A 113,785-nucleotide genomic window follows, 5' to 3' on the forward strand; every position below is an offset into this window, starting at 1 on the left:
ACTCCGGCGAAGCCAAAGGTACGTACGCCCCCCTCCTTCCCCTCGTCTTCTTCTTCTTCTTGATTTGCCCATCTGATTTGCGCAGTTGGTTTGTGCAGGCCATCACCATCACCATGGAACAAGTCAAGGAGGAGGCCATCGCCATGGAAGGAAGGTCATGGTCAGAGGTGTGTGTGTGTTCCAGCCATGGTCAGGTCCAGATTTCGTGCTACTGTATTTACGAAGTAGTTAAGGATGTTTAGGTTGATGGTCAGATTAGCCCCTTTCAAATTTCATACATTAATCAATGGAGCACTAGCAGCCAACCTTGGAGATGGGCGTGCAAGTGTCTGACCTCCAACCCTGAATGTGTTCTTTCCATATTTCTACAGCCACTAGTACCAAACTGCCATTACAAACATGTCATATACATGAGTTGCTTATGTTCAGTAAATTTCATGAATGTATGAGTGTTTGTCCATCAAAATCAAGAGGTGTAGTATATATCTACCAGGGATAGTAATCATTGTTGCTTACAGGTTACCAAAGTGTTGCAGTTCATAGTAAATGCAAGTCTAGTAGAAGTCATAATATATCAAGGACGGATAAGAGATCATCTACTTTCAGAAGGTTTTACTTAGTTGGTTGATTAGTGTTTTTCTGTAGAACAGACTCCGGGCTGTGTATAATGGGCATTTCGGGCTGTGTATAATGGGCATTTCTAATTCACGTGTATCATTGAGTGTATTATTTTCCTGTTGAGTGAGTTTTAACTATAGAAGTGAAATCATCTATTTCTTTGCAGTTTCGTTCGACTTATCCTTTGGTTTCAACTATACATCAGAGTGTACCATTGAGTGTAAATAACATCTGCAGCAGAGCAGGCGGAGTATCTGAAGCATTTCAGGGCAGATAACATAGTTAAGGACGCAGAGTTTATTCGTCGGCATCTTGACCAGATGCCAAGCCTTGGACAATTCTGGGACAGTTATAGCTGACCCATGGCTTTTAGTAGACATGTTTCTTAATTTTGGGACAGTGATACATGGACTTCAATTAAGGTTTCAGATTAGTATTATGCTGCTGCTGATGTGCTATTTATAGCTACAGTTTGACACTATTAATTAGGCTTGCTGGACATGTCATGGTACACGCCTTTGTCTTTTTTAGCATCAACAAATGTTTATCTACTGTAAAGTATTATTAATTAGGCTTGCTTCCTTCTATTAGTGCATCTACTGTTAATTACACTTCGAATGTAGTGTAGATTACAATTGTAATTCAACAGTTAGTGTACTTAAGTATCTTAGTGATGTTCACGTGGTGGACTTAAGTATCTTAGTGACTTCATTTGATGTGTGTATTTTCGTTGATTTTAAGCTTCTGTTGCTGTGAAAATGTACCTCACTGACCATCTGTCTATTTATTGTGTACTTCTTGCATGAGGAGGTGACTAGTGATGCGGCGCGCCAAGCAGTAGTAGGGGAAGGGGGTCTCCTGCTCGAGGAGGCGGAGGAGTAGGGGCGTGCCCAGCCGGCAGCCCTGTCCGCTCGTAGAGAATTGTATTTATTGTTGACAATGCTGTGTAAATGGAATACCTGATTGTCTTCTGCAACTTAATTTCCTTGTGTTTTCAACTCTGATTTTGAACGATTAAGGTTACTCCCACGAACAATTTTGCTAAAACATTTATCACATCTTAAGTGAACCATAATTCATATTTTGTTTACCTTTTTAGATCTGTTCTACCGCTTACATTTAGTGTTGCCATTGAAGTTGTTTGGTGCTGGCCTCAGCAGTAGTACACTCTAATGGTAGCTTTATGTTCACTCTTTTACAGCAAACCTTTTTAGCTCTTTCTCACGATCCTTGTGGGAATTTATTTTAGTCCATGGAGCTGTTGCTCTAGCAGATGTTGCTCTGCTTGACATCTCACAGTCCACTGGATCGGCTGTGACATCTCATAGTCCATAGTTTACAATCAGGTTTCTGCTTGACAGCTTCACAGTCAACAGTTACATGATAATTCTATAATGCTGAAGCTATATTCCTATCTGCTCAACAGTTACATGATAATTCTATAATGCTGAAGCTATATTCCTGTCTGCTCAACAGTTACATGATAATTCCGTAATGCTGAAGCTATATTTGCTGCCTGTGTCTTAATTTTTTTATTCTGTAATGATGATATGAAATGTCACACAGGTCATTATTGGTGCTGTTGCTGCTGCATCTGGCAGAGCTGCAGTCCGAGAAGGTCAAGGATGAGATCGTCCTCGATGGCAACGACATCGAGCTCGTCTCCCGCTCTGCCGCCCTCATCAACTAGGTGAATCAAACAGGACCCAGAACCTGTCTTTGTTCATGTGCATATTGTGCTCCCTGAATAATTTGGTTGATGTGATGCAATTGATATTGTATCATGCTTGCTTATGCTCTTTGTGGAAACTAGTATGCTAGATGTGCTTAGAAATCATTGCAATGTCTTCAGATGTTGGATGTCGAGTGTTCTTTGTTTGCGATGCATATATGGATGCTTGTGCTGGTCAACATGATGCAAATAGGGCTACTTATCCCGTTGTGCTGTTGTTGTTTGTGGTTTGTCCATTTTTGGCCTGTATAGTTGCTTCTTTCTCTTCATGTATTATTATGTTCTCCGTAATGATTGGTTTTGCTTCCATATGATCTGCTTCTACATTCTGTTCCTGTGTAATCTGATCTGCAATGATTCAGTTTTTGGTTCCATATAGTTAATCCGCTTCCATGCACTATTCTTGGATAATTTTCCTGCTGTTCTTGATGTTGTATGTGTTCGCCTTCCAGGGACAACATATATATGCTCAATACACTCTACTTGTTTTCCTGTATAGTTTTCTTACTTGTTTTCCTTTATGCGTTCACTCTTTTTCAGGAGCTCCAAGCCTAATTTTTTTTCCTTTATGTTCACTCTTTTACAGGAGCTCCAGTCCTAATTTTTTTGAGTGTGAAGCCGTGAAGCCAAGTGCGAAGCAGTGAAGCCGTACTTTGCAAAGAGTTCTTTTGGCTCTGTAGTAGACTGTAAATTGTAATATTGTAACGGATTGTAAAAGGCTAATGTAGTGTTATTTGATGAACTATGTTTGTTCTGTTCTGTTTGAAATAGTAGTTATGTATGTTGAGAAGATATGGAAACTTCACCAGTGGGACCCACTTATGAATATAATCTGAGCAATTTTGAAATTTCTAACATGTGGGACTCATGTATGGCATTATGACTTGTGGGACCCTTTTGACTAGTGGGACCAGCTCCAGAATATAATGACTGAAAATAGAAAATCAATTGATTGTAAGAAGGTCAAGGCCCAAAAACAAAGAAGCTGGAATACTAGGCTTGGCCCAAGTAGCCCACAAGAATTGACAGAAAAAAAATAATATAAAAGAATGAATTGTTGGGCTCGGCCCATGTAAAGCGTCGAATTGGACCGGGCTGAATCTTATCAACGACCTTTTAAATTGGTCGCAATTTTGCCACGTCAGATTGCCACCTCGGATCCGACGTGGCCTGGGCAGACAGCCAGTGACCAAAACAAAAGGTCATGGGTTCCACGACCTTTTGTTTTGGTCGTAAACGTCCACGACCTTCTCACAGAGAAGGTCGTTAATTTCAGTTTACGGCCGCCAGCTTTTGACCTTCTGTTTTTGGTGACAAAAGGTCGCAAATGAAAAACTATGACCTTTCAGCGGCCAATAGTGAGGGTCACAAGTTGACATATTTCTTGTAGTGCACGCACGACGGTGAGCACCATGAAATTGGTGATGGAGGATGGTTGATGATGATGACGGCGACGGATTCCCCTCTCCGGAGCCCCGAACGGACTCCAGATCAGCCCTCCCGAGAGAGTTTAGGGCTTGGCGGCGGCTCCGTATCGTAAAACACGATGAATCTTTCTCTCTAATTTTTTTCTCCCCGAACACGAATATATGGAGTTGGAGTTGAGGTCGGTGGAGCTCCAGGGGGCCCACGAGGCAGGGGGCGCGCCTAGGGGGGCAGGCGCGCCCCCACCCTCATGGACAGGGTGTGGGCCCCCTGGCCTTGATTCTTTCGCCAATATTTTTAATATTTTCCAAAAATAAGTTCCGTGGAGTTTCAGGTCATTCCGAGAACTTTTGTTTCTGCACATAAATAACACCATGGCAATTCTGCTGAAAACAGCGTCAGTCCGGGTTAGTTCCATTCAAATCATACAAGTTAGAGTCCAAAACAAGGGCAAAAGTGCTTGGAAAAGTAGATACGACGGAGACGTATCAACTCCCCCAAACTTAAACCTTTGCTTGTCCTCAAGCAATTCAGTTGATAAACTGAAAGTGATAAAGAAAAACTTTTACAAACTCTGTTTGTTCTTGTTGTTGTAAATATGTAAAGCCAGCATTCAAGTTTTCAGCAAAGATTATGACTAACCATATTCACAATAACTCTTAGGTCTCATGTTTACTCATATCAATGGCATAATCAACTAGCGAGCTATAATAATAAATCTCGGATGACAACACTTTCTCAAAACAATCATAATATGATATAATAAGATGGTATCTCACTAGCCCTTTCTGAGACCGCAAAACATAAATGCAAAGCACCTTTAAAGATCAATGACTGACTAAACATTGTAATTCATGGTAAAAGAGATCCAGTCATGGTCATACCCAATATAAATTAATAGTAATGCATGCAAATGACAGCGGTGCTCTCCAACTGGTGCTTTTGATAAGAGGGTGATGACTCAACATAAAAGTAAATAGATAGGCCCTTCGCAGAGGGAAGCAGGGATTTGTAGAGGTGCCAGAGCTCGATTTTAAAATAGAGATAAATAATATTTTCAGCGGCATACTTTCATTGTCAACATAACAACCAAGAGACAGCGATATCTTCCATGCTACACACATTATAGGCGGTTCCCAAACAGAATGGTATAGTTTATACTCGCCCTCCACCAACAAGCATCAATCCATGGCTTGCTCGAAACAACGAGTGCCTCCAACTAACAACAGTCCCAGGGGGAGTTTTGTTTGCAATTATTATGATTTGATTTTTCTTAAAGCATGGGACTCGGCATCCCGGTGACCAGCCATTTTCTCGTGAGTGAGGAGCGGAGTCCACTCCTCTTGAGAATAACCCGCCTAGCATGGAAGATACGGACAACCCTAGTTGATACATGAGCTATTCGAGCATGCAAAACAGAATTTCATTTGAAGGTTTAGAGTTTGGCACATACAAATTTACTTGGAACGGCAGGTAGATACCGCATATAGGAAGGTATAGTGGACTCATATGGAATAACTTTGGGGTTTAAGTAATTGGATGCACAAGCAGTATTCCCGCTTAGTACAAGTGAAGTCTAGCAAAAGACTGGGAAGCGACCAACTAGAGAGCGACAACAGTTATGAACATGCATTAAAATTAATAAACATTGAGTGCAAGCATGAGTAGGATATAATCCACCATGAACATAAATATCGTGAAGGCTATGTTGATTTGTTTCAACTACATGTGTGAACATGTGCCAAGTCAAGTCACTCGAATCATTCAAAGGAGGATACCACCCTATCATAGCACATCACAACCATTTTAATAGCATGTTGGTGTTGGGGAACGTAGTAATTTCATGAATTTTCCTACGCACACGCAAGATCATGGTGATGCATATCAACGAGAGGGGAGAGTGTTGTCCACGTACCCTCGTAGACCGACAGCGGAAGCGTTATCACAACGCGGTTGATGTAGTCGTACATCTTCACGATCCGACCGATCAAGTACCGAACGTACGGCACCTCCGAGTTCTACACACATTCAGCTCAATGACGTCCCTCGAACTCCGATCCAGCCGAGTGTTGAGGGAGAGTTTCGTCAGGACGACGGCGTGGTGACGATGATGATGTTCCACCGACGCAGGGCTTCGCCTAAGCTCCGCAACGGTATTATCGAGGTGTAATATGGTGGAGGGGGGGCACCGCACACGGCTAAGAGGTTTCAAGGATCAATTGTTGTGTCTCTGGGGTGCCCCCTGCCCCCGTATATAAAGGAGCAAGGGGAAGGCAGCCGGCCAAGGGGAGAGGCGCGCCATAGGGGCGAGTCCTACTCCCACCGGGAGTAGGACTCCTCCTTTCTTTGTGGGAGTAGGAGAAGGGAAGGGGGAAGGAGAAAGAAGGAAGGGTGCGCCCCCCTTCCCTAGTCCAATTCGGACCAGACCATGGGGAGGGGTGCGGCCACCTTTTGAGGCCTTTCTCTCCTTTCCCGTATGGCCCATCAAGGCCCAATACGAATTCCCGTAACTCTCCGGTACTCCGAAAAATACCCGAATCACTCGGAACCTTTCCGATGTCCGAATATAGTCGTCCAATATATCGATTTTTACGTCTCGACCATTTCGAGACTCCTCGTCATATCCCCGATCTCATCCGGGACTCCGAACTCCTTCGGTACATCAAAACTCAATAAAACTGTCATCGTAACGTTAAGCGTGCGGACCCTACGGGTTCGAGAACTATGTAGACATGACCGAGACACGTCTCCGGTCAATAACCAATAGCGGGACCTGGATGCCCATATTGGCTCCCACATATTCTATGAAGATCTTTATCGGTCAGACCGCATAACAACATACGTTGTTCCCTTTGTCACCGGTATGTTACTTGCCCGAGATTTGATCGTCGGTATCTCGATACCTAGTTCAATCTCGTTACCGGCAAGTCTCTTTACTCGTTCCGTAACACATCATCCCGCAACTAACTCATTAGTCACAATGCTTGCAAGGCTTATAGTGATGTGCATTACCGAGTGGGCCCAGAGATACCTCTCCGACAATTGGAGTGACAAATCCTAATCTCGAAATACGCCAACCCAACAAGTACCTTTGGAGACACCTGTAGAGCACCTTTATAATCACCCATTTACGTTGTGACGTTTGGTAGCACACAAAGTGTTCCTCCGGTAAACGGGAGTTGCATAATCTCATAGTCATAGGAACATGTATAAGTCATGAAGAAAGCAATAGCAACATACTAAACGATCGAGTGCTAAGCTAACGGAATGGGTCAAGTCAATCACGTCATTCTCCTAATGAGGTGATCTCGTTAATCAAATGACAACTTATGTCTATGGCTAGGAAACATAACCATCTTTGATTAACGAGCTAGTCAAGTAGAGGCATACTAGTGACACTCTGTTTGTCTATATATTCACACATGTATTATGTTTCCGGTTAATACAATTCTAGCATGAATAATAAACATTTATCATGATACAAGGAAATAAATAATACTTTATTATTGCCTCTAGGGCATATTTCCTTCAGTCTCCCACTTGCACTAGAGTCAATAATCTAGATTACACAGTAATGATTCTTACACCCATGGAGCCTTGGTGCTGATCATGTTTTGCTCGTGGAAGAGGCTTAGTCAACGGGTCTGCAACATTCAGATCCGTATGTATCTTGCAAATTTCTATGTCTCCCACCTGGACTAAATCCCGGATGGAATTGAAGCGTCTTTTGATGTGCTTGGTTCTCTTGTGAAATCTGGATTCCTTTGCCAAGGCAATTGCACCAGTATTGTCACAAAAGATTTTCATAGGACCCGATGCACTAGGTATGACACCTAGATCGGATATGAACTCCTTCATCCAGACTCCTTCATTTGCTGCTTCCGAAGCAGCTATGTACTCCGCTTCACATGTAGATCCCGCCACGACGCTTTGTTTAGAACTGCACCAACTGACAGCTCCACCGTTCAATGTAAATACGTATCCGGTTTGCGATTTAGAATCGTCCGGATCAGTGTCAAAGCTTGCATCAACGTAACCATTTACGATGAGCTCTTTGTCACCTCCATATACGAGAAACATATCCTTAGTCCTTTTCAGGTATTTCAGGATGTTCTTGACCGCTGTCCAGTGATCCACTCCTGGATTACTTTGGTACCTTCCTGCTAGACTTATAGCAAGGCATACATCAGGTCTGGTACACAGCATTGCATACATGATAGAGCCTATGGCTGAAGCATAGGGGACATCTTTCATCTTCTCTCTATCTTCTGCAGTGGTCGGGCATTGAGTCTTACTCAACTTCACACCTTGCAACACAGGCAAGAATCCTTTCTTTGCTTGATCCATTTTGAACTTCTTCAAAACTTTGTCAAGGTATGTGCTTTGTGAAAGTCCAATTAAGCGTCTTGATCTATCTCTATAGATCTTGATGCCCAATATATACGCAGCTTCACCGAGGTCTTTCATTGAAAAACTCTTATTCAAGTATCCCTTTATGCTATCCAGAAATTCTATATCATTTCCAATCAGTAATATGTCATCCACATATAATATCAGAAATGCTACAGAGCTCCCACTCACTTTCTTGTAAATACAGGCTTCTCCAAAAGTCTGTATAAAACCAAATGCTTTGATCACACTATCAAAGCGTTTATTCCAACTCCGAGAGGCTTGCACCAGTCCATAAATGGATCGCTGGAGCTTGCACACTTTGTTAGCTCCCTTTGGATCGACAAAACCTTCTGGTTGCATCATATACAACTCTTCTTCCAGAAATCCATTCAGGAATGCAGTTTTGACATCCATTTGCCAAATTTCATAATCATAAAATGCGGCAATTGCTAACATGATTCGGACAGACTTAAGCATCGCTACGGGTGAGAAGGTCTCATCGTAGTCAATCCCTTGAACTTGTCGAAAACCTTTCGCAACAAGTCGAGCTTTATAGACAGTAACATTACCATCAGCGTCAGTCTTCTTCTTGAAGATCCATTTATTTTCAATGGCTTGCCGATCATTGGGCAAGTCAACCAAAGTCCATACTTTGTTCTCATACATGGATCCCATCTCAGATTTCATGGCCTCAAGCCATTTTGCGGAATCTGGGCTCACCATCGCTTCTTCATAGTTCGTAGGTTCGTCATGGTCTAGTAACATAACTTCCAGAACAGGATTACCGTACCACTCTGGTGCGGATCTTACTCTGGTTGATCTACGAGGTTCAGTAATAACTTGATCTGAAGTTTCATGATCATCATCATTAACTTCCTCACTAATTGGTGTAGGTGTCTCAGAAACTGGTTTCTGTGATGAACTACTTTCCAATAAGGGAGCAGGTATAGTTACCTCATCAAGTTCTACTTTCCTCCCACTCACTTCTTTCGAGAGAAACTCCTTCTCTAGAAAATTTCCGAATTTAGCAACAAAAGTTTTGCCTTCGGATCTGTGATAGAAGGTATACCCAACAGTCTCCTTTGGGTATCCTATGAAGACACATTTCTCCGATTTGGGTTCGAGCTTATCAGGTTGAAGTTTCTTCACATAAGCATCGCAGCCCCAAACTTTAAGAAACGACAACTTTGGTTTCTTGCCAAACCACAGTTCATAAGGCGTCGTCTCAACGGATTTTGATGGTGCCCTATTTAACGTGAATGCAGCCGTCTCTAAAGCATAACCCCAAAACGATAGCGGTAAATCAGTAAGAGACATCATAGATCGCACCATATCTAGTAAAGTGCGATTACGACGTTCGGACACACCATTACGCTGTGGTGTTCCGGGTGGCGTGAGTTGCGAAACTATTCCGCATTGTTTCAAATGTAGACCAAACTCGTAACTCAAATATTCTCCTCCACGATCTGATCGTAGAAACTTTATTTTCTTGTTACGATGATTTTCAACTTCACTCTGAAATTCTTTGAACTTTTCAAATGTTTCAGACTTATGTTTCATTAAGTAGATATACCCATATCTGCTTAAATCATCTGTGAAGGTGAGAAAATAACGATATCCGCCACGAGCCTCAACATTCATCGGACCACATACATCTGTATGTATGATTTCCAACAAATCTGTTGCTCTCTCCATAGTTCCGGAGAACGGTGTTTTAGTCATCTTGCCCATGAGGCACGGTTCGCAAGTACCAAGTGATTCATAATCAAGTGGTTCCAAAAGTCCATCAGTATGGAGTTTCTTCATGCGCTTTACACCGATATGACCTAAACGGCAGTGCCACAAATAAGTTGCACTATCATTATCAACTCTGCATCTTTTGGTTTCAATATTATGAATATGTGTATCACTACTATCGAGATTCAACAAAAATAGACCACTCTTCAAGGGTGCATGACCATAAAAGATATTACTCATATAAATAGAACAACCATTATTCTCTGATTTAAATGAATAACCGTCTCGCATCAAACAAGATCCAGATATAATGTTCATGCTCAACGCTGGCACCAAATAACAATTATTTAGGTCTAAAACTAATCCCGAAGGTAGATGTAGAGGTAGCGTGCCGACCGCGATCACATCGACTTTGGAACCATTTCCCACGCGCATCGTCACCTCGTCCTTAGCCAATCTTCGCTTAATCCGTAGCCCCTGTTTCGAGTTGCAAATATTAGCAACAGAACCAGTATCAAATACCCAGGTGCTACTGCGAGCATTAGTAAGGTACACATCAATAACATGTATATCACATATACCTTTGTTCACCTTGCCATCCTTCTTATCCGCCAAATACTTTGGGCAGTTCCGCTTCCAGTGACCAGTTTGCTTGCAGTAGAAGCACTCAGTTTCAGGCTTAGGTCCAGACTTGGGTTTCTTCTCCTGAGCAGCAACTTGTTTGCTGTTCTTCTTGAAGTTCCCTTTCTTCTTCCCTTTACCCTTTTTCTTGAAACTGGTGGTCTTATTGACCATCAACACTTGATGCTCCTTTTTGATTTCTACCTCCGCAGCCTTTAGCATTGCGAAGAGCTCGGGAATTGTCTTACTCATCCCTTGCATATTATAGTTCATCACGAAGCTCTTGTAGCTTGGTGGCAGTGATTGAAGAATTCTGTCAATAACGCTATCATCCGGAAGATTAACTCCCAGTTGAATCAAGTGATTGTTATACCCAGACATTTTGAGTATATGCTCACTGACAGAACTATTCTCTTCCATCTTGCAGCTGAAGAACTTATTGGAGACTTCATATCTCTCAATTCGGGCATTTGCTTGAAATATTAACTTCAACTCCTGGAACATCTCATATGCTCCATGACGTTCAAAACGTCGTTGAAGACCCGGTTCTAAGCCGTAAAGCATGGCACACTGAACTATCGAGTAGTCATCAGCTTTGCTCTGCCAGACGTTCATAACATCTGGTGTTGCTCCTGCAGCAGGCCTGGCACCCAGCGGTGCTTCCAGGACGTAATTCTTCTGTGCAGCAATGAGGATAATCCTCAAGTTACGGACCCAGTCCGTGTAATTGCTACCATCATCTTTCAACTTTGCTTTCTCAAGAAACGCATTAAAATTCAACGGAACAACAGCACGGGCCATCTATCTACAATTAACATAGACAAGCAAAATACTATCAGGTACTAAGTTCATGATAAATTCAAGTTCAATTAATCATATTACTTAAGAACTCCCACTTAGATAGACATCCCTCTAATCCTCTAAGTGATCACGTGATCCATATCAACTAAACCATGTCCGATCATCACGTGAGATGGAGTAGTTTCAATGGTGAACATCACTATGTTGATCATATCTACTATATGATTCACGCTCGACCTTTCGGTCTCCGTGTTCCGAGGCCATATCTGTTATATGCTAGGCTCGTCAAGTTTAACCTGAGTATTCCGCGTGTGCAACTGTTTTGCACCCGTTGTATTTGAACGTAGAGCCTATCACACCCGATCATCACGTGGTGTCTCAGCACGAAGAACTTTCGCAACGGTGCATACTCAGGGAGAACACTTATACTTTGATAATTTAGTGAAGGATCATCTTATAATGCTACCGTCAAACAAAGCAAGATAAGATGCATAAAGGATTAACATCACATGCAATCAATATAAGTGATATGATATGGCCATCATCATCTTGTGCTTGTGATCTCCATCTCCGAAGCACCGTGCTTGTGATCTCCATCTCCGAAGCACCGTCATGATCACCATCGTCACCGGCGCGACACCTTGATCTCCATCGTAGCATCGTTGTCGTCTCGCCAACTTATTGCTTTTACGACTATCGCTACCGCTTAGTGATAAAGTAAAACTATTACATGGCGATTGCATCTCATACAATAAAGCGACAACCATATGGCTCCTGCCAGTTGCCGATAACTCGGTTACAAAACATGATCATCTCATACAACACATTATATCACATCATGTCTTGACCATATCACATCACAACATGCCCTGCAAAAACAAGTTAGACGTCCTCTACTTTGTTGTTGCATATTTTACGTGGCTGCTACGGGCTTAGCAAGAACCGTTCTTACCTACGCATCAAAACCACAACGATAGTTTGTCAAGTTGGTGCTGTTTTAACCTTCGCAAGGACCGGGCGTAGCCACACTCGGTTCAACTAAAGTGAGAGAGACAGACACCCGCCGGTCACCTTTAAGCAACGAGTGCTCGCAACGGTGAAACCAGTCTCGCGTAAGCGTACGCGTAATGTCGGTCCGGGCCGCTTCATCTCACAATACCGCTGAACCAAAGTATGACATGCTGGTAAGCAGTATGACTTATATCGCCCACAACTCACTTGTGTTCTACTCGTGCATAGCATCAACGCATAAAACCAGGCTCGGATGCCACTGTTGGGGAACGTAGTAATTTCAAAAAATTCCTACGCACACGCAAGATCATGGTGATGCATAGCAACGAGAGGGGAGAGTGTTGTCCACGTACCCTCGTAGACCGACAGCGGAAGCGTTATCACAACGCGGTTGATGTAGTCGTACGTCTTCACGATCCGACCGATCAAGTACCGAACGTACGGCACCTCCGAGTTCTACACACGTTCAGCTCGATGACGTCCCTCGAACTCCGATCCAGCCGAGTGTTGAGGGAGAGTTTCGTCAGCACGACGGCGTGGTGACGATGATGATGTTCCACCGACGCAGGGCTTCGCCTAAGCTCCGCAACGGTATTATCGAGGTGTAATATGGTGGAGGGGGGCACCGCACACGGCTAAGAGATCTCAAGGATCAATTGTTGTGTCTCTGGGGTGCCCCCCTGCCCCCGTATATAAAGGAGCAAGGGGGAGGCAGCCGGCCAAGGGGAGAGGCGCGCCATAGGGGGGAGTCCTACTCCCCGGAGTAGGACTCCTCCTTTCCTTGTGGGAGTAGGAGAAGGGAAGGGGGAAGGAGAAAGAAGGAAGGGTGCGCCCCCCTTCCCTAGTCCAATTCGGACCAGACCATGGGGAGGGGTGCGGCCACCTTTTGAGGCCTTTCTCTCCTTTCCCGTATGGCCCATTAAGGCCCAATACGAATTCCCGTAACTCTCCGGTACTCCGAAAAATACCCGAATCACTCGGAACCTTTCCGAAGTCCGAATATAGTCGTCCAATATATCGATTTTTACGTCTCGACCATTTCGAGACTCCTCGTCATATCCCCGATCTCATCCGGGACTCCGAACTCCTTCGGTACATCAAAACTCAATAAAACTGTCATCGTAACGTTAAGCGTGCGGACCCTACGGGTTCGAGAACTATGTAGACATGACCGAGACACGTCTCCGGTCAATAACCAATAGCGGGACCTGGATGCCCATATTGGCTCCCACATATTCTACGAAGATCTTTATCGGTCAGACCGCATAACAACATACGTTGTTCCCTTTGTCACCGGTATGTTACTTGCCCGAGATTTGATCGTCGGTATCTCGATACCTAGTTCAATCTCGTTACCGGCAAGTCTCTTTACTCGTTCCGTAACACATCATCCCGCAACTAACTCATTAGTCACAATGCTTGCAAGGCTTATAGTGATGTGCATTACCGAGTGGGCCCAGAGATACCTCTCCGACAATTGGAGTGACAAATCCTAATCTCGAAATACGCCAACCCAACAAGTACCTTTGGAGACACCTGTAGAGCACCTTTATAATCACCCATTTACGTTGTGACGTTTGGTAGCACACAAAGTGTTCCTCCGGTAAACGGGAGTTGCATAATCTCATAGTCATAGGAACATGTATAAGTCATGAAGAAAGCAATAGCAACATACTAAACGATCGAGTGCTAAGCTAACGGAATGGGTCAAGTCAATCACGTCATTCTCCTAATGAGGTGATCTCGTTAATCAAATGACAACTTATGTCTATGGCTAGGAAACATAACCATCTTTGATTAACGAGCTAGTCAAGTAGAGGCATACTAGTGACACTCTGTTTGTCTATATATTCACACATGTATTATGTTTCCGGTTAATACAATTCTAGCATGAATAATAAACATTTATCATGATACAAGGAAATAAATAATAATTTATTATTGCCTCTAGGGCATATTTCCTTCAGTTGGCACACAAAGTAGACCATTATAAACTCCTAGCTAATTAAGCATGGCATAAGCAACTATAATCTCTAATTTTCATTGCAAACATGTTTATTCATAATAGGCTGAATCAGGAACGATGAACTAATCATATTTACAAAAACAAGAGAGGTCGAGTTCATACCAGCTTCTCTCATCTCAATCAGTCCATTATATATCGTCATAATTGGCTTTCACTTGCATGACCGAATGATGTGAATAATAATAATAGTGCACGTGCATTGGACTAAGCTGGAATCTGCAAGCATTCAATAAACAGGAGAAGACAAAGCAATATGGGCTCTTGGTTAAATCAACAATAATGCATATAAGAGCCACTTTAACAATTTCATTATGGTCTTCTCCTATCGACCCGCAAAGAAAAAGAAAGGAAATAAGACTATTTACACGGGAAAGCTCCCAACAAGCAAAAGAAGAACAGGAAATCTTTTTGGGTTTTTTAATTATTACTACTACAGCAAGAAGGTAAACTAGCTAAAAGCTACAACTACTTTTTTTGGTTTTTCTTAAGGTTTATTAAGCACACAAGAAGAAAGCATAAAAAGGAAAATAACCTAGCATAGATAGTACAATGAAAAAGTATGAGCACCGACATCTAGCAATGAGTGTGTGAACATGAATATAATGTCGGTGAGAAATACGTACTCCCCTAAGCTTAGGCTTTTGGCCTAAGTTGGTTTATTGCCACGGATGGCCTGGCGGATATCCAAAGTTGTAGTTGGAGTCGTACTGAGATGCAACAGTCATTGCATTGTGGGCTGCAGCTTGGAGGCGAGCTATCTCAGCCCTCCTCTTATATTCTTCCGCCTCCTCTCTGGTTATAAAATATCTCCCTTTTGCCTCCTCACAAAGGAACTAGTGAGATAGTCGTACTGGCGGCACTTTTCTGCCTCGAAGCTCACAAGATCGGCGTTGCACAAATATGCGTTAAATTCGTCCTTAATTCCTGCTCGATCCATGAAGTCCTCCGAAGGCCATTCACAAGGCCGCACTGGAGCGCTCCTTGGTGGCTCATCATCAGCATCACGCATTGCAAGCCTGGGTCCTTGCTTCCTTGAAGAACCACCTTGGTACATTTTCCTAAACATATTTCTTCCTCTGAAAAATTTCTGAAATTTTTAGTAACTTCAAATAAAAGTGAACCAAGCTCAACAAAATTGATAGCAACTACTCCTACAAGTGCCTAGAGCCTACATCATGCATTAGAACTACTTGGAACCATATACATTTGACATGCAAGCTCAAGAACATGGTCACCTAGGCAGCACAAATTTGCAATGAATAAAGCACAAGAGCAAAAACTAATTGGACCAATGGAGGAGTCACATACCAAGGAACAATCCCCCCAAGCAGTTTTGTGAGAGGTGCTTTGAGCAAGGATATCAAAAATCGCAGCAAAATGAGCTAGAACTCGTGCTTGAGCTGGATGGTAATTTTTTTGGGAGGAAGAAGAAGTGTGTGGGTGCAGGAATAAGTGGAGGGGAGCCACCATGGGCCCACGAGGTAGGGGGGCGCGCCCAGGGGGTGGGCGCGCCCTGGACCCTCGTGGCCAGGTGCTTGCTCCCCTACTGTGTTCTCAGTGCCAGATATTCTCAAATATTCCAAAAAAATCATATTAAATTGGCAGGGCATTTGGAGAACTTTTATTTTCGGGGTATTTTTATATTGCACGGATAGTTCAGAAAACAGACAGAAAAATACTATTTTTACTTTATTTCAACTAAATAACAGAAAGTAAAAGGAGAGTACAAAAGGTTATGCCTTCTAACTTCATCCATCTCATGCTCATCAAAAGGAATCCACTAACAAGGTTGATCAGGTCTTGTTAACAAACTCATTCCGAATAACATGGAACCGGAGAAATTTCGAATAACACTATGTTAGCTCAACGGGGATATGCACATCCCCAATAATAAGAATATCATATTTCTTCTTGACGGTAGGTAGAGGAAATTCAAAACCTCCAAAAATAATCGATGGAATTTTTCCAATAGAATTGATACTGTGGACTTGAGGTTGTTTCCTCGGAAAGTGTACCGTATGCTCATTACCATTAACATGAAAGGTGACATTGCCTTTGTTGCAATCAATAACAGCCCCTGCAATATTCAAAAAAGGTCTTCCAAGAATAATAGACATACTATCGTCCTCGGGAATATCAAGAATATCAAAGTCCGTTAAATAGTAACGTTTGCAACCACAACAGGCACATCCTCACAAATACCGACAGGTATAGCAGTTGATTTATCAGCCATTTGCAAAGATATTTCAGTAGGTGTCAACTTATTCAAATCAAGTCTACGATATAAAGAGAGAGGCATAACACTAACACCGGCTCCAAGATCACATAAAGCAGTTTTAACATAGTTTCTTTTAATGGAGCATGGTATAGTGGGTACTCCTGGATCTCCAAGTTTCTTTGGTATTCCACCTTTAAAAGTATAATTAGCAAGCATGGTGGAAATTTCAGCTTCCAGTATCTTTCTCTTATTAGTAACAATACCTTTCATGTACTTAGCATAAGGATTCATTTTGAGCATATTAGTTAATTGCATACGCAAAAAGATAGGTCTAATCATTTCAGCAAAGCGCTCAAAATCCTCATCATCCTTTTTCTTGGATGGTTTGGGAGGAAAAGGCATGGGTTTCTGAACCCAAGGTTCTCTTTCTTTACCATGCTTCCTAGCAACAAAGTCTCTCTTATCATAACGTTGATTCTTTGATTGTGAGTTATCAAGATCAACAGGAGGTTCAATTTCTACATCATTATCATTGGTAGGTTGAGCATCAACATGAACATCATCATTAACATTATCACTAGGTTCATGTTCATTACCAGATTGTGTTTCAGCATCAGAAATAGAAATATCATTTGGATTCTCAGGTGTTTCAGCAATAGGTTCACTAGAAGCATGCAAAGTCCTATCATTTTTCCTTTTCTTCCTTTTAGAAGGACTAGGTGCATCTATATTATTTCTCTGAGAATCTTGCTCAATTCTCTTAGGATGGCCTTCAGGATACAAAGGTTCCTGGGTCATTTTACCAGTTCTAGTAGCCACTCTAACAGCATAGTCATTATTCTTATTATTTAATTCATTAAGAAAATCATTCTGAGCTTTAAGTACTTGTTCTACTTGAGTGGTAACCATAGAAGCATGGTTACTAATGAGTTTAAGTTCACCTTTAACTCTAGACATATAATCACCCAAGTGTTCAAGCATATCGGAATTGTATTTTAATTGTCTACCAATATAAGCATTGAAGTTTTCTTGTTTAACAATAAAATTGTCAAACTCATCTAAGCATTGTCTAGCAGACTTATAACGAGGAATATCACCTTCATCAAATCTATAGAGAGAATTTACCTTTACTACCTGTGTCGGGTTATCAAGACCATGTGTTTCCTCAATAGGTAATGGATTAGGATCATATATTTCTTCAACAGGCGGTAAATTAAGACCATGTATTTCTTCAATAGGAGGTAAATTCTTAACATCTTCAGCTTTAATACCCTTTTCTTTCATAGATTTCTTTGCCTCTTGCATATCTTCAGGACTGAGAAATAGAACACCTCTTTTCTTCGGAGTTGGTTTAGGAATAGGCTTAGGAGTTCGCTCAGGAAGTGTCCAATCATTTTCATTGGTCAACATATTATTCAATAGAATTTCAGCTTCATCCGGTGTTCTTTCCCTGAAAACAGAACCAACACAACTATCCAAGTAATCTCTGGAAGCATCGGTTAGTCCATTATAAAAGATACCAAGTATTTCATTTTTCTTAAGAGGATGATCAGGCAAAGCATTAAGTAATTGGAGAAGCCTCCCCCAAGCTTGTGGGAGACTCTCTTCTTCAATTTGCACAAAATTATATATATCCCTTAAAGCAGCTTGTTTCTTATGAGCACGGAAATATTTAGCAGAGAAGTAATAAATCATATCCTGGGGACTACGCACACAACCAGGATCAAGAGAATTAAACCATATCTTAGCATCACCCTTTAATGAGAACGAAAATATTTTAAGGATATAAAAGTAGCAAGTTCTCTCATCATTAGTGAACAGGGTGGCTATATCATTTAATTTAGTAAGATGTGCCACAACAGTTTCAGCTTCATAGCCATAAAAAGGATCAGACTCAACCAAAGTAATTATATCAGGATCAATAGAGAATTCATAATCCTTATCAGTAACGAAGATAGGTGAAGTAGCATAAGCAGGATCATATTTCATTCTGGCATTCAGAGTTTTTTGTTTCAGCTTAGCTAATAATTTCTTAAGATCACTTCTATCATTGCGAGCAAGAAAATCTCTAGCAGTTTCTTCATCCATAAGATAGCCCTCAGGCACAACAGGCAATTCATATTTATTAGGGGGAGAGTCTTCATCATCAATATTATCAGTTACAATAATTTCATTCTCTCTAGCCCTAGGAAGTTGTTCATCAAGAAATTCACCAAGTGGCACAGTAGTATCAAGCATAGAAGTAGTTTCATCATAAGTGTCATGCATAGCAGAAGTGGCATCATCAATAACATGCGACATATCAGAATTAATAGCAGAAGCAGGTTTAGGTGTCGCAAGCTTACTCAAAACAGAAGGTGATTCAAGTGCAGAGCTAGATGGCAGTTCCTTACCTCCCCTCGTAGTTGAGGGATAAATTTTTGTTTTCTCGTCTTTGAAGTTCCTCATAGTGACCAGCAGATATAAATCCCAAGTGACTCAAAGAATAGAGCTATGCTCCCCGGCAACGGCGCCAGAAAATAGTCTTGATAACCCACAAGTATAGGGGATCGCAACAGTTTTCGAGGGTAGAGTATTCAACCCAAATTTATTGATTCGACACAAGGGGAGCCAAAGAATATTCTCAAGTATTAGCAGTTGAGTTGTCAATTCAGCCACACTTGGATAACTTAGTATCTGTAGCAAAGTATTCAGTAGCAAAGTAATATGGAAATAACGGCAACGATAGCAAAAGTAATATTTTTGGGTTTGGTAGTTATTGTAACAGTAGCAACGGAAAAGTAAATAAACGGAGAACAATATGGGAAAAGCTGTAGGCACTGGATCGGTGATGGAGAATTATGCCGGATGCGCTTCATCATGTAACAGTCATAACATAGGGTGACACAGAACTAGCTCCAATTCATCAATGTAATGTAGGCATGTATTCCGAATATAGTCATACGTGCTTATGGAAAAGAACTTGCATGACATCTTTTATCCTACCGTCCCGTGGCAGCAGGGTCCTAGCGGAAACTAAGGGATATTAAGGCCTCCTTTTAATAGAGTACCGGACCAAAGCATTAACACATAGTGAATACATGAACTCCTCAAACTATGGTCATCACCGGGAGTGGTCCCGATTATTGTCACTTCGGGGTTGCTGGATCATAACACATAGTAGGTGACTATAGACTTGCAAGATAGGATCAAGAACTCACATATATTCATGAAAACATAATAGGTTCAGATCTGAAATCATGGCACTCGGGCCCTAGTGACAAGCATTAAGAATAGCAAAGTCATAGCAACATCAATCTCAGAACATAGTGGATACTAGGGATCAAACCCTAACAAAACTAACTCGATTACATGATAAATCTCATCCAACCCATCACCGTCCAGCAAGCCTACGATGGAATTACTCACGCACGGCGGTGAGCATCATGAAATTGGTGATGGAGGATGGTTGATGATGACGACGGTGACGGATTCCCCTCTTCGGAGCCCCGAACGGACTCCAGATCAGCCCTCCCGAGAGAGTTTAGGGCTTGGCGGCGGCTCCGTATCGTAAAACGCGATGAATCTTTCTCTCTGATTTTTCTCCCCGAACACGAATATATGGAGTTGGAGTTGAGGTCGGTGGAGCTCCAGGGGGCCCATGAGGCAGGGGGCACGCCCAGGGGGCGCAGGCGTGCCCCCACCCTCGTGGACAGGGTGTGGGCCCCCTGGCCTTGATTCTTTCTCCAATATTTTTAATATTTTCCAAAAAAAGTTCCGTGGAGTTTTAGGTCATTCCGAGAACTTTTTTTCTGCACATAAATAACACCATGGCAATTCTGCTGAAAACAACGTCAGTCCGGGTTAGTTCCATTCAAATCATACAAGTTAGAGTCCAAAACAATGGTGGAAAAGTAGATACGACGGAGACGTATCAGTAGGCGCGCCCCCAACCCTCGTGGAGAGGGTGTGGGCCCCCTGGCCTTGATTCTTTCGCCAGTAATAGTCATACTCAATATAAATTAATAGTAATGGATGCAAATGACAGCGGTGCTCTCCAACTGTTGCTTTTTAATAAGAGGGTGATGACTCAACATAAAAGTAAATAGATAGGCCCTTTGCAGAGGGAAGCGGGGATTTGTAGAGGTGCCAGAGCTCGATTTTGAAATAGAGATAAATAATATTTTGAGCGGCATACTTTCATTGTCAACATAACAATTGAGAGATCTCGATATCTTCCATGCTACAGACATTATAGGCGGTTCCCAAGCAGAATGGTAAAGTTTATACTCCTCGACCACCAACAAGCATCAATCCATGGCTTGCCCGAAACAACGGGTGCCTCCAACTAACAACAGTCTTGGTGGAGTTTTGTGTGCAATTATTTTGATTTGGTTTGAGCAAGGGACTGGGCATCCCGGTGACCAGCCATTTTCTCGTGAGTGAGGAGCGGAGTCCACCCCTCTTGAGAATAACCCGCCTAGCATGGAAGATACAGACAGCCCTAGTTGATACATGAGCTATTCGAGCATACAAAACATAATTTCATTTGAAGGTTTAGAGTTCGGCACATACAAATTTACTTGAAACGACAGGTAGATACCGCATATAGGAAGGTATGGTGGACTCATATGGAATAACTTTGGGGTTTATGGAAGTGGATGCACAAGCAGTATTTCCGCTCATTACAAGTGAAGGCTAGAAAAAGACTGGGAATCGACCAACTAGAGAGCGACAACAGTCATGAACATGCATTAAAATTAATAAACATTGAGTGCAAGCATGAGTAGGATATAATCCACCATGAACATAAATATCGTGGAGGCTATGTTGATTTTGTTTCAACTACATGCGTGAACATGTGCCAAGTCAAGTCACTGAATCATTCAAAGGAGGATACCACCCTATCATACCACATCACAGCTATTTTAATAGCATGTTGGCACGCAAGGTAAACCATTATAAACTCCTAGCTTATTAAGCATGGCATGAGCAACTATAATCTCTAATTGTCATTGCAAACATGTTTCATTCATAATAGGCTGAATCAGGAATGATGAACTAATCATATTTACAAAAACAAGAGAGGTCGAGTTCATACCAGCTTGTCTCATCTCAATCAGTCCATCATATATCGTCATTATTGCCTTTCACTAGCACGACTGAATGGTATGAATAATAATAATAGTGCACGTGCAATTGGACTAAGCTGGAATCTGCAAGCATTTAATACAAGGGAGAAGACAAGGTAATATGGGCTCTTTGTTAAATCAACAACACTTCAACATTTTCATTATGGTCTTCTCCTCTCGACCCCCGCCAAAGAAAAGAAAGGAAATAAAACTATTTACACGGGAAATCTCCCAACAAGCAAAAGAAGAACGAGAAATATTTTTGGGTTTTCTTTTAATTACTACTACTACAGGCATGGAAAGTAAACTAACTAAAAGCTACAACTAATTTTTTTGGATTTTCTTAAAAATTTTCAAACACACAAGAAAAAGGCTAGAAAAAGGAAAATAAACTAGCATGGATAGTACAATGAAAAAGTATGAGCACCGACAACTAGAATGAGTGTGTAAACATGAATGTAATGTCGGTGAGAAATACGTACTCCCCCAAGCTTAGGCTTTTGGCCTAAGTTGGTCTATGCCCATGGATCAAAGTGGCCCTCTCCAGTGTGCTGAGGAGGATCCTCGGGGTGCCACTGGTTAGTGAGCTCCTCCGAATCCCACTGATAAACAGACTGTCGATAAGGGTCCAGGGGTGGCTTCGGCTCAGGCTCTGGAACTGGTGTCAAGCTCCAGTACGCATAAATGGCCTTCGGCAGGATGAGGTACGTGCCTGAAAACATGTTAAACAAAGAGGGCACAGGCAAGGTAATAATCTCACAATAATTTTTATCAAATATCAATTTATACTTAAGCATCTTCTTCTTATCTTTAACAATAAAGTCATGTGCTACCATACTCTTATAATCTAGAAAGACAGGAGGCAGCAACTTTTCTTCTTTCTCATAATGCCTAATAGGTATATTAAAGTGTGCAGCAAGGCGCGAGGCAAAGATGCCACCGAGGATGGGGCCCTTTGTACGGTTCAAACTTAATCGTTTAGCAATAATAGCGCCTAGACTAAAAGTTGTATCACGAAACAAAGCATGGCGCAAAATAACAATATCAGGAGCACTAAGATTTCCATTGTTCCTGCGGCCAATCAAGCATCTACTAGCAAATATTGCAAAGTAACGTAGAACAGGAAAATGTATGCTAGTAATTCTTGGACCAGAAACTTTCCTCGTTTCCCCTACATCAATTTCATTAATAAATCCCTCCACATCATTACGGTGTGGTTCCTCTATGCTGCCCTCAAAGGGTATCTTGCAAACCTCACAAAAATCATAAAGGGACATCTCCCTATACTCATCATATAAATAAAAATCCACCGAAGGTGGTGACCTCCTATCATGGAAATGAAAATTTTGCACAAAAATATTAGTGAGTAGGAGATACTGTTCGAGCTGGTCGTAGAGGAATTCGAGGAGGCCTGCATTCTCAGCCAAATAATAAAAATCATCATGAATCCCGGCTGCCTTCAAGAACTCATCACAAGGCCATTCACACAGCCTACCCTTCGCAGTACAAGGGAGGTTATATTTATGCTTCTTATCCTCTTCACTTTGCCTATCCTTCGAGCTTCGGCTCAAAGAGCCCCTCAATAATCTCTTCATCATTTTCTGAAAATTTCTAAAATTTTTAGTAACTCAAAATAAAAGTGAACCAAACTCAACAAAATTGATAGCAACCACTCCCACAAGTGCCTACAGGCTATATCATGCATTAGAACTACTTGGGATCATATAAATTTGACATGCAAGCTCAAGAACAGGGTCACCTAAGCAGCAAAAATTTGCAATAAATAAAGCACTAGAACAAAATCTAATTGGACCATTGGAGGCGTCACATACCGAAGAACAATCCCCCAAAGTAGTTTTGTGAGTGGAGCTTTGAGCAAGGAGATCGAGAATGGCAGCAAGATGAGCTAGAACTCGTGCTTAAGCTGGTGGGTGATTTTTTCTGGAGGAAGACGAAGTGTGTGGGTGCAGGAATAAGTGGATGGGGACCAAGTGGGGCCCATGAGGCAGGGGGCGCGCCCTGGACCCTCGTGGCCAGGCGCTGGCTCCCCCTGATGTGTTCTCAGTGCCAGATATTCTTAAATATTCTAGAAAAAAATCATATTTCATTTTTGGGGCATTTGAAGAACTTTTATTTTCGGGGTATTTTTTATTGCTAGGATAATTCAGAAAACAGTGAGAAAATACTATTTTTGCTTTATTTAATCTAAATAACAGAAGGTAAAAGGAGGGTACAGAGAGTTGTGCTTTCTAACTTCATCCATCTCATGCTCATCAAAAGGAATCCACTAACAAGGTGGATCAAGTCTTGTTAACAAACTCATTCCGAATTGCATGAAACCGGAGAAATTTCGAGTAACACTAAGTTACCTCAACGGGGATATGCACGTCCCGAATAATAAGAATATCATATTTCTTCTTGATAGTAGGAAGAGGAAATTCAAAACCTCCAATAGTAATCGTTAGAATTTTCCCAATAGAATTGATACTGTGGACTTGAGGTTGTTTCCTCGGAAAGTGTACCGTATGCTCATTACCATTAACATGAAAAGTGACATTGCCTTTGTTGCAATCAATAACAGCCCCTACAGTATTCAAAAAGGGTCTACCAAGGATAATTGACATACTATCGTCCTCGGGAATATCAAGAATAACAAAGTCCATTAAAATAGTAACATTTGCAACCACAACGGGCACATCCTCACAAATACCGACAGGTATAGCGGTTGATTTATCGACCATTTGCAAAGATATTTCAGTAGGTGTCAACTTATTCAAATCAAGTCTACGATATAAAGAGAGAGGCATAACACTAACACTGGCTCCAAGATCACATAAAGCAGTTTTAACATAGTTTCTTTTAATGGAGCATGGTATCGTTGGTACTCCTGGATCTCCAAGTTTCTTAGGTATTCCACCTTTAAAAGTGTAATTAGCAAGCATGGTGGAAATTTCAGCTTCCGGTATCTTTCTTTTATTTGTAACAATATCCTTCATATACCTAGCATAATGATTCATTTTCAGCATATCAGTCAAATGCATACGCAAAAAGATAGGTCTAATCATTTCAGCAAAGCACTAAAAATCCTCATCATCCTTTTTCTTGGATGGTTTGGGAGGAAAAGGCATGGGTTTCTGAACCCATGGTTCTCTTTCTTTACCGTGCTTCCTAGCAATGAAGTCTATTTTATCATAACATTGATTCTTTGATTGTGGGTTATCAAGATCAACAGCAGGTTCAATCTCTACATCATTGTTATTGCTAGGTTGAGCATCAACATGAACATCATCATTAGCATTTTCACTAGGTTCATGTTCATCACCAGATTGTGTTTCAGCATCAGAAATAGAAATATCATTGGGATTCTCAGGTGTCTCAACAACAGGTTCACTAGAAGCATGCAAAGTCCTATCATTTTTCTTTTTCTTCTTCTTAGAAGGACTAGGTGCATCAACATTAGTTCTCTGAGAATCTTGCTCGATTCTCTTAGGGTGGCCCTCAGGATACAAAGATTCCTGAGTCATTTTACCCCCTCTAGTCATAACTCTAACAACATTATAATTTTTCTTATTATTTAATTCATTGAGAAAATCATTTTGAGCTTTAAGCACTTGTTCTACTTGAGTGGTAACCATAGAAGCATGTTTACTAATGAGTTTAAGTTCACCTTTAACTCTAGACATATAATCACTCAAGTGTTCAATCATATAAGCATTACGTTTCAATTGTCTACCAGCATAAGCATTGAAGTTTTCTTGTTTAACCATAAACTCATCAAACTCATCCAAGCATCGGCTAGCAAACCTAGTTGACGGGATTTCAGCTTTATCATATCTATAGAGAGAAATTACCATTACTATCTGTGTCGGGTTATCAAGACCATGTATTTCTTCAATAGGTGGTAAATTCTTAACATCTTTGGCTTTAATACCTTTTTCTTTCATAGATTTCTTTGCCTCTTGCATATCTTCAGGACTGAGAAATAGAATACCCCTTTTCTTCGGAGTTGGCTTAGGAATTGGTTCAAGAAGTTTCCAATTATTTTCATTAGTCAACATATTATTCAATAGCAATTCAGCTTGATCAACTGTTCTTTCCCTGAAAACACAACCAGCACAACTATCCAGGTGGTCTTTGGAAGTATCAGTTAGTCCATTATAAAAGATATCAAGTATTTCATTTTTCTTGAGAGGCTGATCAGGAAAAGCATGAAGTAATTGGAGAAGCCTCCCCAAGCTTGTGGGAGACTCTCTTCTTCAATTTGCACAAACTTATATTTCCCTTAAAGTAGCTTGTTTCTTATGAGCGGGGAAATATTTAGTAGAGAAATAATAAATCATATCCTGGGGACTACACACACAACCAGGATCAAGAGAATTAAACCATGTTTTAGCATCACCCTTTAATGAGAACAGAAATAACTTAAGGATATAGTAGTAGCGAGTTTTCTCATCATGAGTAAATAGGGTGGCTATCCCATTTAATTTAGTAAGATGTGCCACAACAGTTTCAGATTCATAGCCATAAAAAGGATCAGATTAAACCAAAGTAATTATCTCAGGGTCGACAGAGAAATCATAATCCTTATCGGAAATACAGATAGGTGAAGTAGCAAAAGCAGGGTCATATTTCATTCTAGCATTCAAAGATTTTTCTTTCAGCTTACCTAATAATTTCTTAAGATCATATCTATCATTGCAAGCAAGAAAGTCTCTAGCAGTTTCTTCATCCATAACATAACCCTCAGGCACAACAGACAATTCATATCTAGGGGAAGAATCTTCATCATCACTTTCATCAATATTATCAGTTTCAATAATTTCATTCTCTCTAGCCCTAGCAAGTTGTTCATTAAGAAATTCACCTAGTGGCACAGTGGTATCAAGCATAGAAATAGTTTCATCATAAGTATCATGCAAAGCAGAAGTGGCATCATCAATAACATGCGACATATCAGAATTAATAGCAGAAGCAGGTTTAGGTGTCGCAGGTTTACTCAAAACAGAAGGTGAATCAAGTGCAGAGCTAGATGGCAGTTCCTTACCTCCTCTCATAGTTGAGGGATAAATTTTGGTTTTCTCGTCTTTCAAGTTCCTCATAGTGATCAGCAGATATAATTTCCAAGTGACTCAAAGAATAGAGCTATGCTCCCCGGCAACGGCGCCAGAAAATAGTCTTGATAACCCACAAGTATAGGGATCGCAACAGTTTTCGAGGGTAGAGTATTCAACCCAAATTTATTGATTCGACACAAGGGGAGCCAAAGAATATTCTTAAGTATTAGCAGTTGAGTTGTAAATTCAACCACACCTGGATAACTTAATATCTGCAGCAAAGTATTTAGTAGCAAAGTAGTATGGAAGTAACGGTAACGGTGGCAAAAGTAACAGTAGCAGTTCTGTAGTAATTGTAACAATGACAACGGTAAAGTAAATAATCAAAGATCAATATGTGAAAAGCTCGTAGGCATTGGATCGGTGATGAAGAATTATGTCGGATGCGATTCCTCATGCAACAGTTATAACATAGGGTGACACAGCACTAGCTCCAGTTCATCAATGTAACGTAGGCATGTATTCCGAATATAGTCATACGTGCTTATGGAAAAGAACTTGCATGACATCTTTTGTCCTACCCTCCCGTGGCAGCGGGATCCTATTGGAAACTAAGGGATATTAAGGCCTCCTTTTAATAGAGTACCAGACCAAAGCATTAACACTTAGTGAATACATGAACTCCTAAAACTACGGTCATCACCGGTAAGTATCCCGATTATTGTCACTTCGGGGTTAACGAATCATAACACATAATAGGTGACTAATGACTTGCAAGATAGGATCAAGAACTCACATATATTCATGAAAACATAATAGGTTCAGATCTGAAATCATGGCACTCGGGCCCTAGTGACAAGCATTAAGCATAGCAAAGTCATAGCAACATCAATCTCAGAACATAGTGGATACTAGGGATCAAACCCTAACAAAGCTAACTCGATTACATGGTAAATCTCATCCAACCCATCACCATCCAGCAAGCCTACGATGGAATTACTCACGCACGGTGGTGAGCATCATGAAATTGGTGATGGAGGAAGGTTGATGATGATGACGGCGACGGATTCCCCTCTCCGGAGCCCCGAATGGACTCCATATCAGCCCTCCCGAGAGAGATTAGGGCTTGGCGGTGGCTCCGTATCGTAAAACGCGATGAATACTTCTCTCTGATTTTTTTCTCCCCGAACGTGAATATATGGAGTTGGAGTTGAGGTCGGTGGAGCAACAGGGGGCCCACGAGGCAGGGGGCACGCCCAGGGGGGTAGGCGCGCCCCCACCCTCGTGGACAGGGTGTGGGCCGCCTGGCCTTGATTCTTTCGCCAGTATTTTTTATATATTCCAAAAATATTCTCCGTGAAGTTTCAGGTCATTCCGAGAACTTTTATTTCTGCACAAAAATAACACCATGGCAATTCTGCTGAAAACAACGTCAGTCCGGGTTAGTTCCATTCAAATCATGCAAGTTAGAGTCCAAAACAAGGGCAAAAGTATTTGGAAAAGTAGATACGATGGAGACGCATCAGAGCGTCGGCTCTGTGGGGGTAGTGGAGGGCTGTGAAACTAATAAGAGTAGTCTGTAGTACATTTTCTATGCCATCAGGCTGTATCTTCATAGGTCTTCTATCCTGTGCTAAGTACGTTTGGACCAACTATAATAGGTGGTCCTCATTACCTCTACAATCAGTTTAAGTTGATCTGAACTTTTCTCTACTGCAAGACATGCCTAACTTCCTCTATACATGTGCACGAAGTAACTAGATGCTTTCCTAACAAATATCAATCTGTGATGGACATCAGCTCGTATAACTTTGTTATTTTGGTACACTTATATCCATGTAATTTACTGATGCATCTGAATAGCATTTATCTTCTCAGACTCGTAGAAATGCTCATGTTATGAAAACATGGACCAAACAAGCCAGCTGAATGGACAATAGCAAATCAGGTACCACAGCATCTCGCTTCAAGTGGTGCCACCTCAGCCACTAGTAGCACTACCAAACGTCAGTGATCCTTTGCTGCTCGAAACATATGCCGCGAGAGAAGCATTTGCGCTAGCAGCTGATCTTAATCTTCATCAGGTGCATATTGCGTCAGATTGCCAGGCGCTGGTCAAGGAGATTCATCAAAGGGAGTAGAGGAATTAATGCGGCAATTATCCAAGAAATCTCCTTCACGGCAAGAGAGTTTCAGACATGTACTTTTGCTTATGAAAATATGAGTTTTAATTTTGAAGCTCATGCTGTAGCCAAGCATGCTTGTAATTTGGCTGTAGGCCGGTATTTGTGGTTGGGGTCCCCTACTGACCAAGTTCTTGTACCCTTGAACATTGATCAATAAAGGTTACGAGAATTCTCAAAAAAAAAAACCAAACGTCACTCCCACCGGGGATGCCCACCTTGCCGGCGTTCTCCTCCGCCGTATCCAAGCTCCACGCGAGATGCCACTCCCTCTCCGCGATGAAGAGTTACACGCCCATCTCTCCCCTCCGCCTACCACCACTTCAGCTCCTTCCCATACGCAAAAAGGGAAAAAAAATTGTGCAGACCAGTTGCTTTGAGGGTTCTGAGCCTTCTTCCCAGAAAATGTGTGTTACCCAAAAAGTGGCTTTCGCCCCGCTTTATATATAAATCAACGATCATCAATAACCCGATACAAACACATGCGACCCTAACACACGCACGCACTCAAGGCCAAATACATAGGTGTTGAGCGAAGCAACATCACCCCTGCCACTACAAGAGCTACCAGGGTCGTCCACCGTGAATACGCCACCGTGAGGAGGCGAAGCCACATATGACAAACCGTGAGCTCTAAGGCGACGCCTTCAGGAAGGTCACGGCACCGCAAAGTAACCATCGCCCGATCCGAGGATTAGGGTTTCCCCTGAAGCAACACGATGGGCGATGAGAGCCGCAACGACGCCTTAAAAAAGGGGACGACAATCGCCACTGCCGGTCTACCTAGAGAAAATGTATGTTAAGAATCTGTCACCTCACAAACAACTAAAAATGTCACCAAAACATTTTCAAATGCCACCCCTTTTGACGAACATTCACCAACTAAGGAATCCCAGAAAAAGCAATGACCAAAATACAACCTGATACAAACACACAACATCAAAACACACGCACACACCCAAGGCAAGATAAAAGGGTGCGGAGATACAACAACACTACCCCATATAACTTCAAGCAAACAAAGATGTACAAATAAGCACGCTAGGGAGTCAAAGGAGCCATCAACCATGAACGAGCCACCGTACAGAGATAATGCCTGGCGCCGCAGAGACATGAGCTCCAAGATGAGGCCTTCAAGAAGGGCACGCCATCTAAACACCACCACCACCTGATAAAAGGATCAAGACTTTCACCCGGAGATACCCAAATGACAAACAGTAACCATGACAGAGCCTGCAAGAAGGGTACGACGCCCATGGACGTTGCTGCCGTCAGTCTGGCCAGAGCTAGACATGGATTTTCCCTGGCAAGCACACTCTACTCCCGAACAAGGTGCGGCCAATCGCCGATCTACCGTACCACCGCTATGAAATGACTGACCCCAACCTCCATGCCGCCCACACGACCATAGAAGCCAGTCAGCACCCAAGCCACGCATTCTAAGAGTTGTCCAGGGTGTGCTTGCAACTAAGACAACAAAAGAGAGATGGGCTTCACAATTGCATGTCGGGATGCAGTTATAATTGGGACAAAAAAATGAAACCCTCCAGTAATTGAGATAAAAATTGATCGGCCTTAGTTGAGTATTGAGATATGGACTTGCAGAGAGACAACAAAGGTTGATGAATTTCAACCAAATAATAAATAAGAAAAGGGGGGAAAGAAAATAAAGGAAAAGAAAATGGAAAAAGAGAAAATAAAAAATCGTGTCACTCGGTACGAATGAAAAGTGAACGAGAAAGAGAATTGAGAGTGGCAAATTGCAACAACCAGCGTTGTACCCTTTTTTTTGAGCTTCTATACGGTGCTTTAGGCGCCTGTTCTAGAACCTGGCGCTCACACAGCCACTGTCGTGGCCGGCCCCACAAGCGCTGCTAGTCGCTCACTCGGTCACGCAGCAGCTTCATTTGCACTGTTGTCTAAAAAAACCTTCATGCACACCGGCTAACTGCTGACCCATCAATCGTTCATCACCAGTTGACTTTTAAAAATAATGGATCTAAAAAAAGTTTAGAAATTCCAAAAAGGTTCATGTTTTTGAAAAAAGATTAGGAGTTTGAAAAAATGTTCACGGATTCAAAAAGTTCATGAAATTCAAAAAAAGTTCTTGAATTTCGAGAAAAGATGGCAAATTTGAGTAAAATTCATCTAATTTTTAAAAACGTTCATGAATTAAAAAAATATAAATTTTGGAGAAAATATTCATGAATTTGAAAATAATCATGAATTGAAAAATAATCATGAATTTGAAAAAAGCTTCATCAATTTTGAATAAAGAATTCATCAATTTTAGAAAAGAGTCCATCAATTTTTACAAATAAATCACAATTTGAAAAAATTCATCAAATTTGGAAAACAAAATACCAATCTTGAGAAAATCCGCAAACTTTGAAAAGAGTTCATCGATTTGAAAAAAAATCATGAATTTGAAAAGAAATCCATGCATAAAAATAAAAATAAAAAATAGAAAACCGAACAAAGCCGTTACAAGAAAAAAGAATAAGAATAAGAAAAATAAAAGAATAAGAATAAGAAAGGAAAATGGAAAATGGAAAAAAGAAAAAGAAAAAGAAAAAACTAAACCAAACCATTCAAAGAAAAAAGAAAGATGAAAGAAGAAAAGAAGGAAAATATTGTAGGTAAACACAATAGGTGAGTTGGCTGGGTGGACTTCCAACTGAAGAGAAAAAAAAGGATTAGGCCTATTTGCATGTCAATAATGGACTTGCAACTGAGGCTCATTATGAATTTCTAAAAGTTCATGAATTTAGAAAAACAAAGGAAAAATAAAATAGTATCACAAAATAGAAAATTATTGGCCGGTACGCGTTTATGCAATTTCTTCACTGTGTGTTGACTTTAAAATAGAAATTACAGCAAAAAAGAAGATCACAATGCCCCCCCCCCCCCTCACCATCACCACCACCACCACCACAACATGCACATGCACACACAGCGCAACAAAAAATATGAGTTGCCCTAAACAAAAAGCAAATCATACGAGTGGATGTGTGGAAGGGGTGAGTCCCTTCATATTTCACAATTGATCCTCTTTTCACTTCCTATCCTCAAAGAAAAATAACACACGGTACAAACATAGAAAAGGCAACCCACAACCCAGCTAAAGCCCACGATAGGGGAACTAATAATCCAACACATCCCAGCAGGTTCCCATGACAATGGTCGTGCAGGGGATCGACAACGAAGCCACACAACAAAGAGAGTGACAGCAATCTTGGCATTTTACATCGTGCATTGAGCAATTAGATGTGGCATAAGTAATTCTCATCTAGATGTGATTTAGCAAAACTGTTTTTGCAATGAACATGGACCCATTTTTTGGGAAGCGTGTGCCACTGAATATGCTTAGGATGGCAAAAGGGTTAGAATACAAAAGCATATCACAAGTTCAACGCTAGCAATTAAAATGCAAATTGATGGTAGAGGTTTTTGATAGGTGGTGTTGACATTTCTACTACTCCATTCAATCCCATGTTCTAGAGAACTAGGTTGGCAGGGAAGGTGAGAAAGGTGACAAAGTTTGATGGTAAAAAATATTGGTTGATTTATATTTGGCATTTTGCGCAAAAGGTGGCATTGGTGGTTTATGCCAAAAAAAATGTACGATGGAACTAATATTTTGGTTGATTTTATCAAGGAATAGATAGAGTAATCTCTCTGAATTTTGTGGCCTTTTTCATAGCAACAGATAGGGTAGGTTCTTTGTAACGTGGCAAAACGGGATAATTGCCAAATGGTGAGAGGAGTGGCTTTTACCAAAGGAGAAGTGTCAACCTCTTTAATGCTTGTTGGTATAAATTTTTGAATTAAGTAGGTGGGTTTAGTGACCAACAACAAGAGAAGAATTTAAGGGGAGCATCCAAAAACATGTGGAGCTAAAATACGGTGGAGTGAGTAGACAAGGATGATCCACTATACAACTTAACCCGATATTTTTACTAAAGGCCGAGTATGGTAGTAGAAATATCTCCACAATTTTTCAGGATTTTCTCAGCTGAAATAGGCAGGAAAGGTAATTACTTTTAATAAGAAAATATTGCATTGGAGATAGCTTTTTGTTTGCAAATCTAGATTTTATATGCATTGAAGAACTACTGCGATTTTTTGTATAATCTTGCAAGCAAAGTAGACGAGGGTTCCTTTGTAAAGCCAAGGCTAGGGAATTAATACTCCAATAAATTAGAATAGGATTTTTTTGGATGGCTATGATCAAGGTAGGTGAGACCAAGGATATTCAAGGATGGAATGAGAATAGTTCCTCTCGTGAAAAGGTAAAGAGATGCCATGTTCCATATTGTCATCCACCTTAACCAAGAACAAAACAAAATTCAAAGAAAAATATATGAAAGGAAAACAGGACAACAATCACAGACCTGATTACACAACTTCTTGTCTTCTACGGATCTCTAAAGGTTTCCATTTTGGTTCTAGCCTCTCTTTCTAGATGCATGGATTCGATTGTTGTAGTGCTCCTTGCGGATGTGCAGACATCATTCGGCACCGCTCCAAACCTGATAGTGGACCGTGTTGTACGGGTTTTTGCTCGGTTATCCCTTAACTAACCAAGCCTGCGTTACCTTATTAACCGGTAAATAAGGAGATGAGGGTTCCTTGGTAAAGCCTAGGCTAGGGGCTAGGGTTTAATATTCCAACAAATTAGAATAGGATTTTTGGATGGCTATGATCAAGGTAGGTGAGACCAAGGATATTCAAGGATGTAATGAGAATATTTCCTGTGATGAAATAGTAAAGATGACATGTTCCATATTGTCATCCACCTTAATCAAGAACTAAATACATTCAAAGAAATAAGGGAAAACAGGACAACAATCACAAACATGATTACACAGCTTCACATCTTCTACAGAGCTCGGAAGGTTTCCATTTTGGTTCTAGCCTCTCTTTCTAGCTGCATGGATTCGATCGTTGTAGTGCTCCTTGCCGATGTGCAGACATCATTCGGCACCGCACCAAACCTGATAGTGGACCGTGTTGTACGGGTTTTCGCTCGGCTATGCCTTAACTACCCAAGCTTGTGTTACCTTATTAACCGGTAAATTCTACTCCCTCTTAATGAATAGGAAAAGCTTCTACCGGTTGCTTGGAAAAATCCGCATGGCTGCGTACGCAACCACCTTCCACCGGCTCTGATGATGTCAAAGTGATGAGCGCGTGATCATGAGGTTTCCCGGTCACCCTCTCAAGCTGTCATTCTACTCCAGTCTGAATTGTTAGGTACTACAGTAGTAACGATTTTTCTTTAGGCGTACGTACGTGTAGCACAGTAGCAGCGTTGAAGTCTATGAGACATGTTGGCCTGATCTCGTCAAATCATCAGTACTAGTCACGGTCCCTGAAAATTTCAGGGCAGTTTACATTGCCGTCTCTGTCGGTTAGTCCCGAATCCGGACTTTGCCACTTTGATAATCTTCAAATCCTTCGAGATGCCCATGTCGAGCTCTCTGTGGCCTCATAAACCTATATACAACCCAGAAATAACACACACGTCGCTGTACCAGTGTGGGTCAAGCTCATGACTTATCAGCCAAGTATTGTCATTTGAGCACGGTCAAGAACGCGGTTTAGCTTGGAGAATGTTCTGCTGCCTTAGCTTCGACGCTTTGGACTACTCGGAACAAACTGGCTATTGAGGGAATTGTCACATCCCACCCTGCTGACTATATTTTCAAACCGTTTCTATTTTTACAGCAGTGGTGGCCTCTAGGGAAGAGGAAAGACAATGATGTGATGTCAAACATTCTTCTCAAGATCAAGCGCAGCTTCATGCCTACCACAGGAACGCTTGAGCCAGATCAGTCCGTCTAGTTTGCCGTTCTAGCACTCTTCTATGAGTTGCGCCTTGTATCTGCGCGTTTTACCTTTGCTTTAGCTTTCCATCTTGTTGATGCGTGGTCTCCAATAACTCTATGTCGGTATCATGGCTGTTGCTGGCTTTATTAATTTAAAATCGGCGCTTCTTGTGCCTGTTTCTGAAAAAAAACATTGACCTTTTCTTTAAGTTCAAAAAATGGATTTTTACAGGCTGAATATATTCAAAGTTTTTTGTACACGCATGTATAGCAATGTAGTTTATCGGGAAAAATTTTCATCAATGTACGTGCTTGCATGTGAGAGATACAAAAAAGACAAATACATGCAAAAAATGGGCTTGTTTTTTGTTGATTTTGGGGCCGAAACTTTGTCTTTTTTGTGCAGTGTATAATACAACATATTATTGAACGAAATTTCACTAAGTACTTAGATCACATGCATGCGTATTTATGTAAAAAAAATAAAAAAATCAAATCTTCTAAGTATCATTTTTTAGGAGTTCAAATAAACATGCTCCAATGCACCCGTGCACCAAAAGTCCGCTTTACTCGTAGCTGGCTCTTTTTTGTGGCCGAGTCTCTGCGTACGCGTTCACACCTCTGGAGATATTCAGCTGATACGGCCGTAATTAGTACTGCAGCAAGGAAACCCACATGCCGTTACGTTTCCCCTGTCATCCACTCAGTGTGGAGCGTAGACTCCAATCTGGCCCCGTGGTGACGAATTTTCTTTGAGCGTGCAGCACAATCGTTGGACTTTTGAGTCTCCAGCCTGCCGGTCGTCTGGCCATATGTGCTATATATGGTCCATGTCAATTGTCAACCTTGATGTATTCATCTATACCAAAGATGTTTAGTCTGTTCTGCCCTCCGATCCTGTGCTATATATGGTGTATGTCGACCTTGATGTTTTTATCCTTATCAACGAGTTCCATTAGTTCCACACTTTGCCATCTTTCGGCCTAATGGCCATGCTCTACATTCCCCTCTTCTTCCTACTATTCTTGAGTTCATTCTGCAAACCCGATGACCAGCTCACACAAGCAAAGCCACTCACTGACCGCGACATTCTCATCTCCGAGAACGGGGTCTTTGCTATGGGATTCTTCTCTCCGACAAGCTCCAACAAGAGTTTTTACCTTGGCATATGGTACCACAGCCTCCCCGGGCCACAGACTGTCGTGTGGATGGCCAACCGAGACGACCCAATCATCAACCCTTCGTCCATGATGCTCAAGGTAACTAACAATTCTCGCATGGTATTATCCAACTCCGAAGGCCGTGATATTTGGATGGCAGCAAACAATATCACTACTGGGGCGGTAGGAGCTTATGCAGTACTACTCAACTCAGGGAACTTTATCCTCCGGTCTTCGGACGACCAGGACATATGGTTGAGCTTCGATCATCCGACCGATACCGTCCTTCCAAGTATGAGATTTTTGGTGAGCTACAAGGCACAAGTCATCGCACGGCTTGTTGCTTGGAAGGGCCCGGATGACCCATCTTCTGGGGACTTCTCATGCAGCGGCGACACAAGATCCCCAGATCTTCAGTTGGTAACTTGGAACAAGGCTAGGTTATATTGTCGTATCATTGTGTTGGACGGTGTGTCCGTGTCCGGTGGCACACTAAACAACACTAGCTCCATCTCGTACCAAACAATTGTCACCTCTGGAGACGAGTTCAGTTACACGTTCACCGTCTCCGACAACTCACCGTTCAGGCGCATGATGCTTGACTACACTGGCAAGTTGAAGAATCTAGGTTGGGACAATCGCTCTGCGTCGTGGATAGTCATCAATGAGCACCCCAATAGTGCTTGCGATCTCTACGCGTCTTGTGGCCCGTTTGGCTATTGTGACTTCACCGAGGCCATTCCAACATGTCAGTGCTTTGATGGGTTTGAGCCTGTCGACAGTAGTAACTCTTTTAAGGGATGTCAGAGAAAAGAAGCGCTGAAATGCCACAAGCAAAGTCATTTCACGTCTTTTCCTGGAATGAAGGTTCCTAACATGTTCTTGCATATAAGGAACAGAAACTTGGATGACTGTGCAGCTGAGTGCATCAACAATTGCTCGTGTACAGCGTATGCTTATGCCGACTTGAGTAGCGGAGGTGCTATGGCAGACCCATCAAGGTGCTTAGTTTGGTCAGGGGAGCTTATTGATGCTCAGAAGGCAACCGGTAGCGAGAACCTGTACCTCCGACTTGCCGACTCTCCTGGTATTAGGTATTCCATGCCCTCTCTTTTTTTACCTAGTCAGTAGTGTTTTTAATACTCTATTGCTAGTATATATATATCAATACATATTTGACCCAAAAAATGTAGTACTATAAAAATAATTTCCAAAAAAAAATCTAAGCATACCATTTTCAAGATATCCAATCTAAATATATCAAGCAGTATCAGTAGTTAAAGTTTTAGAAGTTCCATATCCAAAACACCACGTTGTTTAGAACTGGAAGGAGTACATAAAAGCAAGGTCCTCTTGTTTAAATATACACGGCATTCCTTTTAACATCATTTTACAATTGCTAGGTTGTTCAATTACTTCTGGTCTTCACTTTCAAATTCAACTACAATTCTTTCCAGACTCCATGTCTTAGTTCCCAGAAGGAGAATTTTCACCCGCAAAAAAAAAAAAACTTTCCCAGAAGGCCATAGCTAGTTACTATTTTTTTTTCTTGAATTGACAATAATGGCCAATGCATATTTGCAAGATCAACTACCTTTTTTTAAGATGACCAAATCATTGATTTACCACCTGCCCTGGTAGTTCAGGTTAAGAAATAACGATAGTCTAGGTGCCTAATTAGCTTCAATAATCCATCATGATACTTATGGAAGTTAATTCTGAATCCTGATTGGACGCATTTCTGCAGTCGACAAGAAAACCAGTCCAGTAAAGATTGTACTCCCCACTATATCATGTCTGCTACTATTGGCATGCATAGTCTTCGTCTGGATGTACAAATATAGAGGTAGAGTAAAAAATATCCTCTTGTTTTCGACATATTATATTAGTGCAAGAGTTAAGAAAAAGGGTGGATGTCCTACTCAACAGGCAAATGGGGAAAGAAGAAAAACCAGAAGAAACTGATGCTAGGATACATTAGCACATCCAACTCACTAGAAGGCAATAATACGGAATTTCCATGTTTTAGCTATGAAGACATACTTTCAGCAACAAATTTTTTCGCGGATTCCAGCTTGCTTGGACGTGGAGGTTTTGGCAAAGTTTACAAGGTAACATGATGTACTAGCCTTGTCATTCGAGGTACAAAGGAAATAATTTTAGAGTTGAAAAGTATCTCGGGCTCAATTGGAAAACATATTTCTTCATGTTAAAATATTACACATAGTGTTTGGAAAAGTTTGTTTCAATTTTTTGCTCGGTTGAAAAAGTTTGCTCATGTAGGGCACACTGGAAGGTGGAAATGAAGTTGCTGTCAAAAGGCTTAGTAAGAGTTCTGGACAAGGTATAGTGGAGTTCAAAAATGAAGTAGTTCTCATTGCAAAACTGCAGCACAAGAACCTAGTCAGACTTCTCGGCTGCTGCATTCATGAAGACGAGAAGTTATTGATCTACGAGTACTTAGCTAATAAAAGTTTGGATGCCTTTCTTTTTGGTATGTGCTAGTTTGTTGATTACATACTTTTTTTACATTAACAAAAATGATACTCATGATGATCTGTTTCCTTCCATATTGATCATGAAAGATCATGCACGAAAACATGTGCTCGATTGGTTGACACGGTTCAAAATAATTAAAGGAATAGCAAGAGGCCTTCTCTATCTCCATCAAGATTCAAGATTAACAGTAATTCACAGAGATCTCAAAGCAAGCAACATTTTGTTGGATTTAGAAATGACTCCTAAAATTTCAGATTTTGGTATGGCAAGAATCTTTGGTGCAAACCAGAATCATGCTAACACAACCCGAGTCGTCGGAACATAGTAAGTAACTGGTGTACTAATAAACTCTTAGCGCTCTAGTTTATATGGTTTAGTATAGTTTGTTTTGTACATTCCTTGCTAACTTGTTGAATGTTTTAAATAGTGGTTATATGTCCCCTGAATATGCAATGGGAGGTGCATTTTCTGTGAAATCAGACACTTATAGCTTTGGGGTTCTTCTCTTGGAGATTGTTAGTGGCATGAAGATTAGCTCACCTCAGCTCAACATGGAATTTTGTAGCCTTATATCTTATGTAAGTATTGCGTATTGACCATTGGCTCTTTGCCGAGCATTTTCTAGCCGACACTTGGCAAAGGCAAGTCTTTGCCAAGTGTCCATTTTCTGCCGAGTGCTTTTCAGCCACACTCGGTTTAGGAGGGTCTTTGCCGAGTGCACGACAGGATGCACTCGGAAATCACCTCAATCCCGGTAGTGAATATGGGAATTTTCTAATTAATCTCTCACCCAAACAATATATTTATTAACTTGATCATGACTTCCTGCTATTGGTCAGGCCTGGAGATTATGGGAAGATGGAAAAGCTACCGAACTGGTGGACTCCTTCATTGCTGCGAGCTGCCCACTTCATGAGGTTGTACGGTGCATTCATGTGGGACTCTTGTGTGTCCAAGACCATCCAAATGATAGACCACTAATGTCCTCAGTTATGTTTATGTTAGAGAATGAAAGTGCTGTGCTTGCACCTCCAAAGCATCCTGTATACTTTGCTCTAGGTAATTATGAAGGTGAAGAAGCCAGGGAGGGAATGAGTTCAGCAAATGAAATGAGTATGACAACGCTCAAGGGTCGTTAGTTTTTGCACAACTTGATGTGCATGAATTTTAGTGTACATCAGGGGTGGAGCTAGCTTTAAAGCATTATAACTATCTTTATTTGATTTGACCCAAATGGTTTGGCAGAGGTGAGCCAATTAAGCATTTGTTTTGGCTGGGTCTCTGGTGTACATAGTTGTATGCTTTATGATTTATTCTCTCGATTCGAACTGAAGTGTTGCTTAGGTGGCTGCAATATTTGCGAGTCTATTGTACTAGAAGAGTTATGAATAACAGAGTGGAGTAACCATTCAGGTCAGGAGGAGGCCTGCCCGGCTCCACCTATCATGGTCCTCGATGTCCAACCACGTAACTTCTACTGATATAAAAGAGTTATATTACAAAACATTTTAATCATCATCAATTCCTGTGACTATCACGCCCTTCGATTTGTCAAAAAAGTACTATGCGCTAAAATTCAGAATGCACTTCATCATTCACAGTTCACACAAATATTGTTGCCACATTAGTGTTAGATGACACGATATATAACAACCAAAAGTCAAAGGAGCCTTCAACAACCAAGCATGGGTTTGTTTTTCTCAGGGGTACTCTGAATCTCTGATATCTCTCTCTTGAGCAATGCGGTGTGGACTATTTGCTGAGAACTCCCTTACATGCTGTTGCAATGGGAGTGATTCTAGTAACCAATCGACATGATACAGTTTTGCATGCAATTGGGGTGGAAGATGTGCAACGAGTTGAACATTCACTACTGGAATTTGCTTATTTGCCGTCTGCCTATTCTTTGCCGTCTGCTGGCGGACGACAAAGAAGGTCTTTGCCGCCAGCTTGTAAAAAATGGACGGCAAAGAACTGGCTGATGGCAAAGACATTCTTTGCCATCAGCCAATTCTTTGCCGTCTGCTGGCGGACGGCAAAGAATCTTTGCCGTCAGCTGGCGGACGGCAAAGAGAGAGGTGGGCCCCACTAACGAGCTGCTTAGAAAAAAACCTAACGGCCCCCCTCTTTACCGTCTGCTAGCAGACGGCAAAGAGCAAAAAAGCGGACGACAAAGGGGGGCGGACGGCAAAGAGATAACCTAACTAACGGCCGTCCCCCACCCCGCTCCCTCCCTCCCTCTCTCTCTCTCTCTCTCTCTCTCTCTCCCTCTCTCTTTCTGTCCTCCCCACCCCGACGACCACCGCCACCCGCCGCCACCAGCCACCCGCCGCCACCCCCGCCACCCGCCGCCGCCACCCGCCCACCCACCGCCTCTCGCCCCGTCGCCCCGACCACCACCCGCCCCCTTGCCCCGTCGCCCCACCGCCCGTCGCCGCCCCCTCGCCCCGTCGCCCCGCACCCCTCCCCTGCGGCGCCCCCTTCCACGCTGGCCAGCCGCCCCTCCCCTCCCCTGCGTGGCCGTCCCCGCCCCATCCCGCCGCGGCCTCCCCCTCCACCGGGCCGCCGCCGCTCCCACCCGCCGCAGCCTCCCCCTCCACCAGGCCGCCGCTGCCCCGACCCGCCGCGGACTCCCCTCCACCGGGCCGCCGCCGCCCCCACCCGCCGCGGCCTCCCCCTCCACAGGGCCGCCGCCTCCCCCTCCACCGGCGATCCCCTGCACAGGTGAGTGATCTCCCCCCTTTTTTTAGTTTAGTTTGTTTTAGTTTAGTTTCTTTTAGTTACTTTTAGTTAATTTAGTTTCTGTTTTAATTATAGTTTTACTTTAGTTTTAGTTTTAGTTTAGTTTTAGTTTTATTTTTAGTTTAGTTTATTTTAGATTAGTTTTAGTTTTAGTTTAGAAGAATAAGAAGAGTAGAAGGAGGAGGAGGAGGGAGGAAGAGGTGGAGGGAGAAGAAGAAAGAAAAGAAGAAGAAGAAAGAAGAAGAAGATGAAGAAGAAGAAGAAGAAGAAGAAGAGGAAGAAAGAAGAGGAAGAGGAAGAGGAGGAGGGAGGAAGAGGAGGAGAAGAAGAAGAAGAAGAAAGAAGAAGAAGAGGAGGAAAAAGGAGAAGAGGAAGAAGAAGAAGAAGAAGAAGAAGAAGAAGAAGAAGAAGAAGAGAAGAAGAAAAGGAAAAAATAGGAAAAAAGAAGAAGAAGAAGAAGAAGAAGAAGAAGAAGAAGAAGAAGAAGAAGAAGAAGAAGAAAAAGATACCCTGACACCCCGACACCCTGACACCCCGACCCCGACACCCCGACAACCTGACACCACACCCCGACCCCGACACCCTGACACCCCGACCCCGACACGCCACCCCGACACCCCGGCACGACACCCCGACCTCTGACACGGCACCCCGACCCCGACCCCTGACACGGCACCCCGACCCCGACACGACACCCACGACACCAGAGGCCGATGAGGTCATATATTTGTGAATTATGAGTTAGGTCATATATTTGATGCCACTGAACCCTATGAGCCCGTCATTGATTATAGTGATGATGATGATTATGCATTTATTGATGATAGTGATCGAGATTATTAGTAGTGTCAGGTATTCAATTTTTTTATGTTGTACTTGATGATGATACATAAGTGATATACATATTATTATTCATGTCGGTATTTTTTTTATGTTGTACTAATTTCGTTTACTCTTTGTCATGGCAGGTGTTGAAAGATGGTGGGCGCTGGTCGGGAGCGCTCCGAGGCCCCTTCTTCGTCGGCGCGTGGTGGGAGGTCTTCCATTCCACACACACCTCTCCGCCGAGCATTGCTGGACAGTATGGCGACACCGCCGGGCCCTTCTTCGTCGACATCGGTGCCCAGCAGGGGACGAGGTAAGGGAGGGAAGAAGAGAGGAGTTGGAGCACGTGGTCGCGGGAGAGGAGGTAGGGTGACTGCTAGGGCGCCTTCCTCGCCGCCACCCCTAGCTGTTTCACCCGAGCACGTGACTGCTAGGGTGGACTCATCCGAGGAGGAGGCTACACGGACTCCGGTCCACAAGCCTTCGGCCCACGAGCCTCGGGTCGACGGGCCTTCGGCCCACGAGCCTCGGGTCGACGGGCCTTCGGCCCACGAGCCTTGGGTCGACGCGCCTTCGGCCCATGAGACCCCGGAGGAGCACACGTCTAGATGGGGTACCTGGCCGGATGAGCCTGAGGGGCCGAGTGGCCATGCTGATGATGGCGGGGAGCCGACTGATATTGAGGAGGAGGGGGGCACCGTCTACCAGCGTGGTTGTACACGGCTCCCGTCCGTGCCGGCGACCCGCGAGCAGAGGTGGTTGATTTTCCCTGATGGGGAGAGGTAAATGCATTTAATCCTTTTGTACCTTCTGCATTCACGTTTCTTCAAATATCTAATGCGTTGGCCTTGTCATGCTGTAGGGGTTGGGACCACCATCATAGTGTCCGCCGGCCCAACTCCATCCTTGGAGTGCTTTGCCTGCAAAACTTCCCGGGGTTTGTCACGTTGCTTGGTGAGGGTCGGCTTCCAGAGCTTGGATTGAGCTGGGAGCACTACTTGGCTGCCCCGGCCCCGCCGGGTGAGATTATCGACGGTGTCTTGTGCGACACGAGGGCAGATGTGGTGATCAGAAAGTTCTGGGTAATTTCTCCTTTACACATTTAAAAATCTTCAACTAGCTAGTTATTAATTGTACTAATCAATATTGTCTCATTTGATTGCAGACATTCTACAGGTGTAAGGAGGGATACGAGGAGGAGGCGGCAAATGTTATCGAGAACGTCTGCAAGCGCCTACTACAGAACTTACGGCACGAGGCTCGGGTGCAGGCTGTTCGAGACTACTACGCCTTGCGTGGTATCAAGAAGCCCAAGCCGGCGTGCCGCGATAAGTTCCTGAGTAAGGAGCAGTACATGAAGGTAATTCTTAAGGCCTTGTACTTACTTCCTTCATTTAGTAATTCATAGCCATAGCGCTCAAGTTTCTATTTGCTAACTTAGGCGCCTCCGAGATGGTGTGTGGATCGGATGGATTGTTGGGAGGTGTTGGTCAATGAGTGGTGCTCAAAAGAATGGCTAGCCGTCCACAACGCGGCCAAAGACAAACGTGCCCAAATGGAAGGTGTGCCACACCATCAAGGCAGCTCCAACTTATATCAGTTCGGGCGGAACTGGGTATGTGGTTTGCTTCATGATTCATGCAATTCATTCATCATGCTAGCTTGAGCCCTTTAATTACTAATTTACTTTGTTTCTCTCTTTCAGGCACGCTACAATAAGGCGGATAAGGTGCCAGAGGTGTACGACCTGTATGCCATGGCCCACACTGCCTCTTTCAAGAAAGTCAAGGCATTCTCTCCGTTTGACCTCGATGATGCAAACAACTTCACCAACATCTCCTCCCACGACAAGCTCGTGAAATATAGAGATGAGGGGAAGGCGAGGAAAGGGGAGGACTTTAACCCGAGCCAGGGTCCCATTGATCCAGAGCTGGTGATGATATCTGGTGGCGGGAGGTCCCATGGCTCCATAGCCATTGGAGATGGACTTATCTGTTGTCCTAGCACTCTCCCGGAGATCAAGGCGCGCCAGTCGAGCTCCGCTCCTGAGATAAGGCCTCGTGAACGGCCAGTCCAACTCGCCATCAAGGTTAGTTATACATACTCAGTTATCTTTCTCCATTACATTGTCTGTGCTTCCATCAATGATTACAAATGGTAACGAGGAGTGGTGTTGCAGGCTGCTATATAGAGTGAGAGAGATAGAACGGAGAAACTTCTGGCGGAGGCGGCGGAGAGGCAGCGGGAGTTGGAGAGGACGACAACGATGTTGGAGGAGGAGAGGGCACGGAATGACATGCAGGCAAGGTCCATGTACGAGCTCCTTGTGGTAAGTTTCCTCTGCAGATTAGCCAAAACATTCATATAGTGTTTGTCTCATTACTAACTAGTATGACTGAGTCGTCAAAACCAAATGTGCAGTATGTGTGCGAGAAGACCGGTCAGACCGCTCCACCGATGCCAGTGATTGCTCCTGGGACCACGGTGAGTTTAATTTTAATGGACATTACTTGCTAGTCTTAACATTTGAGTGTCATCATGCTAACGAGACATTGGAAATGATCTTTGGTGTAGCGTAACTCCAGACAAGCATCGCACGATCCTTCTCCAGCTACTGGCACGAGCCAGCTCGCTCCTACACCTCGATGATCATGGTAAGTTTCTCTAGTGTTTTGCTTAACAAATGCATAAAGACCTAGACTTAGCCTTATTTCCTCCAAAATGCTTACCACAATGACCTAGACTTAGCTTTATTTCCTCCAAAATGACTTAATAAGTTTACTGACCTCCAAAACCATCCATTTTACCTAAGTTAGCTCTAAAACGATCTATACTTAGCTTTGTTTCCTCCAAAATGACCAAAGTTAGCTCTAATATGCTTAGTTAACTAGGTTTGCTCAATAATGACATGTACTTAGCTTACTTATGTCAAAATGGCATAATTAGCTTAGTTAGCTCATAAACGATCCATTTTACCTAAGTTAGTTCTAAAATGATCCATTTTACCTTAGTTAGCTCATAAACGATCCATTTTACCCAAGTTAGCTCTAAAATCACCCATTTTACCTTACTTAGCTCATAAATGATGCATTTTTACCCAAGTTAGCTCTAAAATGATCCATTTTACCTAGGTTAGCTCCAAAATGATCCATCTTACCTAGGTTAGCTCTAAAATGATGCATTTTACCTAAGTTAGCTCATAAGCGATCCATTTCACCTAGGTTAGCTCATAAACGATCCATTTCACCTAAGTTAGCTCACGAACAATCAATTTAACATAAATTAGCTCATAAATGTCATATATTCTTCTTCTTCTTCATTTTCTTCTTCTTCTTCTTCTTCTTCTTCTTCTTCTTCTTCTAACCACTACAAGAATCCGAGTCTATTGCAACAAAATCGTTCATCGCAATACATGATGATTTGTGACGATAAGTACCTATTGCCACGAAACAACATTCGTTGGCAGCCGTTGCGACTGGACACATGGTAATAGGTTATTGCCACAAAAAAGAAATCGTGGCAATAAAGTGTGCTATTACAACAACCATGTGGGAAGTCGCCACATGTTTTCTCGTGGCAACACTCACCTGATGCCACAATTTGCTTTGTGGAGATAGCTTTAATGCAACATGTAACGAATCATCGCGACTGATAGCTTCTGGCGATAGACATTTGTGGCAACATCCTATGCCAACGACGTTCGTTTCGTGGCGCATACTCTTCCATGGCAATAGTTAATTGTCGCAATAAACTATGGCAACAATCCTTGTTTCCGTGGCATTAGGCATTTTGCTACGAACCGCTACACTTGTGGCAACAAATATTTCAGTCGTTGTAACAGGAAATTGCAACATACTAGTTTTGGTGGTGATAAATTGGTATCACAACGGGTGAAATGTTTGTAGCAAAAAACTATTGCGACCATTTAAACTTTTCGTGGTGCTAACATGTGGCAACCGAAAGTGGGTTGCTGTAATAGCCTATTGCAATCGTAAAAAAAATACAAGCATTCAATTACAATATTCAAAACCATATGTATAATATGTAGATTCATAATTCTCATAGCAAATATCCATCAAATGAAACTCAAATGTAATTTAGTCAAACTAATTAAGTGCCAAGACTAATTGTCCATGATCTAGAGTCCAGTCGAGCTAGTTCTTTGGATCCTGCAATCAAGAAATAAAAAAAATAGTTCTAGTTCATGAGTCCCACATAACATATGCCATACAATTATTCCAGCACCATTGTTAAAAAGAACTATCGCTAGACTAACTGGAGTGATACTGTGTTAGCAAGCATGTAACTGAGGGATCAGAACAGTTTCACAAGTAAATGTCTTAAGCATAAGCACAAGTACATGTACTAAAAGCTTCTTGATTTAAGCTGTGACTCAATCTATAATTTCAGTTAAGTTCATGTCCCTAGCTAGCACATATTTGTCTTTTTAAGCTGTGACTCACAAAAATATGGTATGAAACTAAAACCTGCAGAAACCAATAATCCAACCTCTTATATTTTGATACGGAGGGAGTACATTACAAAAATATGGTATGAAACTGAAAGGTATATGTTAAGCTAAGAAATAAAAATATTATATGACATTGGTACATGTTTTAGAATTAGATTTAGTAAAACCCCAAAAATGTTAGATCATTCAGCAACTTCTTTGTAACTAAAGCTAAAAGTTCAGGTGGCTTAACCTTCTTAGGAGAAATGACCCAATGTATGTGCTATATGTAGTCATCGGTTTAGCTTATGTATTAAGCCGTCTATGCAAGTCAACATATAGCAGAAGACTGGGTAATTCCTAATTAATGTATTCTAGTTAATTAACCAAGCATGGCAAGAAAACCAAAATGAAATAATCGGTCCAAAAGAAAATAGAAGAGCATGCGCATTGCACAGAGAGACAATAGTAGGAATAGTATATAAAATCAATGGAAGATCAGTACAAAAACAATGTATCTATATGTTGATTTTCCCCCAAAGAAATGATGTAGTTATGTGGCAATAGGAAGAGGAATTAAGAGAGGTAGAAACCTATGGAGAGGTGAATCAATTATGCATACCTATAGAAGCCAAAATTCAAGTCTAGCTTGCAATAGCAGGAGCAGTCAAAATGTGAAACAATGCGACCATACTGAAATTGGAGGAAGCTAAAATCATTTTAAATTCTAGATAAAGATTATGCATCCTATTTTCAATCTATGTACAAATAGTATGGTAATTAAGTTTGCTAATATTTTTCTTGTAGTTCCTACTCTAATGTATTAGATAAGAGGGCGCTCGCACACACCGCATGCTACCACGTAGATAATCTAACAGTTTGTGTTTACTCGGAAGAAATAACATACAAAATCAAAATAGGAATCATCAACTAATTATGTGTAAAGCTTCTATAAGAGCAACCGATATACTCGTGGTGGTTGATGTAAATGTAGTTAATGCATGCTTGCTGCAGGGTGGCACTTTAGGCGATGCAAACCACCTAGCTGGTTCTTATCTGCTCCCTAAATCATATAATAATCTGATAAATAGAAATGTCGAATGACAGACACACAAAAGGCTAGTTTTCTTATGAGATGTTATGGATCATGTCGATATCGATAGAGGCAGAGATTATCTGGCCGCTATGGGGGCTTCGTGCAGTTAATACGACTTGTATTAGTACTTACAAGGGTAGTAGAACACAAAGCTTGGGAAACCTGAGAGCGCATGAGGTATTGCGGCACGTTCACCCTGCAGTGCCATATCGATCATGTAGTAGCCATTGGCTATAGCAACCATAGACTCAATAAATTGATCGCCCGGACAGGAGGCAGTGCAAGGATCCTATAGAATATTGACAACATGAATTAAAGGACAACAGGAGGTTCCCAATCCTTGTTTTACTCTCTCTTTTCACTAAAGATTAATCGCAGTTGAGCCAAATTCTTCCTTTTGAAGTGACGTGATACACTCAGCAATGAGTCTAGTTCATTGGCATTATTTGTTTGGGAATGCATTCATTTACATGACAGATGAAAACAGCAGAGCAAACCAATTGTAAGGGACCCGAAGTTTTTGTGAACCTGTGGATTAGATGAATGTCTGAAAGACTTGTCCGACAACCTGTAGACATTTACAAAATCTGAAACCTAATATATCAGCACAGAAGGAGCTAACTAATTCAATCGAAGAGTCTAATATGGGAGAAAGCAGAACTAAAACTGCTGCGTTCAAAATCTTGTATCCTAAAAACTGCAAACAATAATGAATCAATTTCGAACACTGAGACTGTTCTGAACTAACTATCGTCTAAACCATTGGTAAATGTACAGTGAACGTAGCTAAAACAAATGAAGATGTTTAGCAAATCGAACTTTTTCTAGTTTTTAGGTCACACATGGGTTCGAATTGGAAAGCACATTCAGCTTGCAAGTGGTAGGCCAAGTAATTATAGGTGTAGGGAATGAATACGTACATTAGAATTTGAAACATATGGTAATACGTCCACTGACCATCTCACAAATTTGATTCCCAACTTACTTTGTTAGGCAGTAGGCACTCGGCAGTTTGTTTTGGCGAGATGTTGGAAGCCTCCAGCTGTCACCGACATCTCTGTCTGAATCGCCTGATTTCTGAAGCCATCACATCTAGTATGTTATAGAAATTCTGGTTGTAATTGGGAGGGACGCATGCAGGTACCCATAACTTGCAAAAAGGATATACGCTGGCGATGGATCTATATCGGCGTCTTCTGCGGACGGTCTGCAGTAGAAACTTGAGAAGTGAGACAACTACTCCTGCTCGTCCACAGGCCACTCCAGAATTCCAGAGAGATGGCTATACATGAATCTGCATAGAAAAAAATATTCAGTTTGGAAGATTAGAGATTTAGTGGAGATTAAGTACGTATTGGAGAAGGAAAGCTAGCATCGTGAGATCTCTTTCTTTTTTTTCCTATAATTTTAGAGAGAAAAGATTGCGTAAAGGGACAGATCGATCTAATTAGCTGCCAATTGAAGCAGGAGAGTAGGAGATACATAAAAAAAACTGATCTACAACGCTGGCTATGGAGGTTCAGGGATGCAGCTTGGTGATGAACCTGGTCACAGCGTCTCCACCTCCGGGTCGGCCATGTGGCGAGCAACCCCGACGTAGGCAGGCCGGCACTGCGCTCGCGATGCAGGGGAGAAGACGGGAACTCCGACGGCACAGACGCCAGACCGCATCGCTGCCGCTGGCAGCATGGCCGAGGACACGAAGACGCGGCCCGCATCGGCGGGCGCAGAGGAGAGGGAGGAGGGCGCCGTTGACTCCAGTGTGGTTCGCTGTGATGACGCGGTCAGCACGGGGAACCAGGGACTAGAGCTCAGATTTAATCGCCCGTGAAAACGCCGTGCGATTTGGTTTGGAATAGTAATCATGGGTAGTTTTTTATTTTGAGAACTAATCGTGGATAGTTAGGAAGGGTGTTTAGCGGCAAGGATAAATAGACTCTATTTTTTGGTGGGAACACAAAATATTGGCGCAAATGAAATTAGGTGGTGGGAAAGTAATTCTTTTTGGAGGGAATGTTTAGAATAATGAGATAAATTGGAAAGATAATATTTCAAAGCAATATGAGATATATATATGCTGCTAAAAATATTGTTGCTAAAATATTCTTGTAAAAATTTATTTCTTGGTGAAAAAATCACCAAATCCGAGAATCATTGAGGGGCGATCCCGTGCCCTCCTCTCTAACGTTCTCGCCATCTATATTTGTATTTTTCTTATTTATACATTGTTTCCCGGTTATTTAGTATACATGTTTGGTAAGTATAAGTAGTTCAACATGACCAATCCATGGCATCATATGTTTAGAGGATATGATATTTTGCATTGTTGTTGTCATTGAGTATTTTCAAATCCCGACAAATCTTCTCACGACCGTCATCTTCCCTCCGAACTAGATACGGAGATTCCGGACAAAATTGTCTCACGCTCTTCATCTTCCCTGAGTCCGGTGGTAGGTGGCGTGTGAGCTCGCATCCATGGCCGATGGAGAGGCTCGAGCTCGCGGGCGAAGGTCGGGAAGAGGGGTGGCGGAATTGCTTGGTCAGCACCAAGGATGGAGGAAGAGGGCGACGGGAGCCATGGCCGACCAGGAGCGGCGTGCAAGGTCAGAGGGGCGGCGGAACTACATGCTTGGTCAGCAACGAGGATGGAGGAAGAGAGCAACGGGAACCATGGCCGACCAGGAGCGGCGTGCAAGGTCAGAGCGGCGACTCGCCAGCCGGGGCTTGCCGCCCGGGTAAGGACGGTGCTAGCTCCAGCCTGGCAGGGGCGACCGTCGCACAAAAGTAGGGGGCACGACCGGTGCTAGCGCGTTGTCGCCCGACGACCCGGCTGTAGATACAACCAGGTTTGCATTACAATTTCAGAAAGCAACAAAAACTTGGTCAGTTTTGAATTAGAGCTCACATAAACCTCATGTAACCCTTACTTGAAAACTACTAGGTTATACTTTTGCCTTGAAACACAAGTACAGATGGGATGGGTTGATGAGACAGTCGATCTATGCCAGCCTCAATCTCACATTTTGATCTTGAGATGGGGTGATCTCAACATCTTTCATCTTACCAGCCAGTCCGTGGAGGGTTCCTCCACGTCAGAGTAGGTCCAACATAATCATGTCATTTTTGTTTCGACAAAAACCATAGAGATTCAACTGTTTAAATTAACAACCAAACCAATTTCGTTTTGAGATACTTTGTATTCGGAACGTGTTGTTACATCATGGACCAACAATTGTGTATCTTCGTTTACTCGCTAGTTGCCATTACAAAATTCAAACTTGGGATATATGTCAAATATTTGTGCCCTTGCCGATGAGATCCGTCCTGCACCGGGACACGCACGAGGGGGCGAAGGAGCCCTGCCGCCGTCACGCCCTTTGGCGGTGACAGAGGAGGGGGTGAGTAGGAAGCAGCACTCGGAGGCGTCAATGGATCCCTCTCGTCGCCGTCTGCAGCTCGCGCCACCTGGTGCTTGGGACCACGGATCTGGCCGAGATCACCGCCGCCACCATGACCCAGCACATCCCACCATCGAAGGTCGCCCGCTTCCTGATGTAGCCACTAGAAGCCAAACCACGCAGCCGCGACCCTCCGCATCGTGACGCCCTTACCCGTCAGATCCGTCCCGCATCGGATCCACGCGCGAGGGGGCGAAGGAGCCCTGCCGCCGCCATTAGGCGGACTTCACCCAGTCATGCCCTCTAGCGGCAGCAGGGGAGGGTAGGAGGGGGAGGCGGGGCGCTGGGAGGCGGCTAGGGATCCGTCCCGTCGCCTGCGGGGGCGACTCTGGAGGGAGTGATCTCAACATCTTTCATCTTAGGAAAAAGTCTATTTTAAACCTTGAACTTGTAGAGATTCGGCGAAACGAACCCCACGTCGAAATCCCTGTCGATTGCACCCTGAACTATGCAATCCCGGTCTAAATCGAACCCTGACAGGTGTCAACCGGGATTCGCCTGACTAGTGGGCCAAAAAGCGGCAGTCTTGTCCACAGCGTGCTGGACCGGCCCATTTTTTATGTTACACTACTAAAATTATATCTAAAGCGTGAATCTTTTTCTTTTTTATATAATCTATGAAAAAATATATATTGCATGATTATTTTATTATTTTTTCTTTTTTATATAGTCCGTGAAAAAAATATCTAATGCATGAAACTTTTTTCAACTTGTTTTTAAAATTTGTGAACCTTTTTACAAATCTGGTGGACATTTTAGAATCCATGAAATTTTTCCGAAATCCGTGATTTTTTTTCAAAATCATTGAACTTTTTCAAAATCCATGTTTTTTCACAATTCATAATTGTTTTCGAAATTAATGAACTTTTTCCAAACATATGAACTGTTATTGAAACTTTATGATTTTTTTAAATCGATACTTTAAGAAAAAATATATGAACTTTTAGCCGCTTCACCACGGTGTGCACCCGTCCCCACAGGCCGGCCCATTTTTCTATTATGCTTCTAAAAAATATCTAATGCAGGAAACTTTTTCCTTTTTTAATAATCCGTGAAAAACTTATTTAATTCATGTTTTTTATATTTTATATAATACTTAAAAATTATCTAATGCATGAAACCATTTTAAATATGTTTTTCAATTTGTGAACTTTGTTTTACAAAGCTCGTGGAATTTTCAGAATCTCCGAAAAAATTTAAATCCAAGAATTGTTTTCTAAATAGATGAAAATTTTCCAAACCTGTGAACTTTTTTTGAATATGGATGAGAGTTTTTGAAAATCGATGATTTTTACATTTATGAACTTTAAGCCGCAGTGTTGACCATGTTGTCGTGATTTTTTTTGCCAAATTCATGATTTCTTTTTATTTCCGTGAACTATTTCAAAATTTTATAGTCTTTTCCATTTCCGTGAACTAAAGAAGGGTCAAATAGTACTGATTTTGTACCTGCGTACAAATAAGTGAAGTTTACGTAGTGGTTAATGGCTACAACGGTCAACGTTCTGCACTGCAGTTCGATTCATGCTACTCGCATATTAATTGTTGAGCATTTTTCTTTTCTTTTGCATTCTCTGTAGGTTTTGTTTTTTGAGGGAACTCTGTAGGTTGCTGGGCTTCACAGACTGCATGACGTGGATAGCCTGCTGGGCCAGACTGGGCTAGCCCAGTGTTTTTTCGGCGCGCTACCAATCCTGGGCATGATACACAATCCCGGTGTTCCAAAGGACCTAGGGTTCGTTTTAGACCGGGATTGCATAGTTTAAGGTACAATTGACAGGGATTTTGATGTTGAGGTTCGTTTCGCCTAACCTCTACAAAAATCATAGAGATTCAAGCACGTAAATTATCAACCAAACCAAATTAGTTTTGAGATTTACTTATTGGCATATCATAGATTTGTCAAAAATAACCTATTCTTTAATTTACTATAAAAAAGAAAAACATGTATGCATACCTAGGCGTGTGGTTCGAGATGACTTGGCGATAAATGGACGTGTTACTGTTGTATTCAATCCACATGTGACTGTTGTAGGATCCTACAATGTGCTCACTGAGACGATGGGCGTGTGAGAATTTGTTGTTGGAAGAACTTCATAAATTAGAATAATATATTTTTCCACTATTTTACTTGTAACTGCAACGTCACACCGATGTTGCAATGTCTTTCCGAATATTATCACAAATAGTAATTCTGTTGAAACACGTAGTCTCTATTACAACAAAATGACTGCCTCGCGCAACGCAATTTGTTTGTCACAATATCGATACCATATTGCAACGCCGATGCGGTTTGTTGCAATAGGTAGCCACTTTTTGCAACAATTTTGTAACTAACGCAACGACACGTTGATGTTGCAATATCTTTCCGAATATTGCCAGTAATAGTTATTCTGTTGAAATACCTAGTCTCTATTACAACAAAATGACTATCCTCGCGCAACGAAATTTGTTTGTTGCAATATCGCTACCATATTGCAACGCCGACACGGTTCGTTGCAATATGATGCCTTTATTGCAACAAAGTTGGTATTTATCGTGACAAAACTAGGTTATGGCAGTATGCACAGCCTATTACCACATCCGAAGAATTTGTTGTAATATTGCATTTAATCGCAACAGAATTTACTTGTAGCAATAAATTTTGTTGCAATAGACCGAAATCTTTGTAGTGAACCTTCTTCTTCTAACCTTCTTCTTCTAACTTTCTTATTTCCCATTTTGCAGAATTCATTCGCTTCACGGAAGTTAGCATAGATGGAGTGCTTGTTTGGATGAACTATGTTTCTTTTGTATCGATGAACTATGCATGTATGGTAGGATGACACTATTGTAATATGTATGGTTGGATGCATGTATGTGGAACTTGCTATGTATGGTTGATGGAACTATGCATGTATGATGAAATTATATGTGTTGGATATCTCATATGTTTGCTGTGAACTTGCCATGTGAAAAATATATATGTATCATCTATTTGCTGTGAAAATGGTTGGGTATAAGAAAAAACAGAAAAAGAGGCAATGCAGGCTCTTTGCCGTCTGCCACCGACGGCAACGGGCTCTTTGCCGTCCGCGACGGACGGCAAACCAGCCACGTGGCAACCACCTGTGCTTCCTAGCAGCTGACCCATTTGGTCAGTTTGCCTACAGTGGCAGACGGCAAAGGCTTGATGCTCTTTGCCGTCAGCCACGGACGGCAAAGACTGCCGTTAGCCACCTAACGGACTAACAGCGAATTTATTGCCGTCGGCTTTCTTTGTCGTCCGCCGCTGATGGCAAAGGCCCCTTTGCCGTCCGCTTCAAAAAGCAGACAGCAAAGAAGCTCTTTACCGATGCCTACTTTGCCGGAGCCTTTTGCCGTCCGCGGCAGACAACAAAGGCCTTTGCCGTCCGCCATCCTTGCCTTTGCCGTCTGCCGTGGCAGACGGCAAAGTAGCTGATTCCTGTAGTGATTGATGCAATTGAGTTGCCAGCAGATACATGATGGGAGCTGCTTTGGAAGAGTGTGAACATTGATAAGGAAAGAAAATTGAAAACCTTCGAGAGATAGATGTGGTGGACTACCTCTCACAATCAAGGTTACTACTAGTGTCTTGTAACTAAATGGAAATCTGAGAAGGAATGGAGAAAGGTTTTTAACAGAAGTGCTTGGTCTATGGGCAATCTTCCAACTGAGCTCAGAGGTGCTTTGTAATCGAGTTATGATGATCTACCATGGCATTAGAAGCAATGTTTCCTCTATTTAGCCTCATATCCAGAAGATTGGCACATATGTCATGATGATCTAATCAGGCTTTGGGCTACTGAAGCTTTTATGGAGGAGCATGATGAACAACTTCAAGAAAATACAACTGAAGAATATTACTCTGAGTTCATACATAGGAATCTCCTACAATGTGACCATTTACTTGCTGACCATAGTTGGTGCAAAATGCATGATCATCTAAGGTAGCTTGGTCAAAATATGTCTGGAGAAGAAAGATTTTGTGGAGACCATCGGGGGATAAAACTTTGTCCAAACTAAGATGTGTTTCAGTTGTCACTAACAAGGATTATATAGCACTCCCAATATGAACAAAGAGATGATTACATCGGCTTTTTCCTATTATAAGGGATCAAGTGTTGAGAATACAATTCTTAATAGACTTCCATGCATTCGTGTTTTAGATCTGACTAGTTCATCTATTCAAAGCATTATAGATTGCATTAGAAGTTTGATCCACCTATGACTACTTGATCTTAATGATGCAAACATACCTTACCTTTTAGAGTCCATCGGTTCCCTCATAAATCTTCAGATAATAAACCTACAAAGGTGCAGAGCTCTGAACAGCCCTCCTTTGGCGCTCACTCGATTGTGCAATTTAAGGCGCCTAGTTCTGACTGTATAGTGTATACCAATAAATCAGGTTCCAGAAGGAATATGCAGATTAGAATTCCTCAATGGATTAGAAGGATTTTCCTCTTAGTGGTGGAAGTGACAATGGAAAAACACAAGACGGGTGGAAGTTGGAAGGGCTGGAAGATCTCTTAGTCTCTCACAGCTAAGGCAGCTTGTGATTACCAAATTGGAAAGAGCAGCTACTTGTACTATAGACTCATTGTTAACAGGCAAAAAATAATCTCACATATGAATCACATTCAGAAGATGCTGACAATATTGGAAAGATCTTTCAGTAGTTAATCTCTCCACACAACCTGGAATATGTAGTTATGAATGGATTCTTTGGCCGGATACATGGCTTGGCAACACCCACGTGTCTTCATTTGTATACTTGAAACTCATAGACTGCAGTTCATGTGGGCATCTTCCACCAATTGGTCAGCTGCCCAACTTGAGATATCTGGAAATTGATAGAGTAACAGGGCTTACCAAGACTAGGACCGAGTTTGTGGACTGCGGGGTGCTGGTGCTAATCCCATGTCCAAGGATGCAGTTCTTACTTTCCCCAAGCTCAAAATGTTGAGGATACAGGATATGCCTAACTGGGAGGAATGATCCATTGTTGAAGAAGATGCTGCAACATCAACATCTGTGGAAGGGAAAGAGGAAGCCCTGACCCCAAGGATCCAGATGCTGTCATTACTCAAAGGATGCCTCAAGTTAAGAGCTCTCCCACGACAGCTTGGACCGGAGGCAACCAGCTTGGAATCGTTCCATTTAAGAGGAGCAGGCTGCTTAAAGATGTTGAAGGACCTCCCATTCATCTCTCAGATGCTTGTAATTGTTGGATGTGACGTCCTCGCTAAGGTCTCAAACCTTCTTAATATGAGAGAGATCCATGTATCTGGTTCTCCAAACTAAAACTTAAATTTGACGTTTTTTGAGGGGGTTTGTATTTGCAGCAGCTCTGGCATCAAATCCAAGAGCAGCAAACGACAAGTGTACATGTGTCCTAGTGAGTGAGAATACACCTAATTAAGATGGCAATAGAGACACAAAGTAAAAACACTGGTTAGACATTTAATTTCTTATTTGGTCTGCGTCCTGCATTGTTCGATCGTGCATCTAGGCCTCTACTCCGCCTATGCGCACTGTCTCCTTGCATAACTACCTGTCGTGGTGGCATCACGACAGATGCCATGAGATGTCTAAAAGTGTGTGTGTGTGGGGGGGGGGAGCATGAGGACGCCGGCGGGTTCCGGAGGCGAGATTGGCACGCGCGAGAGCAAGACTCAAGAAGTACCCAGGTTCGGGGCCCTCCGGGGGAGGTAACACCCCTAATCCTGCCAAAAATGGTATGATAGGCACAAGGGTTACAACGGTGCTCCTGGAGCTGTTTGCTGGAGGAGGAAGAAGGATCTAGCTCTCCATCTTGCCTCTCGTGCGTATGAATGGGTGTGTGCGTGTTCTACTGAGGCTCCACCGGGAGAAGGCCAAACCCTATGTATGGAGGGATCCCGGGGGGTCTTATAGGCCGCCCCCCGGGGTACAAGTGTAGAACTACATAGGAGCGGGGCCCTGGTGTCAGCATCTGGAGCCGGCAATGGGGCCCACTGGCTGCCCGGGCCCGCTAGCTGCACGACACTGTTGCTTGTCACCTCCCGCGTCATGGAGTGGTTGGCGTCGTGGGACTACAGTGCCGAGCCTGCCTATGCTGGGAGCCGTATTGAGAGGCGCCAGCCACCCCGATGTTTGAAAAAAATGCTTTAAGCTCCGGTGCCTACCGGGGGGTCATGCCCCCGACACTACTATTTTCATGGCCCTCTAGGGTTGACAATAAATTTGTGTTATTTCCATTAGTAGCATAAGCACGTGGACAACTTGTCTTTGATAAATTTGGCAAGGCAAACAAGGGCCAAGAGTGAGACCTTACATTTACACATCAGAATTAGATGGCTGCTCCATTAAGTATATTGGATGTAAAATCATTGTTTGCCAGCACTATTTTGTCTGCCTTGACAACAACACTTAGTTGAAGGGGTGCAAAGCTCCGACCAGGACCATAGAAATGAGGAAAGTAGTTACAACCATCAGCTGCCTCATAAATTAGGCCATCTGCAATCTAAGGCCAACTCCAGCGCGTGACCCCATCCCGTCCGGCCCTGTTCGTTTGGGGCAAAACGGACAAACCAGACGGCCCAGCGCGCGACGACCTGGACCCATCTAGTTCGTTTTGTGTCCGGGCCGATCCATTTCGAGTGCAAACATGCGCCGGGTTTGGGTCACGGCGGACAGCAAACAGACGTGTCGCTCATCCGCTTCGGGGCCGCGTGGTAGGCGGCCACCTACCTCCCACCGCCGGAACTAAATGCGCACGCGCGGTCGGCCCCACCTATCATCCGCCAGGCAAATGGTCACCGTCCTTCTTAAATGGGAAGCCGTGGACCGGTCGCAGTCCACACTCCCCACTCCAGCTCGTGCTGCCTCCTCGAAACCTGACACTCCCCAAACCCTAGATCTCCCTCTCCATGTCCTCGATCGCGCCGGTTGGCCGCCACGCAGCCATGGGCTTCTGGAACACCGACCTCAAGGGGAAGCACGGCCGCGAGGCTGGCTCGTCCTCGGGCCGCCGTCAATGATACGTCTCCAACGTATCTATAATTTTTGAATATTCCATGTTGTTTTAGTATCAATCTTGGATGTTTTATAATTATTTTATAGTCATTTTATATCATTTTTTGGTACTAACCTATTGACATAGTGCCAAGTGCCAGTTGCTGTTTTTTCATGTTTTTTACATCGCAGAAAATCCTTATCAAACGAGTCCAAATGCCATGAAACTTTACGGAGATTTTTATGGACCAGAAGGAAGAAGTTGGGCCCTGGTAGCACCTGGGGGGGGGGGGGTCCCGAGGAGGGGACAACCCCCCAGGGCGCGCCAGGAGGCCCAGGCGCGCCCTGGTGGGTTGTGCCCACCTCTGGTGCCCCCCGGACCGCCTCTTTGCTCTATATATACCCCAATATTCCAGAAACCCCTGGAGAGTCGACAAAATATTCATCCAGCCACCGCAGAGTCTAGAACCACCAGATCCAATCTAGACACCATCTCGGATGGGGTTCACCACCTCCATTGGTGCCTCTCCGATGATGCGTGAGTAATTCCTTGTAGACCTTCGGGTCCGTAGTTAGTAGCTAGATATCATCATAATTATTTGAGGTTCTATCAATTGCCCAACAGTAATTTGTTTACCCACCGTTTGCTATCTTTCTCTAGAGAAGCCACTAGTGAAACCTACGGCCCCGGGTCTTCCTTCTCATATATTTGCTTGCGATCTACATTTCCTTTGCTTTTATTTTCAGATCTATTAAACCAAAAATACAAAAATATACCTTGCTGCGATTTTTCCTTATTTATTTTATTTGGTGTTTGATCTATCAATTTACTAGACAATTATCTCATGTCCGTTTGCCTATCTTCAGGCGCCGTACCTCGAAAGGGATTGACAACCCCTTTAACACGTTGGGTTGTGAGGATTTGTTATTTTTGTGCAGAGGCTGCTTACGTTGTGATTGCTTGGTTCTCCTACTGGTTCGATAACCTTGGTTTCATATCTGAGGGAAATACCTACCGCCGTTGTGCTGCATCATCCCTTCCTCTTTGGGGAAATACCAACGTAGCTTCAAGCGACATCAAAAGGAATTTCTGGCGCCATTTCTGGGGAGGATCTTCATCATAACCAGGTTCCTAATCACAAATCTCATCTCCTTACCATTTACATTATTTACCATTTGCCTCTCGTTTTCCTCTCCCCCACTTCACAAAAAATTACCATTTTATTCGTCTCTTTTTTCCGTTCGCCGTTTTCTCGTCAGATCTATCCTTTGCTTGCAATCATGAGTGGTTTCGGTATGGCACCAACAGATGATGGCCTGACTCATAAGACTGGGCGTACAGGCAATCTGGATTCTAAAACTTTTATCTTGGGGCAAGGGAACATTATGGGAAAAGAACGTATCCAAGAATTTTTCAATTGTGTTGGGAATCTAAGTCTTCATGATGCTCCTATACTTAAAACTACTAGATCTTATGTGGATGCTATTTCAGCACTAGTTTTGAAACTTGAAAGTAAATTTATTCGCACCCATCCTACTTTGCAAAAATTGATTTTTGAGCTCCTCGATATAAAGAATCCTAGAGCTAAAAAGTTGGCCACTCTCATTCTTATGAATGAGTTTGACTACATAATTCGGGAAAGCTAGGGAAATCTTTGACTTTTATGGTATGAATCATGAAAAACCTGTGATAGATGAAATTCTTTACAATAGTGACTATGCTTTGAGACATTTGCTTGGGGATAATAAAATCTTTGATGAGAATCTTAAGAAGGAAGTCCCTGTTCTAGACATAATCCAACAAGTTTTTAATAATGTTAATCAACACTACTCTTGGATTGTTGCGGGAATTCGAAGGAGTTATGATGAAAACCAACTAAGGATTGCTAAAGCTTCCATGGATAATATGTTTTATGTTGTGTTTATAAAACCCCATGACGAAAACACCTCTAAGAAAACTAAGAAGAAGGAAGATGACAAAACTTAGATCCTTGCTTTATGCCTAGCTAAGTGCGTAAAACTATAGCGCTTGTTGGGAGGCAACCCAATGAATAAAATTTATTTTTGCTTTTTTGCTTTCTGTTCTTGAGTGTTTACACAATTATGCTACTGTTATGATTGTGTTTTTTGTGTTTTAATTAGTGTTTGTGCCAAGTAGAACCGATAGGATCTTCTTGGGTGATATCTGTTTGATCTTGCTGAAAAAGACAGAAACTTTGTGCTCACGAAATCAATTCTAATTTTTTTTATCAGAAAGACCTTTTGCCCTGATTCTTTTTGCAGAAGATTAATATACAAATTGCTCAGGTCGTCTTATTTTTTCAGAATTTTTGGAGTTCCAGAAGATTTCGTTTAAGTCAGATTGCTACAGACTCTTATGTTTTGACAGATTCTGTTTTCTTTGTGTTGTGTGCTTATTTTGATGGCTCTATGGTTTTCTTTGATGAGTTTTTGCCATAGAAAAGTTGGAATACAGTAGATATAATACAAAAAAAAATATGAATTGGTTTGATACAACACTTATAGTAGCGATTTACTTTCTTACACTAACGGATCTCACGAAGGTTTTGTTGAGTTTTGTGTGATTGAAGTTTTCAAGTTTTGGGTTATCTTACAATGGATGAAAGAAGGATAGAAGAGCCTAAGCTTGGGGATGCCACGACATCCCAAGCTATTATCCAAGAATGAGCAACCAACTAAGGTTGGGGATGCCCCCGAGTGGCATCCCCTCTCTCTTCTAACGATCATCGGTATTTTACTCGAGACTATATTTTTATTCATCACATGATATGTGTTTTGCTTGGAGCGTCTTGTATGATATGAGTCTTTGATTGTTTTATTTTGTGTTTTAAGTCATCAATCCTTGCTGGACACACCTATTTGAGAGAGCCAAAATTATGTCATGACTTGTTAGAATTGCTCTCTATGCTTCACTTAAATCTTTATGAGCAATGGACTTGCTGTAGTGCTTCACTTATATCTTTTTTGAACACGGTGTGCTTAGTAATTTTCAAGAAATTCTCTCTTGCTTCACTTAAATTATTTTGAGAGAAAGAAAATTTGTTATGCTCATGATCTTCACTTATATTTGTTTGAGCTTATGAAAAGCAACACATGAAAATTAGTCCCAAAGTGATAGATATCCAAGAAGGATAAAGAATAAAAAAAATGTCATGAAGATCATTGGACAAAATAAACTTGATTCATAGTAATAGTTTTGAGATATGATGATGTGATATGTGAGTTATGTTGGTGAGTAATTGTGCTCTAGTAAGAATATTGGTGTTAAGGTTTGTGATTCCCTATGCATGCACGAAAGTCAATAATCATGCAATGAAAATTATATCCTACTTGTGGTGCATTATTCGGTGTTAATTATGCTTAATGCTTGCTTACGAGATTATTCGTTTCTTGGTTGGTCTCTTCCCAATCTTTTGCTAGCCTTCATTTTGCACTAAGTATGATCTCTACTTGTGCATCCAAAATCCTTCAAACCAGTTTTGCCACATGATCCCACTATATCTACCTATATGCGGTATTCTTTTGCTGTTCTAAGCAAATTTGCATGTGCCATCTCTAATTTTCAAAATAAACTTCTCTTTTGTGTGTTTGTTTCGCTCGCGGAATGATAATGGGTGGCTAATATTTTCCATGCTAGATGTGTTATTCTCAAGATGAGTGTTTATTCACTTGTCATTGCACGAGAGTAAGGCAAAGGTATTAGGGATGCCCATTCCCAAAATGCAAACAAAACTGAATTTACTTTATGTTGTCAAATAATAAATTCCTTGGAAAGTGTTGGTATGGAGGGCAACCGTGGATACGGCTAGCCATGGAAAGTGAAAGTATGGTGGAAAAAGGAATAAATTTTATTTTCTGCTTGGGAACCGCCTATGGCATATCTAGCATGGAAAGTGTTCAGAACTCTAAGTCGTTTTCGTTGGTGGGATGGATACACCTCCCAAAATGTTTTTATCTCTAAGTTTTTCGCTTTGAGCTCTGGCACCTCTACAAATCCCTACATCCCTCTGCGAAGGGCCTTTCTTTTACTTTATGCAATTTTTTTTTGAAATTTGAGTCTCCATCTTCTCTTATAAAAGCACCAACTAGGAGGCAATATGATTGTACTTAAGTATTGGGTGTAGCTAACATTCGAGTGTGTTTCATGAATGGATCAATGTTTGAGCATGATGGGCCAGGGATAACTTATTTTAGCGTTGATATTTTGAAAGATATGGTTGCTTGTTGATATGCTTGAGTATCTAAATTATTATCTCAAAACTAGACTATTGCTTTGAATCACATAAAAAGTCCAAATGTCCATGCTATAAAGAAAAGAATATGATATGACATGATAGACAGCACTCCACATCAAAAATTCTGTTTTTATCACTTACCTACTCAAGGACGAGAAGGAGTTAAGCTTGGGGATGCTGATACGTCTCCAACATATCTATAATTTTTTATTGTTCCATGCTGTTTTATTATCAATCTTGGATGTTTTATAATCATTTTATAGTCATTTTATATCATTTTTTGGTACTAACCTATTGACATAGTGCCAAGTGCCAGTTGCTATTTTTTCCATGTTTTTTACATCACAGAAAATCCTTATCAAACGGAGTCCAAATGCCACGAAACTTTATGGAGATTTTTTATGGACCAGAAGGAAGAAGTTGGGCCCAGGTAGCACCTGGGGGGAGTCTCGAGGAGGGGACAACCACCAGGGCACGCCAGGAGGCCCAGGCGCGCTCTGGTGGGCTGTGCCCACCTCGGGTGCCCCCCGGACCGCCTCTTTGCTCTATAAATACCCCAATATTTCAGAAACCCTAGGGGAGTCGATGAAATATTCATCCAGCCATCGCAGAGTCCAAAACCACCAGATCCAATCTAGACACCATCTCGGATGGGGTTCACCACCTCCATTGGTGCCTCTCCGATGATGCGTGAGTAGTTCCTTGTAGACTGCTACCTCTTGAGCACTGCGTTGGTTTTCCCTTGAAGAGGAAAGGGTGATGCAGCAAAGTAGCGTAAGTATTTCCCTCAGTTTTTGAGAACCAAGGTATCAATCCAGTAGGAGGCTACGCGCGAGTCCCTCGCACCTACACAAACAAATAAATCCTCGCAACCAACGCGATAAGGGGTTGTCAATCCCTACACGGTCACTTACGAGAGTGAGATCTGATAGATATGATAATATTTTTGGTATTTTTATGATAAAGATGCAAAGTAAAATAAAAGCAAAGTAAAAAAGCAACGGAAATAACTAAGTGTTGGGAGATTAATATGATGAAGATAGACCCGGGGGCCATAGGTTTCACTAGTGGCTTCTCTCAAAAGCATAAGTATTTTACAGTGGGTGAACAAATTACTGTTGAGCAATTGACAAAATTGAGCATAGTTATGAGAATATCTAGGTATGATCATGTATATAGGCATCAGGTCCGAGACAAGTAGACCGACTCCTGCCTGCATCTACTACTATTACTCCACTCATCGACCGCTATCCAGCATGCATCTAGAGTATTAAGTTCATAGAAACAGAGTAACGCCTTAAGCAAGATGAAATGATGTAGAGGGATAAATTCATGCAATATGATAAAAAAACCATCTTGTTATCCTCGATGGCAACAATACATTACGTGCCTTGCTGCCCCTACTGTCACTGGGAAAGGACACCGCAAGATTGAACCCAGAGCTAAGCACATCTCCCATTGCAAGAAAGATCAATCTAGTAGGCCAAACCAAACTGATAATTCGAAGAGACTTGCAAAGATAACCAATCATACATAAAAGAATTCAGAATATTCAAATATTGTTCATAGATAAACTTGATCATAAACCCACAATTCATCGGTCTCAACAAACACACCACATAATAAGATTACATCGAATAGATCTCCACGAGAGAGGGGGAGAACATTGTATTGAGATCCAAAAAGAGAGAAGAAGCCATCTAGCTAATAACTATGGACCCGAAGGTCTGAGGTAAACTAATCACACTTCATCGGAGGGGCTATGGTGTTGATGTAGAAGCCCTCCGTGATCGATGCCCCTTCCGGCAGAGCTCCGGAACGGGCCCCAAGATGGGATCTCGTGGGTACAGAAGGTTGCGGCGGTGGAATTAGGTTTTTGGCTCCGTTTCTAATCGTTTGGGGGTACGTAGGTATATATAGGAGGAAGGAATACGTCGGTGGAGCAACATGGGCCCCACGAGGGTGGAGGGCGCGCCTGGTGGGGGGGGGGGGTAGGCGCGCCCCCTACCTCGTGACCTCCTCCTTTATTTCTTGACGTAGGGTCCAAGTCTCCTGGATCTTGTTCGTTCCAAAAATCACGTTCCCGAAGGTTTCATTCCGTTTGGACTCCGTTTGATATTCTTTTTCTGCGAAACTCTGAAATAGGCAAAAAAACAGCAATTCTGGGCTGGGCCTCCGGTTAATAGGTTAGTCCCAAAAATAATATAGAAGTGAATAATAAAGCCCAATAATGTCCAAAACAGAAGATAATATAGCATGGAGCAATAAAAAATTATAGATACGTTGGAGACGTATCAAGCATCCCCAAGCTTAATTCCTGCTCGTCCTCGAGTAGGTAAATGATAAAAACAGAATTTTTGATGCGGAGTGCTACTTGGAATAATTTCAATATAATTCTTGTTATTGTGGCATGAATGTTCAGATTTGATATGATTCAAGATAAAAGTTTAATGTTGACATAAAAACAATAATACTTCAAGCATACTAACTAAGCAATTATGTCTTATCAAAATAACATAGCGAAAGCAAGTTATCCCTACAAAATCATATAGTCTGGCTATGCTCCATCTTCCCCACACAAAATATTCATATCATGTATGACCCCGGTTTTGGCCAAGCAATTGGTTCATACTTTTAATGCGCTTCAGCCTTTTCAACTCTTACGCAATACATGAGCGCAAGCCATGGATATAGCACTATGGTGGAATAAGGTATAATGGTAGGGGTTATGTGGGAAGACAAAAAAGGAGAAAGTCTCACATCAACGAGGCTAATCAACGGGCTATGGAGATGACCATCAATTGATGTTAATGCGAGGAGTAGGGATTGCCATGCAATGGATGCACTAGAGCTATAAGTGTATGAAAGCTCAAAAAGAAACTAAGTGGGTGTGCATCCAACTTGCTTGCTCACGAAGACCTCGGGCATTTGAGGAAGCCCATCATTGGAATATACAATCCAAGTTCTATAATGAAATTTCCCACTAGTATATGAAAGTGACAAAATGAGAGACGCTCTATTATGAAGATCATGGTGTTACTTTGAAGCACAAGTGTGGTAAAAGGATAGTAACATTGTCCCTTCTCTCTTTTTCTCTTTTTTTTTATTTGGGCCTTTTCTCCTCTCTTTTTTATGGCCTCTTTTTTTTAGTCCGGAGTCTCATCCCGACTTGTGGGGGAATCATAGCCTCCATCATCCTTTCCTCACTTGGGACAATGCTCTAATAATGATGATCATCACACTTTTATTTACATACAAATCAATACTTAGAAGAAAATATGACTCTATATGAATGCCTCCGGCGGTGTACCGGGATATGCAATGAATCAAGAGCGACATGTATGAAAGAATTATGAACGGTGGCTTTGCCACAAATATAATGTCAACTACATGATCATGCAAAGCAATATGACAATGATGGAGCATGTCATGATAAATGAAACGGTGGAAAGTTGCATGGCAATATATCTCGGAATGGCTATGGAAATGCCATGATAGGTAGGTATGGTGGCTGTTTTGAGGAAGATATAAGGAGGTTTATGTGTGAAAGAGCGTATCATATCACGGGATTTGGATGCACCGGCGAAGTTTGCACCAACTCTCAAGGTGAGAAAGGGCAATGCGCGGTACCGAAGAGGCTAGAAATTTGCGGAAAGGTAAGTGTGCATATAATCCATGGACTCACATTAGTCATAAAGAACTCATATACTTATTGCAAAAATTTATTAGCCCTCGAAGCAAAGTACTACTACGCATGCTCCTAGGGGAAGGGTTGGTAGGAGTTAACCATCGCGTGATCCCGACCGCCACACAAAGGAAGACAATCAACAAATACTTCATGCTCCGACTTTGTTACATAACGGTTCACCATACGTGCATGCTACAGGAATCACAAACTCCAACACATGTATTTTTCAATTCCACAATTACTCAACTAGCACAACTATGATATTACCACCTTTATATCTCAAAACAATTATCAAGCATCAAATTTCTCATGATATTAATTAAAGAAAATTGCCATGCTATTTTAAGACTCTCAAAATAATATAAGTGAAGCATGAGAGATCAATAGTTTCTATAAAACAAATCCACCACCGTGCTCTAAAAGATATAAGTGAAGCACTAGAGCAAAATATATAGCTCAAAAGATATAAGTGAAGCACATAGAGTATTCTAATAATTTCCGAATCATGCGTGTCTCTCTCAAAAGGTGTGTACAACAAGGATGATTGTGGTAAACTAAAAAGCAAAGAGTCAAATAATACAAGACGCTCCAAGCAAAACACATATCATGTGGTGAATAAAAATATAGCTCCAAGTAAAGTTACCGATGGAAGTAGACGAAAAAGGGGATGCCTTCCGGGGCATCCCCAAGCTTTGGCTTTATGGTGTCCTTAGATCATCTAGGGGGTGCCATGGGAATCCACAAGCTTAGGCTATTGCCACTCCTTGTTCCATAATCCATCAAATCTTTCACCCAAAACTTGAAAACTTCACAACACAAAACTTAGTAGAAAATCTCGTGAGCTCCGTTAGCGAAAGAAAACAAAAGACCACTTCAAGGTACTGTAATGAAATCATTATTTATTTATATTGGTGTTAAACCTACTTTATTCCAACTTCTCTATGGTTTATAAACTATTTTACTAGCCATAGATTCATCAAAATAAGCAAACAACACACGAAAAACAGAATCTGTCAAAAACAGAACAGTCTGTAGTAATCTGTAACTAACGCAAACTTCTGGAACTCCAAAAAATCAGCCAAAATAGGAAGACCTAGACAATTTGTTTATCGATCAGCAGCAATTGGAATCAATATTTTATCACGTTCTGGTGATTTTTAACAATTATTTTTGTGAACAGAAAGTTTCTGGAAATTTCGGCAAGATCAAATAACTATCATCCAAGAAGATCCTATAGGTTTAACTTGGCACAAACACTAATTAAAACATAAAAACACATCTAACCAGAGGCTAGATCAAATATTTATTCCTAAACAGAAGCAAAAAGCAAAAAACTAAAAATAAAATTGGTTTGCCTCCCAACAAGCGCTATCGTTTAACGCCCCTAGCTAGGCATAAAAGCAAGGATGGATCTAGGTATTGCCATCTTTGGTAGGCAATCCATAAGTGGCTCTCATGATAGATTCATATGGTAATTTTATTTTCTTCCTAGGGAAGTGTTCCATGCCTTTCTTTAATGGAAATTGGAATCTAATATTCCCTTCCTTCATATCAATAATTGCACCAATCGTTCTAAGGAAGGGTCTACCAAGAATAATAGGACATGAAGGATTGCAATCTATATCAAGAACAATAAAATCTACGGGCACATAGTTCCTATTTGCAACAATAAGAACATCATTAATTCTTCCCATAGGTTTCTTAATAGTGGAATCGGCAAGGTGCAAGTTTAGAGAGCAATCATCAAAATCACGGAAACCTAGCAAATCGCACAAAGTTTTGGGAATAGTGGAAACACTAGCACCCAAATCACATAAAGCATAGAACTCATGATCTTTAATATTAATTTTAATAGTAGGTTCCCACTCATAAAGTTTTCTAGGGATAGAAACTTCCAACTCAAGCTTTTCTTCATAAGGTTGCATCAAAGTATCAACGATATGTTTGGTATAGGCTTTATTTTGACTATAAGCATGAGGAGAATTTAGCACGGATTGCAACAAGGAAATACAATCTATCAAAGAGCAATTATCATAATTAAATTCCTTGAAATCCAAAATAGTGGGTTTATTAATATCTAGGGTTTTGATTTCTTCAATCCCACTTTTATCAATTTTAGCATCAAGATCTAAAAACTCCGAATTTTTGGAACACCTTCTAGGTAAAGGTGGATCATATTCAGTCCCATCATTATCAAGATTCATATTGCAAAACAAAGATTTTATAGGGGACACATCAATGAATTTTAGATCTTCATCTTTATTTTCATAGAAATCCGGTTTAGCGGCCATCTTATTAACTAAGGTAGCCTGCTTATCTGATATTTCAGCTATCAACTTCTCAAGACGAGCAATTTGGGATCTCAAACCATCAAATTCTTTAGACATATCATCGAGCTCTTTATTCATAAAACTCATAAAGCTTTTTTTGTTCCTTAAGCTCGTTTCCGAAGAAATTATTATGCTCAAATTGCAAAACCATAAAACTCCTGACGTTGCTTTCGATCACTTCTAATCTTTTAAGGTGAAGGTCACCAAATCTAGGTAGATCCATCGTGATAAACAAGCAATCCAACATACGAGCAAACAAAAAGCAAGCGAAAAAGGGGTAAACGAAAAAGAGAGGGCGAATAAAACGGCAAGGGTGAAGTGGGGGAGAGGAAAACGAGAGGCAAATGGCAAATAATGTAATGCGGGAGATAAGGGTTGTGATGGGTACTTGGTATGTTGACTTTTGCGTAGGCCTCCCCGGCAACGGCGCGAGAAATCCTTCTTGCTACCTCTTGAGCACTGCGTTGGTTTTCCGTTGAAAAGGAAAGGGTGATGCAGCAAAGTAGCGTAAGTATTTCCCTCAGTTTTTGAGAACCAAGGTATCAATCCAGTAGGAGGCTACGCGCGAGTCCCTCGCACCTACACAAACAAATAAATCCTCGCAACCAACGCAATAAGAGGTTGTCAATCCCTACACGGTCACTTACGAGAGTGAGATCTGATAGATATGATAGGATAATATTTTTGGTATTTTTATGATAAAGATGCAAAGTAAAATAAAAGCAAAGTAAAAAAGCAACGGAAATAACTAAGTGTTGGGAGATTAATATGATGAAGATAGACCCGGGGGCCATAGGTTTCACTAGTGGCTTCTCTCAAAAGCATAAGTATTTTACAGTGGGTGAACAAATTACTGTTGAGCAATTGACAGAATTGAGCATAGTTATGAGAATATCTAGGTATGATCATGTATATAGGCATCACGTTCGAGACAAGTAGACCGACTCCTGCCTGCATCTACTACTATTACTCCACTCATCGACCGCTATCCAGCATGCATCTAGAGTATTAAGTTCATAAAAACAGAGTAACGCCTTAAGCAAGATGACATGATGTAGAGGGATAAATTCATGCAATATGATAAAAAACGCATCTTGTTATCCTCGATGGCAAAAATACAATACGTGCCTTGCTGCCCCTACTGTCACTGGGAAAGGACACCGCAAGATTGAACCTAAAGCTAAGCACTTCTCCCATTGCAAGAAAGATCAATCTAGTAGGCCAAACCAAACTGATAATTCGAAGAGACTTGCAAAGATAACCAATCATACATAAAAGAATTAGAAGATTCAAATATTGTTCATAGATAAACTTGATCATAAACCCACAATTCATCGGTCTCAACAAACACACCGCAAAAGAAGATTACATTGAATAGATCTCCACGAGAGAGGGGGAGAACATTGTATTGAGATCCAAAAAGAGAGAAGAAGCCATCTAGCTAATAACTATGGACCCGAAGGTCTGAGGTAAACTACTCACACTTCATCGAAGGGGCTATGGTGTTGATGTAGAAGTCCTCCGTGATCGATGCCCCTTCCGGCGGAGCTCTGGAACAGGCCCCAAGATGGGATCTCGTGGGTACAGAAGGTTGCGGCGGTGGAATTAGGTTTTTGGCTCCGTTTCTGATCGTTTGGGGGTACGTAGGTATATATAGGAGGAAGGAGTACGTCGGTGAAGCAACAGGGGGCCCATGAGGGTGTAGGGCGCGCCTGGGGGTGGGGTAGGCGCGCCCCCTACCTCATGGCCTCCTTCTTTATTTCTTGACGTAGGGTCCAAGTCTCCTGGATCTTGTTCGTTCCAAAAATCACGTTCCCGAAGGTTTCATTCCGTTTGGACTCCGTTTGATATTCTTTTTCTGCGAAACTCTGAAATAGGCAAAAAACAACAATTCTGGGCTGGGCCTCCGGTTAATAGGTTAGTCCCAAAAATAATATAAAAGTGAATAATAAAGCCCAATAATGTCCAAAACAGAAGATAATATAGCATGGAGCAATCAAAAATTATAGATACGCTGGAGACGTATCATAGACCTTCATGTCCGTAGTTAGTAGCTTGATGGCTTTCTCTCTCTCGCTGAATTCTCAATACAATGGTCTCTTGGAGATCCATATGATGTAACTCTTTTTGCGGTGTGTTTGTTGGGATCTGATGAACTTTGAGTTTATGATCAGTCATATCTTTTTATATCCATGAAAGTAATTTGAGTTTCTTTGATCTCTTATATGCATGATCTCTTACAGCCTCGTATTTCTTCTACGATATTTGGGTTTTGTTTGGCCAACTTGATCTATTTATCTTGCAATGGGAAGAGGTGCCCGGTAGTGGGTTCGATCTTATGGTGCTCGATCCGAGTGACAGAAAGGGAACCGACACGTATGTATCGTTGCTACTAAGGATAAAAACACGAGATCTATATCTAGCGCCATATAGATAAACGGATCTTGTCTACATCATGTCATCGTTCTTATTGCATTATTCCGTTTTCCATGAACTTAATACACTAGACGCATGCTGGATAGCGATCGATGTGTGGAGTAATAGTAGTAGATGCAGGCAGGAGTCGGTCTACTAATCTTGGACGTGATGCCTTTGTATTGATCATTGCCTGGATATCGTCATAATTATTTGAGGTTCTATCAATTTCCCAACAGTAATTTGTTTACCCACCGTTTGCTATCTTTCTCGAGAGAAGCCACTAGTGAAACCTACAGCCCCCGGGTGTGCTTGCGATCTACTTTTCCTTTGCTTTTATTTTCAGATCTATTAAACCAAAAATACAAAAATACCTTGCAGCAATTTTTCCTTATTTATTTTATTTGGCGTTCGATCTATCAATTGACTATAAAATTATGTCACGTCTGTTTGCCTATCTTCAGGCGTCGTACCCCGAAAGGGATTGACAACCCCTTTAACACATGGGTTGCGAGGATTTGTTATTTTTGTGCAGGGGCTGTTTACGTTGTGATTGCTTGGTTCTCCTACTGGTTCGATAACCTTGGTCTCATATCTGAGGGAAATACCTACCGCCGTTGTGCTGCATCATCCCTTCCTCTTCTGGGAAATACCGACGTAGCTTCAAGCGACATCAGTCGACTCTGACCGGCACTCCATCCACGCGGATGTATGCCCTCGTTATTGGGAGACGAGGATGCCGCTCCCCTGGAGCGACGTGTGATAACCCACAAGTATAGGGGATCGCAACAGTTTTTGAGGGTAGAGTATTCAACCGAAATTTATTGATTCGACACAAGGGGAGCCAAAGAATATTCTCAAGTATTAGCAGTTGAGTTGTCAATTCAACCACACCTGGATAACTTAGTATCTGCAGCAAAGTATTTAGTAGCAAAGTAATATGGAAGTAACGGTAACGGTGGCAAAAGTAACAGTGATAGTTTTGTAGTGATTGTAACAGTGGCAACGGAAAAGTAAATAAGCGAAGAACAATATGTGAAAAGCTCATAGGCATTGGATCGGTAATGGAGAATTATGCCGGATGCGATTATTCATGCAACAGTTATAACATAGGGTGACACAGAACTAGCTCCAATTCATCAATGTAATGTAGGCATGTATTCCGAATATAGTCATACATGCTTATTGAAAAGAACTTGCATGACATCTTTTGTCCTACCCTCCCGTGGCAGCGGGATCCTAATGGAAACTAAGGGATATTAAGGCCTCCTTTTAATAGAGCACCGAACCAAAGCATTAAGACATAGTGAATACATGAACTCCTCAAACTACGGTCATCACCGGGAGTGGTCCCGATTATTGTCACTTCGGGGTTGCCGGATCATAACACATAGTAGGTGACTATAGACTTACAAGATAGGATCAAGAACTCACATATATTCATGAAAACATAATAGGTTTAGATCTGAAATCATGGCACTCGGGCCCTAGTGACAAGCATTAAGCATAGCAAAGTCATAGCAACATCAATCTCAGAACATAGTGGATACTAGGGATCAAACCCTAACAAAACTAACTCGATTACATGATAAATCTCATCCAACCCATCACCGTCGAGCAAGCCTACGATGGAATTACTCATGCACGGCGGTGAGCATCATGAAATTGGTGATGGAGGATGGTTGATAATGACGATGGCGATGGATTCCCCTCTCCGGAGCCCCGAACGGACTCCAGATCAGCCCTCCCGAGAGAGATTAGGGCTTGGCGGCGGCTCCGTATCGTAAAACGTGATGAATCTTTCTCTCTGATTTTTTTGTCCCCGAACGTGAATATATAGAGTTGGAGTTGAGGTCGGTGGAGCTCCAGGGGGGCCACGAGGCAGGGGGCGCGCCCCCACCCTCGTGGACAGGGTGTGGTCCCCCTGGCCTTGATTCTTTTGCCAATATTTTTTATATATTCCAAAAAATTCTCCGTTGATTTTCAGGTCATTCCGAGAACTTTTATTTCTGCACAAAAATAACACCATGGCAATTCTGCTGAAAACAGCGTCAGTTCGGGTTAGTTCCATTCAAATCATGCAAGTTAGAGTCCAAAACAAGGGCAAAAGTGTTTGGAAAAGTAGATACGTTAGAGACGTATCAACTCCCCCAAGCTTAAACCTTTGCTTGTCCTGAAGAAATTCAGTTGATAAACTGAAAGTGATAAAGAATAACTTTTACAAACTCTGTTTGCTCTTGTTGTTGTAAATATGTAAAGCCAACATTTAAGTTTTCAGCAAAGATTATGAACTAACCATATTCACAATAACACTTAGGTCTCATGTTTACTCATGTCAATAGCATAATCAACTAGCGAGCAATAATAATAAATCTTGGATGACAACACTTTCTCAAAACAATCATAATATGATATAACAAGATGGTATCTCGCTAGCCCTTTCTGAGACCGCAAAACATAAATGCAGAGCACCTTTAAAGATCAAGGGCTGACTAAACATTATAATTCATGGTAAAAGAGATCCAGTCATAGTCATACCCTATATAAATTAATAGTAATGGATGCAAATGACAGCGGTGCTCTCCAGCTGGTGCTTTTTAATAAGAGGGTGATGACTCAACATAAAAGTAAATAGATAGGCCCTTCGCAGAGGGAAGCAGGGATTTGTAGAGGTGCCAGAGCTCGATTTTAAAGCAGAGATAAATAATATTTTGAGCGGCATACTTTCATTGTCAACATAACAACGGAGAGATCTCGATATCTTCCATGCTACTCACATTATAGGCGGTTCCCAAACAGAATGGTAAAGTTTATACTCCCCCTCCACCAACAAGGATCAATCCATGGCTTGCTCGAAACAACGAGTGCCTCCAGCTAACAAGAGTCCCGGGGGAGTTTTGTTTGCAATTATTTTGATTTGATTTGCATAAAGCATGGGACTGGGCATCCCGGTGACCAGCCATTTTCTCGTGAGTGAGGAGCGGAGTCCACTCCTCTTGAGAATAACCCGCCTAGCATGGAAGATACAGACAGCCTAGTTGATATATGAGCTATTCGAGCATGCAAAACAGAATTTCATTTGAAGGTTTAGAGTTTGGCACATACAAATTTACTTGGAACGGCAGGTAGATACCGCATATAGGAAGGTATAGTGGACTCATATGGAATAACTTTGGGGTTTAAGGGATTGGATGCACAAGTAGTATTCCCGCTTAGTACAAGTGAAGGCTAGAAAAAGACTGGAAAGCGACCAACTAGAGAGCGACAACAGTCATGAACATGCATTAAAATTAATAAACATTGAGTGCAAGCATGAGTAGGATATAATCCACCATGAACATAAATATTGTGGAGGCTATGTTGATTTTGTTTCAACTACATGCGTGAACATGTGCCAAGTCAAATCACTCGAATCATTCAAAGGAGGATACCACCTCATCATACCACATCACAACCATTTTAATAGCATGTTGGCACGCAAGGTAAACCATTATAAACTCCTAGATAATTAAGCATGGCATAAGCAACTATAATCTCTAATTGTCATTGCAAACATGTTTATTCATAATAGGTTGAATCAGGAACGATGAACTAATCATATTTACAAAAACAAGAGAGGTCGAGTTCATACCAGCTTCTCTCATCTCAATCAGTCCATCATATATCGTCATAATTGCCTTTCACTTGCACGACTGAACGATGTGGATAATAATAATAGTGCACGTGCATTGGACTAAGCTAGAATCTGCGAGCATTCAATAAACAGGAGAAGACAAGGCAATACGGGCTTTTGGTTAAATCAACAATAATGCATATAAGAGCCACTATAACATTTTCATTATGGCCTTCTCCTTTCGACCCCCAAAGAAAAGAAAAGAAAGAAAACTATTTACACGGGAAAGCTCCTAACAAGCAAAAGAAGAACAGGAAATCTTTTTGGGTTTTCTTTTTAATTATTACTACTATAGCAGGGAAAATAAACTAGCTAAAAGCTACAACTAATCTTTTTGTTGTTGTTTTTGTTAAGGTTTATCAAACACACAAGAAGAAAGCGAGAAAAAGAAAATAAACTAGCATGGATATTACAGTGAAAAAGTATGAGCACCGACAACTAGCATGAGTGTGTGAACATAAAATAATGTCGGTGAGAAATACGTACTCCCTCAAGCTTAGGCTTTTGGCCTAAGTTGGTCTATTGCCACGGCTGGCCTGGCAGATATCCAAAGTTGTAGTTGGGGTCGTACTGAGATGCAGCGGCTATCGCATCATGGGCTGCAGCTTGGAGGCGAGCTGTCTCAGTCCTCCACTCGTACTCGTTCGCCTCGTCCCTGGTTATAACATGTCTCCCTTTTGCCTGAAAATCAAAGAAAGTAGGAGCAGGGAGAGCGACGTGATAGGTTCGTCGTCTGTCAAAGATTAGTCGGTACTGGAGGAACTGATCGTTCCTCTCAACAAACTAATGACGAACCATAGCCTCATAATCTAAATAAACAGGAGGCAACTCAACATCATACTCACGTATGGGTATATCAAGAAAATTAGCTAAATGGGTTGCATAAATTCCACCAAAGAAATCTCCATTAATTCTATTATTATGCAACCTACGTGCAACAATGGCTCCCAAATTATAATGTTTATCTCCTAATACAGCACTCCTGAGAACACTGAGGTCAGGGACACACATGTGACATGCTTCATCCTTACCATTTATGCACCTACCTATGAAGAGAGCAAAATAATGTATAGCAGGAAAATGAAGGCTCCCTATGGTAGCTTGCGTTATATCTCTAGACTCCCCCACAGTTATACTAGCAAGAAAATCTCTAAACTCAGATTTGCGAGGCTCACTAGTGCTACCCAATTGTGGAAGTTTGCAAGCAGTATTAAAATCCTCTAAGTCCATAGTATAAGAATTTTCATAAAGATCAAACAGGACAGTTTGAGAATTGCGTGATGATGAAAATTCAAACCTTCTCACAACAGAATTAGTGAGATAGTGGTACTGACGGCACTTATCTGCCTCGAAGCTCCCAAGATCAGCGTTACGCACATATGCGTCAAATTCCTCCTTGATTAATGCTCGAACCATAAAGTCCTCTGACGGCCATGCACAAGCCCGCACTTGAGCTTCCCTCGGTGGTTCATCGTCTACATCACGTATTGCGAGCTTGGGTCATTGCTTCCTTGAAGGACCACCTTGGTACATTTTCCTAAACATAATTCTTCCTCTGAAAAATTTCTGAAAATTTTAGTAACTTCAAATAAAAGTGAACCAAACTCAACAAAATTGATAGCAACTACTCCCACATGTGCCTAGAGACTATATCATGCATTAGAACTACTTGGGACCAAATAAATTTGACATGTGATACGTCTCCAACGTATCTATAATTTTTGATTGTTCCATGCTATTATATTATCTGTTTTGGATGTTTATGGGCTTTATTAAACACTTTTATATTATTTTTGGGACTAACCTATTAATCCAGAGCCCAGTGCCAGTTTCTGTCTTTTCCCCTCGTTTCAGTGTTTCATAGAAAAGGAATATCAAACGGAGTCCAAATGGAATGAAACCTTCGGGAGAGTTATTTTTGGAACGGAAGCAATCCAGGAGACTTGGAGTGTACGTCAGGGAAGCAACGAGGTGGCCACGAGGCAGGGAGGCGCGCCTGCCCCCTGGGCGCGCCCCCACCCTCCTGGGCCCCTCATGGCTCTCCTGACCGACTTCTTTCGCCTATATATGTCCATATACCCTAAAAACACCGAGAAATAGAATAGATCGGGAGTTCCGCCGCCGCAAGCCTCTGTAGCCACCAAAAACCAATCGGAACCCTGTTCCGGCACCCTGCCGGAGGGGGGAACCCTCACCCATGGCCATCTTCATCATCCCGGCGCTCTCCATGATGAGGAGGGAGTAGTTCACCCTCGAGGCTGAGGGGATGTACCAGTAGCTATGTCTTTGATCTCTCTCTCTCTCTCGTGTTCTTGATATGGCACGATCTTGATGTATCGCGAGCTTTGCTATTATAGTTGGATCTTATGATGTTTCTCCCCCTCTACTCTCTTGTAATGGATTGAGTTTTCCCTTTTAAGTGATCTTATCAGATTGAGTCTTTAAGGATTTGAGAACACTTGATGTATGTCTTGCATGTGCTTATCTGTGATGACAGTGGGATATCACATGATCTACTTGATGTATGTTTTGGTGATCAACTTGCGGGTTTCGTGACCTCGTGAACTTATGCATAGGGGTTGGCACACGTTTTCGTCTTGACTCTCCGGTAGAAACTTTGGGGCACTCTTTGAAGTACTTTGTGTTGGTTTGAATAGATGAATCTGAGATTGCGTGATGCATATCGTATAATCATACCCACGGTTACTTGAGGTGACATTGGAGTATCTAGGTGACATTAGGGTTTTGGTTGATTTGTATCTTAAGGTGTTATTCTAGTACGAACTCTATGATAGATCGAAAGGAAAGAATAGCTTCATGTTATTTTACTACGGACTCTTGAATAGATCGATCAGAAAGAATAACTTTGAGGTGGTTTCGTACCCTACCATAATCTCTTCGTTTGTTCTCCGCTATTAGTGACTTTGGAGTGACTCTTTGTTGCATGTTGAGGGATAGTTATATGATCCAATTATGTTATTATTGTTGAGAGAACTTGCACTAGTGAAAGTATGAACCCTAGGCCTTGTTTCCTAGCATTGCAATACCGTTTACGCTCACTTTTACCACTTGCTACCTTGCTGTTTTTATATTTTCAGTTTAAAAAAACCTATATCTACCATCCATATTACACTTGTATCACCATCTCTTCGCCGAACTAGTGCACCTATACAATTTACCATTGTATTGGGTGTGTTGGGGACACAAGAGACTCTTTGTTATTTGGTTGCAGGGTTGTTTGAGAGAGACCATCTTCAACCTACGCCTCCCACGGATTGATAAACCTTAGGTCATCCACTTGAGGGAAATTTGCTACTGTCCTACAAACCTCTGCACTTGGAGGCCCAACAACGTCTACAAGAAGAAGGTTGCGTAGTAGACATCAAGCTCTTTTCTGGCGCCGTTGCCGGGGAGGTGAGTGCTTGAAGGTATATCTTTAGATCTTGCAATCGAATCTTTTAGTTTCTTGTTTTATCACTAGTTTAGTTTATAAAAGAAAACTACAAAAAAATGGAATTGAGTTTGCCTCATACGCTTCATCTTTTTAATATCTTTCGTGAGTATGATGGAAAGGAAAATTGTGCCAAAGTGTTAGAAGAAGAATGCATTAAAATGTTTGGCACTAAATCTTTGAATGATGAGCATGATTGCAATGTTGTTAGTATGAACTCTTTGAATATCCATAGTACTAATGATGATTGCACTAGTCATGATGAAAATATCTCTTATAAGCATGTCGATTTTTGTGGAGTGCATAGAGTTTGCAAGTACATACCAAATAGGGAAAATAGATTTTGCAAGAGGCATAAGTATTTGGAAACTAAATGGTTACAAGAAAGGCTAGATGTTAGTGCTGAAAATTTAAAATATCTTAGCCATACTTCTGAACTTTGCAATGAACATGGTCATTTAAATATCAAATGCAAATTGTATCATGATCGAATCGTGTCCAAAAATTGTGATGACTTGATTTCCCTTGCACATCATAATGAACTTAGTTTGCTTTTGGGTTATGAAGAAATGAAACGTCAAACTAAGCTTATTCCAGAATATAACCTTGAGAAATTCCTCGATATTGATCTACAAGAAATTTATATGTATTGTGCGGTGAATTGCATTGAAAATCCTTATATTGCCAAGTATTTAAAGAAAAGAAAACAAATAGAAGATGAAGAGAATACTAACGAAAGGGAAGAGACTTCCCAATATTCTCCTATTATTTCTTATGATGAATCAGGTAACGAGGAGGAGCCTTCTATTCAACCAATCTCATTAATAAGGAGCTCCAAAAAGAGGATTGAACCCACACATGATGTGAAGAAGAAAAAGAAAAGACGGAGAAGCAAAGGTAGAAAGGTATCTCTCCCAAATGATGTTGCTCCTATTACTCATTGTGATGATGATAATTGCTATACTATTGGTGCTATCCATACTATTAATGATGAGAGTGATTATGCTTATGATATGAAAAGGCCCAAGCTTGGGGATGCTATGTTTGATGAAGATGATGTTTTTGAGAATATATTTGCTGCAATTAATGTTTGTCCCAAGCTTGGGGATGCTACGTTTAATGAAGATGATATTTTTAGTCTCCCAAGTTTTGATATGCAAATTTATAATGATGATAGCATGCCTCCTACTTATGATGATTATATTGATGAAAGTGGGTTTGGAAGAGTGTCAACTTTAGGAAGTAATGATCCCACTATTTTGGAGGATGTTGAATCTTATTATGATAATTATGAAAGTGGATTTGGAGAGGTCATGACTTTATTTAGTAATGATTCCACTATATTGGAAGAGGTTTCAATTGATTATGATGAGAACAAAGTTGCTACTTATGATGATTATTGTGATGAAACTTATGCTATAAAAAGTAGTGATGATTATATTTATAAAACTTGTCATGATTATGATTACCCTTTTTCCGAATATTACTATTTTAATGTGGAAACAATTTATAGTCTTTGAGTTTCTTATGATACTCCCACTATTCCGAATGAGAAGAATTTTGCTTATGTGGAGAGTAATAAAATTTCTATGCTTGTAGATCATGAAAAGAATGCTTTAGGTGCTGGCTATATTTTTGAATTCATTCATAATGCTACTGAAAATTATTATGAGGGAGGAATATATGCTTGTAGGAATTGCAATAATATCAAGTTTCCTCTCTATGTGCTTAAAGTTTTGAAGTTATGCTTGTTTTGCGTTCCTATGCTAGTTGATTATTGTTACCATAAGTTGTTTGCTCACAAAATCCCTATGCATAGGAAGTGGGTTAGACTTAAATTTTCTAGTCATATTCTTCATGATGCTCTCTTTATGTTTCAATTCTTATCTTTTATGTGAGCATCATTGAAACCATCATGCCTAGCTAGGGGCGTTAAACGATAGCGCTTGTTGGGAGGCAACCCAATTTTATTTTAGTTTCTTGCTTTTTGGTTCTGTTTAGGAATAAATAATCTATCTAGCCTCTGGTTAGATGTGGCTTTATGTCTTAATTAGTGTTTGTGTCAAGTTAAACCTATAGGATCTTCTTGGATGATAGTTATTTGATCTTGCTGAAAATTGCAGAAACCTTCTGTTCACGAAAACAATTGTTAAACATTACCAGAACGTGATTTAATACTGATTCCAATTGCAGCATATCAATAAACAAATTATTTAGGTCGTCCTATTTTGGCAGAATTTTTATAGTTCCAGAAGTTTGCGTTAGTTACAGATTACTACAGACTGTTCTGTTTTTGACAGATTCTGTTTTCTATGTGTTGTTTGCTTATTTTGATGAATCTATGAGTAGTATCGGAGGGTATGAACCATAGAGAGGTTGGAATACAGTAGATATTACACCAATATGAATTTAGAATGAGTTCACAACAGTACCTAAGTGGTGGTTTTATTTTCTTATACTAACGGAGCTTACGAGTTTTCTGTTGAGTTTTGTGTTGTGAAGTTTTCAAGTTTTGGGTAAAGATTCGATGGACTATGGAATAAGTAGTGGCAAGAGCCTAAACTTGGGGATGCCCAAGGCACCCCAAGGTAATATTCAAGGACAACCAAGAGCCTAAGCTTGGGAATGCCCCAGATGGCATCCCCTCTTTCATCTTCGTTCATCGGTAACTTTACTTGGAGCTATATTTTTATTCACCACATGATATGTGTTTTGCTTGGAGCGTCATTTTATTTTCTTTTGTTTTGCTTGTTGTTTGAATAAAGTATCAAGATCTGAAATTCTTAAATGTTAGAGAGTCTTCACATAGTTGCATAATTATTCGACTACTCATTGATCTTGACTTATATCTTTCGGAGTAGTTTGTTGTTTGCTCTAGCGCTTCACTTATATCTTCTTAGAGCATGGCGGTAGTTTTATTTTGAAGAAATATATGAACTCTCATGCTTCACTTATATTATTTTGAGAGTCCTAAACAGCATGGTAATTTGCTTTGGTATGAATTTAGTCCTAATATGATAGGCATCAAAGAGGGATATAATAAAAACTTTCATATAAAGTGCATTGAATACTATGAGAAGTTTGATTCCTTATGATTGTTTTGAGATATGAAGATGGTAATATTAGAGTGATGCTAGTTGAGTAATTGTTAATTTGAGAGATACTTGTGTTAAAGTTTGTGATTCCCGTAGCATGCACGTATGGTGAACCGTTATGTGATGAAGTCGGAGCATGATTTATTTATAGATTGTCTTCCTTATGAGTGGCGGTCGGGGACGAGCAAAGGTCTTTTCCTACCAATCTATCCCCCTAGGAGCATGCGCGTAGTACTTTGTTTCGATAACTAATAGGTTTTTGCAATAAGTATGTGAGTTCTTTATGACTAATGTTGAGTCCGTGGATTATACGCACTCTCATCCTTCCACCATTGCTAGCCTCTCTAATACCGCGCACCTTTCGCCAGTATCATACACCCACCATATACCTTCCTCAAAGCAGCCACCATACCTACCTATTATGGCATTTCCATAGCCATTCCGAGATATATTGCCATGCAAATTTCCACCGTTCCGTTTATTATGACATGCTTCATCATTGTCATATTGCTTTGCATGATCATGTAGTTGACATCGTATTTGTGGCAAAGCCACCGTTCATAATTCTTTCATACATGTCACTCTTGATTCATTGCACATCCTGGTACACCGCCGGAGGCATTCATAGAGAGTCATATTTTTGTTCTAAGTATTGAGTTGTAATCCTTGAGTTGTAAGTAAATAAAAGTGTGATGATCATCATTATTAGAGCATTGTCCCAGTGAGGAAAGGATGATGGAGACTATGATTCCCCCATAAGTCGGGATGAGACTCTGGACGAAAAAAGTAAATAAAAGAGGCCAAAGAAGCCCATATAAAAAATAAAAAAAGAGGCCATAAAAAACAGAAGGCCCAAACAAAAAAATAAGAAAAAATGAGAGAAAAAGAGAGAAGGGACAATGCTACTATCCTTTTACCACACTTGTGCTTCAAAGTAGCACCACAATCTTCATGATAGAGAGTCTCCTATGTTGTCACTTTCATATACTAGTGGGAATTTTACATTATAGAACTTGGCTTGTATATTCCAATGATGGGCTTCCACAAATTGCCCTAGGTCTTCGTGAGCAAGCGAGTTGGATGCACACCGACTTAGTTTCTTTTGTTGAGCTTTCATACACTTATAGATCTAGTGCATCCGTTGCATGGCAATCCCTACTCACTCACATTGATATCTATTGATGGGCATCTCCATAGCCCGTTGATATGTCTAGTTGATGTGAGACTATCTTCTCCTTTTTGTCTTCTCCACAACCACCATTCTATTCCACCTATAGTGCTATGTCCATGGCTCATGCTCATGTATTGCGTGAAGATTGAAAAAGTTTGAGAACATCAAAAGTATGAAACAATTGCTTGGCTTGTCATCGGGGTTGTGCATGATTTAAATATTTTGTGTGATGAAGATAGAGCATAGCCAGACTATATGATTTTGTAGGGATAGCTTGCTTTGGCCATGTTATTTTGAGAAGACATGATTGCTTTGTTAGTATGCTTGAAGTATTATTGTTTTCATGTCAATATTAAACTTTTGTCTTGAATCTTATGGATCTGAACATTCATGCCACAATAAATAAATTTACTTAGAAAATTATGTTAGGTAGCATTCCACATCAAAAATATTGTTTTTATCATTTACCTACTCGAGGACGAGCATGAATTAAGCTTGGGGATGCTTGATACGTCTCCAACGTATCTATAATTTTTTATTGTTCCATGCTATTATATTATCTGTTTTGGATGTTTATGGGCTTTATTAAACACTTTTATATTATTTTTGGGAATAACCTATTAACCCAGAGCCCAGTGCCAGTTTCTGTTCTTTTTCCCTTGTTTTACTGTTTCGCAGAAAAGGAATATCAAACGGAGTCCAAACGGAATGAAACCTTCGGGAGAGTTATTTTTGGAACGGAAGCAATACATGAGACTTGGAGTGTACGTCAGGCAAGCAACGAGGTGGCCACGAGGCAGGGAGGCACGCCTGCCCCCTGGGCGCGCCCCCACCCTCGTGGGCCCCTCGTGGCTCCCCTGACCGACTTTTTTCGCCTATATATATCCATATACCCTAAAAACATCGGGGAACAGAATAGATCGGGAGTTCCGCCGCCGCAAGCCTCTGTAGCCACCAAAAACCAATCGAAACCCTGTTCCGGCACCCTGCCGGAGGGGGAACCCTCACCGGTGGCCATCTTCATCATCCCGGCGCTCTCCATGACGAGGAGGGAGTAGTTCACCCTCGGGGCCGAGGGTATGTGCCAGTAGCTATGTGTTTGATCTCTCTCTCTCTCTCGTGTTCTTGAGGTGATAAGATCTTGATGTATCGCGAGCTTTGCTATTACAGTTGGATCTTATGATGTTTCTCCCCCTCTACTCTCTTGTAATGGATTGAGTTTTCCCTTTGAAGTTATATTATCGGATTGAGTCTTTAAGGATTTGAGAACACTTGATGTATGTCTAGCCGTGCTTATCTGTGGTGACAATGGGATATGATGTATATTTTGGTGATCAACTTGCGGGTTCCGTGACTTCATGAACTTATGCATAGGGGTTGGCACACATTTTCGTCTTGACTCTCCGGTAGAAACTTTGGGGCACTCTTTGAAGTACTTTGTGTTGGTTTGAATAGATGAATCTGAGATTGTGCGATGCATATCGTATAATCATACCCACGGATACTTGAGGTGACATTGGTGTATCTAGGTGAGATTAGGGTTTTGGTTGATTTGTGTCTTAAGGTGTGATTCTAGTACGAACTCTATGATAGATCGAACGGAAAGAATAGCTTCGTGTTATTTTACTACGGACTCTTGAATAGATCGATCATAAAGAATAACTTTGAGGTGGTTTCGTACCCTACCATAATCTCTTTGTTTTTTCTCCGCTAGTTGCATGTTGAGGGATAGTTATATGATCCAATTATGTTATTATTGTTGAGAGAACTTGCACTAGTGAAAGTATGAACCCTAGGCCTTGTTTCCTAGCATTGCAATACCGTTTACGCTCACTTTTACCACTTTCTACCTTGCTATTTTTATATTTTCAGTTTACAAAAACCTATATCTACCATCCATATCACACTTGTATCACCATCTCTTCGCCGAACTAGTGCACCTATACAATTTACCATTGTATTGGGTGTGTTGGGGACACAAGAGACTCTTTGTTATTTGGTTGCAGGGTTGTTTGAGAGAGACCATCTTCAACCTACGCCTCCCATGGATTGATAAACCTTAGGTCATCCACTTGAGGGAAATTTTCTACTCACTTACAAACCTCTGCACTTGGAGGCCCAACAACGTCTACAGGAAGAAGGTTGCATAGTAGACATCAACATGCAAGCTCAAGAACATGGTCACCTAGGCAGCAAGAATTTGCAATGAATAGAGCACTAGAACAAAAACTAATTGGACCATTGGTGGAGTCACATAACGAAGAACAATCCCCCTGTCAGTGTCAAAACCGGCGGATCTCGGGTAGGGGGTCCCGAACTGTGCGTCTAGGATCGATGGTAACAGGAGACGGGGGACACGATGTTTACCCAGGTTCGGGCCCTCTCTATGGAGGTAATACCCTACTTCCTGCTTGATTGATCTAGATGAATATGAGTGTTACAAGAGTTGATCTACCACGAGATCATAATGACTAAACCCTAGAATTTTAGCCTATGTGAATGTGGTAATGAATCTCTCCCATCCGGACTATGCTCTGCGGTTTATATAGACAATGGAGAGATCTAGGGTTACATGAGGTCGGTTACATAGGAGGAAATCTTCATAATAGGTCGCCTAGCTTGCCTTCCACGCCAAGTAGAGTCCAATCCGGACACAGGTATTGTCTTCGGCCTTCGTATCTTCACAGCCCATCAGTCCGGCCCAGGGATAACAGGCCGGACACCCGAGGACCCCCTTAGTCCAGGAATCCCTCAGTAGCCCCTGAACCTGGCTTCAATGACGAGGAGTCCGGTGCGCAGATTGTCTTCGGCATTGCAAGGCGGGTTCCCCTCCTTCCGAACTCCAAGGTAGTCTTCGGATGTGACAATTGTATCCGGACCTGTGTATATAATTTGCAGAAAATACAATACTCCACGAGTCCAATCTGCTGACAACTGTTTATGACATTGTATCACGCCTGCCCGGTTATTATTTCCAACCGTTGGCTAGCCCGTCGCCCCACGTCTCAGGAAGCAGTTTTATGGGCACGTCTTGTCAAAGCAGAGATCGTGTCCCCTTATTCGTCGGATTTTCAATAATGCAGGTATGGGTAACCCAACCGGCCCCTGGGTACAACTCTTTGGGGATAGGTAAGTTAAAAGACCGAAGAGGGGACGATCGATATTCTGGGCCTTCATATAGGGACCCAGACTTGTCTTCTTCTTCCGTGCTTGCTTCTTCCTCAACCCCAGCCACCTCGAGTTCTAGCCCTCGAGTTCTAACCCCAGCCCCAATCATGTCCGAGTCCAGCCGTTCAGGCCGGTGGGTGGCCTCTTCCATCACGGGGGAGGATATTGCGAAGCTCCGCGTAGCAAGGTACCTGACCCCAGAAATCCTTCATCGGCTTCCTGCCGAGGGGCAGATTATTCCCACCCCCAAATCTGGCGAGAGGGTAGTATTTGCGTCCCACTTCCTCCATGGGTTAGGGTTCGCGCTTAAGCCCTTCGTCCGGGGGCTCATTTTCTACTATGGGCTAGATTTTCACGATCTGGCCCCGGACTCTATTCTTCTCATCTCGGCATTCATCGTCACATGTGAGGCCTTCCTCCGGACTCCTCCGCACTTTGATTTGTGGCTCAAGACCTTTGATGTGAGGCCGCGGGTGATAGAGGGGGAGCAGGAAGAGTGCGGCAGCGTTGTAATAAACAAGCTTGCCAGCGCGGTTTGGTTTGAAGGATCCTTCGCCGAGTCTTCCGAACTATGGCAGCAGGGGTGGTTTTATGTCAACGAGCCGTGGGGCTCCAAGTGGGTGGCTACGCCCGCGTTTCGACCCGGCCCTCCGACTCAGCTTGCTTCATGGATCAACAAGGGGTTGAACTGGGGATCCTCTAATGAGGTGCAGACTCTGCAAGGTCGTATCCGAAGCCTTACCGAGAAGGGCATCGATCTTGTGAACGTCGTTCAGGTAATGCTGGTCCGCCGAATCTTGTTGTGTCAACGGCGGCCTCTCCGTATGTGGGAGTTCAATCCAGAAGGGCGGCGGACTCTTCAGCACTTCTTCGGTACTACGCACGAAGGAATGTGGAAGTTATATTTCAGGGAGCGAGAGCAATGGCCAGACACCACCGAAGACGTCGGCCTCGACTGCAATCATCCGGACACTCCGGTAAGTATTCAATCCCCGCACACCTTTCATTCAAGCATCTCTTGACAAGACACTAAACAACCTGCCCTTATACAGGACTGGATAAAGAAAGCGGTGTTAATCTGGTGTCCGGCGCCCCTTCCCGAAGACCCTGCGTCCGCCCTACTGACATGGATGATGATCCCGACACCGTACCTGGTGTCTACAGAGGGGGGAGAGAGCGGGGAGCCCAGAGGAGATGCCCATCCTAAGGGAGATTTAGGCACTGTGTTCGGGGAAACCGAAACCCTTTTGCCCAGGGGCAAAGGCGTGGAGGGGGCACTTCATGGCAAGAAGAGGGCCGCCTCTGGAGGTCAGGAGGGGAAGCCTTCCAAGAAAGGGAAAATGCCATCGTCGGGCGGCTTGGGCCGAGCAAGCGATGTCGTTGTTGACCTTGATGATGAGGACGAACCTCCGGCCAGACCATAAGTGGAGCAGGGCACTTTAACCATACCTCATTCGTATTACTGAAATAACCCTCCGACATATGTGCATCCTCGCAGGTTAACGCCTAGTGTTTCTCAATCGTCCTCCTCCTCGGGAGACCTTCTTCCGGAGATGATGGAGAGTGACATGCCTTCTCCGGCCACCTCGCCTAATAGGGCGGATGATCTTGAGGTGTCGTCCCGGAGGGCTCCTCCCAACCGGCAAGTAGCGCAGGAAACGAGGAAGGAGCTACCCGAAGGTGGTGCCTCTGTCACTCAGGGTTCGGGGACCAAGAATGACGGCCCCGAACTGTCCGGTTTACAGCCGGAGACAATGCTGGAGGCAGGTAAGCGGATTGCTTCAAAGGAATGTCGTGCTCCGGCAGCGGTGTCCGAAGACCCAGGAGTGCCAGAGACGCTGACGGACATGCTGCGACGAGCGTCCGTTTCAGAGGAGCACCGTACCTTAATGGTTACGGTGGTCGAAAAAGTTGTATCCGCGAAGAGCGGGTTGAACGAGGCCTTTACGAGCCTTCTGAGAGGTTTTGAGGTTTGTGATGTAATGTTGCCAATTGAATAATATTGACAGAATGCACCTGTTGTGTATGCAGTAGCCCCTGAGACTCGGATCGCCTTCCAAAGGAAGTGATCGGAGGATCGAAAAGATATTTTCAGGTACTAACCTTGGTTTAATTTGGAATGCAGGCTGTCTCCCCTCCTGCCACTGCCCGAAATTCGGAGGTAACCGAACTGCAGCGAAAGCTGGATATTGCGGAGGATGACATTGCTTTGATCAACAGGCGTCTTGACGACTCGCAAGGTATATATTTCGAGCATTCCTTACACCAATATGCTTGTAATGTAAGCCTGACTCTGAAGAGAGTTTGATATGAAATGTGCATCAATGCAGATGGTGCTGCCGCCATGGAAGCCCTTCGGGCGGAGCTAGCCCGGGCCAAGGAGCAGGCCTGGTTTAGTAATGCGGCTGCCGAAAAGGCATCGGCTGAATTGAAGGCCGCACAAGCCGCGCGGCGCCCGGACAGGGAGGCAATGTCCACCATGCCGCGCGAGTTAGAGAATGCGGCTGGCCGCTGTAAACTTCTTGAGAAGGAAAATGAAGCCAAAACGGCTGAACTTGACAAGGCCTTACGAGAGGCGAGGGAAGCGCGGTCTGAATCCAGAGTAGCCGTGAGGAGTTCCGGCAAGCTGGGGAGATTGTGGCTGGCAAGCCCTTTTTGCTACAGGCTAAGTTCGGCGATCCGAACTATGCTCAGCTTAACCAAGTATGGAGTTCTCCGGACAATTTTTTAGACTTGCCGAAGAGTTCTTCTGATGTGGCGCAGTTTTATCAGGCGTAAGAGGGGTATGCAACGGAGAAGCTTTTCTGGTCGCAATTTGGCGTGTCGAAGCGCCCTCTGTTGCTGAATGAACAGATGTCCCAGTAGGCCGAGCTGCATAGAATATCCGGCGCTGCCATGAAGAACGTCATAGTCCGTTTGTGGCCGACTGAACCTGTTCCGAGTAGATACTTCGGCCTGGTGCAGCGGCTTGCTGACGCGGTGCCGCGTATCGACGCTGTGAAGCGGTCGGCATGCATTGAAGGTGCACGGATGGCCTTCGCCCGAGTCAAGACATTCTGGGGGAAGATGAAGGCCATCAATGTTGCGACGAAGAGTCCACCCAAAGGCAAGGACCGTCCAGAACCGGAGCATCATTTTGGAAACGTCCTAGAGGCCGCCCGCTAGATAGAGGGTCAATGCTCGAAAGACATAATATTCAAGTGATGTGTACAAGGGTTGTAACAGACAACTTTATAGTTAATCTATTTTTTGCTCGAAAGCTTGTATTCCTCCTGTGCGGCCGTTTTAATGTAATTTGAAAGTTTTCCAGTCGTCGGCTTCAGCCCCCTCGTAGGAAATACGGGGGTGTTCGGAAAAGCATTGAATCACTCTTTATCCAACGTCTTGGTCCATAAAGGAGGTGATAATGCGGCGAACCAGGCAATCGGACTATAGGGCGTTAACACTTTCACTTAGCCATAGGAGTTTTATGGTGGGGCTACGACATAGCCCCTGGTATGTATGCGGCGTATCGTAATATTGTGCCTTACATGTTTTGATCTGAAAAAGATCCTTCGTGTAACACGGAGAATCGCTAAAGATTCGAATAAGTCGTCAAGTGGTTGACCAGCTCTCGCCGCATCATGACAGTCAGTTTTCGGCTTTCTCTACTGAGGTGCTCATCCGGTCAAAGCCAGGGCACAATCGCAGTAGTTCTCCCTTTACTACCCTAGCCGATAGAGCGGAACGTAGGGTAGCAAGCACAGGAGCCGGGCAACCCAACTATTGACCAAAGACAATGATTCGGAGCTGATGCATATAAGGCCAAACTTGCGACGCCGAAGTACGCTATAGAGCTGTTCGGACTTTTATTGGCGACTCATTTGTTCCCATACCGGGCCTCTGGCATGTTATGCCGAGACGCGTCTTGTGACACAGCCGTTGCGGCCGTACTCATTGTAGCAAGAGTATTTTAAGATTAGCTCGGATAAAGTTTACTGGGAGTGGAGCAATATGCCAATGATAAATTCATATATAAAAAAGAAAAACCACAACCCGGCTATTTGACATGCTCGGGGTCGGGAACGGAGGAAAAAGGGCATAGTACAGGCTCAAAATAAAGAGTGCGGTCTACAAAAGCTATTTTGGACCTCCTGTCGCACGTCTGCGCCGCCCGTCCTCTGGGAGGGGAATCCTTAACGGAAGTAGCCCCTTAGGTGAGTGTACGGATCCGAACTTCGATAGAGTCCGTTGTAGGTGCTGTCCTGTTGGTCACCTGTTTATAATAAAGAAAAGTGAAGAAAACAGATAAAAAACGTTACGGGAATGTTTGCAGGGGTGCCCGTATTGTGCTGCCGCCGATGCCCATGGTATCTTGAGCGCGTAGTGATGTACGCGTGGTGTAGATCTTGCCAGCATAGTGGGTGGGTGGCGGAAGCCGAACTGCTATTTCCGCTCCGGTAGTGGTCGAACGTCGGAGGGAAACTATTTCTGGCCCCTGGTGTTCGGCTGGCGAGCCGCTCCGTCGTCTTTATCGCTTGGTGGCCTCCTCCCCTTGTATTCGGCGTTAAGTTTGCCTGCCTGCTTAAAGACCCAACAGTTTCTGTTGGTGTGATTGGCTGGCTTATCAGGGTGACCGTGAATCTGACAAGGTCGGTCCAGTATCCTGTCGAGGGCGGATGGTCCATCCTGGCTGGCCTTAAATGGCTTCTTCCGTTGACCGGGCTTCGGATTGTGAAATCCGGCGTTGACCGCTATGTCGCGTAATCTTTCATTATTGTTGCGACTGTTGTGTTCGGTTAGTCGTGGCTTGCCGTTGCCGTCTCGGATTTCGGAAGTGCCCGGGTCGCTGGCGCTGTTGCTTTTACGAGCGAGCCAGTTGTCTTCTCCCGCACAAAAGCGATTTATTAGAGCGGTAAGGGAGGTCATGGATTTAGGTCCTTCCTGGCCGAGGTGGCGTGCTAGCCATTCATCCCGGACGCTATGTTTGAAGGCCGCGAGGGCTTCCGCGTCCGGACAGTCGACAATTTGGTTCTTTTTGACTAAGAACCTGGTCCAGAGCTCCCTGGCTGACTCGCCGGGCTGTTGGACAATATGACTTAAGTCGTCGGCATCTGGCGGCCAGACATATATTCCTTGGAAGTTGTCACGAAAGGCGTCTTCCAAATCTTCCTAGCTGCCAATAGAATTTTCTGGCAAACTATTTAGCCAGTACCGTGCTGGCCCCTTAAGCTTGAGAGGCAGGTATTTAATGGCATGAAGGTCGTCTCCGCGAGCCAGGTGGATATGGAGGAGATAGTCCTCAATCCATACTGCGGGATCTGTTGTTCCATCGTATGATTCGATGTTGATGGGTTTGAACCCGTCTGGAAATTCGTGCTCCATTACCTCGTTGGTGAAGCAAAGCGGGTGCGTGGCTCCTCTATGTTGGGCCACACTGTGAAGCACCTCCTTTGGATGCTGTTGGCGGCTTCGGGCGTGGTTGGCTTGGTTGAGTCCGGCTGATTGACCATCATAACCGGTCGGGGCATATCCCCGCGATCTGTACGTCGATCTTGTCTGTCCTGCTCCGCCCACTAAACTTTGGCGGATGTCGCCATTGTTTTCCCGAACCGTCTTGTTCTTGTTCTTACGGCCGGATTGGTTGGTATGGTATTCTGCTTGGGCTGCTGCTTTATCCGGACCGAACTGTGGTCGACCTGCCGCATTATTCGATGGTGGAACGGGCTCCAGCGCCTTGCCATCATGTGGAGGGAGCCACCTGCATTTGGGGTGGCTTTTGTCCGGGCCACTAGGGCCGTATTCTATGGCGGCTAGGACCTCGGTCCATTTATCATTGAGCAGATCTTGGCTTGCTTGAAGCTGCAGCTGCTTTATTCTTAGATTCCTTGCTGTGGCTATTAGCCGGCGTTTAAAGCGCTCCTGCTCGAGAGGTTCCTCCGGCATGATGAATTCTTGGTTGTCGAGGCTCTCCTCTTCCTCAGAGGGGGGAAGATAATTGCTATCCTCCAAGTCTCCGTACATGACCTGTTCATCGGGGCTATCTTGCCCGCTTTCCTGGTCCTCCTGTTCGGATCCTGCCTCAACAGGGTCTTTGTTGTCCGGAGTAGTATCACCTCCGTTGCTAGTATTGTTTTCTCTTGGGTGACGTGACCTAGAGCGGCGCCGGGGGCGCCGGTGTTCGGATTGTGTACCAGGAGGTTTGTCCTCAACTGGATCCTCCTTGTCATCGTCGATATCGTCGTTGGGTGTGTCTACCATACACACGTCATACTAGGGAGTGGTCGTCCTACGTCTAGCGGATAGTTAGCTCTGGCCTTGCCCCTCATCGTCGTCCATACCGTTGATGTATTCGGGGCAGAGGTCAAGCATGTTGGTTGGGTCTTCGACAGTGGCTATGAAGTGGGTGGCGGGTGGGAAGAAAAATTCTCCGTCATCCGCCGTAAGGTCGAACCGGACATAGTTCGGCAACGAGCCATCTGCCAAGGATAGGTTTTTTAGTGAGCTTAGTAGATCGCCCATAGGCGATTGCTGAAAGACATCTGCGGCACTGAACTTGATTATCGATAAACGATCGAGTTCGGTATCCGCGAGCTCGCAGGGTTCGGAACTCGATATTGGAGACGAGTCCGGGGTTCCGTTGATGCAGGTATCGTATTAAGTGGGATCTGTGTGTAGCTCCAACGCCGCAGACTCGGCAGCCCCCGTGATGGGGTTGAGTCTCCCATCTTCGGACGTCTTGGTATGCTCCGGATCTAAGGCCGGAGTTGTTACAGGAGCTATCTCCTCGATGCGGCTCGATGACAGGTTTAAGCCGTGTTCAACGGGGCGAAGGGGAGCGGTTGCCGCGGTCTCAAATCCGTAGAAGATCAAGTCCCCACAGATGTCCGCGACGTATTTCAAACTTCCGAATCTGACCTGATGGCCAGGGGCGTAGCTATCGATCTGCTCTAGATGGCCGAGCGAGTTGGCCCGCAGTACGAAGCCGCCGAACACAAAGATTTGTCCGGGGAGAAAGGTTTCTCCCTGAACAACGCCACCACCGATGATTGAAGGGGCCATCGAGCCTTATGTCGACGGCACAGTGGAACTCTCAATTAAAGCACCGATGTCGGTGTCAAAACCGGTGGATCTCGGGTAGGGGGTCCCGAACTGTGCGTCTAGGATCGATGGTAACAGGAGACGGGGGACACAATGTTTACCCAGGTTCGGGCCCTCTCTATGGAGGTAATACCATACTTCCTGCTTGATTGATCTAGATGAATATGAGTGTTACAAGAGTTGATCTACCACGAGATCGTAATGACTAAACCCTAGAAGTCTAGCCTATGTGAATATGGTAATGAATCTCTCCCATCCGGACTATGCTCTCTGGTTTATATAGACACCGGAGAGATGTAGGGTTACATGAGGTCGGTTACATAGGAGGAAATCTTCATAATAGGTCGCCTAGCTTGCCTTCCATGCCAAGTAGAGTCCAATCCGGACACGGGTATTGGCTTCGGCCTTCGTATCTTCACATCCCATCAGTCCGGCCCATGGATAACAGGCCGGACGCCCGATGACCCCTTAGCCCAGGACTCCCTCACCCCAAAGCCGTTTTGTGAGTGGAGCTTTGAGCAAGGAGATCGAAAATGGCAGCAATATGAGCAAGAACTCGTGCTTGAGCTGGTTGGTGGTTTTTTTGGGAGGAAGGAGTGTGTGGTGGCTGGAATAAGTGGAGGGGAGCCACCATGGGCCCACGAGGCAGGGGCGCGCCCTGGACCCTCGTGGTCAGGTGCTTGCTCCCCCTGCTGTGTTCTCAGTGCCAGATATTCTCAAATATTCTAGAAAAAATCATATTTCATTTTCGGGGCATTTGGAGAACTTTTATTTTCGGGGTATTTCTTATTGCACGGATAATTCAGAAAACTAACAGAAAATACTATTTTTGCTTTATTTAATCTAAATAACAGAAAATAAAAGAAGGGTACAGAAGGTTGTGCCCTCTAACTTCATCCATCTCATGCTCATCAAAAGGAATCCACTAACAAGGTTGATCAGGTCTTGTTAACAAACTCATTTCGAATAACATGAAACCGGAGAAATTTCGAATAACATTATGTTACCTCAACGGGGATATGCACGTCCCCAATAATAAGAATATCATATTTCTTCTTGACAGTAGGAAGAGGAAATTCAAAACCTCCAATAATAAATGATGGAATTTTTCCAATGGAATTGATAGTGTGGACTTGAGGTTGTTTCCTTGGAAAGTGTACCGTATGCTCATTACCATTAACATGAAAAGTGACATTGCCTTTGTTGCAATCAATAACAGCCCCTGTAGTATTCAAAAAGGGTCTACCAAGGATAATCGACATACTATCGTCCTCGGGAATATCAAGAATAACAAAGTCCGTTAAAATAGTAACATTTGCAACCACAACAGGCACATCTCACAAATACCGACAGGTATAGCAGTTGATTTATCAGCCATTTGCAAAGATATTTTAGTAGGTGTCAACTTATTCAAATCAAGTCTACGATATAAAGAGAGAGGCATAACACTAACACCGGCTCCAAGATCACATAAAACAGTTCTAACATAGTTTCTTTTAATGGAGCATGGTATAGTTGGTACTCCTGGATCTCCAAGTTTCTTAGGTATTCCACCCTTAAAAGTATAATTAGCAAGCATGGTGGAAATTTCAGCTTCCAGTATCTTTCTCTTATTTGTAACAATATCCTTCATATACTTAGCACAAGGATTCATTTTAAGCATATCAGTAAAACGCATACGCAAGAAGATAGGTCTAATCATTTCAGCAAAGCGCTCAAAATCCTCATCATCCTTTTTCTTGGATGGTTTAGGAGGAAAAGGCATGGGTTTCTGAACCCATGGTTCTCTTTCTTTACCATGCTTCCTAGCAACAAAGTCTCTCTAATCATAACGTCGATTCTTTGATTGTGGGTTATCAAGATCAACAGCAGGTTCAGTTTCTACATCATTGTTATTACTAGGTTGAGCATCAACATGAACATCATCAGTAACATTGTCACTGGGTTCATGTTCATTTCCAGATTGTGTTTCAGCATCAGAGATAGAAATATCATTGGGATTCTCAGGTGTGTCTACAACAGGTTCACTAGAAGCATGCAAAGTCCTATCATTTTTCTTTTTCTTCCTTTTAGAAGGACCAGATGCATCAACATTAGTTCTCTGAGAATCTTGCTCAATTCTCTTAGGGTGACCTTCAGGATACAAAGGTTCCTGGGTCACTTTATCCCCGCTAGTTGCAACTCTAACAGCAAAGTCATTATTCTTACTATTCAATTCATTGAGCAAATCATTTTGAGCTTTAAGTACTTGTTCTACTTGAGTGGTAACCATAGAAGCATGTTTACTAATGAGTTTAAGTTCACCTTCAACTCTAGACATATAATCACCCAAGTGTTCAATCATATAAGCATTGCGTTTTAATTCTCTGCCAAAATAAGCATTAAAGTTTTCTTGCTTAACCATAAAGTTATCAAAATCATCCAAACATTGGCTAACAAACTTAGTAGGAGGGATTTTAGCTTTATCATATCTATAGAGAGAATTTACCTTTACTACCTGTGTCAGGTTATCAAGACCATGTGTTTCTTCAATAGGTGATGAATTAAGACCATGTATTTCTTCAACAGGAGGTAAATTCTTAACATCTTCAGCTTTAATACCTTTTTCCTTCATAGATTTCTTTGCCTCTTGCATATCTTCAGGGCTGAGAAATAGGATACCCCTTTTCTTCGGAGTTGGCTTAGGAGTTGGTTCAGGAAGTGTCCAATTATTTTCATTGGTCAACATATTATTCAATAGAATTTCAGCTTGATCAACAGTTCTTTCCCTGAAAACACAACCAGCACAACTATCCAGGTGGTCTCTAGAAGCATCGGTTAGTCCATTGTAAAAGATATCAAGTATTTCATTTTTCTTGAGAGGATGATCAGGCAAAGCATTAAGTAATTGGAGAAGCCTCCCCCAAGCTTGTGGGAGACTCTCTTCTTCAATTTGCACAAAATTATATATTTCCCCTCAAGCAGCTTGTTTCTTATGAGCAGGGAAATATTTAGCAGAGAAGTAATAAATCATATCCTAGGGACTACGCACACAACCAGGATCAAGAGAATTAAACCATATCTTAGCATCACCCTTTATTGAGAACGGAAATAATTTAAGGATATAGTAGTAGCGAGTTTTCTCATCATTAGTGAATAGGGTGGCTATATCATTTAATTTAGTAAGATGTGCCACAACAGTTTCAGATTCATAGCCATAAAAAGGATCAGATTCAACCAAAGTAATTCATAATCCTTATCAGTAATAAAGATAGGTGAAGTAGCATAAGCACGATCATATTTCATTCTAGCATTTAGAGTTTTTTTTCCAGCTTAGCTAATAATTTCTTAAGATCACTTCTATCATTGCAAGCATGAATGTCTCTAGCGGTTTCTTCATCTATAACATAACCCTCAGGCACAACAGGCAATTCATATCTAGGGGGAGAATCTTCATCATCACTTTCATCAATATTATCAGTTTCAATAATTTCATTCTCTCTAGCCCTAGCCAGTTGTTCATCAAGAAATTCACCAAGTGGCACAGTAGTATCAAGCATAGAAGTAGTTTCATCATAAGTATCATGCATAGCAGAAGTGGCATCATCAATAACATGCGACATATCAGAATTAATAGCAGAAGCAGGTTTAAGTGTCGCAAGCTTACTCAAAACAGAAGGTGAATCAAGTGCAGAGCTAGATGGCAGTTCCTTACCTCACCTCGTAGTTGAGGGATAAATCTTGGTTTTTTCGTCTTTCAAGTTCTTCATAGTGACCAGCAGATATAAATCCCAAGTGACTCAAAGAATAGAGCTATGCTCCCCGGTAACGGCGCCAGAAAATAGTCTTGATAACCCACAAGTATAGGGGATCGCAACAGTTTTCGAGGGTACGCAGAGTATTCAACCCAAATTTATTGATTCGACACAAGGGGAGCCAAAGAATATTCTCAAGTATTAGCAGTTGAGTTGTCAATTCAACCACACCTGGATAACTTAGTATCTACAGTAAAGTATTTAGTAGCAAAGTAATATGGAAATAACAGTAACGGTGGCAAAAGTAACAGTGCTAGTTTTGTAGTGATTGTAACAGTGATAACGGAAAAGTAAATAAGCGAAGAACAATATGTGAAAAGCTCGTAGGCATTGGATCGGTAATGGAGAATTATGCCGGATGCGATTATTCATGCAACAGTTATAACATAGGGTGACACAGAACTAGCTCCAATTCATCAATGTAATGTAGGCATGTATTCCGAATATAGTCATACGTGCTTATGGAAAAAACTTGCATGACATCTTTTGTCCTACCCTCCCGTGGCAGCGGGGTCCTAATGGAAACTAAGGGATATTAAGGCCTCCTTTTAATAGAGTACCGGACCAAAGCATTAACACATAGTGAATACATGAACTCCTCAAACTACGGTCATCACCGGGAGTGGTCCCGATTAATGTCACTTCGGGGTTGCCGGATCATAACACATAGTAGGTGACTATAGACTTGCAAGATAGGATCAAGAACTCACATATATTCATGAAAACATAATAGGTTCAGATCTGAAATCAAGGCACTTGGGCCCTAGTGACAAGCATTAAGCATATCAAAGTCATAGCAACATCAATCTCACAACATAGTGGATACTAGGGATCAAACCCTAACAATACTATCGATTACATGATAAATCTCATCCAACCCATCACGGTCCAGCAAGCCTACGATGGAATTACTCACGCACGGCGGTGAGCATCATGAAATTGGTGATGGAGGATGGTTGATGATGACGATGGCGACGGATTCCCCTCTTCGGAGCCCCGAACGGACTCCAGATCAGCCCTCCCGAGAGAGATTAGGACTTGGCGGCGGCTTCGTATCGTAAAACGTGATGAATCTTTCTCTCTAATTTTTTCTCCCCGAACGTGAATATATAGAGTTGGAGTTGAGGTCGGTGGAGCTCCAGGGGGCCCACGAGGCAGGGGGGCGCGCCCGGGGGGGAGGGGGGTAGGCGTGCCCCCCACCCTCGTGGACAGGGTGTGGGCCCCCTGGCCTTGATTCTTTCGCCAGCATTTTTGATATATTCCAAAATAATTCTCCGTTGATTTTCAGGTCATTCCGAGAACTTTTATTTCTGCACAAAAATAACACCATGGCAATTCTGCTGAAAACAGCGTCAGTCCGGGTTAGTTCCATTCAAATCATGCAAGTTAGATTCCAAAACAAGGGAAAAAGTGTTTGAAAAAGTAGATACGTTGGAGACGTATCAACGTGCACCTCCCCAACAACTGACACCTCTCAACCGACCGGGTGTCGATCCCGCCGGTCCCGTTGAGCGGCCGTGCACGCCGCGAGGAGATCGAGCGACGTCGTCGCCTCCTGCTGGACGACCTCTACTATGACCCTAGGTACGCCGTCGACTCTGACCTCTGGGACACTTGGTTCTAGGACGAGCACGACACGCGGCGTGCCTCTTTCTTCGTCGGGGCCGCGGCGGCCACGTGAGCGCCGCGCGCGCTCCGACCCCTCCCCAAGTGCGCGGGCATAGGGTGGTGCGTGGCCTCACGCCGACGCCGTCGCCGTCGCCCTCTCCGTCACCACCACCTCCACCTGGCACGACAGAGGAGGAGGAGGCCTGGCTGGTTCAACGTGTCATGGAAGACTCCATGAACACGCACGATGAGCGGCAGTGGGAGGGCCTGGAGACCATGATGGCCCTCTCTGGCGCCGGCAACGTCGCCTTCCCCGAGCTGGAGATGGTGCAGGCGGTGGAGGAGGCGCCACGGAGGGAGGAGGTGCTGGAGGAGTTGCTCGTGGTCGCGTTCCACCCGGGCCTGGTGGGCCAGTGGTGGAGCTGGTCGTGCATGGCTCCGGAGATGGCCGACGCCGCGGGGGCGTGAACTGGTGCCCCACGCCGCCGCGGTCACCGGAGCGGGAGGCGTCGCCATGGGAGGAGGTGGTGCAGGCACCTACTGCCTTCCAGCCCGCCCCCGTGTACGACGCACCGCCGTCCCACCTCTGGACGCCGCCGGCCTACGTCGACCTCGTCAGCGACGACGACGACAACGGCGGCCACTGAGAAGACGGCGACGGCAACAGCAGGAACGCGCGGGCGGCGGATTTCTTTTGTTTTTTTATGTTAATTATGTCTATGGGAACTGTGGAACTGGGCCGTTTTGTGTCCGTGATGTTTAATTATGTTTTTTGTTTTTATGTTCACGTTTTTTTCGGCATTTAGTTTTAGTTTTTGCGTTTTCTTTAATCATGTCCATCCCGGACATGATTTGGGGTGCGGCCGCGCGTTGGGCGCACCGACAACCCAACGGCCCCAAGCGGACATGGGCGACCCCATTGCCGCCCTAAACGGACGAAAACAGGCCAAACCGAACGTCCGTTTGGGGTCGTGCGCTGGAGTTGGCCTACGATACACAAGAACAATAAATTGTGCAAGTAACTGTCTTGGTATCAATAGGTAGCAATTTATGCATGTGTCCTAAAACCCGTATAGATAAGTACGCTAAAACATACCACCTCTGTTATTTCATGTAAGACGTTTTTGCAGTTCTGTAACTTTGTAAGATCACTGGTAGAAAAGAGGCTTCCATACGCCCCCATTAGTCCCCAAAACAATCGAACCGCGACCAAAGGGGTCTTTAGTCGCGGTTCGGGAGAAGACCTGCGACCAACTATCTGGGCCCAGCGCGCTCGGTCGACAGCTGGCGGACGGGAGGGGCTTTAGTCGCGGTTGGCCTGGCCAACCGGGACTAAAGGTCCTCGAAGGCCTTTAGTCGCGGTTGGCCAGGCCAACCGGGACTAAAGGCCCATCCAGCTGGCGGACGGGAGGGGCTTTAGTCCCGGTTGGCCTGGCCAACCGCGACTAAAGGCCCATCCCTATATATAGGACTCAGCTCACTTCACTTCACTTAGCTCACTTCACAATTTTCAGAAGGGGGTGGTGGGTTTGCTTTTGGTTTCTCCTATGCACACAAGGTGTTTGATGAAATGCCCGAGAGCCTGAAACAAACATGATATGAAGTGTCCGAGCCACACTTGAGCTTTCTCATTTATTTTTCCTCCGCGATCGCGGTTAGCAACTTGAACCTTTCATGTGTCATTGATAAAATATGCATGTGTGTAGTTCATTGTTTAATTTGTATTATTTCTAGCTAGTTAGTTTAACAAATGCATGATGGTTAATTATATACTTTATATAATAATAATGCAGATGAATCGACAATGGATGTACGGTCCCCGACTCTCCGGCGAGTTCACTACGGGTTTGAAAGATTTCCTCGTAGTGGCAAATGCGAACAAGCAGCAAGGTTTTATTATCTGTCCATGTGCTGTCTGTAAGAATCAGAAGGGTTACTCCTCCTCAAGAGACGTTCACATGCACCTGCTTCGGCACGGTTTCATGCGAAGCTATAATTGTTGGACCAAGCATGGAGAAAGAGGGGTTAGAATGGAAGAAGATGAAGAAGGGGATGATATCGATGACAACTATCATGATCATTTCGGTGATACTTTCATGGAGGATGATGCTGAAGGTGGGGAAGGGTTAGGTGAAGGTGAAGAAGAGGCACATGATGAGCCCGCTGATGATCTTGGTCGGACCATTGCTGATGCACGGAGACGCTGCGAAACTGACAAGGATAGGGAGAATTTGGATCGCATGTTAGAGGATCACAAAAAGTCGTTGTATCCAGGATGCGATAATAGTCTGAAAAAGCTGGGCTGCACACTGGATTTGCTAAAATGGAAGGCACAGGAAGGTGTAGGTGACTCATCATTTGAAAATTTGCTGAAAATGTTGAAGAATATGTTCCCGAAGAATAACGAGTTGCCCGCCAGTACGTACGAAGCAAAGAAGGCTGTCTGCCCTCTAGGTTTAGAGGTTCTGAAGATACATGCATGCATTAACGACTGCATCCTCTACCGCGGTGAATACGAGAATTTGAATGAATGCCCTGTATGCACTGCATTGCGTTATAAGATCAGAGGCGATGACCCTGGTGACGATGTTGAGGGCGAGAAACCCAGGAAGAGGGTTCCCGCCAAGGTGATGTGGTATGCTCCTATAATACCACGGTTGAAACGTCTGTTCATGAACAAAAAGCATGCCAAGTCGTTGCGATGGCACAAAGAGGACCGTAAGTCCGACGGGGAGTTGAGACACACCGCTGATGGAACGCAATGGAGAAAGATCGACAGAGTGTTCAAAGATTTTGCAGCTGACGCAAGGAACATAAGATTTGGTCTAAATACTGATGGCATTAATCCTTTTGGCGAGCAGAGCTCCAGCCATAGCACCTGGCCCGTGACTCTATGCATCTACAACCTTCCTCCTTGGTTGTGCATGAAGCGGAAGTTCATTATGATGCCAATTCTCATCCAAGGCCCTAAGCAACCCGGCAACGACATCGATGTGTACCTAAGGCCATTAGTTGAAGAACTTTTACAGTTGTGGGCCAGACCTGGTGTACGTGTCTGGGATGAGCACAAAGGAGAGGAATTTGACCTACGAGCGTTGCTTTTTGTAACCATCAACGATTGGCCTGCTCTCAGTAACCTTTCGGGACAGACAAATAAGGGATACAATGCATGCACGCACTGCTTACATGAGACTGAAAGTGTACGTTTGGTTAATTGTAAGAAGAACGTGTACCTGGGTCATCGTCGATTTCTTCCCCGAAATCATAACGTAAGAAAGAAAGGCAAGCATTTCAACGGCAAGGCAGATCACCGGCCGAAGCCTGCGGAACGTACTGGTGCTGAGATATTTGATATGGTCAAGGATTTGAAAGTCATCTTTGGAAAGGGTCCTGGCGGACAATCAGTTCCGCGGGGAGTTGACGGGCACGCACCCATGTGGAAGAAGAAATCTATATTTTGGGAGCTAGAATATTGGAAAGTCCTAGATGTCCGCTCTGCAATCGACGTGATGCATGTTACGAAGAATATTTGCGTGAACCTGCTAAGCTTCTTGGGCGTGTATGGGAAGACAAATGATACAAAGGAAGCACGGCAGGACCAGCAACTTTTGAAAGACCCAGATGACCGGCATCCGGAATGGTTTCAAGGTCGTGCCAGCTACGCTCTTACCAAAGAAGAGAAGGTCATTTTTTTTGAATGCCTGAGCAGTATGAAGGTCCCGTCTGGCTTCTCGTCGAATATAAAGGGAATAATAAACATGGCGGAGAAAAAGTTCCAAAACCTGAAGTCTCACGACTGCCACGTGATTATGACGCAATTGCTTCCGATTGCTTTGAGGGGGCTCCTACCGGAAAATGTTCGAGTAGCCATTGTGAAGCTATGTGCATTCCTCAATGCAATCTCTCAGAAGGTAATCAATCCAGAAGATCTACCACGGTTACAGAACGATGTGGTCCAATGCCTTGTCAGTTTCGAGTTGGTGTTCCCACCATCCTTCTTCGATATTATGACGCACCTCCTGGTCCACCTAGTCGAAGAGATTTCCATTCTCGGTCCTGTATTTCTACACAATATGTTCCCCTTTGAGAGGTTCATGGGAGTATTAAAGAAATATGTTCGTAACCGTGCTAGGCCAGAAGGAAGCATCGTCAAGGGCTATGGAAATGAGGAGGTAATTGAGTTCTGTATTGACTATGTTCCTGACCTTAAGCCGATTGGTATTCCTCAATCGCGGCACGAGGGGAGACTAAGTGGAAAAGGCAAGATCGGAAGGGAATCCACGATATGTATGGACGGTCATTCTATGACTGAAGCACACCACACAGTTCTGCAAAATTCCAGCTTGGTGGCTCCGTACTTCGAGCAACACAAGAATATTTTACGCTCGGACAACCCGGGGAAGCCTGAATCCTGGATTAGAAAGGCCCACATGGAGACTTTCGGCAGTTGGTTGCGAAAACATTTAATGAATGACAATGATGTTGGAGATCAGCTGTACATGTTGGCCAAGAAACCATCTTCGACTATAACGACTTTCCAAGGGTACGAGATAAATGGGAATACATTTTACACCATCGCCCAAGATAAAAAGAGCACCAACCAAAACAGTGGTGTCCGCTTTGATGCAGCAACCGAGAATGGGCAAAAGGTCACATATTATGGTTACATAGAGGAGATATGGGAACTTGACTATGGACCCTCCTTTAAGGTCCCTTTGTTCCGGTGCAAATGGTTCAAGCTAACAGGAGGTGGGGTAAAGGTGGACGAGCAATACGGAATGACAATGGTGGATTTCAACAATCTTGGTTACCTTGACGAACCATTCGTCCTTGCCAAAGATGTCGCTCAGGTTTTTTATTTGAAGGACATGAGTAGCAAACCGAGGAAACGGAAAGATAAGAAAACAATCAGTACATCATGCGATGATCCAAAGCGCCACATTGGTCTTTTAGGGAAAAGAAACATCGTGGGAGTGGAGGACAAGACAGACATGTCAGAAGATTATAATATGTTTGGTGAAATTCCGCCCTTCAAAGTGAACACTGACCCAAGCATTAAGTTAAATGATGAGGATGCTCCATGGATACGGCACAATCGTAAGCAAGCAGGGACACAAGGGAAGAATTGATGTGTAATAATTTATTGTACCAAACTTTGTATTTGGTCGATGAACTGAATGATGTATCAAACCTTTTGTCAAACCTTCAAGGGATTTTAAAATGAATTAGTTTTATTTTTCTGATTTTTTTGATATATATAATTGTATTTTTAAGATTTTCTGATTTTGTCAAACCTTTAAGGAAGAAGAAAAAAACAAACAGAAGAAAAAACAGAAGAAAAAAGGAAAAAGGAAAAAAGGAAGAAAAAAAAGAAGAAAAACAAAACAAAATAAATAAAGCAAAAAAGAAAGAAGGAAAAAAAGAAGAAAAAAAAGAAGAAAAAAAACAAACAGAAGAAAAACATAAGAAAAAACAGAAGAAAAAAACAAACAGAAGAAAAAAACAGAAGAAAAAAGGAAAAAGGAAAAAAGGAAGAAAAAAAAGAAGAAAAACAAAACAAAATAAATAAAGCAAAAAAGAAAGAAGGAAAAAGGAAGAAAAAACAGAAGAAAAAACAAACAGAAGAAAAAAACAGAAGAAAAAAACAAACAGAAGAAAAACAAAAAGAAGAAAAACAAAACAAAATAAATAAAACAAAAAACAGGCAAAAAATAAAAAATATGCCACCTACTGGGCCACCACGGCCTGAATACGACTAGAAACCCATTAATGGGCCAGGATTCAGGCCCGCAGAAGGCCCAGTAGGCCCACAGGCACACAGTGACAGAATAGGCCCGTAAGCCTGCATTTGAGAGGAGCTCGAAGTGGTGAGCGCAGCCGCGCTTATAAACCACTGTCGAAGCCTCTCGGCTAGCGAGGTGGGACTAAACATCCCACCGCACCGCGCCAGTTCCAGCACAGACCCTTTAGTCCCGGTTGGGGAGGCGGACCGCGACTAAAGGGTACCCTTTAGTCGCGGTTGTTGTCCCCAACCGCGACTAAAGGGTCTTTCTGCGCGGGAGCGAAAGCGGCGCCAAAACCCTTTAGTCCCGGTTGGGGAGGCGGACCGCGACTAAAGGGTACCCTTTAGTCGCGGTTGGTGTGGCCAGCCGCGACTAAAGGGTACCTTTAGTCGCGGTCCGCCTCCCCAACCGCGACTAAAGGTGCGTCTATAAATACTGCACTTAGCAGTTTCGCCACTTCCCATTCTCCTCTCTCTCGACGCCGAAGCGCTGCCCCGACGCCGATCGACGCCGAAGCCCTGCCCCGACGCCGACGCCGACGCCGAAGCCCTGCGCGCCGCCGTCCCCGTCCCCAGTGAGCGCCGCCTCCGCCCGTGCCCTGCCCTTGCCCGCCGCCCGTGCCCTGCGCCCTTGCCGGCCCGCCGCCCGCCGCCCGACGCCCTGCCGCCCGACGCCCTGCCGCCCGCCGCCCGTCGCCCGCCGGCCCTGCCTGCCGTCCTCCGCGCGCCGGCAGAAGAAGAAGAAGGAAGAAGAAAAAGGAAGAAGAAGAAGAAAGAAAAAGGAAAAAGGAAGAAGAAGAAAGAAGGAAGAAGAAAACAAAAGAAAAACAGAAGAAAAACAAGAAAAAGGAAGAAAAAAGGAAAAAGGAAGAAAAAAAGAAAAAGGAAGAAAACAACAGAAGAAAAACAAAGGAAGAAGAAAAAAAGGAAAACACAAGAAAAACAAACAGAAGAAAAAAAACAAAAGAAAACAAAAAAACAGAAGAAAAACAAAGGAAGAAGAAAAAAACAAAAAAAAACAAAAAAAAAAAAAAAAAAAAAGGAGGAAGAAAAACAAAGGAAGAAGAAAAAAAGAAAGAAGAAAAACAAAGGAGGAAGAAAAAAAAGGAAGAAGAAAAACAAAGGAAGAAGAAAAAAAGAAAGAAGAAAAAAAGGAAGAAGAAAAAAGAAGAAGAAAGAAAGAAGAAAGAAAAGGAAGAAGAAAAAACAAGAAAGAAAAAGGAAGAAGAAAAACAAAGGAAGAAGAAAAAAAGAAAGAAGAAAAAGGAAGAAGAAAAAAAGAAAGAAGAAAGAAAGAAGAAAGAAAAAGGAAGAAGAAAAACAAGAAAGAAAAAGGAAGAAGAAAAAAATGAAAACCAAATGAAAACCAAAAGAAAGAAGAAAGAAAAAGGAAGAAGAAAAAAAGAAGAAGAAAGGAAGAAGAAAGGAAGAAGAAGAAAGAAAGAAAAAAGAAGAAGGAAGAAGAAGAAAGAAAGAAGAAAGGAAGAAGAAGAAAGAAAGAAGAAGAAAGGAAAAAGGAAGAAGAAGAAAGGAAGAAGAAGAAAGAGGAAGAAGAAAGGAAGAAGAAGAAAGAAAGAAGAAAGAGGAAGAAGAAAGGAAGAAGAAGAAAAAAAAGAATTTTTACTTAAAGAATCTTATTTTTTAATTCCTCCTCCTCTATGTCCCCTTAATCTTATTTTTTAATTCCTTTATACTTAAAGAATTTTTACTACATGCAGGAGTGACATATGGCGGACGATAGAACCGAGCCGCTTAGGGATCCGGAGGCTGAACGTTATTTAATGGGCATCATCAACAACGAGATTCCTTATGTGCCGGGCTCAGAATATGAGCAACAAGAGGATGTAGTCTCTTCTTATCTGAACCTTGACGGTGGAACAGAGATTGTCGATGATCAAGAAGGTGAAGGAACGGACATTGTCGACGGAGGTCAACCGTCAACAACCGACGATCTCGAATTGCAAGTAGCAACCACCTCCGGCGAGGTATATATATACATTGAGAGCCTCTCGTGATACAAACTTACTGAAATGTGAATACATATGTATTAACGCGCGCGACTCTCTTTCTTTTTTTAGCCCTCCGGATCGAGTACGACAAAGCGTGGCAAATCCAAGGCGATGAAAACAGGAGAAACATATGCCATTGAGTTTGTCAGTGAAACCGGCAAGCCCCTACAGCACACCTCAAAGTTTATCAACCAATGCGGAGTCGTTGTTAGAGACAACGTCCCGATCACCGTCCAGGAATGGAAGGAGCCAAAGAAGGCACGTCTTGGTTTCAGTTTTGTCGACAAGAGAACGAAAAAGGATTGCTGGAGAAAGCTTATGGAACATTTCATTCTACCTCCGGAATACAACAAAGTCGATGAATTCGGTAACGAGGTTCCGGGTGGACGTCAGAGGAGGAGGCTAGTTAAAGAGTTCGCTCTTCAGAAGATGGGCGAAGCATTCCGGAACTTCAAGAAAAATTTAACCCGTGACTATGTCAACAAGGGCAAGACTCCGGATTTCAATGGACAACATGAGAAACTGAAAGATGATTGGCCAGAATTTGTGAGGCAAAAGCAATCGGAGCATTTCAAGGAAATATCGAAAAAAATAAGGATAATGCGAGTAAGAAAAAGTTCCATCATATTATGGGGCCAGGAGGATACCGCCTTTCGGAGCCTAGGTGGCAGAAGATGGAGGAGGACCTGAGGGTGCGAGGAATCCCTCTAGGTACAGAGGGATGGGACCCAAGGGCCAAAAGCTGGTGGTACGGGCATGGGGGATCGCTAGACCCGGAGACAGGGGTGTGTGTTCACCGGCAGAGACAGTTTGCTCCCACCCAAGCCCTTATTGACGCAATGACCCAAGCTCAAGAGGGCTTGATCAAGTTCAACAGAGAGAAAGACGCACTGACAACAGCCCTCGGGAATGATGAACACGGAGGACGTGTACGAGGCAAAGGCAAAGTTCCGTGGAAAGTAGGGTTTTCCCAGGACAATGACCCGTACTGTTACAGAAGCCGTAAGAGAAAGACGGACCGGGATGCAGATCTTATGACGAAGTTTGCATCGGAACTCCATGAGTTGAAGCAGACCGTGCATGAACTAGTGAAAGAAAAATCGGCTGCAGGGCCGCATGAAGATCATGAAGCGGATCGCGGAAGCCAGCAGCGGAGAAGCAGCGTGGCTTCCACGGATGCCCCGCCTGGTGCTAGTGCACCGATGATCGAGATTCGTGCACCGGAGCCTCACTACCCCGTGGATGATGTAAAGGAGATGAAAGAATGTGATCTGCATTATCCCGTGGGGAACGTTTCCACGAAGGTAGCTAGCGGCAGTGCTTTACCCTGTACACCTGGAGCACTCCACCACAACAACCCCATTGCATATGGCTATGCTCGTGTCACGGTGGAAGACATAGTCCAAGGGTTTGAGGACCTGGAGATTGACAAACCTACACCCGAAGGGGAGAGAAGACTTGGAGATGTCAAGCGCCAGTTCATTCTATGGAAAAAGAAGTACATAGTGTTTCCAGGCGAGGCGCCAAGGCTAGCAAGTCCACCCCCCTCCGATGGTGGTGGTGGTGGTGGCGGTGGTGGCGGTGGTGGTGGTCGTGGTGGTTCACCTACACCTCCTTCACGCCATTCGACGCCGTCCCCCGATCCACAACCTCCGGCGGGTACGACGCCCCCCAATCCTCCTCCGGCGGGTACGACGCCCCCCAATCCACCTCCGGCGAAGAAGCAGAAGCAGGCGGACAGCAAGGAAACCCGCTCCTGGACTATTAACCCGGACCCTTATGTACCTAAGACCACAAGGGTACCGGAGCCATCACTGAAGCCTCTCCTCCCAAGGCCTGGGGAACTTAGTGAAGCTGAAACCAAATTGGCCGCGTCTGCTGATTATGAGAAATGGAAGGCGGATATGAAGGCGAAAAAAGAGCCTGAGCCCAAGCAAGTATTCACTGAGAAGCAAAAGAAGTGGGCTAAGGATTTTTTGACGACACCGTCCCAAGCCGAGCTGAATATGCCTGACGACTATGGACATGAACTTCGTAGGCAAGCAAAAATATTGAAGGAGGAGAAAGAAGAAAGTAAAAAAAGCGGGAAACAAGTTGACCAGCTCGGGATGCAGAAGAAACAATCGATCCCCCCGCTCATAGTGAAAGCCGGTCCGGAAGAGGACCCCGAGATCATAGCAGCTGCGGCAGCACTTGGATTGACTGTAGCGGGTGCCATGAAACAAGCGTCCGAGATGGGTTTGACTCTTCGTGCCTTCTTAGGCCTTGAGGATGCGCCAGTATGTGAGATAGCATTACAATATGTGCGGAATGGGCCTCTCGTCGAGCCTGCGCGGGAAAAGAGTCTACCACCACAAATGCGAAATCTGCTACGTTGGTACAAGCAATTCATAACATGGGCCGACAAAGAATATGTTTATGCGGATGTTACAGATGAGCATCACACCAAACGGTACTCTGTAGAAGTTCATATGAGTGAATTGTTCCAGCTGTTCAATCTGCGCGACCTCGACAAATCTATGCTGAGTTGCTACGTTCTGTAAGTGATTTATTTCTACCTCATCTCGTTCTTCATTGCCTGCACTATATATATATTGTCCTAACTATATTGTTGCGTACGCTATTATGCAGATTGAAGATTTGGGAATGCAAAATAAGAAACATCCATGATGTTGGGTTCATTGACCCACATATCGTTAATGGACATGTGTTACAACATCACCCCGAAGACGTGGAGAAAGACCTGTACAAGTTTCTTAGAAAGCATCAACTCAAAAGTCATATTCTATTTCCTTACCATTTTGGGTGAGTGTTTCTCTCTTGTGCCCATTCTCTTTTGTTTACTCCATGCATGGTATGTCTAATCGATGAGTTATGCATGACTGTGCATGTAACGTGTCCGCAGGTTCCACTGGATTCTGCTAAATATTGAACTTCACACCTCCAGAGTTCTAATCATGGACTCTATGGATTCGGATCCAAAGCGTTGGGCCGACATGAGAAAAATGCTGCAAAAGTAATTATTTTCAATCATTTGAGCTCTATATCGATCGGTCTCTTTCGTTCATTTCCTAATATCAAGTAACTAATAACTCCCTTATTCATTTAATTTTCTTTGCCCTGTAGGGTTTGGAGACGGTTCTCAGAAGAAATTGTCGGTGAATTCAAACATGAGCTAGATTTCAGAAGGTTAGTTAATGTGGATAAGCAGCCACCGGGGACCAATCTATGTGGATACTATGTTTGTGAGAACATCCGGAGACACACCACTGAGCGGAAGGCATCAGATAGCGTGCGGAACGCGACGGATAACTTGCGGAGGAGGCTTAGTCCAGAAGCTCGCTTCCGACCAATTCAAGAAGAATTAGCAGGATTTTTCATGAGGGAAGTCATCAATCCTAAAGGAGAACACTATACCGAGGACGAAGAAATTTATATGCATACCCGAGATTGAAACTTGTACGAAGTTGTATATGGTCATCCATCCTAATTGTGTATGGAAACTTGTTCGAAGTTGTATATGGTCACCCGAGATTGAATATATATTATATATTCCTCTTGAATTCTTCTTGTTTGAAATTTCATATGCATGTATATAGTAGCGTAAAATATGTGTACTGAAACTTTATCAAAATTAAAATAAAACACAAAATATAATATAAAAGAAATAAAACACTCCAAACTAAAAAGAAACCAGGTTTAGGGGGGCTAAAACCCTAAACCTGCGGAGGAGCCCTTTACTCCCGGTTGGCCACGAGAACCGGGACTAAAGGTCCTCCGCCCCGACGGACCACGGGCGCCCACGTGGACGGGCCTTTAGTCCCGGTCGGCCACAAGAACCGGGACTAAAGCCTTTAGTCGCGGTCCGTAAGAGGCGCGACTAAAGGGGGGGGGGGTCTTTAGTCGCGCATATTTAGTCCCGGTTGCACAGCCGGGACTAAAGGCTGTTGCGAACCGGGACTAAAGGGCTTTTTTCTACCAGTGGATGTTTTTGCAGTTCAATTGGGGTAGTAAATATAGATTTAAAGATAGTTAATTAGACATTTTTTGGGGGAATTTCCTCAATGGCTACAATAAACTGATAGGAAATAAATAAATAAAGGATGTTTAAAGATCAATACCTTGGCAGTGTCAACTTGTAACAGGTATAGATCATTTTGCCCATGGAAAAAATTCTTTAGTGTCATGTTCACCTACACCAAGTCAAGGATAAAATAAACTTGGTTTTTGATAAGGACCAACATACATACAGAGACAAAAAAATATATGAATGAATGCATATGATTCATATTTTCTACAAAAAATAAGATCCCAGATCAAGTCGGCATTGAAATAACAGGGGTGATATGATATAGTCTCCTGGTTCCACTGAAGCTAGTACAGTAGAAGTCAGTGCTCAAGAAACAGATATTACAACAACTAAAGATGTGTGACGGTTCAAGAGTGTGTGTTTTTTTAGCAAAAGACAGTTCAATAGTGTGAAGGGGAATATCACGTATCATGTGAATAAGTAAAACATCCCCAAACCAGTGTCGTTAGAGTATATAGAGTATATTGGTGAGTTTGTCCCTTTGCACAAAAACACGGCCTAAGAACGCATCGTTTTCAGATTTAATTTCTTAATAGAAGAAATTTCCTGTTGGTATAGTATGCTGTAATGCCAAACGTTCTATTTAGTAGTAGCATTGATCTACATCTCGTTCCATGAATCATTGTTCAATTGTTTGCTAGTGTATTACGGATCAATATAACTTACCCGGTAGTACCAATCTAAATAAACTGAAAGATTCACTCAGAAAAGACATCTGGCATGGATTATTGGGCATAATTAGGCAATAAGCCCCAAACCTCGACAAATCAAGCAATACAGGGAGAAATGTACTAACAAGTCAGACAGAACAACATCTACACTAGAATCTGTAGCGGAGATCTCACAAAACAGAGAGATCTGGAGAGGAGGGGGGTAAAGGACGGAAGGAATCGAAGAGGTTTTGTGTACCCGAGGGTACCAGCCATAGTTTTAAATAGCCGGCTATGGGCCCCGACCAAAGTCCTCAAAGAAGGCTCCCGCTCCCTCCCGCTAGGGTTCCGCCGCCGCCGCCAGGCCACCGGCCCTCCCCGCCCCCCTCTTCCCCCTCCCCCTCCCGTTCCCGCCCCTGCGCCGCCTCCCCGGGAGGTGGCCGGGGCGGCGCGCCCCTCCCCTTCCCTCGGCCCCCACCCCCGTGAGATCTCCACCGCCGCCGCCGGCAGGTGCCCCGGCGCTGGCCCGAGTGCTGCCGGCGGCGGCGGGCCCTTCTGTACCCGCGCGTTTGTCTCCTTCCCGGGGCTGGTGACGACGGCGGTGAGGCTCGGCTGGGCGGCGGCTCGGCGACCCGGCGGCGCTCGCCGGCGGTAGGCGCGGTGGCGGTGCTGCCCTTGGCAGCAGGGCGGCGTGGTGGCGTGCGGTGGCCGGCGGCGCGTCCCCGTCCAGATCTGGGCCCTCCCGGCCCCATCTGGGTCCTAGCGGGCCGGTCCCCGGCGTGGCTTCGCCGTCGTCTGTGTGGTGCGGAGGAGGAGCAGCTCGGATGGGGGACGGCGATGCCGACGGCGTGCCTGCTGCAGCGCGATGGCGGGAGCTTTACGGGCATGGAGTTCCCGGCCGGGCCTGTGGGCCCACGGGCCTGGTATGCTCCTGCTATTATGTCCAGTCGGCTACCGTAGTTGACGGTGGAGGTTGTGCCCTCCCGCGTGCCGACGGTGCTGCGGCCCCTAGTCCCGGCTCCTATCCCTTGTTGTGCAGACCTCACTTCGTGGTGCCGTGGTGAGACGGCGTGGAGGCTTCTTGACCATGGTGGCGCAAGATCGTGGTTGGTTTGGTGGCAGGCTCTGGAGCACCCGAGGTGAAGGTTGGGATCGGGGGAAACCCCTGTCGGCCTGTCCGACACCGACGCGGCGATGCCGGTGGGTGCCGCCGGACCTTCCTGGAGGGCGTCGGGGGCGACCCTTCCTCTCGCCTCGTCATGTACCGGGGGAAACCCTTGGCAGCAGCGTCGTCATCGTCGCGGTCCTTCTTGGAGGTGTTGATTGGTACCGGTGCTTCGGAGCCTTGGAGCTTGGTGGGAGATCTTCGGTGGGCGCAGTGGTCGTGAAGCTTCTTCATTTCCGTCGATCCGCCGTTGTCGACATTCTTTTCTCTTGTTGTTTCTCTTTCGTTTCTTTTGGGTGTGATTGTGCTGCTTCCGTCCCAGCACCTATCCTTGGATATATCGGTTGGTTGCTTTGAAATACAAAGCGGGGGAAACCCTTTTTCGGAAATACCCGGCCTCCGCTATAGCCTTTTCAGAAGAGTGCCGCTATATGGCCGCCTTCACAAATAGTCCGCTATAACCTGCTTTAGCCCGCTATATCTCTGCTATAGCTGATTTGGAGGCTCGCCGCTATTTTCCATAGCCCGCTATTTAAAACATTCTGCTGGGCGAGGTCGCTGAGGTGAAAGCAGCCAGTGGATCGGTCGAGGTCGCCGCCGGTGCGCTGAGGCTCTGCCCACTCCTCCCCGGTGCTAATCCGGTACACGAACGCTGGCGGCGGCGGCGGCAGCGTTGTCATGGCGGTGGCCCGCTAAGGGCGGTATTTTCCAAAGTGAAATAAGCTTTGTAGGCAAGTGGGCCTAAAATAAGCTGAAGCGGAGCGCTACCAAACATCACCGGCGATGCCCACGGCTTCCTCCGCCCCGACGCCTTTCCTCCTCCTCGCCTGTCTTCGCAGAAGCTCGGGCTCCAGAGCCACGACCCCATTCCCTCATCGCCATGTACTCCAACCTCGGCTGCCCCCGTCTCTTGGAACTCTAGGGCAGACGATGTGACGCAGACGTTTCATGCAATGGTCGCCGAGGGTGGGTGCCAACGCAGTGACGAGGAGACGGCGTAGGCTTGGAGAGTGTTTGATGGCATCATTGACAAGGATGGTGAATGCCATGATCGTTTGTTCTCCACTTCGGTTCTCATTTCGAAATAATCTCCGGTGAATGTAGGTAATGTTATCTGGCCTGATGATTTGTCTTTGGTATGCAGTTGGAGCTCTCGAGCTAGGCACTGAACTCGACAGCTATGCCTCACAACGAGGCTTGTACAGGAATGTCTACGTTGGGACTGCTTTGGTGGATATGTACTCAAAGGGTGGAGATCTTACCAGAGCGTTTGGGAAATTGCCATGCAAGAATGAAGCTTCTTGGAATGCCTTGATTTGTGGTCTTGCCTTCAATGGGCGAGGCAATGAAGATGTTCGATAGTTTAAACTGATGAGGAATGGGGAAGGGCTCCCCCCCCCCTCCTCCTCTTAAAAAGTTTACATGACTCTTAAAGTTATATTTTAAGGGTATTCTCGTACATCCACGGTCAACTAATTCTAATCCATATCTCCCAATGTGTCAAACAAGATATCAGAACAATCTAATATTTTTTATTGAAAGGGTACCTTCTAATCTCCATCTTTAATCTGCATCGAAATCTGTAAACTTTTCTAGGGGGTGTATCGAAGCAAAACTCCACTTTCATAGCAGTACTTTCTACTTGTGTGCATGCAGGGTTGCTAAAAGACGGTCGGTGTTGGTTCAGTTCCTTGACATTTGAGTTCCAAATCATTCCCAAGGTCGAGCACTACTCCTGCATCGTTGATTTATTGGCACGTGCCGGAGATTTAGAAGAAGCATGGGATTTCATTGAGAAGATCCCCATCAAAGGCAAACATGGTGATGTGGGGGCCTTTGCTTGCCTCCTGTCTGAAATGCAAAAACGTTGAGGTCAGTGTTAGTGTCATCAACAGGATCATGCTGCTGGAGCCTGGAGCCCTCAAACTTGTGGAACTATGTGGTTTCATCGAAGATATTGGCAAGCTCAGTTAGATTGGATGACTCTGCGCGGATGAGAGGGTTGATGAGAGAGCGAGGTGTCAACAAAATTCCAGGTTGTAGCAGGACTGAGGTTAGTGGTAGAGTTCTTGAATTCTATGCAGGGGAAATGGACTACAGCATGGTGCGGAGGATATGTATCAACTCCTTGACATGCTTGTGGATTAGATATACTGGAGGGATATGTTCCAAATCTTGATCTGGTTTACCACAAAACCAGATGCAGGTCAACTTCAGTATTGCAGTCTTACTGAAATCTGCTTTCAGGATTGGTAGTCATGTCAAGGAGGCTGACATTGTGAAAGAAAGGAGGCGGCTGTTCTTTTTTCTCACAGGAGCATAAACATCAGCCGAAATACTGAATAAATGTCGGATGTCGAACATCTAACAT

At 43.3% G+C, this 113,785-nt stretch overlaps 2 protein-coding genes and 1 long non-coding RNA gene across 3 annotated transcripts; 1 reads left to right on the plus strand and 2 right to left on the minus strand.

The window, feature by feature from the left end:
• The first annotated feature begins 35,724 nt into the window (after positions 1-35,724).
• Positions 35,725-39,558, plus strand: LOC123055047 (G-type lectin S-receptor-like serine/threonine-protein kinase B120). The gene is made up of 7 exons (XM_044478948.1): positions 35,725-37,007; positions 37,668-37,766; positions 37,850-38,031; positions 38,204-38,414; positions 38,506-38,743; positions 38,847-38,997; positions 39,259-39,558. The coding sequence occupies exons 1-7, from the start codon at positions 35,747-35,749 to the stop codon at positions 39,556-39,558; spliced, it is 2,442 nt and encodes an 813-aa protein (XP_044334883.1). The 5' UTR covers positions 35,725-35,746.
• A 6,462-nt stretch (positions 39,559-46,020) lies between these two features.
• LOC123050494 (uncharacterized) lies at positions 46,021-49,371 on the minus strand. Its single transcript, XR_006423783.1, has 2 exons — positions 49,077-49,371; positions 46,021-48,826 (listed from the first exon to the last, which is right to left on the minus strand). It is a non-coding gene; the product is annotated as an uncharacterized lncRNA (long non-coding RNA).
• A 7,953-nt stretch (positions 49,372-57,324) lies between these two features.
• Positions 57,325-112,094, minus strand: LOC123050495 (uncharacterized). The gene is made up of 3 exons (XM_044473277.1): positions 111,954-112,094; positions 109,631-109,702; positions 57,325-57,498 (listed from the first exon to the last, which is right to left on the minus strand). The coding sequence occupies exons 1-3, from the start codon at positions 112,092-112,094 to the stop codon at positions 57,325-57,327; spliced, it is 387 nt and encodes a 128-aa protein (XP_044329212.1).
• Positions 112,095-113,785: the final 1,691 nt, after the last annotated feature.

The sequence above is a fragment of the Triticum aestivum genome, chromosome 2D (genome assembly GCF_018294505.1).
Source record: "Triticum aestivum cultivar Chinese Spring chromosome 2D, IWGSC CS RefSeq v2.1, whole genome shotgun sequence".
Classification (NCBI taxonomy): Eukaryota; Viridiplantae; Streptophyta; class Magnoliopsida; order Poales; family Poaceae; genus Triticum; species Triticum aestivum.

Coding starts and splice junctions, on each gene's coding strand:
- LOC123050495 (XM_044473277.1), bottom strand. CDS start 112,094: ATGACAACGCTGCCGCCGCCGCCGCCAGCGTTCGTGTACCGGATTAGC. Junction 109,703..111,953: donor GCGACCTCGCCCAGCAGAAT/GTTTTAAATAGC, acceptor GACTTGGTGTAG/GTGAACATGACACTAAAGAA. Junction 57,499..109,630: donor TACAAGTTGACACTGCCAAG/GTATTGATCTTT, acceptor AGTTGGCCTTAG/ATTGCAGATGGCCTAATTTA.
- LOC123055047 (XM_044478948.1), top strand. CDS start 35,747: ATGGCCATGCTCTACATTCCCCTCTTCTTCCTACTATTCTTGAGTTCA. Junction 38,415..38,505: donor TTTGGATGCCTTTCTTTTTG/GTATGTGCTAGT, acceptor TGATCATGAAAG/ATCATGCACGAAAACATGTG. Junction 38,998..39,258: donor TTTGTAGCCTTATATCTTAT/GTAAGTATTGCG, acceptor GCTATTGGTCAG/GCCTGGAGATTATGGGAAGA.